The 144,179-nt window shown below is 39.4% G+C and overlaps 1 protein-coding gene and 1 long non-coding RNA gene across 4 annotated transcripts; both read left to right on the top strand.

The window, feature by feature from the left end:
* The first annotated feature begins 2,703 nt into the window (after window positions 1-2,703).
* Window positions 2,704-14,250, top strand: LOC135443144 (uncharacterized). Its single transcript, XR_010438838.1, has 3 exons — window positions 2,704-2,768; window positions 13,858-13,905; window positions 14,028-14,250. It is a non-coding gene; the product is annotated as an uncharacterized LOC135443144 (long non-coding RNA).
* A 42,021-nt stretch (window positions 14,251-56,271) lies between these two features.
* Window positions 56,272-129,219, top strand: STAC (SH3 and cysteine rich domain). Of its 3 annotated transcripts, XM_064704921.1 has the most exons (13): window positions 56,272-56,352; window positions 56,611-56,701; window positions 57,276-57,413; window positions 80,700-80,976; window positions 100,610-100,710; window positions 102,864-102,945; window positions 104,464-104,579; window positions 108,879-108,960; window positions 113,119-113,183; window positions 114,098-114,186; window positions 117,770-117,821; window positions 117,947-118,084; window positions 126,159-129,219. In XM_064704921.1, the coding sequence occupies exons 3-13, from the start codon at window positions 57,297-57,299 to the stop codon at window positions 126,255-126,257; spliced, it is 1,218 nt and encodes a 405-aa protein (XP_064560991.1). In that variant the 5' UTR covers window positions 56,272-56,352; window positions 56,611-56,701; window positions 57,276-57,296; the 3' UTR covers window positions 126,258-129,219. The 3 variants fall into 3 exon arrangements, with proteins under 3 accessions (XP_064560991.1, XP_064560990.1, XP_064560992.1); XM_064704920.1 differs by lacking the exons at window positions 56,272-56,352; window positions 56,611-56,701 and having other exon boundaries at window positions 56,974-57,413; XM_064704922.1 differs by lacking the exons at window positions 56,272-56,352; window positions 56,611-56,701; window positions 57,276-57,413 and adding an exon at window positions 57,479-57,629.
* The last annotated feature ends 14,960 nt before the right edge of the window (window positions 129,220-144,179 follow it).

Below are 144,179 nucleotides of genomic sequence, written 5' to 3'. Positions count from 1 at the left end.
TCATTAGCCAAGAGCTGTCATTCTAATTCCAAAGCTTGCACCTGTAGTGGGGGAAATGCCAAGTTGCACCCAGACTTATAGACTTTAATCAACCTTTCAGCAATATTACTTCTTTCCAATAGGTTCTTGTATTGCCTTTCCCTATCTGTTCCTAGGAACTCACATTCTAATATTCGCTGTTTGCAACAAAATTAATTAATCTAAATTAACTTCAACACATTAAGACTGAAGTCTGGGCTCTGAAATTTGATCTACCTGTGCAAATAGTTATTTTTCTGCAGCTAAACTGAGACACACAGAAGCACACATACTATTCTACTGAGAGACCAGCAAATTAAACTGCAGTGGCGTAGGAAGATATGAGTGACCCTTACTGGGACTTGCCTTATTTAAGCAACTTTAGTACCATAGATAATGTTACATAATGCATTCAGGCTGGGTGACACATTGCACTGATGCTTGTGTCAAAATCCCAGATGTACATTTTGAAGAATGTGGATCTAATGGTTGTCTGTTGTTGTTTGTTTACTCTTATAGATAAATATGCAACAGTTTCTCCTTTCTCATTTAGCTTTCAGACTGTTCAAAAGATGTTGCCCTCACCACCATTTCTTTTATTACAGGAGGCATGTTCGCAGGTACAAGATAGAAGAACTGTAGAAACCAGGTGGGTGGATGGGCTGCCAGCCAGCCTAATCAAGCTGAGATCATAGGCACAAGACACTGCCCTCCTCCAGTGTTCTCTCACCACGCTATCCCTCACAAAGAACTTCTCAAAATACACCGCATTATGGCAAAGAGCTCTGAACTCCCAGAGGCCAGCTTTAACTTTGCTTGATGAGCAAGTAAAATCATCTGTGAAGGCTATTTCTAGGGGTGAAATATCTGCACCTAAATAGGTTGATGAAGTGCCATATTTATGGATACATACACATACACACACACACACACACACACACACACACACATATATATATATATATATATAACAGTAACCCTATTGTTCCATTCCAGTTTTAGTCTTTAGTTAAAACTGGATACACAACTTCATGTTTGCACTACCAGGTTATTTGCAGGGAAGTTTATCTATCATCTTTTTACTCTTTGCCTGATAGCTATCTCTGTGTTAGCCCATCCATCAACCCAATGTGTATTTGAATTACTTGTGCTTTAGAAACTCTATGCAATATTAATGAGATACTTTGGTTTTCTTTAGCTGTAGACATTTTGGCATCAAATGAGCCCAACTCTAGAGTAGACATTTTTTTAAAAGGGTTTTATAAGATAATTAGAGTATCATTTAAGACTATTAATTCCTGTCTTCTCTTAGAAATCCACCTTAAGAGAATCCTCCAGTTTCAAAACTACTTTTTTATTTTAAATTTATTTGATATGTCCAGCCTAAACTCTCCATGAGAAAAGTTCCCTGATCTGCATGATGAACGTTCAAGGTGAATTATCACAAAGTGCATTGTACTTTAAATGTTGCTGCTGAAAAGCTTCTTGCTATTGCTTTAATTAGTAGTTGTTTACTTAATTGCTTAAACGGTTGCTCGTTTCAAGGTGGGCTGGCCCTCTGGGTGGTACTGCTTTTTCCTCCCACCACTTTCCAGGTAAGAGGCAGAGCTCCAGCCCAGCTGTTATATGAGTGATCTACTAAAATGGGAATGGGAAAGGCCAGGATTGCTTCCAAGGGGAGCAGAAAGCAAGTACAGTTTGGCTGGTTGGACTGGGTTTTGTTTTCCTCCTCTTCTTAAGGCAAAATCCAGAAAGACCTGATGAGAAAACAGAGTTGAGAGGAATTGTAGCAAGTGTGTGAGTTTAAAGCAAAATAGATGAGAAAATTCCTTTTTCATGAAAAGCAGGGCTTCTGCTGGCTATTCTTTTTCTTCCTACCAGAGACTGGGAGATTCTGGTTTTTGTCTAAATGTTATTTTCTGTTACTAAATTGAATCACAAGAAAGGAAGACCAGAGGAAATTATCTTCTGTCGTGGTCTGATGGATGCAATATGAAAATGTCAGCTATTGCTCTTTTAAGAAATTTCAGTTGGGAAAAGGTTGTGGGGAATGGTTTTCGTTCAAACAACTCACGAAGGAGGTAGACTCAAGCCTACTTCAAGGTGGTAGCAGGGCTGTTTATGAAGGTTGGTAAACAGGTGGCATGACTATTATGAGTCAATGTAGGCAAATAAACTTCTGGATTGATCAGGAATAAAAGAAAGATTTTATTAGGTAAATATTGTAAACTTGGCTATTTGTAAAAGGAGATCTTTTTTAAAAAAACAGGGGTTATTGGAGAGGGTTTTAGTGGAATGAGGGATGCATTTTTTTTTTGGTTCTTTGCCCCACAAGATTGAATCAAGTTCTCACGTACCACTTGGCCTCATTTTTCTGCTTATGAAAACTCCTAGTAAACCTTGGCCTATACTCTAATTGCCAAGCTGCAACTAAAACAACATGATTTCGCCTTAGAACTAGTCGATCACATTGAATTGTGCTAGAATTGTGAATATTTTAGCTTTCTAAACATTGTCATTTGTTTCAAGCTTAAACTTGCATGACACAACATAATAATCAGTGGGTTTGTGTATGTTTGTGGTTGGTTTTTCTGAATGGTTACCTTGATTCTGATTGAATGTCCATGAATGTTAGTGGAAAGCTGTTTTCCCTTCTGTGACTTTCTTTTTCTTTCTTTCTTTCTTCAGGCTGCTCACTTAAAAATACTTATTTAAAATAAAGAATTTTCCCCACTGGTTCATCAGGAGAGGTAAGTGTCTCAAGTAACATTGTTTTGGCTAAATGTCTTAAATTTTCTTTTGATTAGAATTTATTATAATTTTGGATATGCTTAAAATCTTACATCCTGATACTTAGGATTATGGCAGAAGTTTATCTATTTTCCAGCACCAGCACTGAAGTCAGAGATTCTCATAGAAGCAAATCCTTTGCTGAGAGGAGTAACAGGTTGACCCTAAAAGATTTTTAAGAATACTGGACTGATTATTTGACTACTAATTTTTAAAGAAAACAACTCTTCCACACCTTCCCATTGCCCAAAAAATAATTTTTGCTTTACGGATGTTTTAGTTTCACAGTGATTTCTTAGTGCTTGGATGATGCAAACATAATCCTCACACACTGCTCTCTCATTGGAATTTTCTTTATAACCTATCCCTTTTTTACAGCAATTTATGATAATCTTGAAAACCACATTTTGCATTATTTCAAAATTGCTAATTTCTCAAAATGGTGACTACTATTTAGCCCTGCTCATTTAGGGAGCCATGTTCACGTGGTCAATTTGGACAGCCTCATACTAGCTCTGTCCAGGTCCAAAATCAATTCTCACCCTAGTCTTGCCCATGCTGTTATCTCCAAGTGGATTTCTCATAGAGTGAGGCTGTAATACTTGCAGAGTCTAAATGTGAAACTGGAAAAGGGTCAGGGTGTTATTTTTTGCCTTGTGTCAAGTTGTGAATAACACAGACTTGTTGCAATCTAAGTTTCTGCAGTTACAGTCAATGTAAGTATTTTGGGTTGGTTAGAGGAAATTGGCAATTATGCACCAATATTTGCACTTCCAGTTCAGTGACTGATAGCACTTTGCTTTAGTTCTGCATGTCATTAGCAGTCCAAGTGAATGGAAACCTGAGACTATATAACTGTGAATGGATAAAATCAAGGAGAAAGACACAAATATCCCCATTTATAGAGCTGCAGAGCATAAGAGCTAGAGTTACCTATAGGCAGCATGGGGCAAAAAGTTGTTAAAGCTGGTAAGAACTTCACTAGATAGAAAATCCTAGTTCTCTCATAACCTTAAACCATGGGTAAAAGCAGAAATATTTTCATTAGGATGTTATAGACCAGCTGTGCAGAGATATTTTGTCACGATGCAGTGCCATGTGGAGCATTCAAGGATGTCTTATACAGCAAGGAAAATAAGCTTTAACAACCTTTAACATCTTTGATTCATAGAAGTACTATTGCTATAAGGAGTCCTCAGAGAGGAGGGTTTGCCTTGTACCAATGATTTCTCAGTATTATTGATCATTAAAATAATTTTAGGTCCTGAAACCTCTAAATCCATTACAGGAAAATTTAACTTTTCTCTGTGTGTTGTGTCCTTGATGTGTTCCACATCTTCCTTGCCCTTGTTCCTTTGAAAAAAGTGTCATAGTTGGTAGGATTTCGTTGCTAGTAAAAATGATGTTAAGAAACAGTCACTGAACTACAGTGTTAGAGGCCTAATTTCTGAATAGGTGTTACAAAAAAGATAGTTTTAAATATTGTTACATCTAAGCATTCAAAGACCACTGCAGGCATATTTTCCCCCATCCCAGAAAAAACATTTGCCAAAAGATGAAGCATAGCACACAGTACCAAGTAGACTTAGTGGTGCTGAAAGAAAAATGAGATGCGCAGTAGGCTTGACATCTGAGTTTACAGATCATCTTTGTCAGGAAAATGAGCCACAATGATACATATAGGTTGTCCAATTTGCGAAGCAGGCAATCTGAGCAGCTGCCCAGACAAGAACCTATTCTGTGGTGCTGATCAGGTATCATGACATCAAGAGAGATGATTGAAGGAGCTGGGCCTGACACCACTGATTAAACTCAGGCATGTCCAGAGGGGATTTATTTCATATTGCCCAGTAGTCTGATGCAGTGAGAGAAAAGGGCAAGGCTGCTCTGTAAGGCCTTGTAGCACTCCAGTAACACCTATGAGTGAGAGACACAGAATTGTCTGAAATTTTAGCCTCAGATTGAAGTGGGCCTTATTTGCCAGCAGAAACCAGTCACTGTCACAGACCATTTCTACCCTGGGACCAAAATAAGATGATATTTGAGGTCTTGTATGCACAATATATTTATTTTGCATACACAGCTTTATCATCTCTCTCGAGTTCTTCTGGGCTGTGCTAGTGAGGGTTGTGCTAATGTTTCCTTGGCTTCTCACTTGTTTTCTTCACAAGCTGAACTATTTGACTCCTTCCTTGACAGAAAAGTGCAGAATTTGTGCAAGCCATGTGCTTTACCATATCCCTACTTTCTTAGTCTGCAATATTGATTAGGAAATGAATCAGTGCATTGAGTTGTCCCTTTTGCATGACCTCTTCCTCTTAATATAAGAAAAGAACTTCCCAAAACAAAGGTGGCACTTGGATTTCTTGCAGATCTGGATGATACTGCAGATCTAATGGGATCAAGTGAGATAAGCTACTCTGAATATAAATGTGGATTCCTGCCTTCTCATTTCCTGCTATGCTGAACATTTTCTAAAGCAATGTGCTTTAAAATATTTGAATTGCATCCCAGAAATCTCCTGTAAAGCCTGAAATTATACAGTGTAGTGTGTGTGTGTAACAATATCCATATACATAATATAGTTCAGCAATAACATGGGACAGGTTCAGCATGAATTTTCTGCCCCATGGAGTGATCTCTGCCTTTTTCTACTTTTTAGCTTTCAGTATGCATATAAGGTGCATGAAATGTCGTTTTGTTTTCCTTGCTTCCTTGTATTTTTCACTAGAAAACCTGAGGTACCTGGGGTTACAGCAGTAGGCACAAAATAGCACTTAATTTGTATTCTGCAAGGGCTGGAAGAGATTTAATTTTGTAATTCATAATTAGCTATAAGACATTTACAAAACTATACTCATATTGATGGAATCATTTTTATTTTAACTCTTCACACTGCTTTTACTTTGAATTCTCCTGCTTCAATCTGGGCTGCGGATCTCATACTGTTTTCCCACGAACCATTGGGCAGTTTAGGGCCCTAATAAAGCTGTGCTCTCCTCTTTGTAGGAGGATTTGCAAAAGCCTATATTCAAGAGCTGGTTAAAAAAGCACATTTTACTCCACATTCCAGTGGTCTGTGAATGTATGTTGGCTGCTACACTTCAGCAGTATTTTAGTAAATTCTTAACAGCATAAGGAGACTCTACAATGTATTATACAAAATTGTGCTCTTTCTATCAGTGGGAATACCTGTGTTTATTAGACCTGTGAGTTGTTTAGCTGCTTTATTTTTGCCTGTTTTTGCCTGTTGTTTCTTTGCCTTATACCGACCAGTCAGTCCCAAGCACACTTGTAGCTGTACCTGCATAAAAATATTGTAACCCTGCATCCTATGCAACAGATATGATATTGATAAACAGACTTAAAGCAATATGGTGTATGGGCAAGACTTGTATTTTACTTCCAATGACATGACAAGTAGAGAGAGGAAGATTTTTAAGTGTTTTCTCAGAATGTTATTGCTCTTCTCTCTTTTGTATCACCTTACAAAACCAGATAAAACAATCAGATTACCATCCAGGAGATCTAGGTTTTTCCTTAATCCAGGGCTTGTGAATACATGGTAAAACATGAAATTATCTTCTTTTTGAATAAGTGTCTATTCTAATTACAATATGAAGAAGAAATTGTTGGGTGACTTATTTTGTTTTTCAATTAACCAAGAAGCTTAACATTCTGCTTTGTATTTTGCATCATGCTTTCTATTATACCTGCCAGATGGGTTCAGATGTCTGTGGGGAGCTTTGGGGAAACTAAAACACTTGGCAATGTGGAGACATCCAGGGAACAATGTAATGAATTCCTATCTTCTATGTTTATTTAGACTTGTGAGGTTTTTTCCAGAATTTTCTCTTGGTTTTTGATATTCCAGCACACAAAAATTTCCATTGTATTTTTCAGAAAGCACTCTGAGTCATGTTCTGTAAATGCTGCTTGCGTAAATCCTGTATTTCAATTGATTAACAGTTTACAGCCTTCTTACCTTCAAGCAGTTGCTAAAATTAGTAACACCACATAAAGAGTCTGTCTGTAAGCTAGGGTATGTGTTTGAAATAAAAGATTAGGTTATTCGCTTGGAGATAAAGTTTATGCAAGCTCTTCTGGTTTTGTTCGGAGTACATTCTCAAGCAGATGAGATTGATTTAGTCTGTAATTAATGAACGTATGGTGCTTTGAGACCTATCAAGGAAAAATAGCTGTAACAACCTCTCACTGTTACATTTGTTGACAATTAGAAAATCCAGCATCTTAGAATTAGTCTGGATGATTTCATTAGCTCTAATCTTGATGTGGAACATTATGAATGAGAGCTCCAATTTTAATGCTTTCAGAGTACCTACTATAGAAATTATTAAGGAAAGTGTGCCTGTTTTGTAATGACACTTAAAATGCATTTCTCCTTAGTTATTTTGCAGGCATCAGTATGAAACACATCTTCAGAATTATGCAAAAAAATCTTCTGATATCTGATGTTTCTCTTGTTTTTCCCTCCTTCCTCTTCCCATCCCTGCATATCCTCAAAATTAAGATAATAAAATAAACCCCAAAAGCAAACAGCTAAAATTGCAAACTGTCTGAAACTGTACAAATTTTGAAAATTATCAAGAAAGTAATAAAAATTATGGCATGGTTGGTAGTGAGAAGAGAGAATTATTTGCATTCATAATGCAGTTCTTTTTCTCCACCGCAGTTCCTGGTCACATTTCATATTTGGAGAACTTTTTTCTCTTCAGTAACTTCTAACATTTTCTATCATGTTTAGTCCGGTATTGATAGGAGGAAATTCCCTTTCCTCTAGAACACAATTTAGACTTTCCAAACACTTGCCAATTCTTCTTTGAGTTAAATACCAGGTGGCCACATGGCTTATGGTTATTTTAGCTAGTCATGCATTTTAATGATTCTGAACTTCCAGGAAAGAACTCCAGTTTCACATAATGCCCATCAGGTCTATGTAGCTAGAGAAAAAAAAAAGATAACACACTTTGGCATACAAAAATATGCCAAGAATGTTCCTCAAGTTTCCAATGTTTTCTTGACTCTATCAATCCATATAACCCATGGTCAGTATCTTTACTGCTTCTCAATGCGGATGAGTATGTCAGATAATGTCTTCCTTGTCTTAACCTCAGACATACTGATTTTTCATGGTGTTTATTTCACAGCTTTATCAGAAGGTGTCAGGCACAGATGTACCAATGTAGGGACACAAAAGAATGGGAATGGGAGCATGTTACTTCTTATGTCCTTCCGGGAGTGAAAACGCTGGTCGTGGAGAAGTCAAGATTTCATCCTCTTGAGAAACTCTAAAATTCTTTATAGAATTATTTCTGAATCTTCCATTGGTCTAAGTCAGTACAGTTTTCTTTTTTCCTTCTAATACCTTTTGGAAAGAGTGGAAGGAAATGGCTGTCTCTGGTACTTTTCATTATATAGTTTATATCATTGGGCTACGTACCATGGTTTCCAGATCTGTATATGCTGAAGTGCTTGGAGCTCTGAATGATATAAATATTTAATTAGGAAACAAAAGACTCACTGCCACCCCATGCATATTTATGGAATTTTTCATCCTGTGAACTCATCTCAGAAGACTTTGAAGAACAAAGATGGACTTTAGTGTTGTGACAACAAACTGTAATATAATTTATAAAACGGAGGGTTATTTTTACTAGTTCAAAGCCTCTGTTAAACAAATGTGCCTCTTAAGTTTCAAAGTAGAGTAGGAAATGCTTTTCTCCTTTCTATAAAGGTAAACTTAGCTAATACAGTGAAGATGAAAACAGACCTGTTCTAATCAAACCAGAGGAAACTTAATACGCATTTTCTGTTCTTTTATTCATCATTCTTTTCAATTCAAATTGAGTGTAGCCCAAATATCCTAAACCTTAAATATTAATTAATTAATTAATTGATAAAAGGCTCTACTTTTTATTGGTCTTTGAGTTTCAAGAGAGAAGATAAAGCATGTAGTCTAGGTTTTCCCTGTGCATTATGTATAAACCCCTTTTGTTCTGAGTCAAGCTTTTTGCAAACCATGTATATCTGAAATCTGGACCTCTGAAGATGATTTAGAAATAAAGGATCTTCCCAACCATTTTGTTGCAGAGCAGAAGAGGGAAAGGGTGTTGACGAACATTTCCCTTCTCTGATATAGATTAGATATCTGTAGAATATACTGTAAATATACTGAAGATGAGCAGTTGAAGTTGCAGTGCAACACCCATTCGCAATTTTCAAAATTAATCTGCATCTTTAAGCAGCTAAATGCCTTTATAAAAAGTGTAAGTTCTCCATTTCTTAAATTATTTTGATTTCTCTACAGTAAGACAGTCTTTCTTCAGAGGTTAAACAAGAAGTTTAGAGTGCCATAACACCAGTTTTCATTAGGTCCTAGAATGACCAGCCCTGTGGTACATTGAACTTTGTCAGTGGACCTTCAGCCTGTCATTAAAGTCATTCTCCCTTGCAATTCAGCAAGACGGGGAGCTGTTCACTCAGAGACTTGTGCCATGCAAGCCACTGTTAATCCCTTTTTAGCCTACTGTCCTGAAGGACATTCCAGTAGAAGCATGCAGCCATTTTGTGCCCTTGGCTCTTGGGAACTGTAGGTACCTTCACCAAGGACAAAGTTCATTTCTGTTTAAACCAGAGACTTGAAATATCAGCATAGATTTCTTTTACTCTCTTTTTAACTCTACCATCTATGCAATTTACTGAATGATTTCATCGTGTCACTGGAATATGGCCTTTTCTCCCAGGGCATCTGTGACATCCATAGTAAATGCTGGTTTAGAAGCTTTGTAATTTCTCTCATTACCACCATTCTACAGACTGGATACAGCACGGCAAATTATTCCTAGGTGGGGATAAGCATAAAAGTGAAAACTTTAGGAATTAACATAAATATATGCTGTGATTCTGCAGTGTAGCAGCCAGTTTGCATTAGCATTGCAGTTGTCCTATGTTACCAATAAGTAAGGCTTTATAAAAGAGAGGCCTTGTAAAATCATGTCTCAGCCTGTTACTTCAGCTAAGAAAAGGACTATGAGAAAGAGACTTAGCTGAGTTAAGGGTAGAAAAACATGTTGCACAACCATTGTGTGTTCACATCGTGGTATATGGTGGTTGGCTGAATTATGTTTGATATGATTTAAAAGTATGTAACTGATAACCAGCTAATGGCTTTAAAAGGCCAAGTTTTTGGAATGAAGGGGCTCTCCTTTTCACCTGCTTAGGGGCCCTGCATCCCTTTGGACTCTCACCTCACAGTCCTGTAATGTTCCATTAGTATCAGTAAGTGGCATTCAGGCTTCTACGCAATTGTAAAGCTGCAATACAAAGCATATTCATTTGAAAAGGAGGGCCAACTATGCCTTTACAGTTACACTGGTGGTCAGTCTCTTCTTTCCTATCACAGTAATTTTCCTAGAATATGTCCAGGAAAGCAGTCCCTGAAGCAAAGATTCAGCTAGATCTTTGGCAATGCTGAGAAGCTGATCCTTAGGGAGGTATGGTTGATGAGCAGAAACATACCATGCTGTTCCTCTCAAAGATTCTCTCAGCTTTCAAATAATCTGGGGCTCTGCCACAAAGCTGTTTGATTTTTTAGTGAAGATGGTATCTTTTTAATTGCTTCAAATTGGTTCCAGTTTCATGAACATATTCAATCAATCCTTGAGACTGTGCCAGCTTTCAGTACCTACAATATGATGCAGCAAGAAATGTCATTCATGTGATCTGAGGAATTAATTTTTTCTTTGTCTTCTGCCTGATGCCTGTTAGGATTAGTCAGTGTGTCTGCCTCTGAGAACACTTGATGATCATTCACTTTTTCTCTTCCAGTCCATCTCATTTGGCCAGAAGAGCTTGGTGGCAGTCTCTTCCTTCCCTACCTCTGCCCACGTCCCTGCAGTGATCTCCCAGGTTGAGAATATCAGCTTCAGAAAAATAGTAATGTTTAGTCCTGTAACTAAAATACTCACTCTGTCACAATACGTTTTTATCAGGCAGAATGTTCATCATAAATGTACACAGGGTGTAGATGTTTAAGAGTGTTAATTAGGAAAGGTGGCTTGGGACCCCTAATTCATCATCACCTTCTTAAATTTTCACATCATCCGCTCCGTGTTTGTCACCTAATGTCACATAATGTGTGACAGAGTGTCACTTTAGATGATCATCACTGTACAAAACAAGTCTCTATCCTTCACTGTTCATATTTCATAAACTGAATCAAATGTCTCCCAAGGTTTTCTGCATAGTCTTACTCTTTGGACTGTTTTGGTAATGAAGCTGGGTCACAGTATTTGATCAGAGTGACTGGTGTCTTATGGTTTATGACTGGAAGGAGGGAAATGCACCAAATAAAGAGAGAATTCAGAATAAATACCTTGGGCAGGGAGAGGGGGGCAGCTCAATTCCTTGTCCATTTAGAGATGAGCTCTGTTTCCCATGCAGGAGCTGTGGAATAGCTCCTTTATCAAAGGGACAGCAGCATTATCATTGCATGAGAGGGTACCTTTCTGACTGCCCCCCATGGTTTATGGTCCAGCTGAGTCTGAGTGTACAGAGAAATTCCTTTGGTAATGAATTTTGCAATTAGCCAATTGTTGTCATTCTAGAGACCTCCTGTTCCTTTACAAATCTTAAGGAAAATAATTTGGCAGCAAAGAAGAGGGGGAAGAGAGTGAGGAGGGACAAAGAGTCACATTATTGCATGGCCAAGCAAAGGCTGAATAACTTGTTAGTTGTAGATATTTTCTTATTCCAGTTAATTTTCTTTCTGACACTATTCTGGCAAAAAAAAATTTTCATTTATATTGCAGTATACCTAACAGAGAGATCTCCATGGACAAGGAGTATGCTGCTAGGAGCAGAGAGCTGATACACTGCTAATAGGTTGTGTGTCAAAAAGAGGATCTTAGTAGTATTGTGTTAAAATCTTTATAGGTTTGTGGGAGGGGAAGGCAGGAGTGAGAGAGAGATTAAGCAAAAGATATCACCACCACATGGATCCCTGCAGGGCCTTGCTAGTCCTTCTTCACCCTGGTCTTCTTATTGTTGGGGGCCCCAGGCTTGTTCTTCTGAAGGTATCACTTTTATACAGTCCAAGTCCCAGGTATCCACAGGGTATAGATGCCATGGTGGGAATTTCTGTCTGGATGGTAACCAAATCTTAGCCTCCATTAGGCCTGGAGTTAGCTCCTTCCTGCTGTGCCATCTGCACTTATCTCAAGTTCCTGTTGTGGTGGCTTATTTTATGGGAAATTCCTTCTTGTGGCTTTGACAGTGTTTTGAGACAGTTCAGCTGTATTCTTTAAGTCCTAACAACTAGGAAGGAGCTTCTTTGCAAACCACTTCCGTATTTTATTTGCCAGAGTTGCTTTGCAATGCCACGCTCTTTCTCCAAATTCCTTTCAGCATAGAGTGTACAAGCTTTGAGGAAGAAAGACACATTTCATAGGGTTTTGCATTCTTTAATTGGCTGGATTTCCACTATGCAATCAGTAATATCTTTCTTCCTGAGGTAAAGAGTAAGATGAAAGGCAAGAAAGCTCTTGCTCTGATTTGATATCTCAATTGATATCAAATTTTATTTACTCTTTATTGATATCAAATTTTATATCCTCTTTATTGATATCTCAATAAAGAGTTCTTAAAATATAGAGAAATACCCTCAGCACAACAATGCCGTTCCTTCCTTCATTTTATGTTTCCCACTTTTAATTAATAAGTCCCTGTGCAACCCAATGTCACTTTGACATTGAGCAAGACTGTGCAGTGGATTTGAACCAGATTACCTCCAAAGGTTCTATCAATCTAAATTATTCTGATATTCTAAAAATAAACAAAAATATTCTATTACTCTAAAAACAAATAAACAAAACTCAACCCAAGTGGCCTAGTCTTAATCCTGTGTAGTAGTGTAAAACAGATACTTTTTGCTTTATGTCACTATGAAAAATTAATGCTAAGCCTAAAATTCTGTGTAACTAGAGTGTTTCTGAGGACCAAGAGGAACCAGATATTAATCACAGACTCATAGAATAATCTGAGTTGTAAGGGACCCATAAGGATTATTGAGTTTGATGCCTGGCCCTGCACAGGACACGCCAAGGGTCTGCCCACGAGCACGTGCCCAAGAGCATTGTGCAAATTGGTTCTTGGACTCTGTCAGTCTTGGTGCTGTGACCACTTCCCTGGGAAGCCAGTTCCAGTGCCCAACCACTCTGTGGCGGAGAACCTTTTTCTAATATCCAATCCAAGCCTCCCCTGACACAGGGGAATGACCTTAGGTCCTGCCACTGTTCACTACAGAGCAGATACCCTTCCCTCCTCTTCCCTTGAAAGGAAGTTGCAGACTGCAGTGAGGTGTCTCCTCAGTCTCCTCCAGGCTGAACAGATCAAGTGACCTCAGTCACTCCTCATACTGCTTCCTCTCCAGAGCCTTCAGCCCCTCTGTTGCCCCACCCTGGGAGCTATATGATAGTTTAATAACTTTCTTGTATTGTGGTGCCCAAAACTGCACCAAATATTCAAGGTGAGGCTGCACCAGTGAATCTACAAAACAATCTAAATCAAGAGTTAGGGTCTCTTGAAATCTGGTATTGCCATGTGGTGTCTCGTCAAGGACAAGATTCTAGGAAAAGTAGATTGTTGTTTGTAACATATAAAAGCTGTTTATCCTAGCTCCTCGTGAGATTCCCATATTGTGCAAAGGGTTGGCAAGCAAACAGGCAACTTGAATTGCAAGTCTGCTATGTGTTCTCAATGACCTTTTTTGTGAGCTGATGTGTCAGAGGAAGAGGTGAATCTGTATCTGTATCTTTCAGTGCGGGGGCCTGAATCACAAGAAGACTTTAGAGTACATTTCTCTAAAGTGTACTATTAGTTTATCTGACAGATGGAGAGCTGTTGGATTAAAACTCTGGGGATGTTCCCATGGATATAATTAGATTTTATGGGCTATGATGAAGACAAAGAAAATATGGGGAAAATACTGGGGAAGGCTAATTCTTTATTTAGTACTTTGTGGCCTCCTAGAGAACTTCAAACTTACATTGGTACTTGAAGAAACTACAAGACAGAGAGGTGAGGACTGAAGCAGAATGACAGCCAATAATTGAGAAATATGGAAGTTAGAAAGGTGGGTGAAAAGTGCACATAATAAATTAAAACTGCCTTGGTTGAGTCACTCTTTTGTTGGCTACTAGGAAGAAGTGGGACTTCAGAGGTGTTTGAAATCCTGCTCAGAAGTACTGGAATTCAGTCTTCCAAATAACTCCAGGGTATCATCTGCCTAACACTTCCCAAGTTAAACCTACTTCTACATCAACACCTTACCTGAAATTAGGTGGAATATACAGCAACAGAGGAGCAGTATTAAAAATTAGCTGATTCTTAACCAGATTGTAGTTTGAAACAGATGAAAAGGAAAGTGTTCATCAAGCTTTCCAATGGCTGCTTTCATTACCAATTTTACCACTGTGTCTTCTGCTTGCTTCTCAGCAGAATAAATGCACCCTAAGTATGTACTTTTTAATAAAAGTCTTACAAACTCCTGGTATATTTTCCTTACTTTTATTTCCTGCAGAGGTTAGGCAGCACAGTGTACTTCTGGCATTACTATATTTGCTCTGAAATCAGTTTTTAAAATATTTTTAAAACTGTTCATCTGGAGTAAGTTGCAGAAGAAGAGAGGAATGGGGAGAACTTAAATGTGTTTCCAACACAATAAATTACTTACCTACAATTCTCCATTGCTAGGACCCAGTGCCCTCATTTCAGAAGGGAAACATGACAATGCCACCCTGCAAGAACAATAGTACTTAAATCCACTTTGCAGAAAGGTGACTGAATGTGTGAGATGAAGCCAAATATAGCCAGAGCCTCCGCATGTACAGATTTTCTTTTTACCCTACCAAAGAAAATCTAATCTGGCAGTGAATAGACCAGTGCTTTGTGTTTCTAATTCCTTAGTTTACTTTCCTGCAATGTATACTTCTTCTGAAAGTTTGTCTGAACTTCTCTTCTGCTTGTGATCCTCATGATGATGGATGATGACAAAACCATATAAAATATTGCCCAAACTTTTTAATACATAGTACATCATCTATCATCATGGGTTTATATGTTCTAAAGTCATTGCCCTTCTTTATTTAACCATAATGTGAAATCATAGCCTTTTGAAAGCTACAAAATACTACCCACGCCTTTTTCAATATCAAAGATGTAGTATGAGTCACTGTTTCATTTAATTCAGCCAGTGACAGCTGTGTTCATGCAGTCTTAAAGCAGGCAGAGCAATGTTATGCAGCCCTCGAAAAAAGCACATTGTGAGAAGAATGACAAAGCCTCCACAGAATGACCAGTCAGCTGCCTTGGAGGGCTTTGTTTAGGAAAACAAGCATCACTTGAAGGAGAGGGGTTGCTCAGCTTTGCTATTGTAGCCTGTTGATTTTGGTGGAGTAACTAGAGACTAAATTCTGAAAAGGAATTACGAAAATGAAGTTGTAGGGAGATGTTCTGTTTAAATCCACTTTGCCTTGAAAATTTTGGAGCACAACACTTTCCCAGAACCACTTGTATTTCATTTCAGTCATTGCTACTGGATGAGAGTGGACATGGCGACATTAGAAAGACATCTGAAAAATAAGGAAAAGCAGGGACTGCTTTTTGTTCCTTTGTAATTTGGTGAGTCAGTGCTGCTCACAGACAGGTAGTGCTTGAGCATGTTGTTCTGTCTCACACTCTCCTCCTGCTGTAACCAAGATGCTTAAAAATATTAACTTCAGACTCAGAGAAATTCATTCATCACATGTGAAAGCTCTGGGACTAAGACTGATGAGACTGAGGAAGAAGAGACCAAGTGTATCTCTATGCATGGGACTCTGAGGCAGCTGCAGATATATCCCAAATGTGTAGTCTTGAGCAAGTGTGGGGGCACATGTGCACTTGTAGTCTCAGCAAACAAGAGCAGTGAAAATATCCTGTGTTACTGACCAGGCCCCCAAAAGAGAGAATTGAAGAGCAGGAATGCTGATGTAACCTTTGCCAGCAGGAATGAGGCTGCTCAAACACAGACTCTCTGTGCTGACAGGCCATGGGGTGGTCAGGGAACACAGGATTAAACCTGAATTACCTTCAGGAAATACAGCTGTCACAAACCTTTCAGCAATGCAGGACATGGGAATCCACAACTGTGGCTATCCTGGACTGTGCCATACATCCATTTTTCTAAACAACCCTTTTCCTAGAAAGTGAGGGTCTCCTGGGAAAGACTTTTCATGGGAAGACATACCAGCATTTGAGAGGGGGAAAACTTCAGATAGCACAGGCAATCAGCTGTAAAACAATTTTTTTTCTTGTTTAATTTTTCTTTTCTTTAATTTGTTCAGTTAAGGAAGGGGGTGGAGGGGAAGGTATGTGTTGTCACCCATCGGTAGGGGCCATGATGTTTGTTATAAATTCTCATCACTCTGAGCAAAGACGCCAGACCACAGGTCAGGGAATTCCTGTGCTTTATTGTACAGTTGCCTTAACTCTGACTACCAGCCCACTATTTAGACTCAGAAGGTGTTGGCTAACAAGCTCTCAGGTTTGTACAATAGACCTCCACGAGTGATTGGTAACAAGCCCTTAATTCTGTACAGTACCCTTCAGCAAGCTCTCATCTCCTCACAATAAGTTTCTCAAAGATGCTGGCTCAGAAGCAGAAACACTCTTCCACAAGCTCCCCAGTCCCACAATAAGCTTCAGTACAGAGTATGGAGTAGAATATGAGAGCTGTGCTTTGCCCAGGCAAAGCAAGGGAGGGGAAAAATAAACATGGAGAAGAGAGAGCAAGAGAACAGAGAATATAGGCTATAGTCCATAGGTCCCATGTTGCTCCTGCTGAGTCAATGATGGTTGAAATTCCCTGGAATGTGCACATGTTATTTATACCCAAAACTTTTTAAACCCCACAAACTGACATATTTGGCTGCATTAAGGATGATTCTGCTGAAAACACAGATTGTGTGATACAAAGATTTGCCTCATCGAATTTATGAATATCAAGTGTAGGAAAATCTGCTTTGCTCAGAATTTTTTAATAAATCAGCATATGTTATTTTGTCACAGACTTTCATTTGAGAAAAGGAAATTGCTCTTAAACTGTTAGCATGGAGGGCATATATATATATATATATGGATATCTGTTTGAGAGGGATTTTCTCTTCTTATATGAAATTTCTTTTGGCAATATCTAGGCTTATCTCTTTGGGGTTTCTATTTCTACTACAGAGAATTCAGAGAGAATATAATTCTATTATAGCTGAGTGTATTAGACCTTTCTTGTCGACTTCTTTTTTTCAGTGAAACAAATGGCTGAACTTAAGCCTGTTTCATTTCATTCTTTTTTAAGGGAAGCTGAATGTCAGCTGCCCTTACACTGTCTAAGTGTTCACCTACTGATTTTAAGATTGTGTGGCCAATCAACATTAAGAAACACTCCAGATGAAGTTTCCTGAATGACCTAACATAGATTAACTCTGTTAATGATGTCTAAGATTTTTTTTTTTTCCCATTTAGCAGTTTGTGCTAATTGTTTGCATTGCTTTTGCTGGCTGAGCCTGTAGCTGTTGGTTGTGTACCTCAGAGTCCTGCTGCCTGAGCTCTCCATGTAGTTGCTTTCTGGTCTCTTCCAATTCTAAGTTCTCACAGGCCTACTAACTCTGTCATGTATTCTCACCAGGCTGTCTGTCTGAAGAGGATATATTTGCAAAGGCCTATGGCACAAGAATTACAGAATTATATTGATGATGTGTGGCACACAGCATTGTGTGCATAGACTGGCAGACTCTCACAAAGCTGCATATGGACCAGACCTGGATTAAATGTGGTTTCTTCTTCTAGCGTTTTTTGCAGAGCTTTCATATAAATCTTTCCTGCTCTTTTCTCACCCCCCAAAAATTCAGAATTTTTTCACTCCACAAATATTCCTTCCCACCTCCACTTTCCTCCCCTCCCCAGCTCCCAGTGCTGTGGATGGAGCTGAAATTATCTCTGCTATTTTTATTTGATAACTTGAATCTGCAGTACATAGCACCTTACTTGACAAAACATCACATTTGTGCACAAGCATCCAGTGATACCAGCAGGGAGCTGCAAACAGTGTTTGCTCACTAATGTTTCTATTAATTGTTAAAAATTTTCCCATTCCTTTCTCCCAACACCCATGGTATTTGTTGAGAAAAAAATCTTCTTAAGTCAGAAGCTCAGAAGTAATCCCTTAATAATTTTACTGCTGGCTTCTTGTGCCACTTTTAAATGGAGGACAAAGAAAAAAAAATAGAAAAGAGTGCTTTATTACAGGTCAAGGTAGCAGCCTAACTTTAGACCTCAGTCACTTTATTTTTCTCTCCTTAGTTGGATGTAGAAAGTTCTGAGTTGTAGCTCATGTGCAATTTGATGGGTCCTTTTTGTGGTGTAGCTTTGTCATTCACAACGTCTTGCACCCCCTACTCATCCCAGCTTTAACTTTGGTGCTGACGAATTAAACCAGCAGCCCAGGAAGAGGTTGCACTGCTCCATCCCTGGCTCAGGGAAGAGGAGTAAGAGACAGGAATTTTAGAAAGTTATGTCAAGGCCAGCCCTGGCTCCCAGAGGATTCAAAGCTGCTCCTAGTTTGTATTAATTCATGCTGTAGAGACACAGACCCAGTTGATCTTGGTGCAGGCACAGATGTGATGAAATCCTCTGCAACACTGAGCCTGATGCAGGTCATCCAGTGGGAAGAGCAGAGGGAGTCTCTGATACAGGTTTCCTTTGTTCCTTGTGTTTTCCCTGTTGCTGTTTCTTGAATGCTTACAGACCTCTTCTGAAAATGTATTCTGCCTCAGCAGCATGCTTTGAATCCCAAATGAAAACTGGAAAATATTGTGCAGTTTGATTGAATGATCAGAAATTGAGAACTGGGTCTAAATAGCCCTGATTTTTTTAGGGACTTGTTTACAGAAGCTGAGCCATTTGCAATGGCTTTAATGTCAAAAGTCTTTTCAATTTCCAGACTACTCTGCAGCCTGTTGATTAATTCATGGGGAAAGAAATGAAAGTGAAAACACAATAAACCTGTTGAGTTTTTTATAAGTATTCAAATGAAAAAGTCAGAGCATCCAAAATCTTGTGCTCGGCATTCCAATAATCCATTTCCTGACTCACAGTGACAAAATCCAGCCCTAATAAAGTACTGCCAAGCAATTAGAGTAATCTCATGAAGATTAAACTGTTCTTCCCCCTGAAAAACACTGCATTTATCTCATCAAGTGTTCTTACCACTTTAAAAATATTAAAAGGCAAAAGCTTCACCTCTCTTGCTGGTGGAAAATTAAATGAAAGGAACATATGCAGTTGGGTTGCCAGACAAATGCTCACCTGCATTCACAGCATTGCTAGTTGCACTGAGCTGGACACAAGGAATTATGTCAGTGTGCCCTCCAACAGAGAATTTTAAATATTTTGGCAGGATTGAAATGACAGCAACTATTAAAAAAAGAGTTTGTTCTTTTCTATCAAGAGTTGTAATTTAGAAATGTATTTTGTAGCTATTTTATTTAAAGCACTCCCTATCTTCTTTTCATATTTTAACTTGCTTTGTGAATGAAAAACTTTTTTTTTTTAAAGGTAGAACATGAAAACTAAAATGCTCCAGAAACTTTCAGAAGTGAATATGAACTCTGAGACTATGTTCCTTTACTTAGTCAACTGCTGATATTTCTCCCTTTTCTTCCTTGGATGCTGTAACACAAAGCAAGTCTTCACTCATGGGGATTTCACCACTGGTTTTTGATTTGGTAGTAAGCTGCAGCAAAATGTTGGACTTTGTCTCTGCTACTGAATCTACAGAAAGTTTGATCAAGACACTAAATCTTGTCTTCAGCTTATTTGCTTATGAAGGGAAGAAAATCAACCCAAATACAGAGTGGTGAAAAACCTGTTTTGAACTGGTAGCACCTGTTGCAAAACAAGAGCTTGCTCATGTTAGATGCAGAAAGATGCCTCTGAGACTGAAGATGTTGTGGTGCAATATGTGGTGTGTAGTAAACCCTGGGAAGAAAGGAGAAAATTAGGTCTAGAATTGAAAATCCATGTGGTTTACATAGGCTCCTCTGATCCTGAACTCATTAATGCAATTGATATATAGATGAGAATTCAGCTATACACTGCAAAGCATTTGAATTCTTTAAACTAAAAAGGTAGCCTTAAAATTAATATTAGTGTATCTGTGTCTCATAGTATTGTATTTTTGCAAGAGACTTACCCTATTGTTTAAACGCTCTTAAAAACTTGGTAAAGAGCACATGCATCACAGAGCAGATAATATTGTACAAAAATTTTTATTAGATCTTATTTAATTCTTTGAACCTACACATTGAACAGCAGTCAAGTGTTTGAATATTTGTCAACTGGTATAAAGACCTAGGAGCAAACAGAGGGATAAAATTTCTATGTTTTAATATGATTTCTAGTATGTATAGTTCCCTTCCTGTTCCATTTGACCTATCATGCTGGTCCTTTCTTAATTTGTTACTAAAACTTGAATTAGATCACAGGGACAATTTCTTGAAGTTTTCAAAATGGAAATGAATGGTGCAAACGGGGCAATGCTATCTGTAGACGTAGATGTCTTGGTAGATATGTATCTTCTTTCTGGAAATGAGATGTGAAATAATGCCTGACACCATAAGTGTGTGTGTGTTTGTGTCTGTGTACACTGCAAAGAAGGAGAAATTATCATTCCTCTTCCATGAGGAAACTGGAGGTGTTTTAACAGGCTTTAGTTATAAAAATTGCAAAAAGGACCCGAATGAACAAACAAGCAAATTCCCACTGAACTGGTGATTTGTTGTGGTTCTAAATCCTGATTTATTTATTTTAACAAAGCCAAAGAATTTTGCAAAAAAATACTGAAATGTCCTCTGAGAAATACATTCATTAGAAAAATTAATGATATGACAAATACTTGAAAGAAGAAATGCTTATGTTTGCAACCTTTCATTGTTTGTCAACTCATATGTATCCTTTTCTTAGAGGTTTCATTTCCTTACAGTAAGTACTCAAGGTATAAAAACAATTAGTATTTTGCAAAGGCTTTTAGGCCTTTTGGTTACATACTGAGTTAGAAGCTAGTTTGTTTTCATGGCCACCATGCTGTTATCTTTTCATGAAGAAATATGGTTATTTTTAAGTCAAAAGTGGGACTCTCTAAGGAAAACAGTGAAAAATATGGAACTATTTTCCATATTTTTCACTATATGCATGGTTAAAAGATGCTCTAGCCTTTGATTTTGAAGCTGTAGCAATGCTTATTCTCAAGAACCAAGTCTGTGGAAGAGCCATGGCTGACAATCGACATGGTTTTGCATAGTGCTAAGGAACTATTAGATGAGCTACCTTGGATGTTCCTCTGGGATGAGCTACTCTGAAATCTCTTTCCCTTGGTTTTATTCCAGGTATGGGAGAGGTGGTTCTTTCTCTTGCATGCCATCTTCTCTGACCTTTCTGCAAGTTTAGATCCCAAAGGAAACTTTCATAAGAAAACTCTTATTGTAGCTGTGATGAAAATATCAAGTGTTTCACTGTTGTTTTACTTGTCTGTGAAGATGGATGTCAGTAAAAAGCTGACCCTTTAATTGCTCTTTTGCTTCCTTAAGCTAAGTAAAGTTAATGACTGAAAGATTTTGACAATTTTGCTTCCAAAATTGCTCTCCATAGAAGCAGAAATTTTTAGAAGTTCCTATTCCTGGGTTCATTATTTCAGTGCATTCTTACAGCAGCTTCAAGGAGAGTTTTAGCTCATAAAAATAGAGTTTTATGATTTTAAAGTTACTTTGCACCTCGTTCTTTTTTTAATCTTAACCACTTCTGGTAATTGCTGGAAGTTGTTATTTTAAAGAAAACTCATGTCTTGTGTTTGATCCTTTAATGATGATGTAATAATGTTGTAACATCATTATGGATGACAATAACCATTTAGAAAGAACAGTTTTTATGTCTTCTCTGTGTATTTGGTACTTTTTCACTGCTCTGCTACTCCTGTACTCATTCTGTATCAGTCCGGGCTAGCTGCAGCAACATTGTACCATAGCCTCAGTTTTTGAGAACTTGTGAATGCCCCCATCTTAAATGTAAACTGTTCTAAAGTGTTCACAGCAAGCTTTTCAAAAGAATTTTTTATTCACATCTATAAATAAGGGCTATGCTTCTAGGCTGATTCTGTATCCACAATGATAAGCTCACCTGAAAAGCTTGCCATCTTTTTTGCCATCTAAATGAACACTAAAACCTTGAAGAAATTAATCCCCAGTTATTTCTACTAAAATATTTCCAATTCAGGTGATCAATTTTGCAAAGTATCATAAAGAATTAACAAAATCTGCATGTGTTTCACTTCAGTATTGAAATCAAAACAGGAAATCTTTAACTGAGAGAAGATGCATGGCTGACTTCTGTTCACAAAGAGTATCTCCCAAAGGTATCCATGAGTTAGTGTGGGAGCAAGCTGAAGGAGTTAACAGCAAGTTGTCACCAACAATCCCCCACGGTATAATCTCATACTTTATCACTTTTGCTATAACAGGTACACTTATTAGCTTTTGTGTTTTGCCATTTTTTCATTATGTAGGATGCTGTTGAATAGCTGTGAAATACGTGGAAACCCCAGATTTCAAATGCTTTAAGCACTGTGTAAAAGAGGTTGTTGCAGTTGTTGCTATTTTAAGTGTAGGAAGAGATTTCATGGTCAGAGGACATTACTTATAACTCAGTGGCTAGAATCTCAAGGTATGGTTTAGGCTCACCTTATTTTGTATGCTATATAAATAGTTAGAAAGATTTTTTTTCCCCCTTGGAATTTAGAATAGAAAAGCAAGACAGATAAAGAAAAAATTTTAAAGATGCAAAGAAATACTTGGATGATGATGAGTGCATTTAACATATCTGTGGTCTAATTGTCAAGATTAGTTGTAAATTTGTAGGAAACAGGAGAGGAATAGATGCCTTTTTGTAACCTTTGAAGTAAGAGTTTTAGGGAAGACAGTGGATGTAGATAAGAATGTAATACTGCAGTTATTAATAGGTTGCTCTTCCCCAACCCTCAGATGTAAAATAGCAAAAAGCACACAGTAAGATCATTTTAATATTTACCAGGGGAGCAGTGAAAACCAGCAATGCAGGCTAAGTTAAATCTTTCCTCTTGTATAAAATTTTAGATAAAGGCTTGTGCAGGCATAGGCTGGGAAAGAGCTGACTGAAAATAGGAGAAATTATATTTCCAGTTGTCACAAGACAAACCATAATGGAGTATCACAAAGACAGAGAAGATGACAAAGTAAAATAAATAAGCTAGGAAAAAAATAAAGGTATTATTTGGGTATTCTCACTAGGAGCACATCAAGATTGTTCTTCTCTGGGCAAGCAATGTGGATATTTGAATTGCCAACTTAACTGATCATGATTTTGGGGCTTTGTTCTGGCAGCAAGAATGTCATTTCCTAACAGTCTATTACTCTAAGTAGAGTTAATTTGAAGTAGAATAAATGTGTGTCTCTACCCTATAATAAAACTTTGCTTTTATTTTATTATTTCCTAAAAATAAGCTCTCTTGCTTACACACAAAATTTTCAGTTCAGCCCACTTAGAAAAATGTCATGGAAACTAGGTAGCAGCTAGGTCATCTTGATAATAAATCTCATATCTCAGTAGACTTGAAACTTCAGCAAAATCTCATTAGCCTTCAAAATAACATTTATATTCCATATTTCCTCAGAAAACATAATGATTTCCAGTATCCAGATGCCCAGTCAGAGCTCTTTTGCTGTAGTTTCTCCAGTGCATATATTGTATTAACATACAGGAACAAACTGCAGTCTTTAAGAGTGGCACTTACTGTGGGCAGTAAGAGTTTGAGAGACAATTAAAGGAATTACATAAGGCACTATGTGTGACCCTAGGGAAGAGTATCTCAGGATAAGGTTTAGGGATGTATCAGCTACATCAGGACAATTACTTTTAAAAAAAATCAATAGTGTTCTCCTTGACTGCTATGGCTTATTCTACATTGATGGCATAAGCCTGAAATATTTTTGTTTATCTATTACTTTACACCATTATTTAAGTAACCTGTGCAGTCTGATTTGTATTACAGTTTTACTGTTAAAGTATCTGATGCATAATAGATTTTTAATCTGTAAACTATTTTAAATAATGAAATGAGTCTCCAGGTCCATTTCTTCCCTCTTTCTTTAGTTTCTCACCACAACTTCCTTTCTACAATTGTTTGGTGGTTTGGGTTTGTTTGGGTTTTTGTTTTTTTTTTTTTTGTTTTTTAATTACTCAAGTCAGTTCCTCTGGCATGACCCAAATATCCTCTGTCAACAAATACAAAAGCAACAGAGGAGTTGCTGACAGCTCTGTAATTCTCTTCTTGGCTAGAGACTGACCTTGCCACAGCATAGGCCAACTTCAAGACTTTTCTAAAACTTTCTGTCCAAAATATGCATTAAAACATTTGACAGGGATGCAGGGATGGATACAGTGTTCCTATTATATCCATCTGCCCATGCTCAGCATATTCAAAGTCCAGACACAAAGTAAATCAGTCCCAAAGAACCTATACAATCAAACCACCAAACCCTGGGAAAACCAGGAGAAATATTCTGATCATGTCTTTTTCAGTCTCTGCTTTATGGACACTTACGTTTTATGGGGTTTTTTAACATTTCTGGCAATATTTCTTTTGTCTTTTTTTTTAATCTCTAAGCTACATTGTAAATGACTAGTGAAATAGCTATCTTTGGGAAATTTCTTGGTTTAGTCATTAGGAAAAATGTCATTTCTTAATAATTTATTCAATAATTAATTAAGTATATCTTCCTGCAAGTGCCCTCTACCCTTTATCATTTAAATATATTAATTTCTGCTAACTTTTTGAGCCACCTATTCAGTGAGACACCATAACTTGATGACAAGCATGCATGGTGGTTTTTCATGTATTGAGGCCATCAGGAGGAGCAGTTCAATGGGTAAAAGCATAGTATTGAAATTAGACACAAAGTCCACTTTCCAGAAATGTTCTTTGAGATTTTGAACAAGTCTTCTCACCTCTTTCTCATGAACACTCAAGTGAAAAAAAAAAGATAATATTGGGAGACTTATTGCTCGCTTCTTTCAATTTATGTCAAGTGCAATTTTGATGTATGGTTATTTATAAAGAGTGAGATTTTTGTTGACTTGGGTATCTCGCAGGAGACCATAGAGAGCAGTAGGTTTTGGAAAAGCTGTATGTCCAAGTTTTTTATAAAGTGTTGCAAATTAGGTGTGAAAAATGGCTCATTTTTTTTTTTTTTTTTACCAAGTCTGAGCTGGTTCTGTGAAGGCTGTTAAAGAGTAATTGCAAAGTATCATTATTTACATACCCAGACTGGCTTTGTACAGACTATTTGTATTATATCCAGGCTCATGTCTGGCTTATATTACCTTTAATAGAAGGACATAGGTCCTCAGGATGTAGAAATGGAAACCCCTACATTATGCTTAATACACATATTTTAGAGCCATTATGTTATACAATGAAATTGCATAGCATATAAGACCTCAAGCAGAGAAGAGATTTCTCAGGAGTGTTGTTAGAAAATGGCACTGGTTTAATGTGGGGTATAGAGGAGATATGGTGCTTCACAGAAGCTCCCTGTTCAGTGTTTTACTAACAGTCCCCAAGCAATCCTAGCTTTGGGATCCTGTCCCCTAAATGCCCTATCTTAATTGGATTGTGCTTTAGGTAATTAGTTTTCCTAATGCAATGTAGTCAGTTCTCTCTGAAATTTTCTTTTAATGCCTAGGGACACACCATGTCAAAACCTGATGAGTTTTCTAAGCTTATATATGCAAAGGATGATTTATAGTCAAGCTTACTCCTCCTCTATAGCAACATAGTGAAGAAAGGAAGGACTAGAACTATAATCCTTTCAACATCCCCAGCAGGAATCTAAACTTATTCCTCTGCCAATATAAGATTAATGTCTTGCAACAGTATGAACTAGGGACAATTATCCAGCATCCCTGGGTATGGCAAGTGTTTTCCATTTCTATCTTTCATTTTTGCTGGTGAATCATCAACATCTGTCTTTGGGATTGGATGCATCAGCCATGTGCACTGATGGCCAAATAGTAGCTGGAGTAGAAAAGGGGAAAAAAAGCCCTAAATTATTTTACACCCCCAAAAATGAGTACTTTTGACTTGACCAAATTAATTTTCCAAACCTGTTTATTTTGCTGAACTGCTAAGAAAAGCAAAATGAGATTTAAATCTTTTGTTTGAGGCTTCTTGGAGTGACATTTTCCAAACTGATAGTGCCTCACATTAAATATATTTTTCTGTGACTAACAGTTTGAAAACAATGAACTTTGATGAAATCTGAGATTATTTTTTAATGTCTTTGCTTGCTAGAGATCTTTCTATACCCCCTAAAACGTTGGAAAGGTCTAAATAATCAAAACAGAACTGAAGTGTTGAGTCCAACCCTTGAATATGATCAATTGCTTTGCATTATTTCAGTTGCAGCATATATTGTTATACTCCCTGAGTATTTATCTAACTTTAAAAAAATACACAAAGGTTTATAAAGTATTTCTCTATATGACATCTGATGATATTGAAATAAACATCCAAAGGTTTCCTATCTCATAGAAAAGTATAGGATATTTTGTCAGTTGGTGAAAGTGGTAAAATCAGAATAGCTTTGAGGTAGAGATTCTGAAAAGTTATTCAATTTAGGAATGTTTCGGCTGCTCCAATTAAAATTCTCAAAGGATGATTCCTTTGAAATCACATAGTACTTTGGAGTAACTTATCACAGTACATTTTCCTCATCAGTGTGAATTAAAAAAAAAAAAGGAAAAAAAAACCCTTTGAATTTTTGGTCTTTCAGCATCTCCCTCCAAACAGAGCATCCTTCCCATGGGATGCATCTCCTGTAATTCCACCTTCTGATTCATGACCCTTATGTTCATGAATCAGGAGCTAGATGGATGGCTGCAGGGGCATTGCACGGGAACAGCCTGAGCCTGTGCTGCACTTAGGACTAAAGATAGACTGAGAAGTTCTGGCACTCATCTCCTCTTTCCACACCTCTGTGTTTGGGAAGGTTTTGGGGGCCACAGTGTAAATTTTAGATTAAGAACACGGCTCCAGTACAAAGACTTACCCATCCAATGACCAAGGTTAGAGTGTAATCTCTGAGTGAATGGCATTGGAGGTGGAGGACAGAAAAAGGCAGATGTGGAATATCTTCTATCATTTTTGCTGTAGAAGGAAAAGTGCAATATAACCTTTCCCTGAAAGAATTACACTTCCAGGAAATGCACCACCATGGGGAAAAAATCAGACCTTACCCTCATTTTTCTCAAGTCTGTGCTGTAGTATGAGGAGCAGCATAATGTTTTATCAAATATTGTATGTGCTTAATGCTTCTTGATGAACTGGATAAACTGAAATATTCTTAGTTGAACAGCCACAAGCCTCAATAGTTTCTTTTCTGAATGTAAAATGACTTTTTGTCATATTGGAAAAACCCTTGATTCCCCTCCTGCTAAAATTCCTGACAAAAAAATATTCAAGTCAAAATTTCCCCACTGGTTCTTATTAAGTCATATAAAAAAAAAATAAAATGGACACATTAAATGAAGTGGTGTTTGTGGTGTCTTAGCCAGATCCAGAGAGTGTGCTCCATTTTAAGAGGAGAGATGGTGCTACAGCTCATAATACCCCTAAAATGGGAATGAACTAAAATGAACTCATTTCAACTTTGTTTGTAGCAGGCTGTAAAGAACAAGCCTCAAGTAAGTCAGTCAAAATGTTGATTTCTCTTAATTTTTCTTTCTCGTGTCACATTAAGGAAGAGGCAGACAAAGAAGAAAAGACCAGTTGTTTTTTCACTTGTGGACAACATATAACACTGAGCCTGAAAAACAAAAACCCAAGCAGCACATTTCCTGAAACTGGGAAAATGAGACCTCAGTACTTAAAAGAGCCCATGAAAAGGGAATATTAAAGCAATTTCTCATTTGATTTGCATAGCACACTGCTGCAACTGTAGCTCAGCTCTATCAGGCTGGGGTGAATGTGACACAGAAAAGGAAGGCTCAGCACTTGGGCTGTGGCTATTTGACAAGGGAGGGACTGGTGCTCTGCAGTCTGGCTGTGACCCACATGCCCAGCTCCCATTTCTGTGGAAAGCTCAGCAAGGGGATGGAAGACAGAAAAATATCTTCTTCTTGTCTAAAGTTAAAATGCCACCAGGTTGAGTTCTCAGCTTTGGGAAGTGACTCACACGGTTTATCTGCAAGTTTCTAGCCTCAGCTTGCATTCTACACAGAAGCAGGGCAAACCCTTGGCACCCTCTCCATGCAGTATGTGGATGTATGCTGAGGATTTTAAGGCAATCTTCCTTATCTCCATAGCACACAACAAGGTTTCTCAAGTCTATGTGGGTACTTTAAGTTGGCATTTTTGTCGTGGGTGGTGTTCTCCCACATATTTTATATTCATTGGCTCTCCTGCTTAGGGATATTTTCTCATGCAGATTTCAAAGGCGAGGCAGCCTGGGAATGGGACATTTAGTCTGAGAGGCTGATGAGATGTTTAGTTTAACTTACTGCATTCAAGTAGCCAATAGAGCTCTTGAGCACATTTGTATGGCATTTAAAGACTGTTACACAACATGTAAGAAACACCTGCTATCATTTTCACCTTCATTCTGTTGGAAAAAATATGGGTTTGGAACATCTCCAACACAGGTCTAAGTGATCCTTTGTGCCCTGTGTAGTGGTAAACAAGGGGTGACCATTTTGCATTGCAAAAATCTTCTGTCTTTATTCAGGACCAAAGTTCAAAATCAAAGCTCTCTACCTGGGCACAAAAAGGGGGAGGTTTCCTTAGGCAGCTTTTCAAATGCTTAAGCAACAAATAAATTGCCAGATTTTGGGCAGAGCTAAAAGAACCAAGGTTTCACACCAAAGATGAAGCACATAAAAGGTTCACTTAAACCCTTGGCTGGAAATAATGGATATTATAACTCATATTAATTGTTAACAGAACTAATTAAAACTTTTGCATTTACAGCATTTTAGGCTTAGGGGAAAGAAAGAGCCTTTCCTAGTGCTTAAAAATTTGCTCAAAAACTTGGAAAAAAAATATGAACAGCTTAACCTCCTAAATTAATAAGGGCTCTGAGAGGAACACTGATGTAAACCCATTCAGCCCTCTCACTACCAACACTGTGATCTCTTAATTACAGGAACAGTATGTTTTATAAATATTAGTTTACAGCCTCCTACATGACAGCAAGGGGAAAATATTGAAAGAAATTTTTATAATTACAGTTCAAGGATCTGCATTTTAATTGAGATTTTTTTACCAAATAATTTCATAGGAAGACAGGAATGTTCCAATAAAACTGATTCGTGGTTAGTCATTTAGGATTTAAATTGTCCTACTTTGTTATATTTGGACCTAAAATGACATGGAGACAGGGATATCAAAATATTTCTAAGGGTTAGGGGGTTTTTTCCTCACTTCTATTTGCAATATTCTAGAAAAACACATCTTACTTTCTTATGTCTGCCTATTTTCTGAACAGTCAAATGCATTATACAGTGTTTTGAAAAAGCACTGTAATTAAAGTTGATAGTGGGGTCTCAAACATACTTGCAAAACACTTGAATGCTGCTGCTATTCTCTGAGATGCCCTCTCTGTAATTCCACTTTGCTGAAAAACTGCACTTTCTTTATTTTGCATTTGCGCACTTATCCAGTTTCTGCCCTATTTTCTCATCTTGTGCTTACTTGACAGGTATTGTTACTTACCAAACAGAGAGTTAATAATGAGATAGTAGAGCTGACAGAACTTCTTCCAAAATAATTTCTGCTGGTGTGAGAGTTCCTGTGTTGGCTAAGCAGGCAGGATTGGACCAAGATGTCTAATGGCCTGTGATACTGCTATTGAATCCTTATTTGGAGCTGTAGCAAACTCCTCTCTACCATTACTCTGGTCCAAAGGATAAACACAGCCCCACTAATGCTAAACTTAATTTAACTCCATTAAATGGTGTTCGAGAACAATTTCTCAGAGTTCTTTTTTGGTTTGTTATTTTTTTCTGTATTTCCTAGGTCAAGAAAGTGTTGAAAAAAAATTCTGACTACCAATCCTCTCCTTCACTTATCTGTGATACCATTAGCCAGTCTTAAGCAAACTTGCCAGAAACCTGGAACTTCTTTTCGTGCCAACAAGCTGTGTGAGAGAGGGAGGCTCAAGACTGTGTCACTCTGGTAGAGGTGGTGAACTTGCACTCTGTTACCCCATTTAACACACCTCAGATGCAGATCTGCTAGAAATCAGGTCTCAATAGGTGAGGTATGGCAGAGCAATTACCAGTCCATTTTTTGCTCACTTTTATTGCAACTTTTTGTGTGTGTGTGTTCATATTTCAGATTAAACTCAGAGTAAAATACCAGATGAATGCAGCTCACTGTTTTCAAAGTAGTCTAATAATTCTTGTTTCCCTACTGCTGTGTTCAGAGTTCTCAGCTTAAATGTGTTTATTTTCTTTGTGATTTTTCCTTGCTGCCAACTGCTTAGGGACTTAATACTTCCTTCAAACACGTTTTGTGATTGTTCATTTACCACAGGTGTGGGAATTTTTTTTTTCTTAGTATAGACATAGCAAATCCAAATGTTCTTGGTAAGTGCATCAAATAAAAATGCAGTCCTACCTTCATGTATGAAACCATTCAAATACATCTCTCTGGGTATGGTCCTTTTCCAGATGTGCAAAGGGATTAGTATCCTTTTGGATTGAAAAGATCACAACTGGGACAGACACACTGAAGAATGCATTGGAAATTGTGTTTCAGTTTGGTTCTTGTAGAGATAAGGTTTTAATGTTGTATCTTTTTATGTTCCACTTTCAGTTTTCCCAGAAATCTTTTGAATATTTCACCTTCAATTTCCAGCCTTGCCTTTTCTCTTGTGAGCTTTCATCCATTTAAATTAGTAATCTTGGTCTACAGTGACATACACAGGAAATCAGAGTATTGTCCTTTCTGGGCATGGAGATTTGCAATTTGTGAATATTAACTGATTTCTGCCAAGCCTCCCAAGTTATAGAAGACTCTTTGAGTGCAAACTTGAGTTTCCAGCATGTTCTCTTCCCCTGAAAAGTTAGATTTGGAAGAACCACCTGAATCACATGAAGTACGTGATGAGCAGAAAGCTCTTGCTCATTTTACTTCACGTACTTTTCCAGCTGTGTGCATGTGTAAAAATAGGTTATGTGCATACACTATGCATAAAAGTTATCCATAAATAACTTTCTCATTTGGCTAAGAAAGAACCCTCATATAACACATCTCTCTCTTTTGCATGTAGCTTTTGTAATCCATGCCTTGGATATTATCCTAGATCTGATTTTAATGAGTATCTTTCAAATTAAATATCTCTTTTCCTTGATCATCTTCCTCCTTTCTTTTTGTAAGATATGTTTCCTCTTCCAGGCACAATGTATAGCTGTCTCAAGTTATATTACAGTTGAGTGTCTCTGACTTTCATTTCCTGTGATTATCTTTCATACCTGTGTTTAGAGAGTATATTCCATGCTTTGTCCTATGCTAAGCAGCCAGTCTAGTGAAAAAACATGAAATCACCAAATAAACTGGTACTTAAAACCAGGAAAATAAATGTTGCACTTAATTATCTGTACTCTCATTTAACCCTAGGTGATACTCTATTAGGTTCTGATTGAAGCTTCCAGCAAGTGTGTATGCACCCCAGGAAACAATTAGTGGAGAGTAATGCTGCACTCTTCTCCAGAATGAAAATACAATCTCATCACTGCAAATTAATGCTACTTATTATTGATGTTCCATCTCAGCTGATAACAAGAATGCTCAGCTGCATCAGATAAATATCAATATGCCATGAAGGTTTGAAAATTCGGTACCTTAGAAAGACATTTTTCAAAAGCCATAATAATAATAATTTTTGTCTTTCTTTACATCAAACTACTGACCAGTGGTGTAAAAAAAGATAATGACATAAAGTTAATATCAATATGGTATCACTGTGGTATCCTAAAGATAATTCATATTTGATCAAATTTAGATGTAACAAGTTGAACTGTTCTTCCTGTACTAAAACCAGCAGCAGAATTTCCAGTGGGATTGGGGCAAAGCAGCTGAGTCACTTACTGAAAGCTGTAATTTTTAGGGAAAAAAAGACAGCTCAGACTATGATATTGTCCCATGACTAAATATAGGGGAAAACCAAGCCTTTCTGTCTTTTTTTTTGTATGATTGCAGTGTGGTGAAATTCTCAGAGGATGAAAGGACAGATCTGAATGTGATATTTCCTGAGAGAAGAATATTAGTTTTATGAGTCTAAATATAGAGAGTGGACAGCCTGCATGAGAGTCACAAACTCCTAAACTCAGTGTGAGAGAATTATAATCGCCAGAAGTATAAAACTGCTATTTGTGTAACGTCAAAAGAGTCCTGACACATGCCAGAAAGAAAGAAAACAGAAAGAATCCGTTTTCAGAAAGACACGTTATTCACTTACAGGAGCTCTTAATGTAGGCAGAAGGATGTGCCCTTCCACGTGAGAATGGATGTCCTACACAGAAGGTAGACATGCATAGAAAATGAGATTATGAGAAAATGCAACTTTTTTGAGAATCCAACATTCAAAAGTTTAACTGCAGAACCTGAATCTAAACAAAAACCACTCCACTCTGAAACTGTTTTTATAAAGAGAGCCAGATTGTATTCCAGAGCCTTTCAAACTTCTTTTCTCACTTGACATGTGTTTGCTTATTACCATGAAACATAGAGCAAATCCATCTTATTTTATTCTTCCTCCTCTTCAGGGCAAGAATTAGTCTTCATGAGGTTTTGCTGTTTTATGCTGTCTCCTGCATCTCCTTAGCTGGTGTTGGCTCACACTCAGAGTTATAGTAAAGCTCAGGTGGGTTACTTGAGGAGAGTTTTGTGGGGAGGCATTGTCCTTTTGATTGCAAAGCAGCCTGTAAAGGAAGTACTGTAACTTTGCACAGCTTTATCCCAGGGGTAAAAAAACCTATTGAGAAGGTCCTAAAACCAAGTTATGAGGGTGAGAAACTTCCTTTCAGTCTAGAGAGAGGGTGGTTGCTTCAAAAATTGGTGGTCTTCCCTTTTCTGCCACAATAGCTATTTCTCTTCTATTGACAAGACAGAGAAACCAGGACTACTTCTATATTTATTGCTGTCCCCATTCATTTTTTCATACTGTGGGGAATTGGGCAAGAAGCTCGTGCCCCTTGTAAAATGCAGAATTTGTCTGCCTGAGGCTGAGTGGGGTGGTGTTGCATTGAACATACTCCACTGCACTGATCCACTGCACCCAGGGAGGGCTGTTGAGTTGAACCCCTTCAAAATAAAAGGATTCTCCCTCTCCACTGACAGGGCTTTTTCCCTCTCTACTGACAGGGCTTTTCTTCCAAGTCCAACAGCATGGATCACTAGTGGGTTTTGTGTGAGTTGCTAGTTAGGGAACAGTTCGAAAGAATTATTTACCTTGAGGGAAACGCAATCAAAAATCCTTTCAAATCAAAAAGCCACATCTCTTCTCTAACACTCTTTATTTTTTTCTTTAAACTTTAGTCACAAAATTAAAAAAATGTTGAAAATATAATGAGGAAATATTGAGGTGGTGAAGAAAACAATTTGGTGGCCTTAATGACTCATGTCACTGCTTTGCTTACCACCTTATTCAGTTTCTTATTAGCAGATAAATGGACATACAAACAGAAGAACTTCCTCATACTGGCTGCTTATGATCCCTCAGCCAGCCATCTCCTCTGCCTTTGGATAAGTAACTCCTCAGGAAGCTACTGCAATGCTTGGATATTTGGCCATTTCCAAAAATAATTCCTTGTGCATGTCCCTGAGTTTGTAAATGAATCATTTCAAACCATGAATCACTGAGATGTGCTACAAAGGGAAAACAATAGCCCCAGTCACAGTTAAATTTACGGCTCAAAAGCTATAAACCCAAGGCTTGTGGAAACAGAATTCTAATTTGAGTAAATACTCCAAACTCAAGATGGAGAGAGAGGACAGGAGCTGCCCCTGAGCAGTTTCTCTTCAAGCAGCTGAAGCTGTTGGCTGTGGTTTGGGGTGCTGAGCTGCAAAGCTCCCCTGTGCTGCTCCCAGGAAATACAAGCCTTCAGCCTTCTCTGCCTCTCAGAGTACAGCAGAGCAAAGATGGGACACTCACATCTCCAGGGAAGCATTCAGATCTTTTTTAATTCCCAGCAGATGCAACCAGCCCTGCTGCTGATGACCACGACCTGGGTGTGTGTTTCAGGCATGGTCTCATTGGTATCTTCTCTTGCATTGCCTGATATATCTGCAGCATGCAAGTTGTCATAATTAGGGCAAATAAGAAATTGCCTCTCCAAACAAGATTCTTTTGCACTGCCTCCATGAGCTGGTAATATCAGCCACAACCTTGTGAGTTTTAATGAGATTGTTGACACCTTCAAATGGACAAATAGAACAAAATAGCTCTCCTGGCTACAGAAACTGCTGTGATTTACATCAAAAAAGCTCAATAGGCCCCAAGACTATGGTAGAGCATTTGAATTTCTACTACACACCATTGTTCTTCAGCTTCATCAGTGAGTTTCAGGTAAAGGCAGGGAAATGTCATCCTATTTAATTATCTGTTTATATGTGTAGGTGTTTTTCTCAGGAGAAACCTATTATGGTGTACCTACCATAGAGCTCAGAGCCAGGACATAAAGTTTTATAATCCTTGTATCTTCTCTTCTTTAGACCCCCCAAAATATATTCTTACAAATTATTTCTCCATTTTGTCTTCCTAATGTGTTTTCCTCCTCTCCCAGCCATAGTGGGACTATCTACCATGTTCCTAATTTTTTTATTAACAGGCTGCATTGTTGTACATTGTTGCATACAGGTAGTTTTTAATCTTTTCCAGCACTGCACTTTTGTAGATGCAAATATTTTTTTGCGCCCTGGTATTCTTCTTAAAATGTCCCTAACTGACATCACCACACATTTAAAGCGCACAAAATGCTAAGTGTGGGCATCAGTCTGTAAGCATATTTTATAATGCGTAGAGAAATGTTTTTTTCTTCCATAATTGCACATTTTTCATATATGACATGATATGATTACATTTAGAGGGACCCAGTGTTTTAACTCCTAGGGGGTGCTAGTGAATTCTAGGGAATGTGCAATGAGAAAAGACCAAAGCTTTTAATATACTTCATAAAAATGTGTGGTTACTGAATAACATATAATTCAGTTGAATGTGCAATTACTACTTGATTGAATGGCATACCTGATTTTATCTATCTTTAAGTAAATGCTAGGGGATCTGCAAAGTAACCTATGAAATGAGGTTAGGATTGCTGAACTGTTTGAGATAAAACTGGATGGAATATTAGATTAAAGCAAAACTTTTCAGTCACATTGTTCACTAGATGGAAAATCAATTTTTGCATGACCTAAACAATCTCCCAGTGGGGAACTAAGTTCAGAAAAAATAATTCCTTCAGGAAAAATGAGGATCTTATAATATTCTTTTTCATATTTCTGGCAGCATTTTCAAAGTGAAAACATTTCTTCTTCAAATCCTCATTTTAGATCATGATAAACAAAATTAAAATTTAAGAAAGGGATACCAGCACTAATAGAAAAGTGTAGCTTTAAATTCTAAAACAAAAATGGTTATGCTTTTCCTTTAATTTAGTGATGAGTTGGAGGAGGATAGCACCTTATGGAAACTACATTTTATTTGTTGCTGGTTAGTTTATGGTTTTAGTTACTAGCCCAAAATAATAAATTATTTCTGAAGTTCCATGTTTCCAAGAGCTATGATGAAAAATAGTTTAACATATGTAAGACTTCCATTAATTATTCGTACAACTATGGACTTCAGTGTTCATACAGAATTTGGAAGATAGCAGGAGAAAAGCCTAATGCCTTGCTTTTAAGTATGGAATTAGAAGGATGTATCTAAGAAGCTCATGTGAGATGACCTGTTTTTACTGGACACAGAGGAGAACTTGTCGAAATTGATGAAAATTTAAAAAAAACCCCAAAACTAACCCCTCCCCCCCTAAAAAAAAAAACCACAAAAAAACCCACTCATCCCAAACCCAAAACATTGCAAGACCTTCAGAGAAGTATTCAAAAGGCTCATCCTGCCCTAACTGATTCCTGAGTTTCCCAGCCATTAAGATTCTGCCACCTTTGATGAACCTGCTTCATTTAAGTCAAAAGAATCTCCTCTTGTCTATCTCTTCCAAGAAGAATCAGCTGTAGGGAAAAATATAAAGTGTTAGGTTGTTTTATGTTGGGGCTTTTTTGGCAGGATGTTCAGGTTAATTATTTTATGTGTTTTATCACGTTCCTCAGGAAAAGAGAAGCCATTTTTGAAAGTTTTCTTGATTTTCGTTTCTGAAGTGATTAAAATTGCTATAAGAGGAAGTCTGTTTCTTTAATCTTCTTTTCCTGTTTTTCTCTAAATATGTTGTTTTGGCTACTGAAAAGAAGAGAGAGAAAAAAATCAATAACAGGAGTTCATCATATAATTTCCTTGTCAGCCTATCTAGAAATCAGCTGTCAGATTAAAAACAAAAGAAACTAACAAAACAAAACCACAGAAAACAAAAACAAACCACAAACAAACAAACTCCAACCAACCAACAGAAAAAACCCAATGTGCAGTTAAAAAAAAAAAAAAAAGCGTTTAGAAAAGAGTTCTGGGAGTTATAAAAGAGTAGAAAAGAGAAAAGTGTAGAAAAGAGTATCTGGGACTTAGCTGTTTAATCTTGTGGTAGTGAACTGCAGAAGTGAAAATTGCTTTGACATTTCATGGTGGTGACGGTGTCTACATAGCCCTGAGAAGACGACCCCAGCAGCAAGTTCAAGGCCAAGGGCCTCACCTGTCTGCCTGCTGTGAAATTCTGGTAATTCTGTCATGCAAGCACATCACCATGTGGTTTGCTGGGAGTCCACAGAGGACATTTTTGGTGTATCTGCCCCTGTTGTGCTGGCAATAGGAGCTGGTGAGATCAGCATGGCTGAAGACAGAAGTCAGAAGTCCCGTTTCCATTCTTGTGGATCCCTTCCAGCACAGATTATTCCATGATTTGTGATCCTCCTCCCTCGTGGGGCCGTGCACTCCTGGAGCACAGCCATGAAGCACCAACCATGTCCCTGGACCACCCTTTGCCTTTCTGGGCAGCCCTGGGGCTGTGGCAGCACCAGCCACTTTCTGCTAGAGCTGAGCCTTCTGCAGGCACCTTTCCTGCTGCCCTCCCCACAAAAGGAACATGACACATCCACATGGGATGCCTGAACCTTGCCCTTCTCATCCTCATCAGCAGACCCCAAACCACAGAGCTGTAATAGTTTCAAACAGCTTTGCTTCTGGCAAAGAGCTACAGAAATATTTAATCATTATGGTCTTCCCTGAGATGCAAGTGGACCTCTCTTTGGCTAAACTGTTTTTGGGGTTTTTTTTTCCTTTTATTGGTTTAATGACAGATTAATTGGTTTTTAAAATGCTTGTGTCTCTTGCCTGCTTTAGTGGTTCTTTAGATGTTTGTGAATCTAATCTGAACACAAGTTAGGTGGTCCTCATATTCCAGGCCAGATTCTGCAAATTAGTTTAATTCACAGTAAGTATTTAGGCACCAGGCTAAGAGGCTGGATTTTCAAAAGAGCTCAAGAAGCTGGACTGTGTAGACACTTAAAATTCCACCATGAATGATAGAGCAGCAAGATGTTGAGAGTTTTCTAGTCTTCAAAACAACATACCAAAAAATAAAAGTTATTTGTCTTGATAAGAGAAGAGAGAATTTGAAAAATCATCCTATGTTTGCAGACACTAATTCCTGGAAATGGCACTGCAAATACTCCTGGATTGATTGTTCAATATATTTGGTGAAAACCCAATTCTTCCTGCCACTAATAGAGAATTGTGAGTCTTGTGTATTCTGCCAGCAGAGAAAATTCATCTACCTTTGTTACCAAGTTTTCTAGATTCTACTTTTCAGAATTTGAGTAAAACTTGTTTTTCAATCCAAAACAATGTTCAGGCAAGTACATTTTCACTTCTAGCTTAATTGGAGGCCAGCGTGTCTGGTTGGAGTTGTTTGATGGCTTTTTCAATTTCTTGAGGTTCCAGTGATTTGTGATGTCTTTTATTTGTAAGTAAAGGCACAGACAGCTTTTTCCCAGGGCTTGTTATTCTATTATAAAGCTACATAAAGGAGCTGTATAACCTATTGGTAATGAGCAACAATCAATACTGTTGCGTAACCCAGCCACCCCCTTCTGCTTCCTGTCTTTTCATTTACTCTTCAAAGTCCCCTTCTCTCTGCAAATACTCTGCTTTGTGCTAAATAGTTGCTGGTGCTCAGGGGATACAGAAAAAGTGAGGCTGGCCTAAAAGGTGGTGTGGATCTCTAACTCATCCCTTTAAGGGCAGGGCTTTAGCACAAGCCATGCCCAAGGTACTGGATTAAGTTTGCACTTGGGATCATAGGCCAAAAGGGTCCTGGTAGCGGGCTACAGGGGCAAGGGAAACTGTGCAGGTACTGATGCTGGCTGGAGATAATGACTCACTCCTTCCCAAGCATGATGCATCACAGCCTAATGTGGTTTGCAGCAGTTCCTGAGAGACCTGTGGGTATTATGCCAACTTTAAGATAAAAATTGAGAGAATGGTTCTTCAATTCCACTTACAGAGGGCAAGGTTTCAGTTGTGTATTGAGGAAATGTATTATTTCCACAAAGTGGGAGCATTAAGAAAAGGTCTCCATCAAGCATCTAAAACGTCCTGTATGCAGCTGGGAAAGAATGAGGACTGGAAAAATGGAGAAGAAATGTACAAAAATTGAATTAGGAGATTTAAGAACAGAACTGAGCACCATTTTTTCTCTTTTCAGCAAATTAAAGAGATAATTTTGAAATCCCTAATTCCTTTCCATCTTTCCCCTTTTCTCCCATAAGAATCAGTTTGTATTACATGCCCTGTTAGAAACTCTGTTCTGTTTTTCTGTAGGCTCTGGCACATTCAGGACCCCTGCCTTTCATTCTTTTAGGTGACATTAACAGCCATTTGTCAGAAGTGCTTCTGTAGTGACATCCTCACTAAGTCTGCTGCTCAGGAGACAATCATCAAGCAGTGAGAACAGCACGGAAGGCAAGCATTACAAAATGGAGTCAAAGCTGTAGTGAAGCATTTGGCTGAGTAGACGTAGCATTCTTATTTTATCATAAAGTCTTCCACACTTCATAGTGTAATGTAAAAAAAAATAAAAAAAAGAAAAGAAGCATGAGCTACTCAGCACTACCATTCTGTACTATCTCATGGCTGATTGACACCCTGCACTGACTCAGGGCTCCCCAAGTATCATCCAGGTCCACATAATAGAAAGGCACTTGGAATGACTCACCATTCAATATGCTTACATTCTATAGACTCACTACCTTTCTGACTTCAATAAGGTTTTTATTTTTTTTTAAATTTATTTTGAAGTCACGCTGTTTTCTTTCTGTCCCCTCTTTGTTTTTAACCCAGACTATTGGCTATAGGAGTTTTGTCCAGAGAACCCAGCCAGGTAGCACAGGTAAAACATGCTGTGCTCCAGCTGAAATTAATAAGAGGACTTTTCATAACAACAGGAATCCTGGCATGCACTTAGGAGCCTGTGAACTGGATGGTGGCTTTTAAGCCAGTGCCCTGGTGTCTAATCCCTCACAGGCAGTGGGAGAGCAAGCTTTTAATCTCCGTCAGAAGCATCTTCTTGTCCTGTGTGTGGACCTGTTGTGTGGGTGGTGAAAAGGGAAGAAAGCCCTGTCACTTCTCCAGACTTCTTGTAAGATTTCTGCTTTCCCTTCATGACAGTAACAGTGAAAGAATAGTTTCTGAATGACCTACAATATAGGGATTTCTCTTCTCTGGCCTCCCCACCTGGCTGGTTGCAGGGAGTAAAACTGCGCAATTAGAGATGTCAGAAAGGTAGATGAGGTGTTTTTTCTTCTTTTAGTTGGTAGTACAGAAGGATTATAGCACTTGAGCTGTTATCTTTCTGATTGATATTAGCCCTGGAGCTTTCAACTTGTAAAGTCTTACTGTAATGTGTGTATACATTGTTTTAATTGTGCAGCAAAGGAGGAAAAAAAATATATACACACCTACCTTTATCACCTTTAACCCTGCTGACCATATATAAGGAGATCCTAGCATTTTAGAGCAATTGAACTTGTTCTGGTCATTCTCTAAATATATTACAGTAGTAGCTGTTTCTAAGATTCCCATTCTTAAATGTTCTGGCAGTACCTGAAATGACTCAAAGTTCAGTGTAAATGTTATGTGCTGTCTGCTCTATGTTGATATTAGGGTGGCATGTTTCCCAGTAGCAAAGTAAATAATTAGCACATAAGAAGCAATTATTTCTGTTAATAAACAGCCTACAGTGCCAGTTTGCCCAACATAAACCTATTGGATCTGTATGCAGAGGCAGCACAAATAGTCCATGGGGCCATGGCCTCAAAAAATTCTATAAATACAGATAGGGGAAGGGTGGGTGTTAAGTGGTTTGACATCTGGAACCTTGGAGGAAGAGATGATTCTATACTTGTGCTTCTACCTCAAATTCACCAATGATCAAATTAGCTGTACGGGACTCTCTCCCTCTGGATGCACTGCCAGATTAATAGCACTCAAAGCAAAGGCTCTGAAAAACAGCAAGCAGAGCATGTTCTCATATGTCCTGAGAGTGGAGTTTCCTATCCATTCTAGTAAGGATGATTGCAGTAATGTTTGTCTCAACTCTTCTTCCAGCCAGACTGAACAGAATCCAATGAACCCTTCTGTGTAAGCTGGTACAGACCAGCTTGTCACACAGCAAAAGGTACTCCAGTTGGGCAGAGGAGGCAGTGCAGCACCCTTAGAAAAAGTTTCCGACAAACCCTGTACCACAGCTCAATTTGGCTGAACAGCTGGTTTCTAGCCCTCCTCGAGAAGAGGTGAGGGTCTGGCTTTTCATACAGGTGTCACTGAAAGGAGGGGATGGAGAATGAAGCCAACCTGCCTGGCAGGACACCAACCAAGTTCACTCTGTGAGTGCAAGGAGGGAGAGCTGAGTGTGAAGAGTAGGATGTTGGTCCCTTTTAAATCAATTGACGGTGGTCCAGATAAGACTAACAAAGGTGTCTCAGCCCCTGAACTTGTTGCTACATAATTATGAAAGGAACAAAAGCACCAGAAAATTTAAAGAACATCCAGAGTCCGAAGTGTCACCCTCAGTAAGCTGGCATTTGCCCAAATATGAGACATGAGGAGGGAGAAAGAGTATTATGGGATAGCAGTGAGGTTCAAAAGAAATACATTAATTGAGTCCTTTCATAATAGGAACAACAGGGGTGAATTTCCTTTTTCTTAAAGATGCAGCTTTCCAGAATCTGTAACACACTCTGAATGATTGCACTAGATGATCTTAGGGGTCTTTCCCAACCTAGAAAATTTTGTTATTCTTAGCCTCTTTCCATCCATCTGTCATACAGCTGTCAGATGAAAGGGTAGTTGGTTTGAGCTTGAAAGTGAAGCCTTCTTTACCTTAGAAGTACTATTTCTCACTCTTCCTTGTCATTTCTTGAACCACTGCAACATGCGAAACTGCTAACCTTAGCTCTCCTCCCGCTAATTAGGCAACAGCATTAAAACTCTTTATTAAGGCACCCCTCCTGGGTGGCTGCAGATATATATACTTTCACAGAGTAATTGCTTTCTGGCCCTCATTTTAATTGGGGTCCGTGGGGGGCCTGTGGAATTCCGCTGCCTTCATCTCCCACTGGCTCATTGTGCCTGTGACACAAATTTAGAAATGGGACTACTTTCCAGATCTGCATCTGAAAGAAAATGTAAGAGAGGGGGGAAAAATAACAATAGCTAGTATATGAGATGTAAGAGGAATTACACTGGAAGAAAACAGTCTACCACTTTGATTCCTTCTTTTACCAGGAGAAAAAAAATTGTGAAAATTTTTTTGGCATTTCTGTTTTCTGTCTTTTGTCCAAAATGGTGCAGCTTTTTGACTAGGTTAACCAGATCCTGAAGGAACTTAAAGACCATTTAAAGCAAAGCTTAAATAAAACCTATTTTGAAAATATGACCCACAGCTTTCTAGGTCCTTGGAGTCTCAGGCAAGGAATGTAACCCAAATGTGAAAGGAAGTGCCTCTTTAAATTCAGACTTTGTCAACTTTAGCTCCAGAAAAAATGTTTCAGCTTTATTCGAAGTTCATATTTTGTTGCAAATGGACCCTTTAAAGGCACTGAAATGAACTGTTTGCCTGAACAAAACATTTCTGTCAGAAGAACTCCAAAAAACCAACAGGTTGGAAGAAAAACAAGTGTTCATGCTTGATTACACATAATATAGTCAGGAGGGTTTTATACATAGAGAAAATTCTTGGTTTTATGCTTTGAGTTTTTGAGATATGTGCTTTAGCTAGGTATTTCAAATTAAATGAATACTAGTAAAATGGTAATTGTATTGTTCTTATATGTCTTCAGAGTTAATATATTCGAAGATGAGCTAATTCATATCCACCAAGCTATTGTTTCAGGCAGTAACTGCAGACACTTCTACTCTGTATAGTGCTCCAATTAATGTTTTCTAAATTATAGTCATAATCATAAGGACTGGAAACTGTAATTTTTCAAAAAAGTGTGCAGATACAACAGCATGAAAAGAAATTCTGTCTCATTTCAACATTTTAAAATAAGTTTTGTTCAATTCTTTTTGTATCAACACAGAAATAACTTCACAAAACTGCAGGTATATAATTGCCTCTTTTGGAGGTTTTTTTTCCAACATCTCACAGTTTTGACAGTTTTCAATTATTTCCACTAGAACTTAATATACATCCTTCATTCTTCTAACTCTTTTTTTCTCTGTAAGTCTAGGTACTGGGGCAGAGTTTTGCCACAACCTAAAAATGCCCCAGTGTCACACACACAGAGGTTTGGCGCCTGAATGTCAGTCCATGGCAATTGTGGTGCTAGTGTTTTGTTTCTTCCAACAAGGCTGATTACTGTTGCCATCTCTGTGCACAGCTGGGTCTTTCTAGAAAGGTCTGTAGCCCCTCATCACATCTGTCTAATTAGGCTGATTGGTTCACAGTGCTGAGCCAACCTGATTGAGAGGTGTGCTTGGCTCAGTGTCCTTATTTCTATCTGCTTTTTTGTGTGTTAAATGAACCTTGCTGAGGCCCTTTGTGAGCCACTCTGCCAGCTTGAAGCAAAGATGCGTGACTGGTGTAATGCTGAAGAAATAAAACCTATCCTTCTCACTTGCTGTGGGCGAACTACTCTGCAAATACACTGAGGTCTTAGTTTTAAAGTTTTAAAGTTGTGGCTACATAAAGAGAAAAAAAAACCAGCCATGGAGTTCAAAGATTAAGGATTTGGATATACATTCATAAAACAGGGATCTAATCTATAGAGATTAGTGCAGGCTGATTAATTTAATTTTCCATTTAAAGGTAGTTTGGCCATGCCAGATTGCTTTAAATCTGTTGTGTAGAAGGTATAAACAAAAAGCCCACTGTACTTGTTTCAGGGTTTGTGAGCTTACAGCTGATATAGTTTCAGGCTGCAATTCTTGCAGCCCTTTCATAATGCAGTGATCCCATTCAATTCTCCTCCAGGGCCTCACAAACTCAGCTTCCAGTGTTGCAAAAGAAATAGATTTTTCTAGTACAAGTATCATAAAAACACATGAGGAGGTTGATGATGGATTACGCTGGAGCAAGTAGAAGGATGAGACAGGGCTGTGCCAGGAATGAGCTGCCTGACTTCTGTGCTGCAAGACCAAGAGGGAAACAGGGGAGAGAAGGAGGCTGCATGGTATGAAGCAGAATTCAGGCATTAGTTCATCTTTTACATCCAAAACTTAGAGATGTTTAGATTAATGAGATTTATTCACTCCATGGTGGTGGCCTAGGAGCTAATTCGCTGTTGGCTGTAATTTTGGTACTCAAAGGAATTATTTCAGCGCACTGTGCCTAGAAAAGCACTTGCAGCATTTGCAGAATATATATATGTATATATATGTCAAATTGGATTTTGAACTCTCCTAAATGTGCAATTGCTCTATTCTCAGAGAAACCAACACTCTTACATTACAGCCTTCAAGTTATCCACTGACTTTGACGAGCAGTCACAGGAATGCTGTGCTGTTTAATATGGGCTGTGAATTTAATATGGGCAAATGTTCCTTTTTGTTGAACCTTGTAATGAAAATGCCTCTAAATATCTCTAAACCTTAAACTATCAAGTGCTCTACTGGCTCCAAGTTCTGCTACGGTTAAGTAACAGTTAATGTCAAGTGCATCAAAATTTGCAGAAATCATTCCTCTAAAAGAGATGAACCACCTGACAGATTTACATCAAAATCAGAGACACTTTTTGCAGTTTCATTTGATTGCATGTGAGAGTGTTTCATAATCTGATGTTCTGCTGTGCAAATTTAGAGTGCTGCCATTAGCTTTGAAAGCACTGCAGTAAATCCACCATCCACGTATCTGACTCAGCAAAACTAAACCCCACATTCCTTTATAGAAACTGAGTTCTTAATATTCTGCTCTTTTACCTTTGTTTATTCTTAAGGAATCAAAAAAAAAATCAAATTGTTTCATTTTGGAGGAGAAGGAAGATGTTACAGCTTCAGCGCTGTGCAACATTTGATCCATTTTCCGTTTCAAATATACATTTTTATGTACAGCTGACATCCACAAAGAATTTTGCATTCAGAATTAAAAGCTCATTTGCACACAGTATGCATTACCTCCTTTTGTAGAAAGACCACTGTTCATGAGTAGTTGTCTAGAAAAGGTGACAGATCAGACACATGACAGATAAGAAATCAAAGCGTTTCCACAAGCACTCTCCCTCCTCCTTTCACGCGCCCACATGGCTTGGACCAGGCTGTATTTACTCACAGGTTTGAAAGGCTTTGTCCACATCATAAGTGTTAAACAGTGCAGAGATTTGTCTGAAGAGATGAGATAAACTGTGCACAAGTATTGCAGTCAAAGGCCAAGGCAGAGTGTGGGTGGGAGAGGGCAGCTTGCACTGGTGTAAGAGTGAGAGAGCTAGGAGCTGTGTTTGGTGTTTCGGGAAGTATTATAGGTATTAGTCTTCATGCCTACAAGGCTTAAGGCATTACAGCTGTAAAGCTGAGCTTAGGGAAGGCTCAACAGTCTTTGATAGGTTACTTTACATTGTTGAATTAGAATTTCAAGGAATAAGAGACCACCTCTTTCTCTTCAGTTTGACTAACAGACCTTCATGCTAGCATCAAGCTGAAACATGAAGCTGAAACAATGAGTCTATGATGTGTAGGTGTTTACTTTAAATAAACAGGAAGCAGACTTTCCTCTCACCTCCATCAGCTAATCACTGACCAAACCCTAGCTTTCTCCTAAACTTGTTTTGAAATCTGCTTGCATTCTCTTCCTGAGTCCACATGGTGTGAACACAGGCTCTACCAAACGCATTGATAGACAAATCACTCTATAACTCCATGGTCTTTCCTTCCCCACCTGGGAAAAGAGGGAAAATCCTCAAGCAGCAGATTAAATGCTCACATGCCTTTAGAAAATGTCCCCCAAGTAGGCTTACAGCTCATGGATTTCTTCCAGATCTCCAGTGAGTCTTTAACAAAGGCCAGAACATAGGCCATGCTCTTGCTGAGCAGTAATTCATTGCCTCTGCACTGGGAAAACTTATCCAGCTGGTTACAATGCTACCTAAGCTGGCAACCATGCTTCTTCACATTGGCCAATAAATCCCAATAGGGATTATAGTGTTGTAGTATAATCTGAGTGAAAAAATAGCAGGTTAAATTTGTTGGAGAGACCTGGCAAGCCATTTGTTAGATAAGACCCCCAGTATCAAAGCTACAGTTGTGGGGAATATATAAAACATTTACATGTCCAGGACAGATAGTGAAATAGGAGCTGATAAGGTGACTAATTAAAGCAGAAAACCTTTGCTTCCTGAATTAACATATAACATTTGAATGGAATTAATAGGAGCCCCTGAGGCTGAAATAGGGACATGGCTTTTAAACTGTGCTGAAATGCATTGAAATAGTTACACTTCTTTGTAAGATAGACTATGCAGAAAAATACAGAAAATAGGAATGTGTGTGCTAAAAACAGAGACTGTCCTTTCTCCATTGGAATGTCTGACAGCTAAAACAAATTGGTTTGGCTTTGTCATTTAAAACAGTGAATGATATTTTTTCAAGTTGTTCCCTTGTGGATAGATTCTTACAAAATGAGAGCAGTGATTCCATTAATTTGTGTCTCATCTGTGGTCCCAGGTGATGTAGTTAATATAGTTTCTGTAATGTCAAGTTAATACTTGTTCCTCCTTTTGGTGAATTCTTTTACAAACTTGCCCTCAGCTTGTGTTATACCCTCTGCAAGAAGAGGAGTTGAACTTGGGAACAGAGACTTTAGGCTTGAGCTAAAAAAAATTATAAGATCTAAAGAAATGAAACTTCCACATATGTCTTCAAAAGCAAGTTGGGTTATGGCTCTCCTCTTTCCTGTGGGGGGCCAACCCAATGCCTGGACAATTCACAGTTTTACCTCTCCTTCCATTCATTTTTTTCCATTTTCTGTGTGAAAAGCACAGTCCCACATCCTGACTAAAGAGGAGGATGAGGTATTTCAGCTGGAGACAGTGGGACAAAGTTGCCAAATGCAAACGTGCTGTTGACATGGATAGTGCTTCCCAAGGGGGCTAGTCCTTGGCCCAGGCAGCCTCCAGGCAGAAGATGGGAAGAATTAATACTCATCATCAGAATATCTAACTCATTTCACAAAACAAGCTGGATATCTATTCAGAGAAAACTTATGCTTTCAGGAAGAAATTTCACCTAAATTTTAATTTCTATTTAAAATATTAATCAAAATTGATGACCTTAACTTTTCCACAGAGCAGTTATTTGTATTCTTCCATGCCTTTGGGAATTTTTGAGTGGTCTTCTCAGAGATAAAATGAACACTGGTTTCACAAAAATGAAAACTGTTTCACAAAATAAATTTGTATGTTTCAGGAAATGCTTCTCTCACAATGATAGAAAGAAAAAAGTAATTGGCATAATTTGGTACAATCAGATGGTACAAAAGGCACTAAGAAGAAGTAAGCACTAGAGAGTGATAAATCCAAGGGGTTTTTTTTTCTATTTTTTGTTCCATTTGGAAAAAACCCACATCATAGTTAAAGCATTATCAGAATTGATGTTGATCTCTCTGGCTAACATTTCAATGAGTTAAAACTTCAGGGATGTTTGGCTGTATTCCAGTTTTTTTCAGTTCTGTGCTCTTTTAGGAATTTTAATTTTTCTTGGATAATTAGATCTCTGACATTAGACGCATATAATTAACAGGGAAAATGGCTTGCATGCTGGCTATAATAGCACTGTCTGATCTGTTTGCCAGATAACTGTTATGACCTGTTTTTTTGGAACCAATTTATTCCCACAGATAGCAGCAGACATGCCTAACTGGAACCACTTCAATTTGTTTGAAAGGATGAAATCCTGGGACATTTTACTGATTTCAGTGGCCTCAGAATTTTGCATGCATCCTTAACATTTCCTTTTAAGATAATAGTTTTTCAACATTTTTTTATATGTATAGTTGTATCTGAATGACTCCCCCGTGTCAATAGAATGATAGGACTGAAACTTCATGTGCAAAGCTGTATTGCTCAGAGATGTTTCTTGGAACTGTCACAGATGCTTTTACTGTAATTTTCAAAATGTGCCTCTCTGGGTGGGAGAGAGATGTGTTCTCTTTAAACTAAAATATTAGCTTTATCTGTCTGTTGTTAACCAAAGTTCAGGACTTGAGTGTCATTCACATCTTTTGCAAAATTGTCCCCAAGACTTTTTAATAGCCTATTTACCAACTGCTAAATAAACACCACCTGACAATAAAGGACTCGAAAAAATGTTTTCAGCTGCTTGTTACCATGTCTTTTATGCTACTTACAATTTTCTGCATTTAGATCAAGTTTTGGTTCACTAAAATAAAACTTTTTCTCCTCGTTTTTTAAGGAGTAAAAAAAAATATGACTATGAGGTAAGTGGAGCCAGCAGCATATTACTTTTTATTTTTGCTTCTAAGCATAGGGTTCAGGGAGAATTTTTAGGTGACTAATAATTGTAATTAAAAAAAAAAAAAAAAAAAAAAAAACCAAACAAACAAACAAAAAAAAACAAAAAAAAAAAAACCCCAAAGAAAACTATATCATAATAATAAAAGCCTGAAAAATAGGCTGAAAGTGTTTTGGACTAAAGTGGTGTTAGGATTTTCAGCTAAGTGCTTGACTATGGTCCAGGTTTTCGGTCTAGGCCACAGGAAGCAGGTTTCACTTCTGTGGCATAAGAGAAAGGTCCATTAAGCATTTTTGAAAAATCCCAGGATGATCTTACAACAGTGTATTACAGTTCATGGAGAAATGGCTGTTAAGACACGTTCCATATATTCCACTAGGTGCAATAGATTAAAAAAACAGATCACAGAGAACTCAAAACCTTTACCAACTCTGCAGTTAAAGCATATCATTCACATTACCCCATATTCTTTGCTTTTCTATGTGGAAGATAAAAACAGATTTCCTACACGAATCTCACATTAGAGGGTCAACAAATACAGAGCAGAATTTTTTTCTAAATCAGATAATCCTCTACAGTACTTCTTTTGATGTATGGAGTTCCTAGTGCAGTGAGTTTTTCCCCCATCTCTCCTGAACATAATTCCTTATCTTTCAACATGTCTACAATACATGAAGCCACTACGGTGCTAAGTATGCAGCATGTGGACACATGTGGAAGTGTGTGTATATATAGTTACTGTTTAGATTCCACCTTTTTTATTTCAATGTCTTTGCTTAAGGTATCAGGTTTGAAAACAGCCCTGCTTTTTTTTCTAAAAAGAAAAATGATTTTATACTTCTTCCCCCAGTTTCTAGTAGTCAGTGCAGAACAACACTCTATTTATCATAACAAACTGAGAGGAGGGGAGCAGCAAAAGGAAAATTTTTGGGGATAAAATTTTTGAACACAATCATTTTATTGCACAATTTAGATTTACAGTGCCACTAGGATTGAACATATCCATTTTTAAAAGATCCATTTTTTCCTGCAATATTTAAGACCAGACAGAATCCCCAACTATCTGCTACTTTCTGTACATGCTCAAATTAGAACAATACCTATCTTGAAGAGCTTACAATTTACATACAAATTTTCTATGTTTGCAGAAGTTCATATTGGAGGGCTGATCACATCCCTTTGTGAAGACAACCTCCTCTCTATCCCAGTTTGATTGTTAGAATTTTACTTTTAATATTTTCATGTGAATCAAAATCTTTTTCCAACAGAAATGACCTTTCCCTAATGTCTCATCTCTTGAATGTTGAACGTGGAGTTCAGAGTCAGCTGGATTTCCTTGTATCTGGCATTCCAGAGGAATGCCCTAGTTTGAAACAATCCCTTACACTAGGAGATGATGAGTATCCCTTCTGCTATAAACTTCTGCTTTCTTTAATTTTTGGACTACTGTGTTTACATATGTCCAACCACCAGCACTCAGTTCTGCTTGTTCTGCTTTTGGCTAAATTTCAACCATCCTGTGGTCATTGCTCAGTAGGCTTTTCTTTCCTCATGGTCCAGGTAAAGAGGCTAATAAAACACATAAGTGTTATGGACTACAAAGTGAAAACAGAATTTTGTAATTATAGAGATATATTACCTGAATCATTATTAATTAACTTTAGCTATCTCAGTTATCTTAAAAAAATAATTTTGACCAATTATATGGATAAATCTCCAGCATACTTTAGTACCCAGCTTATTCAAGGTCTGAAATCATAGACCTCAGTGATTAGCCATGTGAATTTGAGACACCCTTTTCCATGGAAACAGCAGGAAAGATCCAGCTCTTACTGTGTCCAGTGTGCAGTCCCATTCTGCCTGAAGAATTCAGACAGATTCTGAGACATCAGAATGACAATTATTGAGTGGTTTTACAGCAGGTGGTATGACTAACATGTTTATAAGGAAACCTTATGTTTATAAGGAAACTTTATGTTTATAAGGAAACCTTGAGTGATTCTTTCTTTATTCCAATGAAAAAAAATAGTTATGAATGAGGAAGGTAAAGGCACTCATACTTTGGACAATTTCCCCCTCATTTTTCTTTTATTTCTCCTCCTTTATGACATTTGCACTCCGAAAATCTTGAATATCTTTGCTAGTAAAATCATTTGCTCTTGTAGCTGAGCTTGACCCCTTTGGATAATAAGAGGCTGTGATCTGTAATTCTCAAAAGAAGCAGTGAGTCCAGGCTGCTCTGTGTTGAGATTTTAAATGACATCAGTCATCACAGATAAACAAGTGTATGAAATGAAGCACAGTAAAAGTAGGTGTTATTTCTATGAAGAAACCAGGTTGTAAAGGTTCTCAGCTGCAATGCTTAGTGGTTTAAATACTGCCTGTATTCTTAATAGTAAAATCTGATTTTTTCTATGTCAATTAACCTGAATACTATAAAATGGTTTATATCATAGGCTCATAGGATTGTGGTAGTCTTGTCTTTATTAAGAAGACAAACTTACCTTCCTATTGTAATTTTCCACTGAGTTCTAAGACTTTTTATTGTTTCAAAACAATACAAATCATTATAGATAACCTCTTCCAGAGTTTTTAAAGTTTTCTTTTTGCTCAATTAAAATTTTATTTCCATTTGTCTTTTGAATTGGTAAATATCTGGAGAGCTAACAACCCAGCTACCAGCAATATCTTCTAAATTTTACATCTTATCAATGATCAAGGAATAAACTGAATATATTTGGTCTTCAAGATGTTCACTTTTTCATCCAATTTATAAAGGGCTGAACAGTTACTTTCTTGATTCTTGTTTGAGAGCTGTGATATATCTTTATACTGAATTACATAATTGTAGGCAACCCTCATCATACACACTTCTATTCCAGTTGACACATGCACTAATCTGATAGAGTGAAATGTTAATCTTGATAATAATTTCTTCTATTTCTACAAAGCTTTTCATTCTTTAATGTCCAAAGGCATTTAAAAGATTTGCTGTGCACTACTGAGTTCTACAAACCCTGTAGAAAAGCCCCCTTTCCTGACCAAGGTCATTAGAACAATGAGAAATATTTTTTTCTTCCAAAGCAAAATACATTAGTACAGCAGTTGCAGGTTTGCAGTCAACAGTGAGGTTCATTTTGCATTCAGCATGCATGTTTGTGCCTAAATATTACAGTGACAAGCATGCTGTAACTACCTAAGACAGGAAATACTGTGCATGCATAGCCTGTTAAAAATTGGTGCATATCTGTAAGATATCTAAAAAAAAAAAAAAAAAAAAAAAAAGCAAACCATATATATGGAACACATCCTTGTGTTCAGCATGGGTTATGCTAGGAATGTTTGCCAGATCTTATTTTGGATTCTATTTACAGTCTAAGCAAAACATTGCTCTCAATGCATTTTCACTGACATTAGTTAAGAAATAGCTCATGATGACGGTATTCAGCACCAGAGTAAATGGAAAGAACAGGAACCTGAAACAAATCCAGTAAAGCTCTGCAAGCTGTAATACCCAGCTCATGCCTGGAAAAGCTAACAACCAGACAAAGGAATTTAAGGAGCAATTCAGGTCAAGAAAGGTCAAGGGAAGAAAGAAGTGATTGAAGCCCTATTCTATCAAAAACCTTTCTAAAAAGAAAAAAAAAAAGATTGAGATCCAGCATGGTTACCCTGTTGATCCTTCCTCCCACCATATCCCGGAAAATGCTGAGGATAAAAGAGACACAGACCTGGCTGAGATGGTATAATTATGTGAGGCCATTATGACTGCTACTGAGAGTCACCTGGAAGAGTCTTAATGACTATCCAAGCAAGTAGAAGTGAAGCACAGTCTCAAAATAATAGAGGAGATTATGTTATTTATCATAATTCTTTATCCCTTAATTTTTCTTTTTGTGACATACCCTGAAAGGATTTAGTACATGGCTAAATCAGCACTTCAGCAACCCATTGAATTGGTTCAGGTCATTCCTGTTAACAGTCATATTGAACCAAATCAGTAAATGGCTATTAAAAGGCAGGAATTTCTAGGAGCATCTGTGCGTTGCAGGAAATGTTGCTACTGATTCTTCTTTTTATATCGCATTGCTATAAAAAGTGAGAAGGAATCTTATTGCCAGCAGAGATGTAAAATCAGGTCGGGACTGTCGCTGGTTATTTAAAGGTATTGCCATGCTTTTTGTAAGACTGAACATATTACATGCTGTATCTTGGCTAAATTCCACCTTTTATAATTACATCCTCTTCTCCCCTTCTCAAACATTTCTCGCTGTCACAAGAGGATGCAGCACTCTTCGTTTTCCTGGTCTAGATGTCTGTGTAGCAGTGTTTCAATCTCATCATGAGCTCCCTGAAAGAAATATTCAAGTTGCCCAAGATGCAGCATGATCTCTTCATCACTCCCTGTGGCATTGTTGTGGATGGAGAGAAAGAGGGCTTTGGAATTAATACTCAGGCAGAGGTTCTGGTTTTTTTCCTGCTCAAGTACAAGCACAAATCTGTTGGTTTGGCTTCCTCCACAGTTACTCATTTGCTCCACTCCCTGGAGCAGTGGGAGGCTTAATACTTTACCTCTAAAATATACTTTGAGATTATTTAGTCAAAATGCAGGCCACCAGTGTTCCATTAGCACTGGGAATGCTTTCAGAGCATTGACCAGCTTTTGCTTCCAGCTTGATGAGCTGATGATTGTAGCCCTCAGATGGCATTTAGATAAGCAGAATCCACAGGGATTTTTTAGTATGTTAGCTGCTCAATGAACTGCCAAGATTGTATAGTAAGCAAACAAGGGATGAGTGATTATAAACAAAAAACCCAGCCACGTGATACTATTTTAATCTTGTTTTCTTTGCAGATACAGTGTTTGCTGGAGAGGAGAGCCCGCTAGCCTGTCACTTGGAAACACAGAAGGATACTCTGAGCAATGGTCCTTGCAGTCTAGTAGCCAGCTGTGGGTGAAGCAGAGGTTTGAGAGAAGGGTCCAGTAAAGATATCAACCTGGCCAAAAGCACCATGCCAAAAGTAAAATTCTCATCAGAGATGGCAGAGGGTATCCTGTTGTCAGTTTCTATTTGACAAAGAAACACAACTACTTCTCACCTGGAATACTCAAGAAAGAAAACTATTTCTCACCTGGAATGCTCACAAATTGAACTGAGGGGCTTGAGGTGAGGCTGATCAAGTTTCACTTCAAGTGCTACCAGGACAACATTTCTTTTTGTGTCTGATGGTTTCTGCGGCTCTCAGTCTGCATCCTCTTGGAAGTTGGAATCTGTGGACTTGATTCTGATTTCTTTCAAGAATCTGCTTTAGAGGAACCCAGACTGCAGCAACCAGACTGATTCCTCACTTTGTAAAGCTTTGTAAACTTCTAGAGAGTGATACATAGTAATTTGTACCAGTGCCACGTACAAGCAATATCATCTCTATGTGGTCCCTTAGACCCTCTTAGCTCAGAAGCATGGGATGGTTCATGCACCAAGCTCTGAATAGTGACAATTATATCTCCTTCTTCCCTTTTTCCTTGTTATCTTTTCTCTACTAACATGGGAGTCTAAACAGAAATAAAATATTTGGTAAGTACTCATTTCTTATCATTCCTTTAGTGAAATACAGCACTGTGCATGTATATAATTGGCAGAGAGGTGTTCAAATATTTCAACAGAATGTCCATATAAAAAAAAAAAAAAAAAACAAAAAGGGAAGCAAAAACCATGGCATGGGCCAGATCCCACCAACCTAATCTTGCCACTGTGGAGGTAGGTAGGACTACCAGCAGATAGGACTTGCAGGTAGGACTTGGCAGAACAGCAAGTGTGTATTTATACATTCCTGGAGTCAGCAATCTTGGGGATGCTCTTATGAGGCTGGCTTCAGCCAGAGCTTAGGAAGAACTGCTGCCCAGCACAGAGGGCTGTGCCACACCACACCCTGTCACCTTTGTGTGTGGGACAAGAGTGGGAGTGAAAGAGGGCAAACAAGACACAGCACCCATGCAGCCAACGTCAGACCATGGCACCCATGCAGCCAGCATCAGGAATGCTTGGCAGGGACTCCAGGCAACACACAACAGCCTTTACACAGCCAAACTTCAGCTGGGGGCTGGGAATTGGCGCTAATGTTTTATTCATCCAAATTGCTTTTCCCCACTCCAGGAATCTACACTCCTCTCTACACTAGAGAAGCTGTTCAATTTCCTCTTGTTTTAGCACAGAGCTGCAGTGCTCCCATTTCCTCTGAGCCCCTCCACATAGAGACTGATCGGCAGTGATCACAAGTCCAACTTCTCAGGAGTGAAGCGTGGGTGAGAGATGTTGGTTCCTCTAACTTGATCCGCCTGTTTCTGTTATACTGTATATTAGATCTTCCATAGCCAGCTCCCGTGGAAGGAAATAAAAATGTAACAAATCCAGTTTTCTTTCCTTTTTGCATTTTTGGTAAAATTTTAGGTTTGACTCATCTTTCCCAAGCTAATTGTCAAGAAACTGACAAATCCATCGTGGTTGACAAGTGAGTAATTGGGGGAAGAGAAGGAGCGCAGCAGGTGTTAGTACTAATTTGGTAAAACAATTAAAGTAAAGAGTGGTATGATAGTCAGTTACACAATCATGACGTTACAAGCTCTTCATACAAAATGTGTGCAGGATTTTACAACGCTCAGAGAATTAACTATTAACCAGCCACTCCACACCCTTTTCAAAGGCAACCTGCAAGTTCACCATAAGATGTTTTTGAGCCTCTTAGCAGGAAAGAGCAGATAACAACACTTGTGGGGAACCAGGCAGAATTCAGTTTTATGATTCTCACCTGTCAGGTTGCTGGGCACTCAGAACAGTCTTTGCAGGGGGCAGACCCCATGTGCTGGCCATGGCTGGGCTGCTCTAGGCTGGACCATTAGGGAAGGATGTACTGCCAGGGCTGGAACCTTCAATTGCTGTTGCTCTGCCAAGATCTCTGTTGCCCACAGCTGCCCTAATTCTCCAAAACTGTGGCTCTAATGAGTCACTGCTCATTGCTAAGAGGATGATTTTACAGCAAAGCCCAAATCTTATTTGCTGAGTGAAGAAATTACCTTTGCACCTGGAGAATTCCTCCAGCACTGAAGGGGATGGTCTAAGACACCGCTGCATTTTAGAAAGCAAGCTTTTGGAAATAAATTCTTCTACTTACCTGCCAAATCTGCCCTCTGAGCTGTGTATTTCCTTGCTTCAATCTCTGTTGTTACTGCCACTGCCTCAAGAGCAAACAGTGTTCTCTTTTTGATCCCTGTAATCGTGTTAGTGACTACAGGCCAAATAATGGGTTCTACTGGCAGACCCTTAAGACACTCTTTTGCTCTGAAGCAGCTGTACAAATAGCATTGCAGCATTTCATCTTTATTGTCTGCTAAGGATTTTGGTATCTTATATGCTCTGTTTCAAAAACATAAAGACCTTTTCCCCATCTAAGTTCTAGTCCTGAAGATTCACTGGGGATTCAAAGAGAAGCTGATTTTTATTTTTTTTTCTGACTTCTGCATAGTTATTAAGAATACAGAGGCTGCAGGGCAATTTCTGCTCTGGCTTTCATCTGTATAACCCCTACTATCTTGTAAACTTGCTTTCACTTCCACACACTGATTATTTGAGGTGAAGGGGGCCTGCAAGGCAGCTCCAAGTAGCAATTGTGCTTCTAAGGGATGGGTCCAGAGGGGAATCGGGTGTCCTCTCCCAGAGCTACAAGGCACATCTCTGACTTAGACCCCATCAAATCACCTCCAAACACCTGTACAGATCCACTAAACAACTATTTTTTTTTCTCACTTTCCAGGATGTAAGTATTGCTATTGGAAACATATTTGGGTTGCTTTTTTCTGTTTTCTTTAAATGAAAGAGTCATCTCCACCAGCCATATGGAGTGGCACCCGCTCAGCAAAGCGTATCTGGTGGGAAGCAGATCCATTCAACCCTTCACAATACAGACCTCAATTCAGCAGGGAAGAGAGCTGACAAGCACCTTTGCAGCAGATTTAAATCAGAGGCCAAACCTCAAGCAATATAAAGCAATCTGAGGCAGACAGCAAAGTCACGCTGACCTTCTGCCAGCAGTACTGCAGACCCAAGCGTGACTTCAGGTGCTGCATCCTCAGGAATGACGGCACTGGGGGAAGCCAACAGGCTCTTCCCAATGGCTGCCTCTGCTCTGCTGCTGCCTGATGGAGAGTTGTCACTATGACAACCTACAGGTATAGTATGTGCATGATAGTGGGAGCTCCAGATGACCCAGATTGCGTGTGCATGCCTCAGAGCGGGGCTTCCCTGCCTGGGAGGGGAGCAAGGAACACGTGGATCCACAGGTAACTCTCTCCTGACTCTGTCTTGTCATTTGCTAGCAAGTGTGGGATGTGGGCAAGGTGGGAGCCTTAGAGACACTGAATAGCTAGGATTTAAAATAATCTTTTCTGGGACAAGGAAAAAGACTAATTGTCCTCTTCTTTTTCTAGAACCCTTTTGCTGGGCTTCTTTTTCTTCAGTAAAAGACATGAAAGAATATAAGGGTACCCTTCAACTCTGTCTTCACCAGTCTGTTAAAAGGTAAAATATTTCCAAATTTCATATACACTGCCTGCCTCTGTGTGTGTGTGTGTGTGTGCATGTGCATGCACACGTTACTTTCTTTCACTACTATGACAGCACATGCTCCTCCAGTGCTATTCACAGCATTAGAAATACAACTCCTCCCTCCAGTGCCGTGCGTGTGTGTCTGTGTGTGTGTCTGTGTGTCTGTCTGTGTGTGCGTGGCTCGGGCTCGCTGCTTCAGCTCACTCCCCTCTGATGGTGGGGCTGGCGGTCACGACGCTGCTCCACACCTCCAGGCTTCATATGGAGGGGAGGAGTGTCGGGGGAAAGCAGGCACACAACTGACCTACAGAACCATCGATAACTTACTCCCTCGCAGCACAATCGCATAGGAAAGGGGAGGGAGGAAGGAGGGGAAGGAGGAGGAGGAGAAGGGGGGAAAAAAAAGAAAATCCAGAGAATTCTAGTCTGGCAAATATAGTGAAACCAAGCGGTCGGAGTTCATTTGCTCTAGAAGAGCAGAGAAGAAAGAGGACGCTAAATGAAAAAAAGCAGGAACCATCTGTAGCTTTTTTTTTTTCCCCGATAGTAGCGGTGTTTTAGAGGTAAAATGATTCCTCCGAGCAGCACGACTGAAGTCAGCGTGGACAGTGTGGAGAAAGAGAATGAAGTGGAGAGCACGGAGCAGCCCCCCTCTCCAGCATCCACTACCAGCCAGGAATCAAAGGTACTCAGAGAATGAGATTTATTTTTCCCCTCTTTCTTTGTTTTGAAAAGAGATGTATTGCTTTGATTTTCATTTGGAGCCCTGTGCCAGGAGCAGCGGCAGAGTGCAATGAGCCACCTCTGACTGCGGTGCCTGCTCCGACACTCCTGCTTCTGAATTCTGCCTGTCATCTCAGGAGTCTGAGCTGGGAAAATACCTGCCTTCTGACATGTTTGGGTTGGTGGATTTTTGCCTGTGTTTTCCTCTCCTTGTTACGGTGACATCCTGGGGTAGCGACGGGGCTCAGGGAGGGGATCGCTGTCAACGGGAATTGTTAGCTATTTTCACACCAAGTATCAGATCACTTAAAGGGTTTTTGTTGGGAAAATTTATTTTCCTCAAAGGTTCAAAGAAAATAATTTTGTCTGGAGGCTTGGGGTATTTCACCTGACTTTACTTCTCTGGCAGACTCATCAGTGAACTTTCACTGTTTAATGAGTCTCTTAAAACAGGAGATAAGTCACAGCTTTATCACAACGCGTGTACATCACAAAGAAAAGGATTTTTGTTTTCACAGCCTTTTTTCTGTTTGTGAGTTTTTCAATGTGGTTCAGTTTACCTTACTGAAAATCAACTTTCAGCTCAAATGGCGCGGCCTCTGAATTTTTAATTGACTTGCATGTGAAAAGTTTTTCTGACTGCCAGGCTGTTACTTGGAAGACAGAGAGGCAAAAGGCAAAGTAGTAAGCTTACATAATCAAAGTTCCTTGCAGCTGACTTGGATAATATGTTTTCACTGATCCTCTGTTACTTATGATTGATACCATGATAGCACCTGACAGATCTTTCTGTGAACTTCATAGTGATGCTGTGTACACATGTAAAAATAGGGAGGTTCTTGTCACTAGGAGCTTACAGGTGGGTAATGCCTCAGGAGGTGTGAGCGAAACAGCTGCTTGACAGGGAAGCTCTTGTGCTGGCCTGAGTTTAGAGACAGTGGCTGCCTGGGTCTAATGTAGAAAGATTGCTACATTATTCTGCAGTTACAGCTTTCCACTTTCCGGAGAGTGAGTTCAAATTATCTCTCTGTGTGGGTAGAGTTTTGACGCGGGCTTTGGGCTTCTTTATTTTATATATGTATTTAGAAGCTGTACTCCAAGGAGGAGAGCTGAGGTATTCCCTTTGTGATACAACCTCTTTAAAAGAGAGGAGCTTTTCCAGTAATAAAGCATACAATATTCACTGTACCCATTTAGCGCTACTGGAGTCTCCCTGGTTCATGGAAAATGAAAAGTAAATGGATTATTGGTATAAGCCTGGGCTCTGAAAGGATATGGTACCTAAATCCCACCCCCCGAGAGTCCACTTCTCTGGAATTACTGAAGCGTTATATGGGCAGTGGAAAGCTTTGCCCCTAGTGAGGTCCCAAAAGTAGCTGCAGCCTTCACTGCCCTGCCAGCACCAGCTGCTCGAGTGTTGTGGGCTGTGCACAGGGCCTGGTGGGCTGTGTGCTCCCCGTGATCCCAGCTGGGATCCTCACCGTGTGCCAGAGTGGCTCAGCAGCTCCATGTGCCACTTGGTGACAACGGTGCTTGAGGGACTCTCCCGCTGGGTCGCGAAATGCTGTTCCCAAAACAGGCTGGCATGGATCCAAAATTCAGAGAAAGTGAAGAGCTGCTCAGAGGGTTCCCTCTTGCTGTTTGTGCACCCATGTGCTTCCAAGGATGACAACAGGAATTGGGCACATCTGGCAGGAGAACAAATAGGCTGCAAACTAGTTTATAATCAAACATTATCATCATCAATTTTTTTTCAGTCTTTTGAGCATCTGAAGAAATACACTGGAATATGCAAAAGCTATGACCATGCAGTTGATTCCATTGCTTGGATAGAGATATTCTTAGCAAACAAATAATCTGTGTATTCACATTTTAGAGCTGCAAATATGATCAGATAGCATGATGTATTGTCATTGCAATAGATAGAGTCAAAAGAGCCCTCTGATTACTGGGGTAATAAGCTTTCTTTTTTTGGTCCAAGAAAATAGGAGGATGGAAAAAATTCTGTGATTTCATAAAGATATTGTTTATGCTTGGGTTTTTTTTTATTTTCTAAGATAACTCCTAAGGTACTTCAGAAACTAGAGTCTGACAGAAGCCTAGGTCAGTGCTTTCATCCTGTGATGTCCCATGCTGAGGGAGCTATCCTGTCATTCACAGGAAACTAGGCTTTCTTCAGGAACATCCTGTGCCCATGTTAACAAGTTCATGTCTGCTGCATTTACTGCAAAACTGTTTGTGCAGTATCTAATTAGCCCACAACAACTTTTTTTCTGTGGCAAAACACTTCGAACTTGACATTTTTTTCTCTGGCAAAATTCTCCACCTATTATGAACTCCAAATATACAAACAGAACCAACATGGATAATAGCAACCTTCAAAATGCCTTTGAAAACACTTCAGCAGAAAAGCAATTTTGAAAAAAATGACGTAGAACTAATAGCTGCAAGCTTCATCTAGTCCAGTGTAATCATAGACATTGGTGGCACATAATCCCTGCTCATATTAAAGTAAAGATGAAATGAGTTTCATCTCTCACCCTCCAGAGTGCACTTAGAAGATGACAGAGAGCAGGTGCAGCGACTTCTGACTAGAGCTGAGTTTGAAAGGCAGAACTTCAGGCTGCCACCAAGTAGCTGAAATTTGGAGGGATGACTCTCAGGTTAGTCACACACCTCTGTTGCAGGAAAGCAGCTCACTCTTAAACACATGCTAAAGCCTCCCACCACCTTTTCCTGTGGATTAGGAGCATAGCTGCAGGTGAGCATGCCCTGGCTATTGAAAGAACCATCCTGTGGTACTGTATGTACTGCTACTGTGCTAAAAACCCTAGAGCCTGAGTGGCTAAGAATCTTGCAGAACTAATAATTAATTTATTAAACTAATTTATTGGCTCTTGAAAGCATTTACTTCACACCTCAGTATGACTTGAGTGGATACTTTAAAGTTTACCAGGAGAATGACTTTAGGAGGGTACCACACAATTGCAATTGCTAAATTTTTTACATTTATGTAGTTGTAGTTATGGCCCTCACCTGTTTGGGACATTTACATCTGGTTTCCAAGAGAGCAAATTACTAGTTTGCCAAAGCCTTTTGTAAATTTACAATTCAGCAAGGAAGGAAGTCATTAGTTAATAAATCCTGAGGGAAAATTTCTTCTGGGTGGTAGCAATTATAGACATATTGCATATTTATTTAACCACTAACTTAGCAATATAAGCAGAAATCTAGTGGAAGTAGAGATCATAATCCTGATGTGTTTTATCTAAATGTACCTTGGAATTTTGTAAAGAAAACTAAAATTTGAATAAATATGTGTCCAAAGAAAGGAATCCTACACATGGCATGATTTCTTTGTGTTTTAATGTAGCTGGCACATAATTCTTTATTATTAACTTTATTCTTGTTTTATCTTACTGGCATTTGTATATGAAGAGGAAAGAACCCACTTCTGCTCATTTCTTTAGTTATGAATCAAGTTGTTATCCATCTTCTGTGAACAATGGCTGGGGTATTCCTAGGAAATAGGATTATCTTTGAAAATTCCTTTAGCAATTTAAGTTTTAGGAGGCACCTGAGCATCTACAATGTTTGAGCTAGTGCCACTAAGGTAGATAAGCACTGCTGATCTTCAAGCTATTAGAGTTCCATGTCAATATGTTAGAAGTCTTTCAGGCTTTCTCATATACTTCAATAGGGTTTATCAAGTCCTACCCCTACCACAGCAGGCAATCTGTCATGTAAAAGTTACTTGTTTGAAAATATTGATGGATTTCTGTGAAGATCAATTTTCTTCCCCACAGTTTTCCCATTTCTGTCTACTGTATTTGCTAAAATACAGCTATAATTGTGTTGTAACACAACGTTATATGTTGTAACAAACATGTAATCACACATGTTTGGAAGGATTCAAAATTTTCCTCTGAACCGTGAATTCATGGGTCAAAGAAATTGCTCACACTCAGGTCAGCTTGGTAATTTGAGCAGCTAAAAAAATTGAAGGAAAAAGATAAATTAAATCTCCAAATATATATGGTATCTGGAGTATGTATTTAAAAAAATAAATGAGTCAGCTCAATCTGACACTTTCACACACTGACTACCTAGTGGACAATATTCAGGGAAATGCAGCCCATTATCTTCAAATTCAGGTGTGGCAATTCAGGAGATGCAACAGTTATTCCAACATGAGCTAACCTGATAAGCAGTACATAAAATGGAAGCTGAAAAGAGTAGGAAGCCAATAAAAGGATTAAGCATTGAAGTTCAAGTTCATTCATTAATATCTCCACATTGATCATGAAGACTGAGCTTACATATTTGTCCTGCTGGATGAGTAGAGTAATATTGCTTACTTGAGGTTCAAAACCAGGTGTTAATATTGGATATTGAACTAACATAAGCAGCTTGAAACTCTTTGGGTTGTGTGGCATTTAAATCACACAGAGCTTGTGCCATGCTGTTAAGCAGAGATCTTCCCCACTTTAAAGAGTTAATACTTTATGAGGCTGCATAGATGTTACTCATCAATATTTTAAAAGGGCAGGGACTATGGTGTGCAGTTAGTGTTTCACCCTCCACACCAGTGATAAATACCCAGCATGTAAACTGGTGCTCTCGTCTTCAAAGGAATACCAAACAGCTTAAAAACATCCCATGAAAGGGGAAGAAAGAACAGTTTTCCTTCTCAGTGTTACTTTCATGTTTCAGATGGTGAGTACATGCTGTGAAGGTAAGACTAAGGGAAAGAAATTAGTTTAAGTATTTTTACATGTTTTGCAACAAATTATGAAAAGGAAAGTTTCATTAAAGCAGGAAAGTAATACTCTAACCAATCAATGTCTCCTCAGCAGACTCATTCTTGTGTTTACGCTTATTTTGACTTTCTTCTTCTTGTTCTGACTGAAACTCTCTGGTATTGTTTTTACTTTGATATATATGTCAGATAAGTTTCTAGGTACTTTGAGATATCTAAGACAAAGTAGAAATGTGATCAGTTCATTCTATTCACACCTTCAATGGTGTCAAAATGGAGAAGACATCTATTACATTTCTACAACTGAAAATGACTCGACTGAAATCTGGTGTGGTAAGAAAAAAACAAATGGATTTTTTAAATAGTGCAAATTTTCACTGAAACAAAACAAATTATTTACACAGCTGGAAGAGAGTTCAGTCCACTATCTCAGTCTCTTACACTGTGTTCCTCTTCATAAAGTAATTCTGTTGAATTCAGCTTTTACCACTACTTTTAAACTACTTTGCCAACACCTGTATGGTCTAAAAATGGCTATCCTCTATGCTTCATCCTCTTCTAATTCAGTATACATTTATTTTTTGCCAGTTTGTGTGGCATTGTAATTTTAATAATATTGCTTTAGTTTAGGTATCTCCTTTTCATTCTTGGTGCAGGTTTCCATCACATAATAGGCTTTCATATCTCTTACCAACCTTTAATTTTTATACTAAATAACCTGGGCTGACATAAAATGAACTCTCCATTCTTCATCTCATTCTGGTAGCAGAGGGGTGCTTCCATTTCAGTATTGAATAATCTTTCTTGAAAAAGAGTGACTGAGTTTGTGCATGGTATTTTCTGAGAGCTTGCACAGTATCATTAATTCCCAGAAACCTTGCTTCTAACCTTCGTGTCTCCTAGTCACCCCTTGGTGAACCAGAGGTCTCCATTCTATTTTTCTGGAATTTCCAGGGGATCCAGGCAGGATACATTTGTCTGTCCTCATCTGCAGCGGTTTGAATCAGGTCTCAGGCATCGAAGTTGGCATTTCCAGGGCTGAACTTCATCACATTTCCCTGACTCCATCCCTCAAGATCCAGGTTTCCCCATATGTGACAATGCTTCCCACCTCATGGTAAAAAAGCTTCACTGTCCTACCATCCAGGAGTCGCTCTGGCACAGTCCCTCTTGGATCACCCAAGCTGGAATCAAGGCTTCTTCCCAGCTTCACATCCCACACTCACACAGTCACACCAGGTTTCCTGACCCACCTGGCCCCAGATTTCCCATAGCGCATTTTCAGATGTTTCAACCCTTAAAAAATTTAATCACGGTGCAATAGCAAAATAACAGCTTGAGGTGTTGCCTCCAAAATAGGACCTCAAACCAAGGAAACCCTGGGGGTTTACAGGTAAGTGTGGGAAAGCCTGGAGTCCTCAGCCCTGCCGTGTCTCTGTGTCTGGTCACCAGGCTGTGCCACAGGTCCCCATACCCTTTGTTATGCAAGGGGTCATCAGTTCATGGTCTTGCCTGGGGTCCTGCCACCCAGAGCTCAGTCTGCAGCTGCACACACAGAGCTGTCTGTGCTTAATACATTCCTCAACAATGCCAGAGGGAAATGGCCTTATGACCTGCGTAATCTTTGCAAAAAATCCAGTAAGAAAAGTAGAGAGAGCAATATTGACCCTAAAAGTATGTCAGTGCTGTTCTTTGAAGAACTCCACCAATGACCAGCCCTCAACCTCTCCTTTCAACAGAATCCATCTCCCACTGAACTTTCCACAAAACTTATTTACAACTTTCCTCCTTTTTTGTCTTGGCTAATAGATTCCCTTTCAGCAACATATTCAATAATTTAAATGAAACCCAAGTAGACACGGTCTACCTTTGACGTAATACATTTTCTAGAAAATTGTCTAGAAAATTGTTCATCTTGTTTATTACAACTGATCTAGGAAGATTTCTCTTTTTTATTGTTTCATTTTGATTTGGTTTTGTCAAATTCTGTTGAGGTCAGATCTACAAATCTGTATTTGCTGTGATCACATTTCCTGCCTCTCAACAGAGACCTCCATTTCACTTTACATCATTTCTGTCTTGATAAAACATGTTAAGGAAACTTGTTTCTAGACTTTCAAAGTAAAATTTAATAACAGAGCTTAACTAGTTTCTTTTCTCACTTTCACCTCAACAGACACATTGAACTGCTTTTTTAATGGCGTGCCATAAATTTCTGTAATCTCTTTCCTATTGTTCCAGTTGTTTTTCCCCAGGATCATGGTTCTGGGAAGAAAGGAAGCTGAAGTGCTTGCTGAAGGTCCAAACCAGCCTTTTATCCTTACAGTTCTTACTGTACCACAGCCTTTTTCTTCTTTTAGTTTCTCTAGCCCAAAGCTGTCCATTGACATCGCCTAAAATACATTTTCAAAGGAATCAGCTTTTCTTGACAATTAATATCTTTTGACCCAAGCAACTGTGATAGAAAGATCCTGTTTTATTTCCACAGCATTTGTCTTAGTTTTTTTGTTTTCTTGTTCCCTTCCCCACCTTCTTTGTAGACTTTTTTCTTAGTCCAAATTTCCTTTTCTGAGATAACTATTTTCATGCAGTTTTCCAAGAGCACACATTCAGAGAGTCTTTCTATTTATCTTCATTTCATAGTATTAGTATTAGTAGTAACAGCTTTGGAGAAATTATATGTATCTTACACATCCAAGCACATTCAAGGCAGCTCTGCTGTTAAAAGTTTGTGTCCTTCTGTGTCACACTCCAAAGAGTGATACGGTCTAAAATATGCCTCTAAGTATCTGAGAGTGCTGAAGGCCTGAAATTTCTTCAGGGTAATGGAGCACATCGGTTTTGGATTTTTGAAATCCAAAACATGGCTTAGAGGTTCATTTTTGCTGTGCACTTTATTTAATTTAAATGCAAGTAAGTCCTAACCATTTGATAGAAAACTGCAATTCTTTGTAGGACAAGGATTTTGCCTACTGCCTTGGACCCATTGCTGCATACTCCTGATGGGTATGAGATTGCATATTTGATAAATTTATACTCATGTTTGTCAGGCAGAGGACTAGGCTTATGGATGTGAGCGTGAGTTGAATATTCTTAACACAGTACTCAGTCCTGCACAACTTCCAGTTGCATAGGCAAGCAGTCATTCAGTGTTAAATAAGCACTTCCCAGGAAAGTGCTGAAGCATAAGCAAACCTTGCATGTTCATTAGCAAAGAGGACCAGCTGTGAAAATGAGAAATCTATGTGTGAGTGACTGAAATAATTTGAATTTGTTTTCCTTTGGCATATGCCTCTGTTGGAGGAAACTCCCTTTGATTCAGTAAACCAATTGAGAGAGTAAATGCTCCTTGTCAGGGAATTTAACTCAGGAACCCTGTAAAATATATTTACAATGGATGTCTGAAAAACAGATTTCTTGTGTCTCTGACATCAGCAATTAAATGTGACAAATGGCTTGCCCATCTTCTTATTTATTAAAATAAAATGAGTTTCATGTCTGAAGTCTCACATTGCTAGAAGCTCATGGAATTTTTCTCCCTGACAGGTCAGCATTTCTTAGCTGACCAGTTTTTAAGTGATGAGAGTGGTTTGCTAAGTACCATCAAATGCAAGTGTTACTGTTTAGGGGCTGCAGTGGTGTTGAAAATACCATAGCATGAATAATTGTGAGACAGAGGTATTTCCCAGGCACAGGAGGCTGCAAGTTCAATATGGAATTGCAATCCTTTAGGCAAGTAACAGCAACAATTTTAATGCTTTTCTTTTTTGTAGACATAATATGCTCCATCTCTGAGTGCCATTTAAAAGCTTCATTAAAATGCCACACATGCATTTCTTTATTAATAATGATCATTTTAGCAGTCTAGTATTCTGAACAAAAAAGGAAAATGAAGCTGACCTACAGTAACTGATGATTAGGCTTAACTAAGAAAGGAGAAAAATTAGTATAAACTGGTATTCACAGAGCTATTAAAATATGCATTTAGAATTTTTTTTCACTTATTCATCAGAGTAAGACAAAGAAATGTATGCTTTGGAGGCACAGCTGCAGGTGAGAGGGCAGAGTCAACCTGACAGATTGGTATAGCAAATACTGTTAAATATGGTCTTACAGACAAATGCCCACTACCTCAGTATTCAACTTCTTCATCTCCTCTTTTTTTTTTTTTTTTTTTTCAAAAACTACTCATTCATAGTGAAGGGAGACATCAGCTTTTTTCAGCCAAGGGAAGGATCAGATTTCTGGCACAATGCAAACAAGTCACCTTCTAAACTGTCACTTATATAGGTGTACTATTTATCATTGATTTGCCAGTGTTTTCCCTGCCAGTTTAAATTCTGTGGTTCCCAAAATCAAAATATCTTGTGACTGAAATGAGAGTCTAAAAGCCCTGACCCAGCCTCTCTTGCCTTTGTGCATACACTGAGAAACAGCCCTGGACTGGGCATCTCTATGCTCATGAGTGAACAAAACATTCATAACGGTAAACTTGTCAGTGTCCCTGACTGCTGTGCAGTTCAATTGAGAATCCAGGTATTAAGAGGTTTCAGGCTCAAATCCATTTTTAAAATGCACTTGCTCTTATCAGCTAGTATTAGTCAACTCAAGAGGCTGGCATATAAAATTTTTGTTGTATCTCTTAGTGTAGTTATTTAAAATATTTATAAGTGGTATTAGACAATTTCTCACTTATGCTCACACAACATCTTTTAATTTCAATTATCTAATTAAGGAATAATTTACAAATAAACATAAGGTGACTTGTAATGATTTGCCAAATATTTCTGATAATGAGCATTCCAGTGAAATGCATGCTTCTGGAGCACTTTAATAAAAAAAGCACTTACTGCTTATTTTTCAATGTCAAAACATCTGGTCCTGAGGATTTGTTCAGTTTCTTAATTGTGTAAACTTTTGCTAAGGTGCTTTCCCTGATTGCAAGTGAAATTTCCAGACATAAGAGGAGGGGGAAAAATGCATCCCAGGTTACATTGTACAGCCTCACCTGTAATTAGAGACCAACTACAGGCAGGTAAGTTAGTAGTTCAGTCCTCCTCTGTTATAAATGGAACACAGACCAAAACTGTTTTATCAAAGGTGACTTAGAGGAAGAGACTGCTTTGTGTGATCTAAATTAGCCTCTCTGAGCAGAAATCTTTTTTCCATTGACCAGAGCAGGCAGCTACAGCTGAGTTAAAAGCTCAAATTTAAGTGAGGTGAGCACCACTGAGATTCTGTCAGAGTGAGGTCTTGAACCGTGCCTACAAAGACTGGTCAGCTGTCTGTCCCCCTGCATGGCTAGTCTGTCTGACTTTCCCCTCCCCTGCCCACAGGTCTCTCAAAGACATTCTGAAAAGCTGCAGTTGTTGGGGTTTTTTATGCCAAAGCAGAACAAAATCATTCAAACTTTGAAAATTTTTGCTAAGCAAAACTGCTGTTTGCAGACAGTCCTGTAATAGAAAACTATGCACCTATGAGATAAAGAGAGCAAAGTGTGAGCCTGTCCAGGCTTCAGAGTGTGAATTGCTGCTGTTGAGCTGTAGCCACAAGATGAATCATGTACCAGTTTCACGAACTATGGGCACACAGGAGTCTTTGGCAGGTTCACAGCAGTTAGATCTACCTCCTGGAGCTGGTTATAATGACAAATGGATTTCATCCTCCTGACCATTAAAGATCCAGTTAACTTTTGTGCTACCTCGCCCACTCACACTCTGCCTTTCGATTATTCTTTCTTCCCTCTCTGCTCCTATTCTCACACTAATGCTTTAAACCATGACCAGGCTCTCTGATACAATGAGTCTTTACAGGAAAAACTTCCATGTTCCCAGGCGTAGCCAAGTTTAGATATTTCTGTTAAGAAAATGGACAGTGGTTCTTCTGTTAGGGAAAAGGAACCTTTCATAAGCACTGTGTGGATGCTGACACTCAGGCCAGAAGTACTCTTGGAAAAAAAGCAAACCTCACAGTTTGTACTTTCCCTTTCACCCATACTCAAGCTGTACTTGCATTATTCACAGAGGAATGCCTTCAGTTGCATTTAACTTCCTCGCATATTCTAGTTTTACATGGCCTGTTCCTCGTGTGTGGATACCTATTTATCCCTTGATGCAAACTCACTGTGTTTTTATATGTCCATGCAGGAAACTATACACACATTTAAACCCTAAACAATGAGGTAGTGCAAAACATTCCTTATGGAGAAGAAATAAAGCCCTCTTCCTATTTTCCCCATCTTTTCCCCTCCTTTTGGGGTGGGTAACTGAGGACCAATACTACTCAAAACAGCCCTTTTCAAGTGCACTGCTGCTGAAAAATCTTTTGAGCTCCTGCCTTCTCCTGAAGCTTAGGCTCCCACAGACTTCTTCAGGCTGCAATTCTGCCCTTAAACAGCACTGGCTTTTTTTAACAGTACCTGCCTGGCATCCAAGAAAAATGCTCTAGCTATCTTCCTTAGAGATTATCAAAGCTAACATGAATGCCAACAGCTGTAATAGACCTACCTAGCATCCTGCTAGAATGTAGAAAAATTAAAAACATTTCATAAAGGTCCAAAAAATGACATTCAAACCGTAAATGAAAAAATATCTGAATAGAGTGATTTTCCTCAGAGGAGAATGCACCTATGACTAGATGCTGCCATAAGAAGTAGTCACTCAGTCCAGACAAAAAAGCATCAGTTCTTTTTTAAACAAGATGAGAAAGCTAGCCTATTTTTTTTTTCTGGCATTGTAGGGAACACACTGTAATAAATACAATATTCCCAAAGTAGCAATAGAGGTAATGTCATTTTGTCTTTACTACCAGCTGCTGAATTCTAGAAAAGGAAAAATCTCCTTTCCATGAGTTAATATCTCACCAGTACAGTCCCACACATAGCCTCTGCTGCATATTAAAAAAAGGAACTGATGGGAGAAAATTGATATAAATCTCAGAATTTAGCACTGCACTTGCTCTTTAGTTCAGCAGTAGACAGTAGCTGTATTTCTGCTGTAATATTTCACATGCCTTATAACTCAGTGTTACTCAGATAATATCAAGAATTCAAGAACTGCACCTACTCTAACAGTAGAATAGATGAGACAAAGGGAATCTTTTCATGGAAAACCCCCCCACTTTTATAGGCTTCATATTCACATTCTTTAAAACTCTTTCTATAAATGTGACTTTCCTTTCTTCTTCCTTTTATGTCCCTTGTTTCCTGCCTGTCTGAATCCCTCATGCAGCCCCATGCAATATGCTGCTCCTCTTGAAGTCACAGATAGTATTTTTGTCAGACAAGGCTTCACAGTTTTAAGATCCCTGACTTTCCTATCAAAGCAGTAACTCTTATTAAATTAAACAATTGATAACTTATGTCAATGACAACAGCTCTTTTCTCTTGCAATACCAAAATTATGAAGCTTCATTTATTAGGTGAATACAACATCGTGACAGTATTACAATTTTTTTGTTTTCAAAAACATTATTACAATTATTAGATGTTTTGTGCAGAATTGCATTAGCAACAGCTTAAATTTAGAGCGTTTTGAGGAACTTTAAAAAAGTCTTAATAGTCAGAAAAAATTTAGGTCTTCGGAAAGAGTTACGGTCTTATATTGTCTTTTCTACATATGGTATCCTGTATGTAACCATCTTTTTACACAAAACCAGCTATCTCAGTATGAAACCACATTTTTACAGTTCAGTCATTATAATCTTGAAATTTTGATAGAGGTAATTTGAGAAGGAAAATTGTGCAGCTGGTGAGGATAAAAATAAAATGGTTTTGTTTTGCAGGGTTGATCTTGAAACAGTAGCTGGCTGAAGATTTGTTCAGCAGCTTGGAGGTTTAGGAAAAAATATAAAAGAAATGGATTAGCCTGAGGCAAAAGGAGTCAAAGATAGATCATAAATCTCATACTTAACAACTCTTGCTAACTAACATCTCCAAATATATGTGTTTACATTGTCAACTTCTTGAAGCAGTGTTTAGGCCTTCAGATGTCTCCAAGAAGTGCCAAGTAACTGTGTGTCATCTGCATGACAATATCATCACCGAGTTAAACAGATTTTCCATGTGGAGAATTGGCCTATTCTTTATGTAGGACACTGAATGCAGTTTTTGCTTGGCATGACTAAAAAGTCATAACAAAAAGACAAAAGACAGGGTTAGACAGAAACTTTCTGTAGCAGTAAAAGACTCATTGGAAACTGGTACTACAAGCATAATTTTACCCAAAAAATTTTTGAAATGCTTTTTGAAAATTAGAGAGCTACTAGAGTAGATTTGTTTAAAGGAATAAATGCATATGTAAGTTGCACTTTGAGAAGAGCTTTAATGAAAAATGTACCAAATCTGGACTGGATCTGAAAGTAAACATATTTTTGTCCTGGTGGACAGTAAGATAACTGGATGCAGAACAAATGACAAGGAAAATGTTATCAAGGTAGAAAAAATTTTAGTTGACACAGCATTTGTTATGTATGTGGTAGCTGCTGTCAGACTTAATAACTGAAAATATGAGATGGAGGACACCCTGTGGGTTCCCAGGTAAAGCATGAGGAAACCCAGAGGACTAACTAGCTTTGCTCCTTGTGTGCTACCAGCTCTGCCCCCAGATCCAGGACTTCATGCCAGAGTGGTTTCAGGGCAGCAATGAAACAGCAATGTGCACCAGGACTGTATGGATCCTGTCAGATTTGTGGTGCCTAAACCAGCACTGCCAGGGTGGCCAAATGCCCTGGCTGGCAAGAAGCAGTGTTCACACAATGAGACGTTATTAGTCTTCAGGAGGAGCAAAAGGAAGATAGAAGGCAGGAAATTTGGTACCAGATTGCAAAACTATGTGCAAGAAGAGGAAGGGAACCATGAAAAAGCAAAATCAGAAGGGAACCAACAAACTGTGCTAATATTCTGTAAAGTGTAAGTTCCTATGCCATCTCTCATGGAGTTGTGTTTGAAATGGAAACATGAAAACAAGTTGTAAAATTTGTATCTGAATCCCTGTTTGAGAATAGGCAGCACAGAAAGGAGTGAAGAAATCTGTGGGACAATGTAAGACAAAATATTGGCCTGTGGTCTTCTTTAAGTCTATAGGCTATACAGCACCCAAATTCTTGCATTTTTCATGTTCTAGCTCTTTCTTTGACTGAAAAACAAAATAATATCATCTCAAAGTTAAAGCACAGTAGCTAGGCAAGAATTGGACAGAATGTATTCACACAAAGTATGAATTGATACAATTGCCCAGGAAGGACAGGAGAAGCAGAAGCATAACGTCACCTGGATCTAGCTATAATTGGTTTCAGAGCAGCACAGTTTAGAAAAGAGTAGTTTAAGAAAAAGAGGATGGAACTGAAAAGGTAGATAAAGTCAGCCAGGTAACAGAATGCCAAATGTGGCCAGGTGTTTTTTCATGCTGCCTGCAGAAATCCTCTATTTTAAAATATGAAACACAGTATAAAACCTTAAAAAATATATTTTTATTTCAAAACATACAAACAACAAAAACAACTGCAATAACCCATCCAAACCCTGAGACTTTACTGAGGATACATGCTCACTGAAGTCAGTGGGAGTTAGCAGTAAGCAAAGACCTTTAGGATTTGGCCCAGTGACAATTATTTTGTCGTGGAGCTGAGCACTTACATGTTTTCATTGCAAAGCAATTTTAACAGTGTAAGTTTTGAGCCCCAGAAGTAAGAGTGGAAACACTGACAGAGTATTAACTGTAAAAACTCCCAGCAGGTCTCGGACTTCTTTTTTGTTTTATGACACAAATGTGATAATTCAGTATGTGGGTTGTGGTGTTCATGTTAAGTTGCCCTTAGTTAGTATCAGCGTCTCTGCAAGATGTATTTCCATATTTGCTTCAAGAGATAAACTACTATTTAAAGTATTATAAAACATCTCTGTTAACAAAAAAATAAAAGATAAAAAAAGGAAAATAAAATTGATTTGTAAAACATATAAACATATTAGTGGAAACTATTGCTGTAGGTAGCTCAGCATTTTTTAACAGAACACTGTTGTGTTTTGGGGTCCAAGGGTGTCATACTGAGACAGATTATCAGCAGGGAAAATGCACATTTCATAGAGGTACAGACATGAGGTACAGTCAAGGACGATTAATCTTACATTCACAATCACATTTGTTCCAGATTATTCACAAGAAGGAAAAGAAACAAAACTCTGGTCCTATTATTATCAATCTGGAAGACTCTCAGCAGGTAGTTACCAGTGTAGTTTCTTTCACCTCAGCAGGGCTGCCTGGATTTACATCACTCTGAAACCCAGCCTTTTAATCTCTTAAATTTCATTGTGCCACATCCACCACAGCAAAGATTAATGAATGACTGAATCAGGAGTTACCAAAGGGTTCTAAATGTTCCATTTAGAAGCTGAAATGGAAGAGAGCTATCCAAAAAGAGATACAAAATATGGGATTCCCAGAAGGGACTCAGAGATAACAGTCCAAATGCCTTCTACATCCAGAGGCAAGAGATAACAACATCCTGATAGAGACAAAGTATGGAGATGACTGGCTGCTTAGCAACCAGGTGCCTGAGGTGGACCCCAAAGTATAAAACAAGATGTTGTAAACACTTACCTTTCTTGAAATTGAAAGTACACGCTGATTTTTCTTATTATTTTTATGGAAGGACTGTTCCTAACCTTCTCTTGCTTTCTTCATGAGCTTTTATTTTGGTTTCAGGAGGAAAAAAATTGAGACAGTTCTATTGTCAGACTATGAAAGGGAGCTACATAAAAGTGTGCACCAGACACCTTTAGTAAACTGAATTATAAAGGATGTCCTGCAGCTGTTGCCACCTATGTGGAAACAGTTATTTAGCAGCAGGGAGAATAGAATCATGGATATTGCTGCAGGATTTGTAGTCTTTGCTCCTGAGAGAAGCAGCCTGTCTTTTGTTAGGTGAGGCAGCAGGGGAGATCAAAGAGACAAAATATGTTGCAACCCTGATATTTGATAATGACTGAAGTGTTCTTTAGTTTGATTTGCAAAGTGTTTTGTTTTATGCGCATGTTGACAAAGGAGGGAGAACTGATGATCAGTGAGCTCAGCAGATCTTTTTTGGGGACTGATAATCTGATTTTTATCAATTGGATTACAAACTTCGGAAAACTACAGTAGAGATTCTCTGAAAAATACTGTGACTTGCTATCTTGAAATACTGCAAATTTGAGAAAGATTCTCTGCTAGAAGCAGGCTGAATGCAAACCATGGCTGAGGGTTATTACAAGCATTTTCCCCACAAAAAATAAACTTGAACCAAATCTGTTAGGAAGTCTGAAGAAGTACTGATAGACACTAGACCTCATTAAGATAATGTAATATGCACTCCTTTCTTTCTAGATTACTTTATCTAATACAGTTTGGTTAAAAGAAATCCAAGGAATACATCAAAATAGAGATGTTCAAAAACATAAAAGCAAAAATTATGTTAGATATACAATTTGAGAATTTGGGTGTGGATTTTACTCAGTTTTTGATTAAAGAAAAGCCTTGCATTTTTCTTCATTTTCATTCATACAAGTATTTATTTTGCATATGTTTCCTCCTTTTATAAACTATTTTAAACTTTTTAAATGACTGTGAGTTTGTTGAAGTTACAATGAAAATATAATTTAGCAGGGAAGGTAATGTGAGCTCAGGGTAAGTCACAATTACAGACAATCTAATAGAGTGTCTACCCTTTTTATGTCTTAGGACTCAGTAGACAGTTCTGAACATAATAGAGAAAAGAATTTCCCTGAAATTTGAAGTCAATTGATACACTTAATAAATTGTGTTTCCTCAAATCTATCACTCACTGGACTGCTTTACTTTATTCTGTCATATGTGAAGCTGAATTTTGAAGACATATAAAGGAAATCAGATTGCATAGGAGACTTTTCATATTTTCAGGCCTTAAAACTTCATGTACTTTATCTCATGTTTACCTCATATATTTGCCAATCCTGGTTCCTTGAAGAGTTAGAAGACGACACACATTAAAATGTAGGATAAATTCAAACCAAATGCAGTTGTTGGTTGAGGAGCAATTGTTGAGAACCGGGTGAATTTTTAGCTTGGTTTAAACCAAACCAGAGTCGTAGAGAATGAACAGCTCTGCTAAGCAAAGTGCCTGTTTGGCTACATGTGCAGGCTGACCTCTGGATAATTCAGAGGTCTGCTAACCAGGGATGCAAATGCCCAGCTGGCAAGGATGCAGTACATCAGGAGAGAGCTGAGGATATGGGATCCACACAGACATTTGTGAGGGTAGCGACACCTGGGCATCCCTTCAGATTTCATGCTTTCAAACCCTGAGGCTCTTTCAAGGATTTTTGCTGCTACGCTCTGTCACGCCAATCAGAGCATTTCATTGTAGTTTAGGACTCTATGTGTGAAACAAAATCACAGAAAGAGGCCTGCCTAGAAAGGTTTATATTCTTAATAGGTCTGAGAATCCATGAACAGATTTAAAAAATAATATAAGACAGTGAGGAGAATCCGAGGACAATGATCAGAGCTGTAAGAGCCAAACAGAATAGCTGAAGGTACACAATGAATCACTAATAATATTATTGGTAGGTATTATGAAAAATGGCTCCTCTTTGACTATTTCAATACAATATTCAAGCAGAAAGATTGAATTATTTACTTTTTAGAACACCAACAAGCATACTTGTTCTAACAACAGCTAAGGAACCTGTTTGGGAAAGTACACAAATATAATATGTAGCAGATTCTGCAATAATGAACACTCCCTCTTTGTCTGTAGTGGATTAAAAGCTTCCAAGAAAGCTGGCTAGAGCAAACATATCTGCATGATAGGGCCAGATTCTCAGACTGTATAAATCATCTGCAATTGAAGTCAGTTTAGCTAATTGTACTAGCAGAGTACTTTGACTATTTATTATTTAGAAAGAAGATGGTAGAAAAGAAATCAGCTTTGCTTACAAGTTTTATCATGGGTGCTTTGCCAATAAACAATACAACCCCTTAAGTATTAGAAATATCCTTTTATCTTGTTAATGTTATAAGACATGATACTCCTCTCATCAGCAGGCAAACACACATATTGTTTATGAAATTGCATACTGCCTTTAGGCATGTTATAATCTTATTTTTCCTCATTAAAATGTCAAGGCAGAGCATTTTCAACTCAAAATCTGTAAAAAAACCCGCTCTTGTCTGTCCTCAAAAATCACTTGCTTTTGTATCTCTCAGTTTTAAGAAGAAAATCATTAGCCTTCCTGCTCACAAAAAGTAAGCACTCCTATTTGAGCTGGTTCCCTGTTGGCTCCAGATCAGCACAGCTAGCTGGGGCCCAGAAATGCCGCCAGGGTAGCTTAGACCCTGGTAACATCCAGTCCTTCAACAATGCAAGTAAACAACCGAACTATGTCCTGAGAGTTGCTAATACAAATTGAATGTTCCTTGACCCAGAAAATGGACTGTACTCAGTAGAGGAGATGCCATTCATCAAGGCTTTGTTCTCTCCCTTATTTGAAACACTTTTGGTCTGAGTCCCTTTTGGTCATAGCCCCTGTACCTGACATTGTCTCTAGCAAAGCTACACAACATCATCTGAACCGTGTGTGTTGAAGTCCTTCTTTGAAACCAATATGAGAGTCAAATAATTTGGAAATTTGCTCTAAGAAGCTGCAAGGAAGGAAAAATGGCTCCTTACAGAAGGTGGATGTTTATTTCACAGCAGAGTGAAATCTGTTGACAGAGCATTTTTAGTCTGCGTACTAAACAAAATAGCTACATTTTATAAGGCTTGCAGGATTCAAGCTGGCTTGATGGCTCATGCCAGCTCTGTTAATACCCTGAATTACTTGTAGGGAATCTAATGATACTGTTACACCAGTGTAAAGAAAGGGCTAGAGAGCAGCCAGCAATATTTTTTTTTATTGCTAGTCCAGTAGCAATATAGCAAACAGCTGATGTCTGAAAATAAGGGCTTGGTTATATGGTGAGTCAGTGAATTCGGGTTGATAAGTAGGACTCATTTATTAATTGATGCTGGAAAATAGTTAAGAGTGGAAATGTACAAATAGTCTCCCCATAGGCCCCACACTGCCCAGGAGCCTCTGCTGCTGGCAGGGATGGCTGGCAGTGACAGAGAGGGCAACAAGGCCAGGCCTGTTGGGAAACCACCTGATGTGTGCACGCTGGGTGCTCAGCAGCCCCTGCTCCATCCTTCCCAGCCTCTTCTCCTGAGATAAGTGCTAATGTAGGCAGGCTGGAGAATCAAGGGGAAAATTGTTCCTAGATGTCAGGGAGCACTCAGGAGCCTGAATAAAGTACTCTGTGGGGTGGATGCATATCTTTGTATTTGCAAAGCTAGGGATTGTGAAACAGCTCAAATCACATCTTTACGGGTTTTCGTGGGAACTTCTTAAATGAAAATTGTAGAAAAGCACTGGGTGCTTCCAACAATTACATCAAATAGATGCAATTCCCATTCACAGCAAAAGCAGTGGCACATAGCTAACACTAGCCATGAATTTGTATAGCTGTTCTTTTACTGCCTTCTGTTTTCTGCTTACAGCAGCTAAAGAGTTGTAGTATAGGGGAATTAGGAATGGAGGAGTGCTGATAACAGAGCTTCCTGATCCCTTGAAGCTTGAACATTCAGTGACTTGGAGGAAAATTGAGATTGTGCTGCAAGATACAGGAAAAAAAGGTTAATCAAGCTCTGAGGTTGAGCTATTGCACTTATCTCTACCTTGCCTGTGGGGTTAGTATGTGCAGTCACTGTGAATCCATGTGGCTGATAAAAAGCTTTTAACCAGAAACAAAGATTTTTTTCCTTACTCTAATTTCAAACCACAGGAACATCCTGACTTTAATATCAAGGGCTCATGTTCCTGAAGTGTCAACATTGTGGAGTCTCATGATGCTACCACGAGTCTAGAAAACCTCCTGTGCTTTTGAGAATGTTATTTTTATTTAAATGAAAGCTAAATTGCAGTCTTGCTCACAATGGAGAAAATGTGAAAGTCTTAGGAGATTTATTTCAAATATGTTTCTTAAAGCCTTCTTTTGCTTGGTTTAGGGGTTGTTTCAGTCTCAATACATGGTTTTTCACTGAAAAGTTGAAGTATTGAGTGTAGAACAAACCCAGCTGCAGGGCTTTTTCACAAAGTTTTGTAATGTGTCTTCATAAGGTTTAACTTTGGACTCATTCACTCTGCAGAAATAAAGTGTAAATATTAAAATTTGCATACATTCCTCTCTATTGAAAGATTTTATTTCCACCTCAGGGGAATGTTATAGCAGCTGTAGCATCACAAGTGCTTTAACTCAGTTTACAGCAGACCAAAACCCGACATATATTACATATTACATATTACCTGTATTTAATTACATTTGAAATCTGAGAATAGGGATAATCCACAGCAAATTTCAAAATGAGGAGATGGTGATATTTAAGTAAGGGAAGCGATGCTTACTCAAGTGTAGTCTAATAATTACTTAAGCTTTTATGGTTTTATAGTTTATACAATATGTATAACAACCAGCCCTTACCCTTGCCTGGGCCAACTTTTTCTAAGTAAACAATCACATACCATTGCCCTATTTCAAATTCTCTCATGAGCCTAATATGAGAAAGGAAAGTTGGATCTGATCTTAAAACCTGATGCCAATCTTCTGTGGCCCTGTGTATTCCCTCCTATGCATGAAGAGAATAAAACCTGATCTGAGAGGTATTCTTAACAGTAGAAGTGTGTAATTAGCTGTGCAAAATGCTACATTTTGCCAATATTCTTCATTTTCTCCAAGTCACTTCTCCACACATATAACCTATTTGGGATGTAATAGTCCCAGGCTTCCGCTGGTGTTTTAGGTATGCAACAGAAGCCACACATGCAGGTGTCTTCCAGTCTGAGTGCAAGTGGGCATGAAATCTGTATTTTGGCTAATGAAAGGGATGCCCACCTTGTCTGGGAATTATTTAACCACAGGAAGCCAGGATGGTTCTCAGTGAGTTTCAGAAAGGGCTATCAGCTTGCAGAACTGCAGAGGTGCCTCCCAAATATGTGAAGGTAACTTGCTCAACTCATTCTTGGGTGTGTGTCCTCTGAACATTCTGGGAGGGAATGCACAGAATACACAGTTTCATGCCCTTTAGTGTTTATCCATAAGTTTGGCCAGGTATAGCCTGAATGCTGGACTATTCTTTTTTTGAAAACTTGACTTCTCTGCTTGGGGGAGGAAAAGCTGCTGGTAGATTCCTCAGCTGGTAAATGGCTGTGCACAGGAGAATGGAATAAGGACAGTAAATGCAAAGCTTCTTAAAATGTACTGCATTCATTATCCAAACTAGCAGGACTGTTGTTTCATGATAAAACAAATACTGTATTGCACAGCTTAGATTTCCTTCTCTGGCAAGAACAGCATTTTGAAATTTAATTAGCTTCATGTGGCACTGTAGAAATGGATGGCAAATCAATAACGGATGCCATTTCAGTCACCTTGTGGTGTTGTAATTCTCTGTGTTTTGCTACACTAATTAGGTCTGCCTTCAGTGAGAAATGTTTCAGGAGCAAGGAGGTGAATTATTGTTGAGTTCCTGGCTGTCACTGGGGAGATGAAGTAATCTCAGAACTGACTAACCTCAGTGACTTCAGGAGCTAGTAACTTAACATCCAAGAGGAAAAGGGAAGATCTCACATTCTCATGGTGCAGTTTACAGTGAATTTTAGGCTCAGTCAGCCCATGGCTTAAGCTTCAGATAAAAAAGCATCAGAAACCATAAACAGCACTTACCTCATAGTTGGCATTTAATTACTTAATTGCTCTAATTTTCACAGACTGAGAGTTTCTTGCAAATAGGTATTTCCTTCCTTTGGATCCAGGGCTCCTCCTCTGAACCCAAGTGAGCTGTGGGTGCAGAGAGGTGCATGTGAGATGGGCCCCGGTTCTGATGCCTCCCCACTCCCAAAGCCATCGTGAAGGAACAGCTGAGGAAGTAGAATACAGTTTGCTCCCATGTAGCAAACCCAGACACTGTTACTTAGAGCCAACAGCAGCTCCTTGTCCATTTATTTGACTCTGGGGTTTTATTGGGAAACACTGGGTAGAGAGCTGATGTCTCCCTCTCCTTCTGAAGGTGGAAGAGATGCTTTCCCCCAGAGTCTTGACTCTCCTCTCCAGCAGTGTGCTGTCAGCCACATCATAAAGAAAATGGATGGATAAGGAACAGAATCTAGGGAGAGCAAGCACTCTGAGGCCGCTAAGTCAGTGTGACGTACCAGCTCCGTGCTTTTTTTGGGAAAGCATGTAAACTCCCTCCCTTTATATTAGTGTGAATTATGATTCCAAATAATCATTGCTTCCAACATAAACAGTTTCTAATATAAACCATTCCTGCTGGTTACCACAGACAGCCTGAGCAGCATGGAAAATTTCAGTTGTTACATCACAGTCACCCAGAGAATAGCAGGGGTGATTGAAATTATTTTGCAGTGGTTTGAATAATGCTGAGTGAAAGGTGATACAGAATTATTGCACTTCACAGAGGGCAAACACAAAGCAGACTCAGAGCTGCCTTTCCTTTTACCTGGCCCCTCCTTGTGGCATGTTGGAGCTGACAAACCCACAAATTCGTGTGGGTAATTTCCTAATCATGTCATGACTCATCCACAACTCCTCTCAGCCTTATACAAAACTGGGGAAGAGCATGAAAAATGAGACAGTGGCTGATATGGCACAAGAGCATTTACAGATAAAGAGTTTGAGTTATCAACTCTAATTTAATAATGCCTTATTGTGGTGCTTGATAGTCTGACAATCAATACAATACAACATACAAGAACATGTGTGAATGTGTGTTAACTAGTATTAATTAATGTATTAACTATCAATTGGCCAACTAATTACACTCTTACCACTGTTAAGACTTCTATCGTTAAAAAAATAAAGTAAAATTTCTTAGTCAAAGCTAATCAAATGCAAATAATCTTAAATATATATAATAAAAAATGCATATAATCTTTGTTTCTGCCAAATTCAAGAACTTTAAGTATATCAAATATATTCACTGAATTCACTTGTCATGTACCACCATTTAACAGCTATTCCTGTAATGGCTTTGCAGACTGATTAAGTACTCTTAGAGGATGAATAATGCTCTAAGTTCCCTCATGCTTGAATACAAAGGGTGTATTCTCCCATGCCCACAACTTTCAGCAATACTTCTTTGCTGCTGTACCTGCAAATAAAGACCAAAAGAAGCATTTTTTAAGATTAACAAGTTTATTGTCCATCAGAAAACATATGTAGGGTAGGTTGTTTCTGATCAGGATCTGCTTTCTTTGCTCAGAAATTGCTGGTTAAATTTTAAGGTCAGTTTTATTGTTTAGATGGTTTGAGGTCTAACAGCATCTCCCAAGTTCACTTGGTAACAACACCCCCCAAAACCAGGAGCCTTGCATTGCTTTTAGAGTAGAAAAAATAGTAATTATAATTGGTTTATTTGTTGCAGCTGCAGAAACTGAAGCGATCCCTCTCCTTCAAGACTAAAAGCTTGCGGAGTAAAAGTGCAGACAATTTCTTCCAGAGGACTAATAGTGATGTGAAACTGCAAGTAGACTTGATGCCTGAGGTGAGCACAAGCACTGGGCAGCTCCCCAACTCAGACAGCCAGGCATCTTCACCCACCAGAGCCCAACAGCTGCCAGAAAACAGCAAGACTCACATCTTCCAGGAGCACATCTTCAAAAAACCAACCTTCTGTGATGTCTGCAACCATATGATTGTTGGTAAGAAACAGTTTATTTAAAATCTCATGTGTGTCCCTGCCAGAAGTTTCAGGATGACCTTTCTCTAATTTCTGTGAGCCCAGAAGTCTCCTTGAGTATATTCATGCAGAGAGGTTCTGGATTTGTGTCATATCTGCCACAGGCTAACAGTTACTGACAGACGTCTTGCCTTGTAGACACATACTGTAATCACAAATTACAGGTGAGGGATTCAGCTGGAATCAATCTCTTCTGTCATCCAGGTTACACTGAGCACCAAGCACAAGTTGCATGCTGCACTAGAAGCAGCAGAAATCCATATTGCGAGTGTATGCACTATCCTCCCTTTTTCCTACAGCAGTAATTTTAACTTTCTTCCTCCTCATGTCTGCCCTCACGCACTGCATCACCCCCAGTTCCCTTTCACCGTGGTGACCATACCTACCTCCCCCAGCTGTCCCACATGTCACTTAAGGGACAAGAAGTAGCATCTGCTGGGTGGTAGGCTCTTATCTGCTTGTGTGGGTGTAGGTGTTGGCTGTCTAGGACGAATATTTTGGGAGACCAGGTCAAAAACCAAATATAACAACTGAATTTACACTGCAGACTTTCTTGGGATTATTCTACCTGATCCCCCCTATGCACAAAACCTCACACTAACTTTATACCTTTGAAAGATAGGCCTATCTGCTCTCTGAAGTGGTCCATGAGTACATAAGTTCCAGCCAGGGACTGACTGACTGACAGACAGACAGGGGAAAATTTTGCTATTGTCTCTAGTGTGCAGAAAAAACCTCCCTGCTGAGCCCTGCTTGTAAGGTAGTTTTCAGTGCAGTGTGAAGACCTAAAAAGCCAGCCTTCATGCAGATCATCCATGGGGCTGTGCAAGGAGAGGTCAAAAGAGAAGTGCAAGTGCCTGGAGGTGTAGAACCTGCCTGGCTACCACAGTGGGAAGCTGCAGGAGCTGCTATTCAGCAATCTGATCCTGGAAATTCACATCCTCATGGCTTGTGTTGTGCACATGATTTGGTCTTCCTGCTTACTTACCATCTCCTTGTCCCAGCACAGTAGAGCAGGAGTAAATTCAGTGGCAATTTACCAATGTGAGAGTGAGTGACACAACTTCCAAGCTTTTAGGCAGGAAAGGGAGGTAAATGTGCTAATGATTTAGCTTCATGTAGAAGTAGTAAGGGTCTTTGAGTACAAAATATTGTCTGAAATTTGTATAACTTACTGTCAGAAACTTACATCCCCTGGCATGGAAGTCACTGCTTTTTAGGTAACAGTATGGTAGGCTCTTGAAAGATGCTGATAGGACTGATCAACATTTTTCAAATGAGGGTGCTCAGCGTTCCCCACTTCTGTGAGGAATTTGTGGTCTTTGGAAAAGGCAGCTGTCTACAGAACATTAAAATTGATGCAAGACAATCTTGCTTCCATAAATTAACTTATATTCTCGCTTCGCCACAGCTGTACTGAATCCAAGGAAACTAAGAAATTTTAATCACTTTTTTTTGTGTAATTTTTCCAATCTTTTAAGGTTGTTTTCTACTTGAAGTGGTAAAATAAATTAAAGAGAAAAGCAGTAAAGTATCAGTATCAGGGAAGTTCACGGTCCAGAATTTGACAGGAAGTCTGGAAAATTAGTTAATTGAAATAACTTTATATATGGGAAAGGCCCAGAAGTTGTCTCCTTCAGTGATGTGGATGGATGTTCTATCAAAGCTTATTTTCACAAATATATACTGCAAATATATGTTCCTTGAATTTCTGGCAGCTTCTTGTGAAGTTGTATGGAGATAAATATCATCACAAATCTGCATGACTCAGCAGTAGTGTTTCAAAATAGTGCTGCTCATGACGAATTATTGCTGGCAGCAAACTTTGCAGAGAGTAAATCCAGTTCATAAACACTCCTGCCCTTCTCCTTTGCTGGGCAATCTGTGTCCGCCTGGAATAGGAAAGTCCTGAAGCACAGCTCTAGGCTTCAAAACATCAGCTTTAACCCCCTGTGCTTTCTGAATTTTTTTCTGTTCTCTCTGCTGAGGGCTTTGCTTTTCTGTTCTGTGTCTTAGCCACTTCATTAGCTGAAGAAGCCTCTTTAATTGCTGAAGAAACTAATGTGACCTATTTTGTCTGGTAGCAGTCTGAGTCAGGTAAATTGCTCTGACCTCTTCCAGCTCATCTTTGCTTGGAGGTAAGGCAGAGAAGATGTTGGGAGTTTTACCTTAAGATGCCTTAGACTGTAGATGCCCTGATTTTCATAGACAAACGTCTTCTCTATTCCTGCCATCTTCTCTTTTTGGTCCTTACTGCATTTGTGCCTGGTTTTGCTGTATGTTATTTAAGTAGCATGGTAAATCTCGATGTTAACTGTTTGCTGTTCAATTAATCCATATAGGTTGTGCACCTGTGGGTTATAGGAATAGAAAAGCAAAACAGGCAGCTTTCAGAAAACCCTGTCAAGCCTGCTCCCAAAGACAGACTGAAAAGGTCTCATTTCTGTTCAGGGACTCTGACTGCTTGAAACATGGAGCCGATTTGTTCTCTCTATTTGCGTTTTTCACAGGCAGTGACATTTAAGAGTAATGAGTCTGTGATTTTAAATTCCTCATTGATGAGAATAAAGGCAAAGACAGATACATGTTTTGAAGGCTGGAGGAAAGACTCCAGGAAAATTGTGTCTTGACTTTAGATGGCTTTAATTTTGCCACCAAGAATGATTCCAGGCTCACCTTAAATGGCACTCTGATCCATGAACTAAGCAGCTCTTTTTGGTACACGGCAGCATAAAGAGCAGCGCACAGCATGAATGTGCAGTGACTGCTTCAGTCTCACTCATGTGGCAGAATCCGTCTGTAGCTTCAAACTGAGCAGGACACATGGAGCAGAGGCAGCAGGTTCCCTGTGCTGCTCTTTTCACAGCAAAATTAAAGAACTTGAAATATTATCTTATTAGAAAAAAAATACGTGCATCATCTCTCTTTGATCCCTGGGCACTAGGAGCCATATATTGCCCTTGGGATGCAGTGCAATCAGTATATATATATATATATATATATAAGTAAACTTACTCTTTCAAATGTTTTTCATGCATTCCAGAGTACAATGCAACATATTCAAAAGAAAATCTGTTTATTTATGTGATTTCAAAAAAGAAAAAAGAGTATTAATAGTGTGCTTCATACCGCACTTTAAAGGCAGGAGTTGGACTGTTCCTATTAATTGTACTAGACTGAGACTCAAGTTCCACCTCAGTAAACAGAAGAAAAATTTGATACAGAAGCAGTAATTTTCTGTCAAATGAAATAATGGAGGAAATTTCACATTTGAGGGAGCTTTGAAGAGTGCATGCAGAATCCATTTTACATTAATGGGGCCTTCTTACAGCATCTAATTCTCCAATAAAATCATCATTCCTAATAATGAATTCAACAGTAATAATTCACATAATTTCAGAGCAAATCAATAGTGTGTTGGGGCAGACTCTGCACTCCTTTCTCCCACTCACTGTTTTACTGCTGTGAGTGCCTGGCATTGGTTAGTTTAGGACTGGGGTTTCAGCTGCACAGAGGGCTACATATTTTCCTAAACATATCCACCCTTGAACATCCTCTCACAGTATGTCTCTTAGAAAACCATTAATTTGCTGGTTTTAGTAGTAGTATTTATTACTATTTTAATATCTAACCTCAACAAGGGAAAATTTTGAAAATCAAAGTCTCTTGTGGAATGTATTACTAGATCATAATTTAGGAGACACTGGTTTTATGGGGTTTTTGTTTTACATCACAGTGAAAAGAAAACCATGTCAGATACCTCAGATACCTTGTTATCTACCATTTTCTGTGATTAGCAAGAATGTGGTAAGCTTTGGCAATGGCAAATTAAGGGAGGCAAAACCACCTAGCTCTAGCGAAGATAGATACTGTTAAATTAATGTTGCATCAGATTATGGTCTTATGTCTTATCTTATTATGTCTTATGGTCTTATGATCAGAAGCAAGTTCTTGCCTTTCTTCAGTCTCTGGTGTGTCATCAATCATCCCTGTGACAATTTGCTGTTGAAGAAAACATGATGTCAGTACTCTAGAGTTGTAAAACATTGTGCATTTTTAAGAAAAACCTCCATCTGTAGAATTCTCAACGATTTACTCATTTGCAGATCATTTCCTGTGCCGATTCACATGGAAAAAATGTTATTTTCCACATATTCCAAGCATATTACATGCAATTAATGTATTCCCATCAAAGTCAAATATAAGTAATGCAGCAAAAAAATAAAGCACTTTGCTTTTAAAAAATATTACTTTGAAGTCAATCTTTCAAAGCTATGTTTTAAAGAAATATATCCTTGTTTTTATTGTATCTTTCTTTGTGTTTCCAAAGTATATGTAACTGTTTCACTCCATTCTTAACCTTAACTATGGCACAAAATTTTAATCAAACACCTGGGTTTTTTTGGCATACCTGTTGGAGCATGTTTGCCTGGAACAAACTTGCAGGAAAAGCAGAAAAAATTGTGGTTTGCAATGTCCAGTAAGTCAAAAACAGGTCCTTCTGGGTCATGCCACTCCTGACGTATATGCATTTATAGGTGTTCTCAAGGCAGCTGTGTTTCTGGTTTGGATGCAGATTCTCTGAGCCTTTGCAGCTTTGAAGGTAAATAACTCAGTACCTGTCCTCTTGGGGAGCTAACCAGGTTGCAGTTAGAGAAACTTGTGGAAAACAAATAAGCAAGTAAAAAAGATAAAACCAAGACATGGCTGTAGCATAGCTTCCTTTCAGTCTATTAATCAGTAGTGCTTAAGCAGTGAAGTTGTGTTATCCCTTCAGAATTTACTCACTCCTACCTCCGTCTGTTCTGGTTTAGCCAGTCATTCTGGAGGTTCAGACAGCCAAAAATGTACCATGAATAATTCTTTCTCACTTCATCTTTTAGAAGCAGCCCCTATTTCTTTATTTCACTGTGCAGTTGTAGCCGCTAGAACTTTCAACCACTTTTATCCCCAAAGCTGTATTGTAAAATCCTCCAGGAAGTTAGGGTCAAGGTTGATAAAATGGGCAAGCTTTTCTAATGCAGGAGAAAAGGAAAGAAAGATGTCTAGATTGAAGCTATGGTTCTCTTTTTCTGTTAGATTCTGCATTTGAACTTCTCTTAGACTATCAGTAACTGCGACTAATAAGTACTGGAAAAACTCCATGGTTAGAGGAAGTGTTTATATAACTGTAATTTATGTGGATGTTTATTAAATATAGAAAAATTTCACAGGAACTATGACACAGTGCTTTCTGCCTCCAGTCTGATCAGCTCTCTCCTAAAAAATATGCTTGACTTTTTTTAAGCTTGCTGCCTCATTTCATGAAGTAGGAATTCTTGTTTGGTCCAAACCTGCCTATATCCAGCATTATCCAGGTAGACAAAGGTGCAGTAAATGGTCACAGATTGATCACCACTTTTTGGCAGCAAGACAAAGCAGAAGTACTCCTGGAAGCACGACTGTAACTGGCTTTTTCCAAGGCTATGGTAGTTTAGAAGGCTCTTTGTGGAAAAAACAAAGGCTGTGGAAAAAACAAAACAAAAATAAGACATTTTTATTTATCTTGCAGGATGAAGGATAAAAATAATGTTATTCATTCAGTCCTGCCCTCCACTCTTCCTGGTCTCTCTAGCATCTCCCCACACAGATGACCTTGAGGGAAGAAATTTGTGTTGCCACTTCATCAGAGCAGAGTTGTCCCCTGTAGAGAAGGGTAAAGATATTCCAGCAAGGGGGACATACCCTTGGAGCAGGGCTTGTGTAGTCACAGCCAAGCCTTCCCACATCTATCCTCCAGAGACATTATTACTACTACAGCATAAATTTGTTCTGTTTATTATTAAGAGTTTCCCTATTGAAAGAAACTTTCAAAAGCTGCTGAATCCTTTTTTTTTTATTTATTTGTGAGGAAAAATCATAAAATGCTGCCTGACCAATCTGACAGCCTTCCATGATGGCATGCCTGGCTGGGTAGGTGAGGGGAGAGTGGTGGATATTGACGACCTTGACTTCAGCAAGGCTTTTGACACTGTCTCACATAACATCCTTGTAGGCAAACTCAGGAAGTGATGGATGAGTGGATGTTACTATGGATTGGGAACTGGTTGAATGGTAGAGACAGAGAGTCTACTTGGAGGCTCATTACTAGTGGTGGGACCAGGTCCAGCCTTGTACAACGCATTCATCCATGACTTGGATGAAGGGACGGATGCATCCTCAGCAAATTCACTGACATTCCAAAACCAGGAGGAGTGGCCGATAACCCAGAGTCCTGTGCTGACACTCAGTGAGACCTGGACAGCTTGGAGAGCTGTATGGATGGAAAGATCCAGAAATTCAACAGAGGCAAACGCAGAGTCCTGCACCTGGGGAGGAATAATCCCAGGCATCAATGCAGGCTGAGAGGTGACCTGCTGGAAAGCAGCTCTGTGGACAACAGTCCCAAGCTGTCCAAGAGCCAGCAGTGTCCTTGTGACCAAGAAGGCCAATGGTATCCTGTAGTGCACTAGGAAGAGCTTTGCCAGCAGGCAAAGGGAGGTGATCCTGCCCTGGTGAGGCCTTATCTGGAGTGCTGTGTCCAGTTCTGGGCTCCCTGGGCAGGAGGTACATGGAGCTCCTGGAGCAGGTCCAGCAGATGGCTACAAAGATGACTGGGGACCTGGAGCACCTCACTTAGAGGACAGGCTAAGGGAGCTATGGTTGTTCAGCCTGGAATAAAGACAGCTGAGAGGGGATCTCATCAATGTTTGTAAGGACCTGAAGGGGGTTTGCAAGAGCTCAGGCTCAGCGGTGTCCTGGGAGAGGACAAGGGACAACAGGCACAAACTGAAACAGGAAGACCCATCTGAAAATGAGGAAGAACTTATTTACTGGGAGAGTTACAGAGCACAGGTTGTCCAGAGAAGTTGTGGGGTTTCATGTTACAGAGGTATTCAAGGCCCACCTGGCCATTATCCTGTGCAACCTGCTCTAGTAGAACCTGATTCAGCAGGAGATTGGACTAAATGATCTCCAGATGACATTTCCAAACCCAGTCACTCTGTGATTCATTGAAAAAGGGCCATTGTGTAACCTTTTCAATTACTGGTACCAGGTGCCATCCCATATATTACTAAGTGATCTTCAATCCCTGCCTCTACCTCCTCCTTCCTTCCACTAAATTTACTCCTGGATTTAGGACACTCCATTTCAGTTGATGACAATGAATGGCTCTGGGCGTTTATAACTTCTGGCACTTTTGAGAGTCAGTGTGAGTGAGAATTGTTTAAGTCATCTCCCTCTGCTGTACTAAGGTTTAGGGGAAACAGAAACATTGTATTTTTTTAAGACACATCTGCTAAAAATTGGTGTAAAATAATAATTTTACCCTATTAGAGTAAAATTGAACCTGGCTTATCCTACAATCTCTTTCTTGAGTTAATATGTCTCCATAAGCACAGACCTCTCCACTTCTGAGTGGAGCCCTGTAAGAAGGGCCAAACAAAAGCCTTCTGGAAATATGAAGTACTAATTTACCCAAACTGTACAGCATGCATTTAACTGTTAGTTATAGACCAGTCAGGTATAGGTAATATCATCTGGACTCTCCAAAATTTCCCAACGGTTGATATTCTGTCTGTTAGAATAAATAAAGTGGGAATAAAGAGAAGTGAAGATGTAGAAACACATATGGTATGTGCAGTATAGATGTGCCCCATCTACTTGTACTCCTATTTTTTGATAAATGTGACAAAGATATCCAATTCATGAAGTCCCACATTTGTAGAAAAGCTACAGGCAGCCACACATTATCCCTGCATCAAATCATTACTTTTCTTTGTTAACAAGGAGTTAAAACATGCTCTCAAGCAAATATTGAAAAGAAAATATTTAGTTTGTTTATCCTTTGGGAGGGCTTCCTCCTCTGAGATGAGGAAAGAATGTTATCAGTAAATTGGATAATCAGGAACTGCTTAGCTGAGAAAAGAGGGTGGAAATATATTATAAATTCTAATTTGTCCTTGAACAGCATCAGACATGTTTCACATTTGTTACAAGATAATTTTCAAGCTCACTTTAATTTGGGGGAAATTGCTATTAATATGAAACTGCAGTTAATCCCTCAGTCAAAAGAGACTTTAAAAAACGTTGACCAACATTTGCTGTTTTATTAGATGGAGAACAACAAGCATTTCTAGCACATCTACAATTAATATTTTAATATTATGTTAGCCATGGTGATTTTTAACCAAAAAATACATTAAAACCACCAAACACCCTATTCAGTAGTGAGTAGGCTCCTGGTACCATTGCTCCTGGTATCAGCTCTAGTGAAGAAGATAATGGCAAGCTCAAGGTTTTTTAAAGGCCAAGGGATGAAGCAGAATGCAAGTGCGGTTTTTATGTCCTGCTGTGTACTTTTGCAGAGCTCACATGGGATGTTGGGTGTTTACAGATAAGCAAATTAAGTGCATCTTCTTTCAAGCTGACCTTCTTGTAAAAACGTTATTTTCCTCTTTAGAGTCCTTATCTACCAGAGTGTGACTGTTATGTGAATAATTACAATGCTGAATAGCTGACAAAAGCATTATCCAGAAGCAAAATTATTAGAAGCTTTACCTTACTCTGAGTTGCAGAAATCTTAAAATGAGGCGCTTAACAGAAATGCTTCTGCAAGAAATAGCACACTGCCATCATGCAGAGTAAAATGCCTACCCACATTTGTTGCTGTCCTTAATATAGAAGGATGTCTCAGGGAGCAGTGATCCTTGCGGCTCACATGGATCATCGCATGTTTTCCTGCTTTGGTAATGGGAGCGAAAGTTACTGCAACTTCACCAATGCTCTTCTCTGATCTGCTGAAATTTCATTTCTCCAGGTATACAGAGCTGTTTTCCCCCTTGACATAAGTTTATCTTGTACACTAAAGGATGCTGCAAACACATGAGTCCTGGCTTTTAATTCTGAAAGAACATGTTCAGTTAAAAAATGACATGTAGTTGAAAATTGTGATTTCACTGTAGTTTCTTTTAGAACATGCATGGAGTTAGCTATGTTCATCATTTGAGAGAGGTTTTTCTTATTCATTTAAATAATAATTGGTGCCACATGGAAGTGTACCTGTAGGTGTGCTCTGGGCCAGTACTACTGTGTGTCAAGTAATGAATTCTCTCAGGTTATAATATCTGTTTACAGCAGCAAGGTGAGATATTGCCTTTCTTGCAGTGTTTATTATACTGTTAAAAATTCTAATGTGGAGAGCATCTGGGTACCAGGTTTTATTGAAGAAACAATGACATTACAGATTTTACCCTATTTATTTTTTCTTACACTAGCTTCCTCCCTCCCCACCAGCCTTTCATTCCCTAAGTCTCCCCTTCCCTGCATGGAGGGGTCACTACTAGTGACATTGGGGCAGAAAGTCATTTTTTATTCCTTCTGGGATGCTTTTTGAGGTTTCCCATCTCAGGCACAGTTCCTGGGCATCTCCTGGCTTTGATGTCCATCACTGATGTACAACATTGATGCCCATGGCTTCTTCATCTTCAGGATCTTCCTGCATTTCCCAGATCCCTCCCCAGGCCAGGATTTTCACCTTTGACCCCCTTCTTCTTTCTGAGAACACTTCTTTCTTTCAGGAACTTTTGGCACCAAATATTCTTTCTGGCAAACAACCTCACAGTTCCTCCAGTCTAAATAATTTACATGCATAAGAACAGCACATAATCAGCCTTTTAACTAGTGCTCTGGTCCCCTGTCTCTTTATTAATCGCAGGATTTGGGATACACTGCTTTTTTTTAGTCAGAGTGTTATCAACATTTCCAGCAGCTAATAGTGGTTACAGCTTGCAAGTAGCAACCTCTTGTCTGAGAGTTCAGGGGTTCAGTTTCATGCACTTACACAACAGTTGCCTGCTGCCTGTTCTGTTCACAATTTCACCTGTTCTTTGCCAGTGACAGCTCCTAAATCTCAATACCTGTATTGACGTTCAGTTCTGTGCCAGTACCTTCTGACACATTGATCTGCTCTTTGCTGGACTTTTGTTACGTGTTACAGCTTTGCACACTGTACAACTGCACAACAGACATAATACCTGCCAAGCCTTTTGCTGTCCCTCTGGATTTCACTACCCTGATAGTGGTAGCCCAATTATGGTCAATATTAATTAAGGTTTTTGGACAACAAACCATACAGCCATGCTGGTCCAAACCATATGTAGATGAGAAAATCTATGGCTTGTGTTGGCTTGGCTGGTTCCTAATAGAAGCCAGGATGAATTCAGGTAAGGCAAATACTGTCTAAATATGGACAGCTTATGAGAGATGCATTGAATTATTCATGTTGATTGACAAAATCTTAAAAAGCAGATCTTTGGTGATTTTGATTAATGATTTAATTATTTAGCAATATAATGAAAATTCATCTTAATGTCCCCATTTTTTTCACTGTCCTTGGGCAGGTAATGTTCTTTTTCCTTTGCTGAGCTACATGAACTTCTGTAAAATCACTTGACAGAAGTTTTTCTTGTTCATTTAATTATAAATTGGTGCCTTATGGAAGTGTACCTGTAGGTGTGCTTTAGGCCAGTATGGCTCTGTGTCAAGTAATGAATTCTTTCAGGTTATAACAGTGAAGGCTGAGATTGCCTCTTTGACAGTTGTAAATGAAGTGTTTTTACTGCCCAGCCTGTGTGATCTCACTGAAATCAGTAGCTATTTCTGGAAAAAAAATACCAACACCCCACCCCACCTCACTCTCCCCGAGCCTGCACTTGGTGTGAAAGGTTTCACTTGAATGTTTTTCCATTGCTTGGAAATCAGAAAGAATTCACAGAAAACAGGAACAGATATTGGAAGGGGCTGCTGGGGCAAGTGGTGGTGTCACTGTTCCTGGAAGTGTTTAAGGAAAGACTGGATATAGCTTTCAGTGCCATGGTCTGGTTGACAGGGTGGTGTTAGGTCATAGGTTGGATTGCTGACCTCAGAGGTCTTTCCCAAACTAGTTGATTCAGTGATTGTATATCCCTCACGTGGAAAAGAAACTGAAACACATTTTGCTATAAAATGTGGTTGTAAAATTCTGAAAGGTAGAAGCACGTTGTGACTAACTGTACAAATAACTTCCCTGAAAACGGATCCCACCAAAATGGTGTCACTAGCCAGTTACTTATGGTGGTGCCCTGAATTCCCTCTAGTCCAAGCAAATCATGCTGTCAATGCATCTGTAGCTTCTGATGAGATCCTCCTTAGCTATGTGTGATCCAAGGGAAGAAATGGCTTTGGAACAGAAATCTGTGCCTGTGGCCAAATCCTGACCAAGCGCTAGATTTTAGCCACATGGTGTCACATCTTACCTTATCTTCTGTTATCTTCTCTTACTCCATTTCCCATCTCTATCACTAGCTACGGTAAAATGGAAAAAAGAGGGAGGAAGAGGAATTGTTTTCCTGGTAAGTCACACTTCAGGACTTTGCATGCAAGGCCCGTTGCTGCAGGCACTGCCAGTCAGTTTGTGCCAACACAGACTTGCAACAACACTGGGAGCTTGCACTGGTGAGGGAGTAGTTTTAGTGCAGGAGGAAAGGGCCCAACCCCTCAGTAAATCTGAAACAGCAGAAGGCCAGTAAACAACCACATATATATATATATATATATATATAATGGGAACTAACCGTCCTATAGTTCTAATTGATTTTTCTGATCTTCTGGCAAATAGCAGTCTCTCATTTTCACTGATGACGATGGAGCCACATAAGCAGCAGGCTTATGTCAAAAATCCGTTAGCAGAGAAGAGAGGACATCAAATCCCTTTGCTGAGGACACACTGTTCTTTTGTTCTGTAATTCTTTTCCCACATTTTCAGCAAGCTCACAGTCCTGGTCTTCCTTTCACATCATAGTTTTTTGTTCAGATTTCTGGTTTCTGTTTTCCAGCTCCTCTGTAATGATACAAGACCCTTGGAAGATATAGGTTTTGGCACATGTGAGAGCAGCCTTACAAAATTCAACTGCTTTTTCAAAGCATTCAAAACACAGGGAAAAGAAAGGCTGCAACTAATGACTTTTCATTTCAACACAGGTGTAAATAACCTGAGCCTGTCAAAATGGACATCTTGTTTTAAATCTGACTTTCATCATCTTCACGTCAGGAAGAGTTACTTAAGATGCTATATTTACTAATACTACTGAGATCAAGATCAGCCATTCACTCTGCTTGTCCTCATTTGAAATAACACACCAAGCTTAATTTCTCCATGTTCCTTTGTCCTGTTTAGTTCTGCCACCATCTCCTCATATAGTCAAGTTTATGCCTGTCCTCTCTGGAATGTTTTCCTTTTCAGCAAAGCAGCTCAGTTCAAGGACCTATAAGCACAGGTTCATCAATCTTGAAAATTATCCAGAAGAGTAGGTAACAATAAATCAGTGCCAGTTTGTTCAGAGCACGGAATTTTAGACATGATTTAGCATGTTTAGTGTTTAGGGGACAGGGACTTTTTCTTTCAATAATAGCTGTTGGTTTATTTACCATGGTGTTCCAGCATCCTAATTAACATTTAGATGATCAAAAACCTGAGATGATATTTTAAGAAGTGCAGAGGCGGATATTTCCTTTCAGGGATAGACTTTTATAGCAAAGCTGCTGAATATGTGAAAAATGCATTTTGAAAAAAATTCTTTTGGCCAAATTTTTAAAAGGCTTTATTTTAGCAGGGATATTTTTCATCTCTATAACCGTCTTGCAAAAAACCTGCCTATTACTCCCTCATTTTTTTCTCAGCATGTCATTTCTAAAGAAAACTATGCCACTAGGAAGTCAATTCTAATTTTATGCACTGTTATGTAGCCTGCCTACACATAAGGCAACTTTTCTTGCTATTTAAACATTGGATATTGTTATGGAGAAACTGGGGTAGGCACTTAAATGGACCCACACCTCTCAATGAGATATAATCTAAAATTTATTCATTTGAAAGGATAGGTACCATGATTGGATATCAAGTCCTACTCTACAGAACATAAATATGCAAGCTGCAGCATCTCTACACACCCTGTTTGGTTTAGAGTGGCCCAAGGTAAATTCATGGGAACAGGACACTATCAGGTCAAGCAGCTTGCTCCCAGGTTCAGATTCCTCCTCTCATGTGGTTGGACATCCCTGTACAACGTGCCTCATCCCAAGAAATTATAAATTTAACAAGCCCAAAGCTCTGTACTTTTTGAAGTGGCTGATTTAATTGTAAAATATCCAACCCACCACTTAATAAAGAAAAAAATGTCATTACTAAAGAGTAACTATTAATTTAAATTCTCAATCAGGTATCTGGCAGCAATGACTTCCAGTGTTCAGGCCTCTAGGGTGGCTGGGGAAATCTGTGTTCAGGCTTTGATCTGTGCTCACCTGATGAACAGGTGAGGATCTGAGCCTCTGTAGTCTCCAAAATGCCAGCATGGGAAAGTGACAGGGCAGCATCAGTTAAAAAAAAATAACCAGAAGGGTGACAGGCATTAGGAGAGAGTGTAGTTCCCAAGGTGGCAGGAGGCACTCAGGGAAGCTGAGGCTGAGGAAGGGTGGGAAAAGGACTTCCCAGCTCATTCTTACAAACCAACCTGGTGGTTTGGATTACTTAGGCTCAAGGTTTTTAACTTTAAAGATCTGGATGTCTCATGTAGAAAATGCCATTTTCTGATCTTCTCACATCTCTTAATGGAGATAGAGCAGGAGAAGGAGAAGTGCTTGTCCAGCAGCAGCCAGCCACAGGGGCAGGAAGCTGCTACAGAGGAATTTTTAAAAACAGTTGTCTCTTTCAGCATCAGAGCTTTTATGCAAAACCAATTAATTAAAATCTAAGAAGGGGAAATGACAGTAGACTACACAAAGGCTTAGAGATAACTGCACAGGCATCAGTCCCATTTCAGGATTTCTTCTTTTTAAGGTGACATTCTAAACCTTTCTCTGCTGCAATACTGGCCCAACTTGCTTAAAATTCTCTATGTCCCATAAACTTTGGCATGGATGAAGCTTTCTGGTGACAACTGTAAATGCATTTAGGGAGAAAGGGGCAAGACACTCATTATTTTTATCAGCCTCCCACAGCAGAAGTTGAAGTTCTGTGGAAATTATGTAATTTTAAATATATTTATTTTTGAAAGTTTTAAATCAAAACAATTTCTGAGTGGTATGCTCCTCTCAGCTGGAATAATAAAAAATTAGTGGTTGGGCCATAGGTAGATTAGCTGGAGGTGACAACCTCTCTGTGTCTCCCTTCCTCATTCTGTCTTTTATAGACCTGAACGTTTTTGTCCTCTCCTTTCTGGTTTTTTCCCCACTTTGGCATAAGTGCCTAATATAGTTATGTTTATACAGCCAGTATAACATCATGTTGTTACCAACATCTGCGGTTTTCTTTGAAATTTCTCCAGGCTGTAGGGCTCGTTCTCCCTCTCCAGTTATTAATCTTATGTTGACACTTGGAACAGCAGGCAAAAAGCATCAGCCAGCAGTGCTGTGGCCATAGAGGGGATGACACAGGTTCCTCCCTTTGTGTGTCTGTAACAAGCAGATTGTCATTTGCGTTCCTTAGGAAAAATGGGACTTTCCTGAAATGCACAGTAGTTACTAAACTGCTTTTGTAAGGAAACACAGAAAAAAAAGAGTTGGAAGCAAATTCTGTCCTGTTCCCTCTGTCTTTCTCTGCCTACAAATATTTCCATTCACCTATATTGAGGTGTTCTGTTTCCATTTAGGCTTCCTCCAAAAAAGATTTAAATTTATAAAAGTGATGCAGTGTGTCCTTTTAGTGGTATTTAAGGTCATATTATCAGAACAGTTTAAGATTCAATTTTCCATGACTGTTCTGGAAAACCTGGCCTCTGGTTTAGATATTCAAATGGGAGCTGACCCAGTCACAGAGTATTTCTAGTGAGGTGTTATTAAACGTGACCTGCTTCTCAAAACAATGCATCCTTCCAGACCTTGGTGCCTGGATACATTAGCTGATATCTGAAGAAAATTACTAGGCAGAACCTCATTTGTAAGTTTATTTAAGACCTACTCAGTATTCTGACCTGAAATGTCCTCTCTTTTTCCAGTGAAATGTTTCTTTTGTCAGTTTTGCCTTTTTTACTGTTTGAAAAAGGAATGCCAGCCTGTACAGACTTGGAGATAGTTGATACATTAATGACTAGGACACAGAGGACATTTATTCTAATGTCTGTGTGGTTTTTTTCTCTGTATGAATTTCATAACCACATAGACACTACTTCATTGACCAAAGAGGACGCATTAAGTGTTCATGAACACTATAAGTCAGCTAAACATGTCTAGTAATTTCCATTCTAAACCCTCACTTTCATAATTTGCGATTTTTATAACTTAAACACCAGCATCTGGGCCAAAATAACATTAGTGCAAGTTTTCTGACAGTTTTACCCCTTATTCCCCTAAATGAGAGCCATCTCATACAAGTTTTGGCAAGGGACAAAGACAGTGAGCCCATAAGAAAACTCATGAGGCCGTAAATCACTTTGTATTTGGAATAAGGTAACATGGGACTCAAGAGATGATGCTTAAAGACACACACTGACTGAGGAAAGTAAAAAATAGATGTTGAATAGAACGGCCCATTCATCAAACACTGTCTGCTCTGTTTGGTGAATGAAGAAGTAGTGTGCTTTGAATAAAAATAGTGAAAATCACATCCCCAGACAGCAACCAAAAAGCAACTGAGCAGGATTTTGTTCTGTCCTGCTCAGTATTTACCAACCAGCTTAAGTAACCTTAGTAAGGGTTTTTGGAGAAGAAGGTAGGAGAGATGATTACTTTTTGAAGGTAATAGCAAAGCTATCAAAGCTGTTAGTTTACTCCCCCTTTGAGTGAAAACCAGAGAAAAAAGTAGTTAGGTTACTCCAAGTGGATCTTAATTGTAAAGCCTTCAGTTCCTATATTTCTGATCTACCACTGACTAAAATTATTCCAGGTTGGCTAAGATAAGCAGTGACTACTGCATGTGAGCATCAGTAGCTTCCAGCTTTGCTTTAAGGTGGGTATAGGGGAATATCTGCTGGTGGGAATACACAGAGGGCTGCAATCAAACCATCAGCTATTTAGGGGGACAGAAATCAACCTAGACAGCGATGGTCAGGCTTGCAGATCATCAGTGTGTGCTCAGCACATGTCCCGGAGGAGACTGTGTTAGTGCCTGAGACTTCACTAATTGGAACACTGCACCTTCCAGACAGTGCTTTAACCAGCTCAAATGTGAACCTTCTCCTTACCCTTCCCCTGCCCTATGCTTCAATCCACAGAAAGATTAACCCAGTGGGAGTAAGCATGCCACAGAGAGGCTTTCAGCTTCAAACAAGGCCTGGTACCCTCTGGCAACAAAGGAAAATTATCCTGAAATAGTCTCTATTGTGTTGTTGTAGCTATTGCTATTATTGTTCCTATCTTTGTCACTGTAATTTTTTTTAACTTTTATGAGTCATTAATACCACTTATTTTCTAGTATTTAATGTATATTCAGACTAAATTCCTAACTTTCTTATAATTTCCAGGGGAATTTATTGGGAAATAATGTTTCAACACATTGCTATATTCTGTGCCACTACTTTAGGCATAATGAAATAACTCTCTTCTACCAATGCATGACTGTGGAACTGTCACTGTACTCATTCAGCTTTAAATAACATCCTTTCAAGATCTGTGTTCTGCCTGCTTTTTTCACTATTTTAAACCACCAGATATCTCCTAAAACCTGCCCCATTCAGGCATCTGCATGGTCAATAAGTGTGCATAAATAGGAGGCCAGAAATTGATGCAATGAGTCAAACCCTGGTCTCATTTACACCTGTACTGAATGCAATCTCTTATCTGTGTTGTGAGCTGTAATTGTGCCTCATTTCTGAATCTCAGAAACTTTTGGGTCAGTTACATTGCCTGTATGTAGTTATCTGATTCTTGGCATGCACTAGTTTTGAAACAGCTTAGCCATAGTTCTCTGAGTGATTAGTGTAATGGGGAAGAGAAACTGAAGAAAGAATTGTTCTGTGGAAAAAAAAAATGTTTCTTGTAGAAATGCCATTTTCAGAGCTTGAGATATGGTGGTTAAGCATAAATACAGCATAAAAGATTCCTCTTCAAGCTCTGTATTTATTCCTCAGTGGGAGGCAGGGAGATGCAGGGAAGTTTTTTCCAAGCTAGCCCCCCTGTAAACCAAGTAGTTAGAACTGAAAATGGGTTGAAGATTGGAGCTTTCGGTAGTTACAGGGGTTTCATTTTGCTTTACAAAGCCTTCTTGTAGACTCAAGTATGAGACAGAAATACTTCTCCTCTCTTTGAAGCCACTGCTTAGCTACTCAGATATAAAAATACGGCACTCAGCATTGGAAATACAGTGTTGCTCTTTTGTAATTGTCTTACTCATTTTCACATGACCACAGACTCCTATTCTGAAAGAGTTGGGGGTTTGATTTTTGAAAGCAACTCAGATGCTTCACATTCTTGCACATCATTTGGGTGCACAATTGTTTTGACAAATGTGTATCTTCTGTGATCACATGGTTATAACATGTAAGGACCAACATCCACCTTGTAAAGTTAGCATTAAAATGTCTGGAAAAGCATAACATAGCCAGCAGGAAGGACTGTGAGCCTGTCTGCCTCTTCACGGCTAATTCTTAGGAGTACCTTGGTACAGAGCAGTGTGAGAGGAGAATTAGACCTGGTGCAAGCACTGACGTGTTGCATAGGCCAACTGTGATGTCATTTTCCTTTTCTTATTCTGCCCTATAAAATAATGAAAAACTGTGAGGGAACTACTCTTTTTTCAGTGCCAATTGTTGATCACCAGGAAGGGTGATTCAGCATTTCATCATCAGTAATAAAAGCACAAAGCCACAGAAGTCAATATTGGTTTGGGCATGTGTAACTGGAAAGAAACTATAACTGAAAAAATCCTCTCAGCACACTAATCCAAGTGCAATCATGCAGGAAAAAGAAACAAATAAACAGGCATGTGTTCTTCTAAGAAATCCTGTGTTTGTTAGGAAAAAAGACCTCAGAAAAAGAGGATAGAAAGCATGTCTGCACACACTGAAAGGTGGCCAAAAGGGGCAACAAGTGGGGAGCACGCACTGACCCCATTCCCTTGAAGACCCTGGGGCACACCTCACACTCAATCCCATTCAGTCCCTATCACTCCAGCAGTCTATATAGGGAAGTGGGGAGTATCTTGGTTCCTTGTCCTAAAGGAGGAACACAGGTAAAATGTCTGAGCCTAGCTCACTGCAACAACCCATGGCTACCTCAGCCTGCCTTACCTGGCTTGCAAGTGGCCACTTCAGACACCTCTTCCTCTGAAAACGGAACACAAGGCTTGGGTTTTAGCAGCAACTTAATGAAACCTTCCCTGAAGTGCTTCTTTCTGAGGTAGCACTTCACTGAATGAAACTGGCAGCATGTACATAACCAATGAGCTCAATGAGTACTCTCAGATGCAGGATCCTTCTGACTAATATTTGTCATGTCTGACTAATGAGGGCTGGTTAAAATGTCAAGAGTTTTTAGGGTTTTTTATTAACCTCATTTCATACTGATTCTCACAGTAGATATAATGAACAGATACGTTGTTTACTCATTCCATTTACACAGTCCTGTAGGGGATAAAAGAGTTGCTGCAGCATCACTGCTTCTTCATAGTTTAGGAAGTGTTATGGTTGTATGAATAAAAGTGACTGTTCCTGCCCGGAAGCAAGCAGACTTGGGTCTGTCATTTAAGAGTAGGTCCTCACTGAAGCTAATACAGAACTACATTTGGCCTAGTGGGAGAATTCTGCTTCTTTAGAGCCAAATTTCTGCTGTAGCTCCCCTACCTGTGACACGTAACTTTTCTACTGACAAGGAGGAGAGTATGGTCAAACTTGTGGCACCCTCACTGCCCCACTCAGGGACATGCAAGGAGCCCTTCCTGCACCCTCTGAGCACTGGCCCAGGATGGTGAGAGCAGCAGTCCCTGGGAGCAATTGTCAGTATTGTTTTGAGCATGTGTAATTGAAAAGAAGCTATAACTGAAAAAATTCTCACAGCACACTAATCCAGAGAAGCCACGCAGGAAAAAGAAACCACACAAACAGGGATGTGTTTGCCTGTGAGTGGGAAATGGCAAAGGAGATGGGTTAACCCTCTCACATATGCCTGGAGCTAACTTCATCTGCAAAACCTGGGCCTCCACTGATGGCCCAGCTCCCCAGAGCTGCTGCAGAGCCTGGGTGCTCCTTCAGTGGCTCCCTCAGCCATGCACAGCCATGCCAAGACCTTTCAAAATAACAGAGGGGTTTTGCTTGGTGTTCATGAGGCAGAGCCACTGTTGGTCAGATTATCATATAGCAGAACATAATCCAATATAAATCTAAAGGCAGCAACAGGGAAAGGGAAAGAGCCTGGGGGACAAATGCCTAAAATGGAGAGGCTGTAAAGAAAATGGGTGTACGAATGCATTTTTAAAAGCAGGTAAGGCAATGAATGTTGCCAGTATTTGCTCTACCGCAACTGACCCCATCAGCTCTTTCAGGTCACTTGTTTAAATGGATGGAAACTATTGATTTTGTCTAATTCAATCTTTGCTGTGTGTTTCCTAGGGACGAACGCTAAGCATGGACTGCGCTGTAAGGCGTGCAAGATGAGCATCCACCACAAGTGTGCCGACAGTATCGGGCAGCAGCGGTGCATGGGCAAGCTGGTAAGTGAGCAGCCCAGGGCAGCTTGTGCTGGAGCTGTTTTTGTGTGCCTGAACCCCAGGTGTGCATTTAGCTGCTGCATTAACAGAACCCACGCCAGGTCGCTTTACTGAGGTGGGAAAAGTGAAGCCAGCTGGTGCCCTGCTGTCAATTTGGGCGAATGCTGCTGCACAAGGATGCAAACAAAACCAAGGCACAAATCCAGTCTGCTTTGTGGATGTGGAAATACAGTTACAGAATACAAATTTAGCTAGCTAACAAAATTAATTACCTTGATTTCAGCTGTGCATTCTGTAGTGTAAACTTCTCAAAGAATGCTATAAATTAATCATAGTATTTCAGTAGGGTTTAACAAATGAAAAATCCTCCAAATTATGTTTCATTGTTTTCTCCACAGTTAGGGCTTGAATAAAAAAATGTAATTCGCCTTAAAAAGAAAACCAAGGGATATTTTGCAGTAAGACACAGCAGAGTTTGAAGCAATCTCTCAGCAGGAGGGGCTGCGAAGAGCCTGCTGCTGTAAGGACACGGCACTTTAGTGCCTGGATTGCCTTCTAAGCAGCAAAATCTTGTGGTTTGCAATGGCAGTAGACTATGTCTGAGACAATTCTAACCCACCTTGTTGACTATTATGGGACTATGGTTCCTTCTGGTTACTTTTGGAAAAAGAATTTGGAATAATACCAATTGGAATATGAAAAGTGAATGATACATAGATTCATGTTTCAGATGTTCTCAGATTTGTTGTGACTTGAAAACACTTGAGACAACTGAGCTGAAACCAAACAGTTTTACTGTGTTAAGTGATGGGAAAATGCAAGCACTGACTTCAAAATTGCTACAAACCTCACCTTTCACTGGAAAGATCTTTTCTGTCTGAGAGGACTCACTGAAAGCTGTTGTTGTTTACATCCCCAAGTCTTCATGTGTCTAAACCATAATTATAGTTGTAGTATGAGGCATTCCGGTATAGGAAGTTGGTCTGTGAAGAGCTGAATGACAAGCCCTGGACAAGGCAAATATTGTCCCATGTTAACTGATTCATGCATGTCTTGACTCCAGCCTCAGCTCTTGTGGCTACTAGTTCACAAAAACAAAGAGACACCATATTTACATCGGGAAGTTGTCAGCAGAGTCACAGGAGTTTTGTGAGCTCATGCTGATGCTCTGAATCTAGCTTGGGTGCAGACAAAGGCTGAGGAATCTGGAATTTATTCCTCTAAGACTCCAAGACTATCCGTCACCTCAGTCTTTTTCAGACCTTTCTGCAGCTCATTACCTGAAAAACTGGTTGTCTATCAGGTTTTGATGTACACTGAATAGAGGATATGGAAAATATGCACATCTCTTTAAATCTTCCTCACTTCTCAGTGTGACTAGAAGTTCTCACAGCCTGCAGACATTAGAAATTGGAGAGACCATTTGTGAAATTCCAATGTCTTGAAGGCACTCATTTTGAGTACTAAAAATTTGCCTGAATTGAGATATATTTTTTAGACTGGTATAGGCAACATTATTTGCCATATTATGGTACTCTTTAATGATATAGCTTGAGTTTTTATGGTGCATTTTTCTACATATCGGCACTATGGGAATATCTGATAACAGCTTAGAGAGCTTCTTGACCTTACAAGACAGAAAAAAAAAATAAAGCAGTGGAAGCTGCAGTCAGTCAGCAGAAAACCTTAGAAAAACCTGTAGGAAGGTTCTAAATTTCTTGGGTTTCACATATGTGTATGTGGGAGCATGAGGATTTGGAGTTAGGGTGGGGAAGGATAGTCACATGTTTAACAAATACAATACAATGCAAATTCACATTATATAAGAAGATAGGTAGAGGGAAACTTCCCAGAACCTCTAATGATTCAGCACTTCTGCTGCAATTAATTAGTTTTGCTTTTGTGTAAGACAAAAGAAAAAAAGAGAGCTGAAAATTAGCCCCGCCTTCCACACAAATATAGGAAATTGGTTTTTTTCTAGGCAAAAAAATCAAATAAACATCTGATCTCTAAACCTCACAGTGACTGAACAACAGGAGGCAAATTTCCAGCCTCACCACCATGTTCCACCATTAACCAAAGAGCTGAGGCTATTTCTATTTCATCAGTCAAGGCAAGCAATGCACTTCACTCATTTTTGCTTTTTCTCCCTCCAGCCAAAGGGATTTCGACGGTACTACAGCTCGCCACTACTCATTCACGAACAGTTTGGCTGCATCAAAGAAGTGATGCCTATTGGTAGGTTTTGACTGCTTTTCCATTCAGTCTTCCCTTGGCAATGCTCTGCAGCAGCAGTGGCAGAATTCCAGCCATGGTCTTTACCCTCAGCAGCCGTCCAGCTCCTTTCGGTGACTGGATGCCCTTCTGCCACCTCAGGAAAGGATCACTTCAAAGATACAAAGCTGGAAGAGGACAGGGTGTGTTCATTGTGTGTTTCACTCAAAACCCTGTGTGCATACCTCTTAGCAATTACCCTGCTTATCATAACAACTACCTGAGATCAAGGTAGGAACTTAGGAGTGAAGGAGCGCTGAAATATTGAAATGAGGGTCTGAGCTGGGAAAAAATGGATAAAAGACAGGGAGATCAAAATAACAGGGGGCATTCAAATCACTGGTCCAACTTTTGAGGGATGCTGCTAGGTTCCTGTCCTTTTTCATCCATATTTCTTACTTTCCTCATATTTTTCCTTATTGATCATGTCTACACATTGTCTGAGTATTTGAAAGACTACTTGCTCCTCACTGTAATAACAAATTTCTGAAAAGAAATATTTTGAAGTGGAGAAGTTAAGTTTATTCTGGAAAATATTTTTCCGCACCAGTACTCTAACCAGGCAGACCTGAAAATAAAAAATAATCAAAGCTAAAACTAGGCAGTCAGTTTAAAACTAGTTGTCTGATGACATTTGCATTCTTACTGCCATCAATTTAAAACAAAAATTCATTACAAGGATTTCATTTAAGTTTCTCTTTTTCAAAAACACCCATCATTTTTATCAGAAGTAAGAGAAACATTTTGAATAGAAATAGAAAGCTAAAACATTTTGAAATTCAATAGAAAGCTAAAAAATGAGGTGTGCTTTCCTCCAATCAAAATCCAAAATCTGTTGCACTTTCCCAGTACTTTGGCTAAAATTTCCCTCTTTGTGCATAGCTCTACAAATGTACCATTTTCTGCATGCCCACAGCCTTGTGTCACAAGGGAAGTTGAGGTCTAAGAATGCATGATGTAGAAGAGAGTTTGAACTGGATTTTCTTGTTTCCAGCAAAGACATCCATTTCTCTTCCATGGGAGATTATTTTTGTGGCTAGCTACGAGGGAAAGTCACTGTTTAGAGCAATCCAAGAAGTCACTGGTAGAGACAAACATGGATTAGAACCTCCTGGTGATCTGTCTACTTTATCACCACATAGGTGGCACCAGAGATGATTAGGGGAGGAGAATGGCAGGTGAAGAGAGACAAGCAATGGCTGAGAATGGAAGAGCCAACATCTGATGAGATGAGATGAGATGAGATGAGATGAGATGAGATGAGATGAGATGAGATGAGATGAGATGAGATGAGATGAGAGGAGGATGATCTTTCTGGGAGTAGAGAGACAGCAGAAGATTGATAGCAATTCCATTAAGTTCAACACTCACTTTTTATCAGCTCAACCTCTTGGTAGAGGCAGGTGTTGCTCCAAGTTAAGCAGGAACATGACCAGAAATATCCTCAAGGTAATGATTGCATGTTTGCTCCTTCTGTTTCAGCCTGTGGAAATAAGGTTGACCCTGTGTATGAAACTCTTCGCTTTGGGACTTCCTTAGCCCAGAAAACCAAAAAGGGGAGTTCTGGAAGTGGGTCTGACTCTCCCAACAGAAACTCTGTAAGTATCCCACATCTTTCTTCCGTTTTCTTTCTGGAGGAGCAGCAGATAATAATTCACATGAGCTATTGTCAGAGTTCACAAAACTTGTATTTCAAACCGTAAAAAAACCCTAAAATCTTACTCTCAGCTTCATATAGGGACCAGAAAATTTGTTATTTTTGCAAATTCAAGTTTTATGTATCTTTTAGATGACTTTTGAGAAAAAGAGAAAAATACTAATTAAATTAGTAAACTGTTTTTATCAGATTGGAAAAGGAAATATTAATCTTTTTATTTTGCATATCCATTTAGAAGGGTAACTGAGATATTGAACTGTCAGGCTGGAGCAGATGCATAGTGCCTGCTGTTGATGGTGGCCATTTGCCCTTCATACAAGTGATAACGATGAGTTGGAGTCCTCAGAACCTAGATTTAAAAGTACATGATCCCAGTACAAGCCCAGAAAATTTAAGACACTGCTTCTGCAGCAAAGGAAGGGACTGGGACCTCCACCCCTTTCCAGTGCAGAATCGTGAGGGAGGGATTACAGACCGGGGCTTCTCTCTCCAAACCCAAACACAGACAGGTGTGATAAGGCTGTTCTATACAGACAGGGAGGCTTTCGCCTTAATGTTTGTCATTCACTCCCTCCAATCATGAGTCACTGTCTTAAGGACTATGGCAGAAGAGGTAGAGAACAAGGGAAGTGACAGTTCCCATGGCCATGCCTTTGCTATATCCATGCCTTGTTCAACAGTAAAAATTGCCAATTTCTTCCTTATGCTAGTATTGGGATCCACAAGATCAGAAGCTCCTTCATGGTGTTGAAAGAACATTTCCTACCTTCTCAGCCTCTCATAAACAGGCACTTAGACCTATGTTTGAGGTTTTCTTCTATTCCCAAGAGATCGTCCCCATGCCACCCCTCCGCCCCTCAAAAAAAAATAATAACCATAAAAAGAAAACCACATCTGAATCCACTGGAGGCTAAAGCTGATTGTCATCTCTAAAAATCAGGCCCACATTATCTGACAACCTCTTCTGCTCACACTCATAAGAAAAATCACTGGGCAGAGAGACATGATGAGAGTTGGTCTCCAGGTCTCAAAGAAAATATTTATATGCTTAATATCAAGTCATGCTAATATCTGTATATGTTTGTTACAACATTTCCCTGGCATTTAAATGCATGCTGATTCACATGGCTCACCTGTAATCTCAGGTGGTATAGGTGGACTCTAAACAGGCACCAATTCATGTCAGATGGGAAAGAAGACAAACTCACTTAAGCAAGAACTAAATGAAGTCTGCAAGGAATTTATTAAAGGACATGTCCTCTATCCACCCCCATTTGTGCCTTAAAAGGAATTTGCTAATTCCCCTTTTTTTTTTAAACCCAAAGTGACTCTACCTTCTGTTGCATTATTACATTTCTTTCTTTCAATTATTTAATTTCCTTTGAAACAAAATTTCTACAAATGTAATTATTGCTTTCTAAATCAATAAAGTTTATGTTGAATTATAAATGAAAACTTGAGCATAGAAATCACTAATGCTGTGTCAGCTTACTCTAGGGAGCTGATCATAACTAGGTGGGGTGTGGGCGTAGAATTGGGAACACAAGCTCATTACAGGAATTTCTCCAGGGTATTGAAGCTGAGAGAGAATGTAACATGTGTCAGCATACAGGAAATAGAGCACATTAGAGAATTGAATAAGCAGACCTGAGAAACCATAAATTTTGCCAGCACAAGCTTGTGGATCAAGACAAGGATAAAAAAACAGGGTAGACACAACCCTGAACGAAATGATGGAGCTCAGGACGTTTAAAACTGATGTGTGACCTGGGAGTAGGTGCTGACCAGTGGCTGTAACAGGGCTTAGAAGTATGTGTAGTTAATGACTCAGAGGGACTACGACCTTTCCCCAGTGATCCTCGCTTCTGGGCTGCTCTGCTCCTCTCCAAGCAGAAGCAGCAATGCAGCTGTGAGGCTGTGCTGACTCCCAGCCCTGGGAGATGGGATGTGCTTCAAGGTTCTGCCATGTCACCAAACTGGGGACACCAGGGACGTGGGGACAGCTGGGGTACTACTTCACCTTGCAGGTGGTGTCCAAGCTGTCCAAGGCCTTGCTGTGGGTCAGCACAACAGAGGTGCTCCTGCTGAAGGAGATGAAAAGCAAAGGTGACTGGCTTAGGACCTGTACCTTGCCCCTACTGCCACCAAACTGCCATACTGCATGCAGTTCATGTAGACAGCCTCTACTCTCTGCAGAGACAGCCACCTTCCTCTAAACTAGCCAAAGTATTTTTAACGTGACTGAGCTGTGTGGACGTACTCATTGATTTTTCCGCCCGGATTCTGCATTTCCCATAAAAGAAAGTGGCCATATGCTCCAGATTTACTACCTACTGCTTGCTTCAAAACTGTGCTTCTGCAACCCACATTTATACAAAAAGGCACTTGAGGTGATGCAAATGTGAATCTAGTTCTTGTTAGTTTTTTGTGGATCAGGTCCTCTCAAGAGCAGCTTTGCACCTCTGTCATTTCTATTAGACCATTTGTCACGTAGTCATTCAGTGAAAAATCATTAAGGGTAAATGAGGTTGCCTCAGAAGGTTTTGGATGAAGTAAATACTGAAGAGACAGTCACTACACATCCCATATGCACTAGAACTTAACAAAATAATATTAATTGCTAATCAGCAATAATGAAGCTAATCTGTGAAAACTGAGGAACATATTGTAGCAATGAGCTGAAAAACAGCTGGGACTTAGTCTTTCAACAAAGCCAGTCTTTCTCTTTTCCATCCAGCAACCAGAATCCATAGATATGCTCTGCACTGGATCTGTGTAAACTTTGCTATTGCAATACTTCCTCATCCTTGGGTGATCTATTTGGGCAAGATGCAAGATAAACATGACCTGTTGCAAAAGGCTGAGTCTAAAAACAAGGAGCAATAGAGCAGAAAAGTAAAGTATATATTCTTAAAACAGCAAGGGAAACAAGATAGCCACAAGACACCTGTGGCACAAATCTACTTTCAACCCCTTTGTTCATTGGTTTCCTTCATGGAAAAATATCTAGGAAAGTACTGGATAGGAGAAATAAAATTGTGAAAGCACTTTCTAAAAAAAGCTTTGCTGTCAACAGTAGTTAAAGGGGAACAAAACAACATGTAAAATCTATAAAACAAGTCAGATTCTGCTCCCTGAACAAAACCAGAAATGTTCCTGTGATACAGGCACAGGGACTGCAAAGCAATAGAGCAAACTGTGTGTACAGTACAATTGTAAAGTGTCATACAATAACATTAAATCCTTCTTGTGTCTTAAAATTTGTGAGCTGGAAAAAAAATTAATCTTGGGAAAGATGATTTGGAATAAATTTACATTTATTCAGATTAGAGAAAGCACCTGTCTCAAATTCCCTTTTTGGGTTTTTTCTGGTTGTCAAAAATGTAGAGAGTTCAACAACTGAAGTTTTGTTAAGGTCAGACTTGCACAGAGTTGTTTGGAGCAGCTCCTAATTCCTGTTGGGCTATACAAGGAGAAGCTGACTACCCAACCAAGGAATCTGTATGCAGAGTATACTTCTGAGGCTTGAGATTATGTCATCCCACGTTTTCCTATGCCCTGGAACACTGGGTCCCTAATCATGACTGACATTAATAAGGTACAGAAAGAAATCATAGTAATTCTAAAAGCAACACTTAGGTTTCAATTTCCCTAACCATACTGGCCAGATGACTGTTTAAAAAGAAAGTGAGGGCAGATATTTCTGACTCACTTCATCCACTTCATTGCACTCTAGCTCTTTCTTTTACAGCATTTTAACAGAATTAAAATGACCCTTACATTACAGTTATTTTACTGAATAATGTATTTGGGACTGACATATTAAAATTCAGTAGTTTCAACTAGGCTTCTGTCTCCCTGGATGATAGCTATTTGGTATACCTGCAGAATCTGCAAATCCCCTCGTGCCCGTTCTGTTTCGTTCAGAGAAGCACATTGCTAACATAATCCTTTGTTCCTTAACTTTCACTTTATTTTATACTGCAGAAATCTTTCGTGCTCCAGACTCCATACTTGGTCTGGAATTTTTTGTCAGGGCTTCCACTGCTCCCTGTGCCATAGGTATGTGCTGTGCATCATCAGATCCAATGTTTCCTCCCATCCCGCTAGGCTGACTCTGCTCTGCTCTCTCACCACTCGAGTGCTGCGTTTCCCAAAGGTCCTTGCTGTGGTTTTATTTCCCTTCATTGGTCCCTTTTTCTGATTTGTCCTGTCTCATGTGCTGTTTCTGTCCCTGCAGACAGCTGACTTGGTAGAAGTTCCGGAGGAAGGCAATAGCTCTGCAGGCACCCTCGACCTAAGCAGAAAACGCAGCAACAGCGGTGAGTGCCCCCAGGCCAGGACAGCCCCCCCAGCTGAAAAGGCCCATGTACAGCCTGTTTCAGAGCAGGGGTTATGGCATGGACAGGTTTTAGCAGTGTTCTGGTTTCCAAAGCAGGGGGGGAGTTGGTGCAAAAAATTTGGGAAATGGTTTTTGCTATTCAGATGAAATGGAAGCCACCACTTTCCTTAATGTGGTGTATCCAAGAGTGCAACTAGACAAGGTTCAGGTCCATTCCCTATCTCCTTTATTTACTTCATGATCATGACTGTAGACTTAACATGCTTCACTTCCACATTGGCAAAGTGGAACCAAAAAAATACTTTCGTTTCCATATGTTTGATTTTTGCACAAGATTTTGTATATCATAACCTCTTTGGGACAAAAAATGAATCATAAAATATCTTTGTGTCTGTAAAATACACAACACAGTGAATTTTGATTATGATTGCATCTTCTCAGTACAACTGTAGTATGTACCAGAAATATTAACGACCCAATTCCTTTGTTTGTTTTGCAGTACAAAAGTAATGTTTTTTACAGCATTGGTTTGATGGGATTTGAAAGCCATCATAGCATCAAGAGTTTAGCAATAAAATCTCAGCCATCAAGAGTTGGTGTCTGTGACCACGTTCTTGAATTCAGCCATGGCAGTAGAAGTCATACACAAAACGAGTTGTTGCTCAGCACAAACTCAGGCCCAAACCATCATGGCAACTTCTCTAACAGCACCTGAAATCTGTTTTGCTGAATCTCATAAGATGTACAGAACAAAAACAAACCACACCGAGCATAACTTTTTTTCTTTGTGGTACCCCCAGTGCTCCTTACATACTGCTACCAATTCATGTAGGTGAAAGGCCAGCTTTAGCTGTCTGTTCCTATATTACGCCACCTCCTTACTCCTTTCCTCCCCTCTTGGTCCTATCACCTCTCCTCACAGTGTTCTGTCATTTCCTTCCTCTTGTTTTGTGAATATCTCATCCATATTACCTGTTTTCTCCTGAAATTTTTATTAAGCTTTCTGTCTTGCAAGTGCAAGTTGACTTGACCTGGTTAGAGAATTCAGTCTGCACTACATTGTTTAGTCCTGGCCACTTGAGATTGAATTGACCCTGTTTGAATGTTCAGATGACTTTTTATTTCTTTGCAAGTCAATAGTTTCATTTCTGAAACCCAAAGAAACTTTTTTTCTCTGAAATCTGTATTCACTGAATGCACAGAAAAGCATTCAAGGAACTTACTTAAAGAGATTAGTTTAAAAACTCAGCATGTGTCAAACCTCCAAATAACTTCCTCGGCACATTAACGATTCCTTTGATCAGCACTGGCTTTTTTACAATCCATCCTTTAGGGGCTCAGAGTATAAATTATGCATCAGTCACTCCAAAAATTTCTTCTCGGTAGATTTTTAATAAACTGCCTGCACTGTTTGCACAAGCTATGGAAATGGTAAAATCTTTTTCAGAATGCAAAAATCCCTGGTTTTTTCCTCTTTTTTTTTTTTTTTCTTTTTTTTTTAATAGATGGATTTCTGTTGTATGGAGATATGACCAACATACCTCTATGGCTTTCAGATTTGAGTGCCTCCTATTAACATCCAGACACCACAAACTAAACATAGATTAAAAATATAAGTACATTCAAAATTTTTTAACAAAGTGACTCCTGACTCCTTTTTCTTCAGTTGTCTACTGCTTCTTTATCAGGAAGTTGCACATTAATGCCTCAATGACTCAGGTCCATTCCAGTTAAGTTTGTGTTGTTATTTTTTTTCCTATTAAAATACTGTTCTACAAATAAGTATTTGGGAAAATGTACATTTGATGCTCTTTGGTAAAGGCAAACAGCAGAAAAGACAGCCTGAAGAAGGGTAAAAGGACCCAGCACATGCATGGCCATGTAATTAGCCCTGTAGAACTCCTATGACAACAACTTCAAGGGGAGATTCTTTCATTCAGGCCCTGGCATAAATCCAAGTGAAGCAAAGCTTCCCAGTTTACAACTGTGAGATGGCATACTTAATTTCCAGCCCTTCAGCCTCTTCTAAGCCAGTTAGACTCTCTCATGCTGTGACCTACTATCTGTCCCAATAGCCAAAATGTACGTTAGGTGACATCCGTGAGCCTGTTATCAACAGTGATTTGAGCACTTTCCCCTTGAATCAAACATGGGATGTCCTCCCTGCAAGCCCAGTTTTGAAGAGCACTTCTCAGCCAGCACAAGGACACATTTCAGCTACCTCCCCGTGTGCTGGGTCAGCTCCACAGTTCATGAGGCTGTACATTAGTAACTTGCTTTATTTTCTGTCACCAAACAGGAATTACTCCAGACAGGATGCTGAAATACTTTTAGTTTCTCTGGTGAATGACTTTTTGCAAGTCCAAAAGGCTCCTGGTTAACCAACTCAGTTCTCACCAGAACATCTTCAATTTGCCTCCTAACCCCTGTTCCTCTGAACATAAAACATAAAGCATGATGATTTGAGTAGGACTTAAACCCTGGCAATCTGTAATAGCAGCACTTTCAACCCCTTCATACAGATGCCAGATATGTATGTATCCCTATATTAATGATGCAGTAAATTAGGTTTATTTCAAGCTTTTCATTCTCATATCTATGATAGTCTGCAGGGTCAGAGTCCCTTTGCAACAGGACTTGGTGAGGAGCATATTGAGGCCTCAGGTTCACTGCGGTCAGGACAGCCAGACACAACTTGTGTTGACATTTTCACCCTAAGCGTGGCAGGTATCTGCTCACATGCTCCCTTCACGTTCACAGATTGAACTTTATGACAACAACATTGTCTTACATTTTGTCAGAGAAGATGTGTGTGCTCATGAATGCCTGTCACTTTGTACCAAATCCTTCCTGTGCATGTTGTGGCTGCTGTTTTGCTTGTCTTTTATCTGTTACAAGAACACTGCCATGTTTTTCAATATCCGAGTACAACTCTCTGCTATCAAAGAACGTTACTATTTCCTTCATAAAGATTCTCCACAGACTCTGTTAGGTTGTCAACTACCATGTAGACTAGTCCAAGAAATATGTGTAAATGAAGTAAAGGACAAGCAAGTGAAAAAACAGGAGAAAAATTCAGAGGATTGGTGTTCTCTGGTCCTTTTTTCCCCTAAATGCATGTAACTGTATGCCAGAGAAACAAAAAGAAAATGCCTGCAAGTCACCTGATACTTCAACTTTGGAGATTGCCAAATTGTTAGAGGCTATAAGTCCAGCTTCTCCTCAAAACACTTACAGAAGTAAATGGTAGCAGAAGACATTGATGGTTCTAACTGCTCAAAGATTCCAGCTATTAAAAAAATCATATTCAGAACTTTATCGATAAGCAAGAAACACTGGGTAATTCTTAAAATGTGAAGGGGAAATTCAGTCAAAAGGATAAAGCCACTGTATTTTTTCTAGGGAGATAACTGAGAACGAGTATCAGTCAGCTCATGAATTAATTGCAATAGAGGGTAACTGATTACTTAGCAAGTATGTTAGGTGCTGTTGTCTTATTCTAAATGTTTCTGCTTTAGTAACTTAGAAGCAAATTTTTACATCTACAGGCCTGTGTCTGAGTTTACCTACCCTGATTTGAAAACAATTCAGTTACCTCCTGTAAATTCAGAGAGAGAAGTAGTGTATCCAGTGTACTCCATGGACCAGTGGAGAGAGGGGCCAAAGACGGCTATCAAACGCTTGGAGTTAGAGGTCAAAGAGGGGAAGGAAGAGGTTTTGCATACAAACTTTCCCAATATTTCTCATATATGATCATCAGCTTTTGCAGGTGCTTTAAAAAGGAAATACTGCTTATCCTAGACATGACAATCCAGTACTGAACGTGAGAAAAAGCCTGCTGGGCTTTAAATAGTAATGCATTTACAGTACCTGGGTTCTCTTCATAGTGCTGTACTTGTGTGTATTCATCTGATCAAAATGATTCATTTGTTACACTTGTAAATTCTGGAGGACAGAGATTGTGTCATGTGCCAATGGCATCTGAGGTTTTGTTGGGAGTGTAGAAGGGCTCAGAGGAGACCACAAGGACTCAAAGAAAATAAGGGAGAAAGGGAAGAGATTAACAAATCCAGGTGATCCTGTTTAGGTGAAGAGTCTTAAACTACTCCTAAAATGTCATGTGTTTTCTTTATTTCAGTGTTTACATACGCTGAAAACGGCACAGAACACTTTGGAGAAGAACCAAAAAGTATACATTCCCCGGTATGTGCATAAATTTTGTGATGATGCAATGGTAATGGGAAGTCGTGTAAAACTCTTGCTTTTATGGCTGTCTGAGGACCTTGACTAGGTCTGATAGGTCACTGATATCTGACAGTCATGTACTTACACCATTTCTGGGCCACTGGCCACAGCTGGAAGCAATACATGTTACTGGATGGCTGTTTGGTTTATCCTTTGTAATCACCTTATGTTTTTCTGCTTACTGCAAATTGATTTGGGAATGCAAAAGATCCAGTTTGCAGGCCATGTAATTACAATAGAACTCCCATCATGTAAAAATCCCAGATTTGATTTTGAAAATTATTTAGTGTTTGCTTTAGCTGCCTTTTTTTCTTTCTTTTCCCCCAGATTAACAGTGGAAAAAGTGAGAAGAGAGAGTAGCCAGTCTTCTCTGTTGAAAACCAAAACCAAAAATATTTCAGATAATTAAATCACTTTTAAAAAGTGATTTTCCTGCTCTAAATTTGGGTCTGTGCACTGTACAATTCTAGCCCCATCCATAATGAGAACTGTAGACTAGACACCTTATATAATGCCAATAGTACACTACTGGGCTCCTAAGAGCTACCATATGTACTACTGAGAGAAAAAATACACACTCATTTTTGAGATCTTGTCCCAAAGAGCAGCCAGTGCAAATTTCTGCTTGTGTTCTTTGGAAGCCTGGAATTTGGTCTTCGAGTTCAAATAATCTTCTTTCTAAATTAAGGTAGTTACTGCCTTAATGGCTTGCAATGTACCTGGGCCATAGACCTCCAAGCTGTGAGAGCAGAGAGATGACTCTGGATAATTCATTGTAAGATCAGGTTCTGGTTCCTCTGTCTGTAACAAAGTGAACCAAATTCCTTTACAGAGCAGATATTTAAATGTTCTCTTTCTCTTTTTTTTTAAAGGGACCATTTTATAAAAGCACGTTACAAATGAACACCTATGTTGCCTTGTACAAATTTGTACCACAAGAAAATGAAGACTTGGAGATGAGGTAAACTCCAAAATATTAGTTGATTTTACACATTTGCACTAATGGTCATATATGACTTTAGGGAAGGGAGGGTTTCTTCTGACATTTTTAATATACACTTTTATAGATGAAGCCATCAAGATACAAAGATGTTCTTACAGTTAAAAAGAGCAGATGACCAATTCCTTTGGCAAGGATACAATAGATTAAAAGTTTCAAAAACACTTATATCACTTCAGGAGCAAGATGGCTTTCAGCTATAAAATGTTCTCAGCTGCTTTGTTTTTCAATCAGAAGTTTTCAGCTAGGAATTCTCCACCACTTCTCATGTTAATGCTAAAAACTTTACCACTCCTCTTTGATCCTCCCTCTTATTCAGTTGTGTCTGAAAAAAGTGAATGGTGTCCAGCTGCTGGATGGCAGAGTTTTCAGTGAGAATTTTGCAAAATAACCTTGTTAATTGCTATTTTCAGCACTTACTTCCTCAGTTCTGCATCAGTTGCTTGCATTAAAAGGTCTAATCCAAGCCCAGTGAAGGAAAAGGACAGCTTTTCTTTACTGAAATTATTTTGTTCATGCTGCTCACATGTTGCATGGTCTTGCTGGAGTTCTTTCTTTGAAACATGTCACCTGTCTTCAAGGCATCCCTACATCAAAATAATCGTGCATGTGCCACAGCATTTAGGGAATTGATAGAGAAATGTCCCTCTCCCCAGCATCTCCAACACTGAAAGCCTTTTTCCTGTTCCCAGCTGTGCCTTCTCACTGCTCTGGAACTAAAGGTGGGGGGGGGAATGTAATGCAGAAATTACAGTTTTTCCTATCATTCTGCTTTAATGGCATTTCCTGATCATTATTTTAGGAATGTCTCTTCAGGAAATAACCACATGGCAACCTTTAGTGCAACTTGCCAGCTATTCTGCTTGAAAGATTCCACTTTGCATCTTGCTCTTTAGGAGTGTATTCCATCTTGTGCATTTCTTCCATGACACAGAAAATCTCTCAGACAAGCCTGCACTGGACTACCATCCTGATCCAGACACAGAAATCCAGAAAACACATCAACCTTCAAAATCCTGCTCTTCCACATTTTAGGAGAAAAAGCAGCCTGTGGTCTGAAGCGTTCTCTTTCAGGGAACACCAGGTTCTTTCCAGGGATACCAGCTAGGATTTAGACTAGTGGTACTCGACCATAGCAGTGCTGTTTGTCCCTTGGTCAGAAATTCAGTAATATATGTGTTAACATTGTTCCATAAGGGATGCCCAATAGCTGGTAATGTTGTTTTGTTACTGCAGAGCCAGGCAGGATCCAACTCTGTTGCAGGAATTCCCATTTAGCTGGAGGTGGGTTCAGTAGAGCAATGTTGTCAAGCAGTGTCCTGGGAACCCAAGCTGGGAACCAGCCAGGCACTGATCAGCTCCATCATACCAAAGGCAAGTAGCTGGGGAAGGACCTGAGCTGAAAGGAAGAGTTAGGGCAGATTTCTGGAGTTCTCATCTCATCTCTGAGAGGATACAGTGAGTGGCAGATTACTGCAGTGAAAATGTGTAGCCCTGATTTCTGCTGAAATTGGAATTTACCACAGCCTGGATTTCTTCCCTAACAGCAGGAGCAGTCAGTTGGATTTTCCAGTGCTCTGGCATAATTAAAGTAGGACATTGGAGTACTACACTTGTTCTAAGAGATGGCCTTACATTACCAGAGAGAATCCTGAAGACAAGCAACACCATGTTTCAGACACTGCAGAGAATAGAATAGAATAGAATAGAATAGAATAGAATAGAATAGAATAGAATAGAATAGAATAGAATAGAATAGAATAGTTGGAAGGGACCTACAGGAGTCCCTGCAGGGACTTGCCACCTTGCCACCTCCTGAAACCTGTATCACTGAGGTAGAGCAGACAACTTATCCAAAGCTGTGATTTACGGAAGAAAAAATTAGACCTGATTGATTTCAACTAGTAGTAAGAACCAAGTGAGTTACCCCCTATCAGAGATTAGCAGCCTAAATCTAGGGTGCAAGAATAACAGGTCCAGATGGGATTTCTATTTTGAGTCCTTTTTGGAGATTAAAGACATTTATATTAGCTCTCTTCTAGGAAAAAGAAAATCAACAAAATCAACAGGCTTTCAACGTAAAATCCTCTGTGCTCAGGCAAGTGACAGGGCGAGACTTTAGGTTCAGTTGCCATCTTTCTCTGACAGCCAAATAAATTTATATTTTCTGGGTTATTTTGTAACAACCAGGCTGAAGAGTATGGGTTGGACAAGGCTCTCTAAATCCTTCTTGTTGAAAGTGTTTTTCCTTTAAGTGTAACAGCTCCAATGGCTGTTACCTATTTGAGTGTTTATACTAAATATTAACTGTAGTAAAGGATTCATATATTCTTTCCCATTGAAAAAAAAATCTTTTTCCGCTGGGTTACCAAATTGTCCATTTTCTCTAGCTTCCTTCCTCACCTCAGTAACATTTAGTTATTCCAAACACATTGAAGCAGGTTCTTGAGGAGGGCTTGAAAAAAATCCTGTTTCAGATTGCACAGTTAGAAGACTAAATGCCTGTTTCTCCATTTGTCAGCAGCAATGATAACCACTTGGAAAGTGGACCAAGGATGCCCACCACTGACCACAGCTCCAGCTGCATGCTGGACAGATACACATTTTCTAAGCATGCTCTGAAAAAGCCTGTTAAATTGGACCTGATATCCACCATAACAGATCCTCCAGATGTGTTTGCAGGCTCTTGTGCTGATATCTCAACAATACAGTGAGCCTGACAGGGAAAGCTGAATAATTAGGGGTCAATAATTAATTTTAGTAAGATCAAGAAATGTCTCTTATCCAGCAAACAGAGCTTGCTGGAGTTAATCCCTTTGGAAATGGTCTCCCACTTAATTTCTACAACATACCACTATTATAAGTACGTAGGAATGTTGATGAAGTGCCACCAGTGGGGCAGAAAAGGTCAAATAACTGTTCAACTACCTGCACAAAATCAGCTTAGCAAATTTTGCTATTAGTGTTTCCAGCCAAATTATTCTCCTAGCTCTGCTTTGGAACTAGTCAGCTGGATGCTGATACTTAGCAATTACAACTCAGCACCACACATTAGAAAAGTAAATATGTCCCATTCAAATCAAAAAGATATTCTTGGGCAGAATTATATCCCTGCTGACTAATTGCCTTTGTCAGTAAAATAGAACTATTTTCCTGTCGCCTTCCTTCTGCAATCACAGCTTGAAAACACAGATGATGAAGTAGTGTGTCCCAACAGTGTGAAATGTCTTAAAATAAAGAAATAATGTGTTTAATAAAGAGGGAATGTATTTTAAACAGTTCCTTAAAAAACAGGAAGCAAAACTTCCAGTTCATAGATGTTGTCTCAAAATAAAGATCTAGCCCCAAGGTACAGAGACTGCCTTTCTACATTAACATGTGTGACTGAAGAAAACCTGGCCACCTTATTGGGTCTACCTTCAGTGAACACTCAAACAAAATAACCATGAGAGGACCACCTTCCTATTAGAAGGGAATTGTGAAAGCTGATTCAACATGACAATTATGTAAGTCATCTCATATCCTATTCCTCTTCTAATCATAGGCCAGGAGATATGATCACACTTCTGGAAGACTCTAATGAAGACTGGTGGAAGGTATGTGATAATCACTTTATATCTGTTTTCTTTCCAAAAGGAAAAATATATTGTTTTCAATACTGAAATTGTATTAAAGATTCTACTGTTAACAATCTTCTTCTATCAATATGTTTCCTTCATAGGGGAGAATTGATGAGAGAACTGGATATTTTCCTGCTAACTTTGTTCAGAGAGTGCAACAAAATGAGAAGATTTACAGGTGTATCAGGACATTCATTGGCTGCAAGGAACAGGGACAGATAACTCTGAAAGAGAACCAGGTAAGAACCTCTGTGCTGGACGCTCACTGGGCTCACTGGAGCATCCAGCAGTCTTACCAAGGACTGAAGGGAAAATTATGCAACATGAGGACAGGCAGATATTACTGCAATTTTAGGAGGTTTATTATTTGAATGGTAACAGTGTCTAGTAGCCAGTTAAGTGCAGTGTTTGCCTTGTGCAAACACATACTTGATGCCCAACATAGCCTGAATTTTCAGTTTCACAGACATTCATAGTGTTACTTTATATATTTCTCATTCTCTTACTGACTTCAGAGAGATGAACACAGAGTCTTAGCAGTAGACCTCGTGTGCCAGAAAAATGAACTGGTTTTCTCCCCACTATTAGAGCTAATCTAATAAAAGATAGTGCCTCCCTCTCCAGATCCTAACTTACCTAAAGATCTAAACACAGCCAATTGTCTTTTCTTCAACAGGAAGAGAGTTAAGACAGCATGACACAAAGCTGTAAATCCTAAATGTGACACTTGTTCTCTAGTTGCAAGGTATATTTAATCCTTTTTTTCTGTGTGTCACCACTTAAATACCCTCTCTACAGGCTGTAATTTATTTTAAGCTTTAAGTGCTCCTGTGAGCTTAGGTACTACATACAGTGAGGACTTGCAGGGTCCATTCACCCAGGTGTATTTTCAGCAGCTCCTTCTACTTTGTGTCCTTCAGATAGGTTCACTAGGCACAAGCCATGACCCAAAACCTGCATTAAGGGACAGGTTTGTGGCATATGCTCATCTAATTAGGATGATGACATACTAAGGGTACACACAGCTTGTGTTCTCTGAAATCTGGATGCAATAGAAAGGTAGATTTTTCTCACTGCACCTTGCAAAGCCCTTTCCTGTGGCAACTGTGTCACATCACCAGAAATGGTTTGCCTTATAACCTGAACAGCCACTGATTTTAATAAAGTGGAGGAGAAGTCAGAACCAGTGTGGACTTGAGGACTGTAGATTTTTCCATACAGAACTTCTTTAATGCTTCACTGCACTGGTGGATAAGATTAACTTACAGCTTGGCTGCTGCTGATTTGTGGGCATAGCAAAACATAAAAGTGCAAACAATCCTTGGGTGCATACAGCTTTTAAAGGAAGGCACAGAAATACAGTGCCCAGAATATATTTTAGCTGCCCCTGTACACATAGTACATTGGGCAGCTCTGCAGTTTCTAGAAAGGAAGTTCTTACATTCTTTTTACCCAACATCTCTTTTAATTTTTTTCTCTCTGTACACACAGAAAAAAGGAAACATTACCAGAGCAGAACAAGAGCTTTTGGAGGCTTTATGTTCTAAAATAAGCAATACACAAGGGCAAAGGTAGGAAATGGTAGTGTTGGAACATGGCATGCCAGCATGAGGGAATGGTCAAGATCTGTGTCACTTCTCATTAGTGGGTGTACCAGATCATCTCTGTCAGCATGGCTGCTGCTGCAAGCAGTGACAGCCCAGTTGCTTCCCTCAGTTCTCACAAAACCTCACTTTCCAGGTGGGCACCTCTGGCAGCTTCATCTAAACACAAGGACCATCCTATTGTCCCTATTTCATAATAGCATCACAAAGGGAGCTCGTAGTCAGGGTGCCTCATCATCTCTGGCAAGGCAGGAGATAAAGAAAGGGATTAATAGATCCTGTACCCCTACCACCTCCTTTCCTTAAAAAACTTGTTCAGCTCTATCTCAAGCCCACACAAATACTGAGGCTGAATATGAATGCTGTCTGCTGCTTGCTCCATGTGGGAGAGGCTTCAGAGGAAGAAATAAATAAATATTTGTTGTGAAACAGGGGGCAGAGACCAGACTGCAGAAACACACAAATGCAGAGACATGAGAGGAAAGGAGCATAGCAAACAGATCCTGCTCCTCTCTCACATAAATTATGCAAAAGGGGGACATTTAAGTAGCTTGAAGGTCATTTTGAGTAATTTCCAAGTGGGACAGCTCCAGTGAGGCCATGAACACTTATCTGCTTCCTGCTTCCCTCCACACTGGGCACAATTTTTTATATTTTTTTATAAAAAACAACTCTGCCTTCACTGTGGAAAAACTCTTATTGTAAAAAAATTAACTGTTATTGAGAATTTTTTACTTTAAAAATGTATTTTATATTTCCAAAGTCAAATTTCCTTTCTTCTTTCTTCAGCCATTTCTCTTATTTTCTGGCCTTTATTTCTCTACTGCTTTACACATGAAGCAGAGAGAGAGGTGCAATGGGGGAAGGTATGGCAAAAACAAAGTTATCTGAATGGGACTTCTGGGAATACTTAGGCACAATTTTTTTTTTGTTTGCCTTTTGGTCTGTTGGGAATTTCTGTGGAATGTCATCAGCCATGTTACCTGTCTCCAGGCACAGTGTTCAGACTGCTGTGAATGCAATACATGTACTATGTGCAAAGCACTGACTTCTTCCAGATTAGCAAGCAGGGGAGATTATTCATCACTACTTATTCCTGTCAAGTCTCACTTTAGCTAGAAAAACTCATTAACTGGTCTAATAAATCCCTGTGACTATAGGATGGCAAAGTAACTTCACTGAGTCACTTTCCATGTGGTCTAAAAAGAGCACACAAACATTTTGACAATGAAAGCAAGGATGACACTAACAGAAAAACTGATCCTGTGAGAATAATATGAATTTTCTTTATATTGCTTGATACCTCCCATGGTTTATTCTTCAGGTCTCTGTCCTCTCATGCCCTATATGAATTTTTCTGGGTAAAGAGTCTACTCTTGTAAGGCAAAAGGCAATAAATTCATATCAACAAACCTACATGGCTATCCTAGGAAAACCCTTTTTAAGATACAAGCAGAGATACTTTCAAAGCTTGAGGCACAGTGAGTGATACTTTTTCTACAATCATTTGATTTCATGCCATGGAAAAAACATTTGAAGTTTCAGCTTCATGCACCCTTTCTGGCAAAACCAATATTCAGGGAGAGGGCTGAAGAATAACCACAGTTTGTTCACCCACCTTGAGCAGTATGCACAAGCCAATCTTCACAAAGGATCCCTTGAAAATTTCACTACGCAATACGACACGCAGGCTGGAGGATAAAAAGTGTACTGCTTCAGAGATGGCAGCATCTTGGAATTTAAGGTCACTGGCTGATTTTTTGAGTTTAAAACCAGTTCAGAAAATGACTGGGCACCACCAGGCTCGATCAGGGATCTGTAGGAGGTAGGCAGGCATAGCTCCTGACATCAGTAAATCAAGATTATCAATAAGGAAACCAAATCTGACCAATTTTGGTGGATTTCCACACTTTCAAGCTGTTCTCACAAACAATATGAACTGCATAATTTCCAACTCTGATTGTATCATCACTTGTATATATATATAATATTTTTTCCAGCCTGTACCTTCTGCCCTAGACTACCCAAATTCATTACCAAACATTAAACAAATACTTCTTTGCATGACCACAGGCTCTGATTTGTCCTGTGTTCACAAAAGAAAAAAAAAAATCACAATATCTAATATATCATCAATATTTGGAAAAACATCTCTTAAAATGCCTTTAAGGTGTTTGATCAACCTTATTTTTTAAAGAAGTCAAAATAATCTACTGTTTGAATGTCTGTTTTTACATTGAAAAAGATCCTATTCACACCTTTTCCTGGCTGCCTCTGACACCTACAGTCACACTAACACAAATTAGTTTAGAGCTGGGCTTTTTGTATTTAAATAACAACAATTGATTTTAAATTGTGCAAGTGATCTTGGGCAAGGCAACAGAAATTACCCCAAATCATGACATTTGTAACAAACTGGGAATCAGAAGCTCTTTACCTCATCCAGAGTGCATTGTGTGTTTACACAGAAGTCAGTGCAACATTTTGTGATGGGTGTTTTACAAATGTCTCGTATCCACAAGGCTGGGCTTAAGAAGGCAGGATTGCAGGACAGATCTACAAAGCCAGGAAATCCACCTCTCTCAGGTCTTCTGATTAGCCTGGATGCTTTGTTGCTACCTGGCTTTTCACTTCATTTTCTAGGAGTTACTTTAGCTCCCCATATTTTTGTGATGCTGTAAAAGAAGCTGAGCTTCTAAGAGCATGACTCAGCTGCCTTTGAAAACCAGTTTCATCACAGTGACTTATGCATTCAAATTAAATCACTTAAAAGGCAAACTCATCACTGAAAACAGTGTTGCAGATCTTCATGTGCTCCCCAGCTCTAAGTGCTGCACCTCACAGCTAGGCTGGAAGGGAACAGGGTCATTTTCCAGCTCTCTCTGATTTTCATGGACATCAGTCAGTGAGAAGGGATGGGTGTCCCCATTCATTCAGGGATGCTGAGTGGCACAGAAGGTTTGCAAGGGTCCAAAACAAAGGCACAGATCATCCAGTCTAGTCCAGGTCTTTTTTAAAACCTCCAGTGATATAGGTAAAACAAGACAGTATTCTTGGTCCAAAAAATTAGTGAAACAACTGATAAAAAAACCCTTCATCATCATTTGCACTATGACTCTATGGGTATGGAAAGTGAACTGCTCAGCATTTCCATCCCAAGGCTCACACAGGCAGGGACCTTGGTGCCCTGGCAGCAGCAGATACAGAAGCTCACAGTGTCCCTATGCTGTCACTCTTGCAAACAGAAGACTTGAACTTGCAGACCTCTTGACCTGGCACTCTCTATGGGCTCCAAGATAGCTTTTGAAACTGTACTGCCCTCACAACCAAAGTCCTACTTCATCAGAACCGGTCTGTGGCTGTCACACGGGTTAATTATGTGGAAGAAAGAAGAGCTGCAAAAAGCTACAGCAATTTCAAAATTACTCCCAAAGAGAACTGGCCATTTAAGCCCAAATTCAAAGCACAGGATTTAGAAGAACAGGAATGACCATGCAGGTCAAAGGACAGTTTCCTAATTGCTCATCTCCCCCACCTGCTCAGGGCTGACTGACAGATAAAAAATTCTCAGGGCAGCTGTTGACAAGTTCAGACAACAGTCATAATCTGAATGTTTGGGGTTTTTTTACTAACTTTTTAAAGCTAATGAGATGAAAGAATTGGGGAAGTAACTTTATAATAATAGATCCCACTCTCAGATAATTCTGAAGATAACTTTTTGAGTGAGAAACAGCCTGAGATGTGGTTCCTTGCCCTGTGGCTTACTCCACTACTAATCTCTTGAGCCAGAGTGCAGGGGGAATATCCCAACCATCCCCCTTTGTGTTCTAACCAAATTCACTGGAGAGTTGTTTCTCTGGCTCACTTTTATAGTCAGGCCAGCAGCTTGCCACCCAAAACATGCCAGCCTGAGCAGCTGCCGTTTGAAGCAGTTTCCAATTTAATTCAGAAAACCATGACCACCTGTCGGTACCTGTGGCACCTTGTTCCTTCACAACCATCATCTTTGCCATCTCTCATCAAGGCTAATCCTCAACAACAGCTGATCCATCAGCTGAAATCCAGGACTCTGGATGCTACCACGTCCTCATCGGGATTACTCTGAATTTACACCTATGTAAGAAAATCAAGAGCCAAATCTCTAGGGTACAACTTGTGAGTGAAATCCATGACAGAATACATAAAAGGGGATGAGAGCAAAAGTGGCCATAGATGGTATTTTATTCAGTCTTCTCTGAAAAGTGCAGAATTTGGAGCAGCTCCAGGGCTTTGAAAAGTTCCAGCAGCTGTCACAGACCCAGGAGACCTCCTGAGTGGCACAGGATTATGAAAGTGTGACATTTTGTGGCCGAGCTTATTCTGCCCCTGAACTCAACCTTCCTTGGAAAGTAGTGAGAAAGAACTCTGCCATCTGGGGTCTGGCACATGCAAGGCTTAGTGTCTTAGCATGAGAGAATTTCAGCTGGAATTTGGGAGAATTCAGATCAGTGTATTGGTATGTAGAGTGAGAGTTCTCACATAAAGGCATCGTACACCTCATGCTCAGTGAAGATCTGAAGTTACCACTGTAGCAGAGGACACATTGATATCGAGGAGCACTCAAATGAACAACAACAAAAAAAAATAATACTGCACTCCACTGAAAACAGAAGAAATCTGCCGTATTTTTCACTCCAAAAACAAAGAAAAACAGTGTTCAGAAAACTCAGTATTTTTCTTTTGTTCACAAATCATTCTGCTGACAATACAAGACAACAGGGGAAACCACTCTGTTCTTGCAATATGTTCTGCACAGTACCAGAGAGGTTAAGCAAAAAAATGCACCAGGTTTAGTGAGCAATGTAGACCTGCTGGAAATGTGATAATTTTGGGGATTCTATCAAAAAGCTAGAAGTCTTGCAGATCTCTTCAGTTAGGAGAAAATTGCAATGATGTGGTGAATCACTCCTTTTAACCACCCAGCTTTAGTTATGGAGAAGGTGCAAAGACTCATGGCAGTAGGGATCAACTGAAAAGGGGAACTTTGCAACTAATGCTCCTTCCCACACTTGGATAGTCTTCCATACTTAGCCACCCTTGGTCTTGTGCTTCTTTGCAGGCTTTTTCTCTCATAATTTCTTTCTTAGAGACAGAGACCAACAGAAAGCAGTAGTTAGAAACACCTTTCACTGTCCATGTGCTTTGCACTCTCTGTTTTGAATGGTGATGGGACTGCAGAGGAAGCAGATGCGGTGCTGGGAATTCATGACATAAATGAGCTTGGCTGTTTTGCAACAGAACCTAAACTAGACAACATCAATTCTAGACCTCTCCCACGCTTTCCATATGATTTAGCCCAAACAACAGTACATTATTCTTTCTAATTGCATGTCAGCCCCGTTGGTGTGCTCAGTCATTCTGCCCCAGGGATCCAATTGCATTAGTGTTGAGTAGGCAGGATAAGTAAGAAAATTAATGAGTCCATTTTCTTTCCAATACTTTGTCTGCAGGTACAGAGATCCACCTACCTATTTCCAAATACTAGAAGTGGTAAATGTGAAGCAGCTTCACCACCTTCTTATAACTTTTCATTTCCTTCTGGCAGCATCAGTGCTGCTAGTAAATTTTATGCAGCAACAGGACAAGCTGGCCTAGAATTCAGACATGGTATTTAGGTGTCACCCATAATAGTCATGCTGAAATGGATTTATCCAGGAATACATTAGAGCTATTTTTGTTCGTTTCATATCCTGTGAATTATTGTAAATAAACATTGTAAATACTTATCAGACAGAGATGAGTGTTAGTCCAGATAGAGGGCTGGCGCTGACATCATGAGAAATCAGTGTGTGGAGTGGTCTCAATAGGACTGTCAGTTTTCCAGCTATATTTTAACCTTGTTTGACTAGTAGGAAATATATAGTTCTTTGGCACAGACATTTGAAAACAAGTCTTTATTTGGTGTGGTGCTGTGCCCAGTCTAATGTGCCTGTGCCACTAGGCTTTCAAATGGCTCAGCCATTACCAGATGTTTCAAGAAGGGCCTTAAAGTGGAAATGCCTGAGATGAGAAAGGTCAGGAGGAAATGAAAGTCTTTACCGCAGTGTAATATTTGTGCTGTTATAAAGACCACATGGTTTCATGACTACTTCTCTGTGAAGCGGGTGTTATGGAAACATTCTCAAAGAACTGGATTTGGGTCACACATTTTGGTATCCAAAACAGGCAGGTGCGAGGGCTAAATAAATATCATAATCTACTGCTTGTCTCAGAAGTACTGAGGCTCCTTTAACATGCAAAAAAGAATATGCATGCATTCAGGTCAGCTGCTACCAGGACCCCTGATTACTTTTCACCATTAGGTGCTGAGGGAGTCAGATAGCTCACGATCTGAAATACCCATTTTTCTCATACACAGACAACTTCAGCTTGATTATTGCAGTAGGCTGAAGTCAACATTCAAGTTTCATAATCTTTTATCCACCACAGAGTCCTTAACAATTTTGATATCTCTCATGCTTATGAGGCACTTCAGGGAGATAGGGGAAAGGTAAGTCTCTAAATATGTGAGTCTGAAATTCTTATCAAAGCAGAGAGAGTCCAACAGGGATTGTTCTACTTATAGACATAACTAGCAGGATATCCAGCCTGCCTGATATATACCCTGGAATAATTTGTCTCTTTGATCATGGCAAAGAGTTTAACATTTTGATACCTTTTTTGTATTCAGATTTGTGTGACTTCTGAAAAGGAACACGATGGCTTTATCAAGGTATACAGCGGGAAGAAGAAAGGCTTTGTCCCCATAGACGTCTTGGAAAACATCTGATTCCAACAGCCCACTCCCTGCAGTGGGGGCCCTTTGTTGGCAATGCCTGTCTGCCTCATCTCACACTGTGTCAACCCAGATGGGCTGTCTTGCAGATGTTCAGGGAAATTGTGAGAAAACTGCAACAACATGAAGAAAAAGACATTTAGACTGCCAGAGCAACACAAAAATATGAAAAGTTGAATGTTTGAAAGAAAATGTAGTCAGAAACCACCAGGGAAATGAGAGGCCCTTGGATTGTAACAGGAATAAGGTAAGGGAGACAGAGGAACAAAGCCTGGGCTGATTTCTGGTGCAAGATGGCTGCTACAACCCTGACGGAGACAGACAGCTTGTTCTGAAGGACTAAACTAGCGTCCTGTTCTTGTGTCTTAGAAAACTGTTGGACTGCTTTCTTGTTTGAAGTGTGTATTTTGGGGGATGGGGGGAAAATACCGTTCAAACTGTCCTCGTACTACAGTCCAATGCTTGTAGTAGAGTGTGGCTGTGGTTCTACAGATTTGTCCCCAACACCACCCAAGTTTCAGCGTTTAGTTCTGGTGTTTACACAACAAATGAGTTTGGAGACACCGTGTGAATGTCAGTTCGAGAAATGCACTGTGCCCTGGAAGCTGGCAACTTTCTCTTTCTGTGCAATCTTCCCATAGGAAAGAGTAGCGAATTTGTGTGTCCTTTGTTTTCTCTGTATATGAACAAAAGCTCTCAGCGTATGTTGGGTGTGTGTTGGCTGCTCTCATAGGTCACAAAAACAGCTGATCCTTGGATTCACAAGCCTGCTTGGAAGCATCGCTCTGTGTTTCCTTCACCCTGATCTGGTGATACAGAAAATGGGTAAAACGCTGGGAGACAGCCACAGGCTTGAAACATTTTATATTTTTCTGTGTTTATTGCACTTAAAACATTTTATATATTAATCCTATTTATAAAAAAATAAAACAGTTATATAACCCACTGGAAGGCTGAAAATGTTAGGAAAGGACAGGCTGCACACAGGACTGAAGTCTGTAATTATCAAAATGCAGAACTTGTGACAGAAAAGCACTGAGTGTCTTGGTGGTGTGCTCGCACACCAAAGCTCTCTTCTCCATTTGCTAAATAGAAGTTTTGCAGATTCAGCAGTAAATACACCAACATAAATTTTTCCTTGGTGTAAACCACCGTGATCATCCCTTGAGTCTTTTCCATGCTGGTGAGACTGTGCAGACATCCCTGTTTTGTCCATATAAGCCTCCATCTTCAAATGTGTTCTGGGCACAGGAACCTTCCAGGGCGCAGTCTGTGGGACCTGGGAGTCTTGACTAAATTACACAAGTCAGTCGGTGCCAATTCTGTTGTAAAGCAGGGGCCTATGATATTTGCAGACAGGGAACCTAATTTCCAAGTATTTAATTGGATGTAATTGCACCAAATACACTTAAACAGCTTAGCATGTATTATGACGTAGAGATTAAGCCCTATCCTAAAGCTCCCTGCTGAATTCATGCCTTCTTTGACTAGCTTGAAACTAAATGCCTGTCTTTTCTGTGATTAACCACAAATTGGTGTCCTAAATCCTGCTGCTGCATGCCAGGCTAGTATAGGCCTTTGCAAAGTTGATGCTCTTTCTAAAAACAGCAGCTGCTGATCCTGTTCCCATGTGTTGAGTCAGGTTGAAGCTGTGTTGCCTAGCCCAGGTCTCAGTAGCTGAGTTGTCCTATTTGAATTGCTGAATTTGCTCAAAGCCTTAGACAATCCAGGTGAACTCTACACTTGACCAGAAGTTCTCAGTGCAGATTAGTCTTCAGTCTCTTAGAGACATATTTTGCTGCTGTTATGCACCCTTTATTGCAGAGGAAATTAGAGGGCTTTCAGCTGCTGAAACATGGCCCTTTATAATGCAGCCAGTCCATACTGATTATCAACAAACTCCTGGCTGATCAAAGGTATCTGATTTCATACCTTCTGTGGGAATATCAGCAGGGGTTTCTTTTCCACTTCAAACAACATTTGCCCAGCTCATTTTCTTAAACAACTAATAAACTCAGTGGGAGAGGATTCTGATAATCCTTAAGGATCAAGAGGAAAAGCAGTAGAGACGTATTAATCCAATCTGCTTTATAAGATTATTTTTTATATATATATTCACCCATTCAAAGGAAAAACTCAAATGTTTGTTACAACTGAAGTATTTGCTACTTTTGATCAGGCCTGTCAAGTGGAGAAAAGGAAATCTGTATTAATCTATACATACGTGCTATTGTTTACATGATTGCGTCATACTGTGATTCCCCCTTTTTCAGTCTTCTATGACTCTGATTTATCCCTACAATGTGCATCATACTATTCAAAGAATTATATGAATATTACCTACAATTCACAATGGCCTTTAATCAATGTCAGTTTTATTCCTTTTGATACTGAGCAATAAATAATAAAGTGACTGAGTAAAAACAAAACAGGCCTTATGTGGACTGCATTACATCTGAGAAACTATTGCTTCTGAACCAAAGCTTTCATGTTTATGTTTTCTTTGTGATTTTGGTTGCTTGCTTGCTTGCTTTTGTCTTTTTACTGGGCTTTTGCTGCCATTCAATATGTAGATGTAATTTATGCCTAATTTAGCAAGAAGCACATATCATACATGAGTCTTACTTTAAGCATGCGATTCATTGGCTATTTCCATGCTTAAAGCTGAAGTACTTTGCTAAATTAAGGTCATTTTACTCAAATTTATTTTGGATGCCTTACTCTTAATCCAGACAAGTATGTTACTCTTAATCCAGACAAGTATCTCATCACTTTTTTTACTACCACATGCAGTTTGCAATAGGTACTGTGTTAGCAAGCAGTTAAAAATCAGACAGAAGATGGAATGGATTTTATCCAACATATGTTAAGAAAAACTGAATTTTAGGAGATAAATGCTGCTCAGATTTAATTTAATATTCTGCTTAATAAAGACTATGTGATGGTTGGAAGGAGAGTAGAAGCGTGTGTGTCTTGGCTTTTTTGCATCAGACCATGGAATTTTCATTACCCAACTTGAAGCACAGTCACTAAACCCATCAGCAACAGATGTTACTGAGCATTTCCATTTAAAATTTACAACACTTGCACTTGCCACATTTAGCAAACCATTTCTAATGTATTTCTGCAATGTATGTAACGTGTGGATTCAGAAGGAAGTTTTGTGGTGGGGCCACCCTGAACACTTGTTTCTGGCATATCAGAAAGTAGTTTTAGCCATTCAACATCTCATCACAGCATAAAACTGCCTATAGAATATTTTCCTATGTGCTGGGAACAGCTGAACAACATGAATTGAGTTTGAGCCGCCCAAATCGTGAGCTTCTCCCTTCAGCAAATAACACATTATCACAGTTTACTATGACCTCCTCCTGCACTTGGACTCAGTGACTCCATCTGGAGATGAGTGCTGCAGCACAACACCATTCAGCTGTGGGTTCATTGCCCCAGTGGAACTACCACATTATGCCGACAAACTTTGGATACCTTAGAAATGTTTACAGCCCTTTTTTCTAGTTATTTGTTGAGATTCGATTGACTAAATATAGCACTCAATGCCATCAGAGGGGCACGCACAGGGTTGGCAGAAAGTGTCATGGGAGACTTGGAAGAGCCGCAACCTTCTAAAGAAGCCACTGGAGACCATGTAGGTTTTTCTAAAATGGAACTAGACAGATGTCTTTGTAAAATTAACCCGACTCATTTATTTTAAATATGTGCAGACAAGTCTGATTTATTGAGCATTTAAAAGACATCTTTCTTTCCATAAAGGATGCTGAATAAATGCAGTATGCCATATAAATCTTATCCTATTTAAATCCAAAGTAAAAAAGAACCCTTGAATGCCATAGGGACTAAAGTTCATTATTTTGCAAAAGGCTCGTCAGTGTTACTTTTCTCCCAAAAACCAATGATGTCATTCGTCTGATCTATTTATATCTGTACCAGATGACACCTGACTACCACATATCTTGTACTTTTTACAGTGCCTCTGAAGGTACTGCTCATGATTATTGTTAGAAATGAGGAAAGAGATGCATTTTTCCCCTTTTTCTTTTTATAGAATTTCTTTTGCTGGCTGGTGGGTAAGGGTCGCTTCCTAAATAGAACACATAAAATATAAGGAGGGAGGAGTGTGAATGATATTCCCATGCATACTCCTGTACTTTGCTCTACTACAAATAGGATCAGACCAACACAAGTGTTTCATTTCATATTTGAGGCATTTCATAATAAATGCGGTCCCAAATTATCATCCAGATTTTGCACACTGCATTTTGCAACGCAAGGAGAATAAATATTTTCCCCAGTGGGAATATATGTCATCACAATGTTGAGTTTTCCATAGCTAAAAAGAGCATCTGGATCTAAGAGGTACATGGGAGTTATTTTTAAAACCATCCTTTATATAGAAAACTGCTATGTGCCTGGAGAATGAACACTTGGCAGGGTTGGTACAAAAGAGGCCCAGAAAAATTTTAGTAGGACTGCTGCAGGTCAGCATGTACATCCATCTCCTGAGTGCCCCAAGAAACTCTGCACAGCACTTGCCTATGTTAATGTAATTTTTTCAATCAAATGAGCCTAATTTAATTTCTTATTTTATTCATGTACCTACAAGCAACACATGCATAAATGTGTATGTATATCTCATATACATTACCATCAATCCAATTGCAAGAGTACATACCCTTAAATAATCTGTCATGACTGAATTTTTCCTTATCTTACTGTGCTCAGCACCAAGTTACAGTAGTGGATGGTGCCCAGTAAGAACTGAGATAGGCAGCTAGATGGACAAAGTCTAGAAGTTTTATGTGTATCAGACAATGTGTATAATATATAAAGCCAGAGTTGCAGCAGTTGAATTGGAAATAATGCAATACATTGAGCAGAGTCTAGATGCTCACTGCTCTGAAGTGCACATCGTTCATCAGGCAAAGACAGAGGACTGCATGCCATGTACAAATTGGCAGCCTGAAAACATTGTCAGAACATCATGTAGATCATATTGCTTTGACCCAGTGACTCACAATAATGAGATATCGAAAATAAAGAATGACTTCTCCTGGGACACCTGAAGGAGAGGAAGCCAGGAGGTTTTAAAATGTGCTAATCAGTCACACACACACCATGAGAAGCACACCTAAATCTACCTTCATTAGAATGAAGTAAATCAATATCTGGATAATTACTATGCTACCAGCAGTTTTCCAGCTGACAGGGTCAGAGACTGACAACACAAAACTGAGAGACCATGAGAGTTGTTTCAGCTTTGCATCACAAACAGGAAAAACTGAGACATAGCTGTGAGTAAAATTCAACATTTACCAGAAGCAGTGCAGCAGTGGTACTGAAGCAAACCCTTCAATTTGTGCTGTCTGTTCCATGTAACCCTCTCTCCCTGGCAGGCCCAGGCAGCAGATCCCACCCCTTGCTCTCTTCCAAGGGCAGCACTACAGGAACATGGGCACAATTGCAAAGCAGAGCTCTGGGCTCTTTCCAGGCTGCCCACCCCATGCCAACAGAGCCAGCCACTCTTCATTTCAGCCAGTGTCTTTCCAGCCATTCTTCATTTCAAGGGTCATGCCAGTTCACCTTCTGGCTGCTAACTGCTTGCCCTTGTGTCTAGGAGAACAATATAATAATAATAATAATAATAATAATAATAATAATAATAATAATGACAATGATGATGATTATCCCAAGGAAAACAGCAGCCAAACAAAGCAGCAGCCCCCAAAACCTTGGAGTGTGGCCTTCCTGCAAAAAATGGTGATTCTTTGTGCCCCCCTGAGAGGTGTCACTCACCTCTTCTACTCCGGGTCCTTCTCTGTCTGGGCAGGTTGCAGCATCTTTCTCACAAGTTATCCTCATTTTGCATCCAATAAGTTTCACTCTGTTCTGCCAAGAGAAACCTTTCAGGCCTATCCAATGCATCTGCTCTGCTAAATGTTTGCTGTTGACCTAGTTGTCCCAAAAAGGGGAAATCTGGTTTTGGCCCTGGCTCAGCAGCCTTCCACATGAGCATCTAAGAACTGCTTGAAAAAGCCTCTTTTGGAGGGGTGTGGGTCTGCTGTGAGCCCCATCCCCACCAGAGCAGGGTCCACTTCCATGTGATGAAGTATGGAAGTGTCTCCAAGCCCAAGTGTTGCATGAGTCATACTAAACATGGGAGAACAACTTCTGGTTTTAGCCAGTCCACATTCTTCATTACTCTGTATTGCCACATTTGGGCTCAAGAAATGAAAAGTGAATGCAAACCTTTCTTGCTTTCTCTTTCATTCACTCCAAATCCTAATCAGCTTTCAGCTCAGTCTTGCAAAGGTCTCCCCTCCCTGGCTTTTCCCTTCCTGCCACAGGTGATTCTTTCTGTGTATATTATCCAACATCATACACCTGTATCTCAGCCAGGGCTGAATATGGCCAGCACAGCCACCTGGTTTGCAAATTCATCCTGCTGCAAGGCCACATGGGGTCATGTGGGTTTTTTAAAATTCCAAGGTGGACCACTTAAACATAAGTGGACTCTAGATGAGTACTGAGAAGCTGAATTATTTGACTTGTGGAATTGAGTGTGATCACACTTCCATTTGTGTTATTGGTATTTATATGGTTTGTAGCATTTTACCATGTAAATAAAATGGTAAATGCACAAAAATAGTCAAGACAAAATTAATAGTGAGTAAGCTATTATTACCCCTCATCTTATACCTGCAGCTTTTGAACTGCCTGCTGTACTTTTTTCTGTAGAGATGCATACAGTCCTGTGGCTTCTGGTGGTTATTGTAAGTACAGTATTATTAGTACAACTGGCAGGCAAATCTGCTTTACTGACATCCTGAAACTAACTCACAGGTGCTTTATGGAAAGAACATAAAATGGGTTTAATTCCTTTGCATAAATCTTCATTGGATGCTAAGGCACTTCTTACTTAAGGCACTTTCCTTAGGAGTGCAAAAGCTCCCACATGCCCAGACTGGAAGACATTTCTTCCTGAAAACTACAGCATCAAGAGCAGTGCTATCCTTCACATCACTTGCAAGGATCTGCTGTCTAAAGACCCCAGAGACACCACAAAGAGCCTGTGCTGATCCTCCACCCAAGTACCAGGAGTGCAATGGGACATGCAAGCCTGCATGAATATTAATGGACACAACTTCTGTATCCTGCACACTTGCATGCATTTTGATCAAAAGGTGGCCGGCTGGGCACACCTGTATCTATGTAGCTTTTTTCTTAGGTAAGGTCTCAGCTGCCCTGCAGCAGCCCTGAAGTGCAAGGTCAATGTTAGCTGTGTAAAATGCACCACTTCCCAGTCTGAGGTCAGGCAGCACCTGCCCAGGGTTGTCCATATTGTATTCACAGGCCATGGTGCTATAGCCTGGTGCTTTCTCAAAAATCCCTGTGCCCTTTAAGTTGGCTCATGTGACATTAGTAAAGTTTGTGAAAATACAATCTGCTTCTCTGCATAATGTGCCTCCCAGCACACAAACCCAATCACCATAACACATGAGCTGAGAGATCAGATGCTGGAGCAGACACACAGTTCTTCATCTGACTGCACTGTACTCACCCCTCAGACTTCAGTTACACGAGATCTGCTAATTGAGATGGAAGCACCTTAATTTCTTGAGTTTTGAGTGCTCCTTTAGAAGTCTTCCTTCTTCCGTGCTCCCATTATGCCCCTCATAGAGTTAGCTCACTAGTCACATTTAATGCTAGAAATTAATGAAACAATCTGCAACAGGCCAGGGGCATCAAAGGAGCCTCTTGTCTTCAGTGCTCTGTGAGTGAACTCCTCTGCTGCCAGATCAGGGTAGCATTGGGTGGTAAAGGTAATAGCAATGGTCACTTTTGCTCTCATTCTTTTGCGAGGGTTCCAGGTTCCACCTCCAGACTAAGCCACATCATCAGCCCCTAAAAGTCCTTTCTGAAGGCAAGCATCACCAGGTAGTGGTCCTTGCATGTTTAAAGATCAGGATGATGCCCTCTGGCCCCTCAGAGTAACACTACCTTCATAGCCAGCTTTTAAAAATATCACCCTTTTATAAGTCAGATTTCACCTTCTTTTAAGCAATATCAATCACTGTTGCCATGGTCTCAGACCAACCAGTCAAGTAAATTCCTGACAAGTAGGCAGAGCAGCATCTAATGTAATGTTGTAGTCTCTGAGCCTCTCCATGAAAAGATGAAGAGTCAACACCTGCTCAGTGGAAATCCAAACACAGGTGGGGTATATGCCTTGCCCTCCCCCACTATTTTGGGAGCCAAGCAAGGAAGAGCTGACAGTGCTAATGAGCAATGTAGCAGGTGATGTAATTATCATCTGAGAGCCTGAGTAAGATGAGACAGATGTTACTTTTAGGGTTCATTGCTTTATTAGTGGCACCTGCTAACCAGCTTATGTGATCCACCCCTTGGCACACCAGATACAGACTAATATTAAATTAACTAGTTTGAGTCAAACCAAATAACTGCAGGTGTTACCAAAGCCATACCTCAAGGGTTCTCTTCAACAGTGGGAGTCCCAGCAGGAACTGTAAACAGGGACATAAAAGACTCTTTATTAAGTAAATATGCCATTCCTGCTTCCTGAGAATCTGTCATGAATCATTCATGTCACCACAAGTCCCTTATTCTCAAACCAGAATCATCAGCTTTGCACAGAGCTGCTGAGGAATGGTGACTCTCTACTCAGCTGCAGGCTGAGAATAATATGGTTAACCATGGGTTTGAGGTTGTTGTAGGAAGGAGGGCCCAGCTGGTTTTCACCTGGTCAGACTATGCGGCACTGAGGAATGGAGGCAGCTTTCTCCCTGGTAGGAATGGCACAAGGAGCCTTCAAGCATGCAAAAGCCACAGGTGATTGTCAAATCACAGTCAAGCACTTGAAAAAATGCCCAACATGACAGATCATCACTCAAATAGGCAGGATATGTTTGAGCCCTCAGTGTTGCCCTAGAAAAGATGAAGGGAAGAAAGAAGACTTTATAAATCAATTTCATCCCCTGTTTCCTGCATGGAATATCACAACAACAGTTGTATTCTGTATGAAGTTTGGATCTCTGTTCATCTTTGCTACTGAGAACTAAGTACAAGTGGACAAGAAAAAAAAATCCATTAAGTATGGGACAAGGTGAGTTCAGACTGTAAAGCACTTTGACTCTTGTACCTCTTAATTCCAAAGTGTTACCACAAAACAGACACTGGGCAGCAATTAGTGCTCTATAAATCACTGTAGATTGAATTAGATTAAGTCTGAAGTTACACAGAAAAAGCATTGTTCTTGTTCTTAAGCTTATCTAGATTTTGAGGAGCAACATAAGAGCTTAAAGGAAGGTGGTGTTAACACTGTCAACAGGCACAGAAGAAATCTATTTTGTGCTGCCACTCCAACTTGACAAGAGAAAAGAACTTAATCTTTTTAAGTTGTGTACCCTCATTTAAATATTTTTTCTGGTAATTAACACCGGGCACCAACAGAGCTGATGTTCCTTGAAGAAGAGTGAAACATTTATTACCCTTCTTGTCTTCTTTCCTGAAATGATTGAGGTGAAAGAAAGGTTAAAAAAGAGAGTCTTTTCTTGGTTGTCTTATTTCTCTTTTGTCTTTCACATTGGTTCCAGGAATGGAAAGTCATTAATCACCTATCAAGACAGCATATAGGAGTAGCCTTGGGGTTAGAGAGGATTGGAGAAGATCATTTAAGCATGACAATTAATTGAAATGAGTAAAATGGGGACAGATTCTTCATTTAAAAGTAAGTAGCAGGTGATAGGCAACAGATTTGGACTGCTATTAAGAAAAATTGAGTGAAGAAACTTAGCTGATGAAGATGAAAAGTAGAAAATTAGTTATAAGGTAAAAAGAAAAAAAAAAGTGTTAAAGAATGGAGAAAAAAGTTTATAGTGATAATCCCTGTTTATTTATTGTTTTATTCAGCTGGAAATGTCTGGCTCTGCTTTTCCTTCTTATTATGTTAGCTGTGTCAGTACTACACAGATGGAGCAGTGGGAGCCAAACAGCAGCACCTTTCAGGCTCCCAAAGAAGAGCACTTCAGGCAGTGATTGCATTATGCACATCTGTGGCAAAGTTTTCTGTCCTAGTTAGACTCTGGAGAAACTGCAGGTATATATCCTGAAATGTTGCAGCTGCTGGGTTGCATGATCTCTCATTTTATCTTTTGGTGGCTTTATTTACCCTGTGCTTTTGGCACAGCTGCCAAACATTCCACCAGCCTTCTCTTCATGCAAGCTTTCCTCTGTGGAAAGGACTCCCTGGGAAGCTCCTGCTGACCTCTCACCTCTCCCAGAATTCCTGCAGACTCACAGTGAGGGTTTTTACTGGGCAGACAAAATTACTGCAACACCTCCTGCTTTTATGTCCTTTCTGAAGAAGGTGCCAAAAATCTGAGGCTATGGGCTGCCTTGAAGAGCCAGGACAACACAATAAATCCTGTCCACAATCTAAAAATACTGACAAGATTCCTATGAGGCCTTTCCTCTGAAAAGTCTTATGTTAAGAACAACTGGGGCTGAAATCTTTTTTGCCAGGTTCAGCAATAAAAAATCTGTATTCAGAAAAGTCATTGGTAGGTAAGATTTGACCAGCATGCAATAATTTAACTGCAATCAGTTTTCACATGGGTTACTTTCACCTCTTCATTGAGTTCAATACATTCTCTACTAAATAAATTTGGTGTACCATACCCAAGCAAAATGCAAAAAATTTCCTGATGGCATATTCTAATTTGGAAGCTCAAAAAATCCTGACTTCAGCTACTACAAATTGCCATTTCTGTAAGAAAATGGCATTAGAAAAAAATTTACCATGACAATGGACACTGTTTCCTTTTTACTTAGATGTTTAAAGACAACGTAGGGGCTACAGGGTTATGTGGTGTCAGTTTGCAGGGTTTGCTGTTCTTCCCTGTTGAGACTATTTGGGTTTTCAGCCAAGGTCTGGTACAACACGAGGAAAACACACCATGCTGCTGTCACAATCCAAATTTGCCATTGGAGCAGCTGCCATAAAAACCCTTTGGTCTCAGAGGAAACTTGGGAAAGGGAAAAGTTTCCAGGAAGAAAAATTAATTATAAATTCATAAATATCATCAGCTGACCACTAAGTGTTTCTGTCTAGAAGAAAGGAGGAAATAGGACTAAGATTTTATTTCAGAGACAGCCATATTTTCAGAATTTCTCTCCATGCTCTTACTGAATAACTCACAGTCTTTAAACTAGGGCGGAGGAGTTTTCATCTTCTCTGCATCCCAAATGTCCATCCCTTAGTGAATTCTGGCATGCAACCATCAAAGGTCAGATCCTCTAGGAAGTTACCTCTTGGAGCAGACTTTGGTCCTGGAGTGGTGGTTTCCAGATAAATTAGTAATTACTTTATTAATAATTGCTATTGAATTACTAAATTAGTAATGAAGTTCACCTTCATTTAAAAAAAAAAGGCAACTGAAAGAGTCTCCTTTGAGTTGTGATGGGTGGCTTAATAAAAAGACATCCACCCACCTCTTGGAGCTGACAGGAGATTCCTCTGCTACATGTGTGAAGAATCCAGTCATGACTTTTGAATTACTGTTGAATAAAAGAGCAATTTTGATAAATCTTCTTTTCAAAGTTCAATATGTGATGCAATAATCATTTTTGCATAAATATCCTGTTCGGCTCCTAGGCTAAAGCATGCAGAGCCAGGTTCATCTAGAGCATCAATCTTGAGGAAATTGGAGACATTCATAATAAGCTCTCAGACATATTTGCAACGCAAAGATAAACACCATTTATGCATGACTTGGCTCATTCTAAGTCTTGAAAGACTGATAACACCCAAAGCAGCTGTGACTGAGGTTCACACACTGGGCTGTCATTTAGTGGACATTATACTAATTACAGTCCTGCTGGCTGCAGAGAGCAATTGTTCTGCAATGATCTGTGATGTCTTTTAAGGCTGCTGTAATCACATGAATCACATTTTCATTAATTGGAAATAAATCTCAAAGAACTGCAAATAAATCTAGGGGGAAAAAAAAGTTCAGGTGGCAGTTTCATTAAGATTAGGAACTTGAAACTAGCTCTGCTGCAACATGGCAGATTCCACTTTCTGAAAACGATGTTTTCTTCAGATGTGTTAGCTGGTACAATTCTTTTTGCATGCACTATTACTGCTCAGTATATGGGGCATGACTCATGATACAGAATGATAGCTAGAGAAAATTGAGCTTCTGAAAAGTGAAATTAAAGTGGAAAAGCCAAAGGAATAAATAATTCAATAGACAGACATGTCTGGAGCATACAAATGAGATGTCTCAGGATAAGTTTCAGCCTGTCATCCAACCCCAGCAGTGGGCTGTGGACATACTTTATCTTTCCAGTATCCTAAGGGAAGAGTCAGATAACTGTATGTGCAGCATGAGGCCACCTGCTACCCAGTGCAGGTGTGCTGGTACCTGAGGATCAAACATTTGTATTGTTTTCCAGCATCCTCTTGCCTTTAGTCCTCTGATAAGCAAACCCAGACCACCAGCCAGCTCAGCCTCCCCTGCATCCTGCAAGGACAAACACCTACAGCAACTCCCACCAAAATGATTCAGGAATCAGCACTGCAACCCATTCCCACACAGCAAACCTCCTGCTTGCTCTGGGTGTGGTGGGTCCAAGAACAGCCACATACCTTCCCTTGGGAGGAAAAACTGCAGTCCAAATTCGACCCCACAGTAAAGATCTCTGTGCTACAAGTACCACCACAATTATTTTTATGGGTTTTTTGATGTTTGTTTGGGGTATTTTCTTGAATAATCTGACTTGAATATTTGTTTCAAAGTTCTTCCTATGAACTTTATGTTTGTCAGGTGGGGTCTCTTATGGCATTATGTGACTTCAAGCACCGCTTACAACTAATAAATATTTGTAAAACTTTGCCCATTTTTAAGGAAAATTCTTTTTTTTACTTCCAGTATTTCACATTGAATGGAATACACATGCAGGGCACAGTGCATGAGCTGAGCAGAGCATGACTTACCACCTCTGCTTCTTCTTTTGGAGAACAGAAGAGATGGCATGTTTGGCAGCTGGAAAGCAAACAAAGAGAAGGAACAGTCCTCTCTAATCTCTTGCTGCTGTGGTGGCTCTGTAGATACACACACAAAACTAAGTTAATTATCAGGCCTCTTTTTTTTTCCCAAATGACTATCACTCTGTAGCAAGATGCAGAAGCTGATGTTATAAAAGGGTGGATGGTTTTAAATTAAATTAAAATAAAACAATAACTTCATAATGGCTTTTCCAGAACATAAGCATCCTTCTAGAAAAAACATAATCAGATGTTATTGTAAGAGCTGATAAGCTTTCATGCCCAAATTGCCACAACACTGAAACCTAAATCCAGGCAACTCATGTATTGTTTGTTATCCTTAGCCTTTCACTGGGCATGCCACCTGCCCTTTTGTTCTGCCCTGTTTCCATACTCAGAATTGACTGCTAAAACTCTTCTCAGAAATGCCAGGATATATGTGCCCAGGAAAGTCATCTTGTGTTGGCCCACCTGCCCACCCTCTCACTTGAGAGACATCTTTTGTTAAATCAATTCCACAGGAAAGCCAACAGAGCAGGTTACGTCCTTCTTTGAGCAGTGCCTCTAGCACTTGAGCTTTGACCACCCTTGAAACAACTGGGAGTAAAATAACACTGACAATGGCCTCTGTTATCCTGAAGAAGAGTGGAATCCCAGAAGAATAAATAAAATACTTGTGCTTCATCCTTACTTTCAATGTGATGGCCTTCATCCCCATTGAGTCAAGTCCCAGAGGTGCCACTGGGGTTTTGTGTAGGCAAAAGTTTCAACTGTCAAAAGCTCATGGCTCAGACCAAACCGGTCCCAATCCTGCTTCACTTGATCACTTGAGAGTCTTGAAAGGCTCCCACAGAACTGCTAATGTTGATGCTGAAGTTCCAGTTCAGCACTAGGCAAATACAGCTCTAATCTTTTTGGAAAGCCAAAACAAGAGATACTACAAGGAGGTGAATCACCTGTAAACAGACCCAACAGAACATGCTGTGTTCTAACAGCCCACAGACACAAGATCTCTCCCAGACTGACCTTTAGAGATACCACAGACCTTCAGATCAGGACAGTCACATCCTGGAACTCACTGAAAAGAATCTGAGTTCCACAGGTTTCCCACCAGCACAAAAGAAGTTTCAGCAGGAAGCCCTAGGGATTTAATAAAAGATCCTAGAACGCATTTTAAAAATGAATATGTGACCCGCTCTAAGGGAGATTGTGTAATCTGTGCAGGCAACACAGAGAAGTTGAATACTAGCTACAGAACTAGTTGCAATTTAGGTGCTGAAAAACCTAGTGCTGGAAAAGGCATAAAAAATGATGTCAGACACATCAAAAATGATGTCAGACACATCAAAAATTACTTTCAGCCAGGCAGTTACTCAGAAACTCATCAAAAACATGGTTTCTGTGTGAGTTTTTTCACTTGATGTTATTGCTTTCAGAGAGCAAGACCAAGGCCAGTGACAAGTTCTTTCAGCCAAAGAAGACATAAAAAGCACCAAGACCTCAAAGATTAGAAAAATTCAGATTTTTCTGAAATGTTCTGAGCTGCAAGGGTAACTGACTGATTGGACAAGATGCCAGAAGAATGATAGAGTTTGACAAAGAGAAGACTTAGAAAACTATCTTCATTCTGCACAGAAGCTTGTAGCCTCAAAAAAGTAGCAACACTGCAAGACCAGGAGTAACACAGGAAATGTGACAGACAGTATAAGGGTCATGTCAGAACTTAACCTCTGAACTACCATTGAAAATCATTGCTATTAACCTGAAACATAAAATGGTATTCAACCTCTGAGAGGTGTTTCCCTGTAAGTATCCCTACTCCTATTCAGAGTATTCAAAGAACAAAAAAGAACAAGTTTAAATTATTTTGAACACTAAAGATGGCACTTACTTTGTCAAAAAAAGCTGCACAAGTGTTTACAGCATTAACCAGAGTTTTCAATTCTCTAACCACAGTTAATCTCAGCCTCAAAACCACTGAATAGTCAGGCAGTCACTAGGAGAGGAAGGGGAGCAGGGGAAGGGTTTGATGCCACAAGGGGTGTCAGAGCAACCCTAACAAAGCCAGAGAAATCACAGTAATGTAAAGCACATTTAATATAAAACACACACATATTGCAAACCATCCATATTCTAGCTGTGGGGATTGTGCCCATGCCAACATGACTGGCACATGAGTCAGCAGCAGGGAGAAGCAGCCCTGGGCCCAGCCAGTCCTGTGATATGCAAAGGGCTTCCCACTAAAGCACTCTCCCAGCCAGGGAGGCTCAGCAAGCACTTGTAGGACTAGCATTGGAGGGAAGTACCACAAACTAATCCAATAATCCAACTTGTACTCTCCTATACCCTGAGGCACTGGTTTTATGGAGGAAAAGGTGGTGGGGCCAGACCTGGCATGGAGTGATCAGCCATATGAGTTCCTGTGTCACTGGTGGGAGCAGAAGACATGGTGGCAGGTGTCTGCTGGAAATGACACAGAACATTCCTGATCAGTGCTTTGAAAGCAGATTTTCTCCTCTTCTACATAACTATGCAATCTTTTAGCATGGTCTTGGGAATTATCCTTTTTCCAGTACCCTGTTTGACTTTGTTGTTGATGTCACGGAAAAAAAGGAGTCAGTTGTTTACCAGAGCATTCGATTTCTTATCAGCAGATCTGGCTATGAATAATTATATCACTTATTAATACCATAGTAAGCCAGCTAATGGGCTACAGACGCCTCACAAATAACAGGATGAGAGAAGAAAGGGCAGATTGGCAGGAGGTTGTTTGCCTTTGTGAGGGTTGAATTATAGAACTGGCCAGGATTCAAAACTATGAATCATTAAGAACATGCACACAGCAGTTTTACATCAGTGAGCTCTATTGACTGTAGAGGAGCTAATATTGATCTGCTAAACATATGGGAATGGGGAAGCAGGTCCCACATAGCTAAAAATGTGTTTTAATGTCCATCCTTTGAATTGTGTTGGTTGCCTGAAACACCCACACATTTCTGACAGCATGACCAGACCTTTACCCGAAGCCTTTGAAAGGATAGGTCTCTTTTCAGGTTCACAGTGACAGAAATCTTTGAAACATGACTGGAAACAAGATCATTGTGAGTTACCATGCTTATCTTGTCTTGTATCTCCCTTATCACATTAGTTCAGTTTGCAGTACCCACACTGATGTTTCTATTAACAGAGGTGTTTCTGAATATAAAATAAAAATAATTAAAACATTGTCTTGCCTTTCCTTAGTAGCTGGGGTTTGTCTTCATTTGTGCAAATGGGACAAAAACTTGCCTCACCAGGCTGCAGACATAACTGTTGTGAACTCTGATATCACCAAGGAGCTGCTGTACAGCACTTTGTTCTTCACTCCTGAAAGGGAGGAAGAGTGAATGTTGCATTCAGGGAAGGGAAGTCAACTGGACTTCTTCTCCACCCATAAATATACTTCACTGTCCATTATAGGAGATAGCACAAATTAGCCTAATGCTATTAGAGGCTATTTCAGCAAAAAAATTAAACAGAAATTTTATTTAACCTGTTTTATTCACAGGACTTGGAGACCCTGGACTAACATCAATTAGACCAGGATCAAATGGGCTTCCACCAGTGTGTTCTATCACAAGTTTGCATACAAATAACAAATAAACATTTAGCTCACTGGCATGTAGAAGGTAAACAGTGAATTTGAATCTTAATTATAGCATGAATTTTCTTTATGTGCTCAGTTCATGCCACAGGTCACACATGCATCTTGAGTACTATTTGCATCTCTCCTCAAATCTTAACATTTGCTTGAATTTGCTCATAAGAGCCCTCACCAACATAGTCTCCTCCACCTCCAATGACTTTGTGCTGACACCCTCTTATTTTATTATTCCAAATATCTCAGTCACATCCCTGTCACTCTGAGCCACAGTACAAGCCTAGATAAATGGGAGCTGGACATGGTCCTCTTCTTTCATTCTGACAAGCAAGAGCACATCCACAAACACTCAACTGTCTCAGCAACCTTCAGTAATAATAATCAGCCCTGCTACTTCTTGAAATACAGACAAAAAACTCTCTGCAGGGTAGGGTTACTTGAAATACAAGACATTCTTCAATTCAAATGCTGATTTTCCATCTCTTCACTGTAAAGAAGCAGGAGTGAGATATGCATCAGTTTCAAGGCAAAGTCTGTTTGCAACATGACCTCCAAATATTGTACCCTGTGCACCAGTAAACAAACTAAGCCTGATGGAAATCTATCATTTCAGCTTTGGCTACTGAAAACCAAGAATACGCGTGATTTAATTTTCAGCTGTTTATGAAAAGGATAAACAAGGCACAAAGCTCTTTCATTTCTCCATTTAATCCAACCTGCCTCATAGAGAAATTGAGCCATAGCCCTTTGTTGACCCTTTTCCTTTGCTTTTATGTAAGAGAAAGAGACGGAGACTAAAGGAAATTTTTAAAAAGCAAGGGAGATAAAGTGATGTCTCAAATGACCAAGGCATTGAAAAACATTCTGAACCACCAATTCACCTTAAGGTTTCCAAGTCTCCAATTTCCCAGATCCTTTCATGGAGCCAAATTTCATGCCTTGCTGTGGACCACAATATTATCAGCCTCTTCTACTGAGAAAGCACATAAGTTTGTAGATGATGGGGAACAAATTAATACTTGCTCTAAGACTAATCTTGGCATGAGAGGTCTCAGAGGAGGACTAATTTAGGGGTGATTTGCCTTGCACAGACATTTGGTATTGTAAAATTTGACCACGTAAAGTCACTCAGTCACAATAAATCTCTACATCTAATTGCATCCCTGCTTTCCCTAAGATGCTTTTGGAAAAA

Source organism: Zonotrichia leucophrys, chromosome 2 (genome assembly GCF_028769735.1).
Source record: "Zonotrichia leucophrys gambelii isolate GWCS_2022_RI chromosome 2, RI_Zleu_2.0, whole genome shotgun sequence".
Lineage (NCBI taxonomy): Eukaryota > Metazoa > Chordata > Aves > Passeriformes > Passerellidae > Zonotrichia > Zonotrichia leucophrys.
This window is presented reverse-complemented; position numbering and strand designations above follow the sequence as displayed.

Excerpts from the sequence above, each read along its gene's own strand:
- STAC (XM_064704921.1), top strand. The coding sequence starts at position 57,297 with ATGATTCCTCCGAGCAGCACGACTGAAGTCAGCGTGGACAGTGTGGAG. Across the intron at positions 113,184-114,097 it reads CAAAAAGTATACATTCCCCG|GGACCATTTTATAAAAGCAC; the intron begins GTATGTGCATAA and ends TTTTTTTTAAAG. Across the intron at positions 118,085-126,158 it reads TAACTCTGAAAGAGAACCAG|ATTTGTGTGACTTCTGAAAA; the intron begins GTAAGAACCTCT and ends TTTTGTATTCAG.